Source organism: Pinus tabuliformis, chromosome 2_2 (genome assembly GCF_031772625.1).
Source record: "Pinus tabuliformis cultivar Carrire ecotype Pingquan chromosome 2_2, CPIR1, whole genome shotgun sequence".
Taxonomy (NCBI): Eukaryota; Viridiplantae; Streptophyta; class Pinopsida; order Pinales; family Pinaceae; genus Pinus; species Pinus tabuliformis.
In genome coordinates this window covers 1145307810-1145451988 of record NC_142300.1, presented here as the reverse complement: position 1 = coordinate 1145451988, position 144179 = coordinate 1145307810, and the positions used below count along the sequence as shown (strand labels likewise).

At 37.0% G+C, this 144179-nt stretch overlaps 1 protein-coding gene across 1 annotated transcript; it reads right to left on the bottom strand.

Annotated features, from left to right (window-relative positions):
- Positions 1 to 93111: 93111 nt before the first annotated feature.
- LOC149197450 (enoyl-CoA delta isomerase 1, peroxisomal-like) lies at positions 93112 to 139115 on the bottom strand. The gene is made up of 3 exons (XM_089408695.1): positions 138261 to 139115; positions 137806 to 137897; positions 93112 to 93259 (listed from the first exon to the last, which is right to left on the bottom strand). Exons 1-3 carry the CDS (start codon positions 139113 to 139115, stop codon positions 93112 to 93114), a joined length of 1095 nt encoding a protein of 364 aa, XP_089264821.1.
- Between the last annotated feature and the right edge of the window lie 5064 nt (positions 139116 to 144179).

Below are 144179 nucleotides of genomic sequence, written 5' to 3'. Positions count from 1 at the left end.
TATATATATATCATTTAAATATATAATATAATATGTTTACATTATTGTTACTCAAATATCATAATAAAAAATGTTATAATTTGCACCTTAAGAGATTTGATTCATCTTGACACTTGCAGATACAAAATTAAAATGGACCTATGTTGGTTCTTAATAATATTATTTATATTTAATATAACTTTCACATCTCTATATATAGAAATATTCTTAATTCTATTCTTTCTATATATATATATATATATATTTGTTGTGCTCAGAGGCACATTCTATAGCCTAGTATGAGGTTGATATGTGATTTCATTTGTGCTCAACGTGGAGTCGACATGCGTTATTTTTAAATTAAAATTAAAAATAATATAAAATTAAGGTGGTGTTGTGGCCAGCAACAACCCCCCTTCTTATTTAGTGTTATTCCTAATACTAAATAAGTGGGGACCCTTAATCAAAAAATTTAAGAAATTAATTAGTGTTTGTATTTCCTTTTTAATAAAACTTACCATCATAAACTTAGGAAAATACCCTAGAAAAAATCTAAAAAGTTTAAGTTTCATGATAAGGTAAGACAAAATCTTTCCTTGAGAAAAATCGCATCACAAAAAGGATAACAGGATACCTCCTTGCAAGCCGAATTCTAAGATTGCGAGATCGTGATACGAGACTAGAAAGCATTTATCGCATCGCATCTCTAAAAAATCACTTACGCTGAAAACTTTAAACTGCCGATATGCAATGGCGCATATCGCAAATCGCATTTCGCAAAAAACAGATTAACAAAAATTGTCATATGTCATGCTCCTGTGATATTGCGATATTGCGATTTTGTGATAGAGCGGTAAAACAATAATGCGATATTGCAATATTGCGATTTTGTGATAGAGCGGTAAAACGATAATGCAATATAGCGATATAGTGATAGAGCGATCCTGCGATGTTGCGAATCTGCGATTTGCGATATTGCAAAGCAAATCGCAAAATTGCTTCATCGCAGATCTTTCGAGCTCGTTGTTCAAAAAAGTATTTTCCATAAACCGAGACCTGGTTATGCGCTTTAATGCTAATTAATGAGTTAGTTGCCAGTCATTAATGGAATATGGTTTTGTGCTTATCGAAAAGCCAGTTCACGTAAGGTGGTATATTTTATATGTCTTCGGCATTTAAAACTTTCCTGTCACCTTTCCTTATCATTATTCTCACTTCACTTGTAAATTGCAGGAACAGAGAACAAAGAATTATACAAAGCAGTACGCAGGATATTATGGGGAAGAAAGGCAAAGCTCCGAGCTCTGACGACAACGAAATGACGCCCCTATATACAGACACTGCCTATAACAGAGACGCTGGTATTACTACTTGGGAAGGCATGTATAATCTACTTGAAGAAGAGAATCCCAGAGTGATGGAAGTTGAAGCTAATGCAGGCTCACATAGTTCTTCTGAGGCATCCATTATAGAGCTAGCTTGTTCGTTCTTACACCGAATAGCGGCGAGGCCCAAAATTCTCCCATACACAGACATGGTTAAATAGGTACTGGACAGCGGTGACATAAAAAACAGACAATTTAAAACTTAGGGTCAAGAGCTTACGGAATCATTGTTTTTACAAAATTTGAGCTTTATATCCGCTAAAAGAGAATGCGCAAAAGGGGAAAAACGCACCAAGGAAACCCGGATCAAGAAATGGAGGCAGTTTTTGATGCGTGATTAGTGCCATCGCTGGTCAAAACTTCTTGAAAGGGAAAACCTCTAATTGCTCAATCACCTGTAAGCCCAGAAATTTGTAAGAAAGCAACGCTAGAGGTAAAAAAGTAAAACTTGAATCCTAAAACCAGTAGTAATTGTCCGAAACCTCTTCAATATGGTATATACATATGAACAGTAATTGTAGATAGGCTGGAGACAGAAGGCTCAAGAAAAGGCAAAATCAATCCAAAAGTTAACCAAGTTGAATTGGGATTCTTACTGGGCATACTTGGTAAAACCACACAGCCAGTGCATGACTCTCAAATGCATCATCAATTCTACCGAGAAGATGGCGCCAGCTCTTGCCGATTATGTTTTGACAGCACAACTAAAATCGGAAGTCGGTCAACCGACTCTTCTCAAGCAAATGCTGAACGCATGCGATTTCAAGGAACAGATACAAAAATAATTAGTTAGTAATTTCAATTTTAGATTCAGTTTTACTTTTAATTTTGCTTTATTTTTGCCTGAAATGAGGACGATCATTTAAATCGTATCCTACATTTTTGTAATAAATTATTTTTAGATTTAGTTAGTAGTATTTAAACCCTTCTCATGCATTTAGAGAAGGGTCCTGAAATTTGTCAAAAACTTATCCCCAGAACATGCACTTTTGTACCCTCTGAGGAGGTTTTGATGAATGAATGGAATAGGATTTATCGCCATCTGCATTTAATATCTGCTACTGATGTTGCACTTCTGTACTCTTAGTGGATGTTGGATTAAGAAGAGATAAATCATTATCGCTTGAAGCTCATGAGTAAGACTAGTTATAAATGGTACTTCTATCTCTTAACTATTTCTACCTTTGTGTTAAAAGCGATATTCATGTTTAGTTGTTTATATATTGATGCGTGAATGCTTGAGTTATCATTTGGCACTTTTGTACAATGATAGCTATTTATTTATGCTTAATGTATGAGTAGCTTATTATGCAATATGCCTTTCACAATTGTTTCGTCTAACTTTTTATACGAAGTGGTTTATCTGTATTGAATTCTTTTCTCATAACAGTTGAATGATCTTTATTACCAATTGTTGTCTGAAATCATTTTAAATCGCATAACGGAAAGATTACACCCCGGGTTAGTGTAGACTTAGATATTTTTTCTTATTAGAATACAATTTGCATGTTATTAGATTAGAGTTAGAATTAGAGCATCTCACTTAGGAACTTTTAGAAAGGAAATATCAATTCTTCACACACACACACATAAATTGGGAAACTGGTCCCATATCCCCAGTCGGACCCACTATACCAAATAGAAAAGGAGTTGCTAACCAAGGTCCAGACCGGGTGGGTATCCCCCTTGTTGTAGACCCGATTTTCGGGGCTTCAACATATTTGGCGCTAGAAGGAGGGCCTAGAACTGTGAATGGCAAGCAAGTCTAAATCTAAATACCATTCTGAGAGTAAATCACCCTCACCATCTCCCCTGACTTCTCCATTGCATTTAGAATCTTTAAATCCAGAGCTAGAAGTCACAAGAGCAACAGCCGCTGCTACAAACCCTGACATTTCAGAACAATCTACTATTGAACCTCCTGAAGTTGAATCTTTGATTCAAAAACTTCAGCGATTTTCTATATCTCCTCAAAGATCTGATAAATCTCAAGGCAGCGTGACTTCGCAATATAACCCTGCTCATCCTCTTACCAGATTAAAGAGTGAAAAATTTAGCGTTTAGCCAACCGAGTTACCTCTACCCACAAGGAAGAGAGAAAGGAAATCTCTTAAAGGGTCTGATAGCGAGACTCTTTCATCATCATCATCCATCTCAACCTCTACACTGTGAAGTCAACCATCCACTCCTCCACTTCAGATCATTGTCCACCAGTCCACTGGAACTTCCACATCTCCTTCTCAATCATCGGGAGTCGTAATATCCTCATCTTCTCAACCACAGGGATCATCCTCTGCACTTTCCTCTGTTAATAGATTAGCGATGGCCCAATCTCCATGGAATAACCCAGGGGCAGTCTTAATGCCTGCGCCTTTGAGTCAGCTACCGGCCCATCCTGAAAAATGGCTGCCTAAGTTTAATCCTGAGGCAGGCATGCTAGCGGAAGAACATATAAATAACTTTATGCTATCCATAAAACTCAATGAAGTTACCAACGAAGACGCTGTTGTTCGACTTTTTCCTTATACTCTGCAAGGACCAGCCGGATCATGGTATTTCTCATTACCATCTGGATCTATCACTAGTTGGGATATCTTCCAAGAACAATTCCTTATTAAGTTCAGTGATGATAGGTCTACGATGACATTGATCAATGACCTGTCTAACCTTAGGGCCGAGTCAAAAGAACCTATCAAAGATTTCAATTCACGTTTCAATAAACTGTTAAACAAAATTCCTACTGCTTCCAAGCCTAGCGAAGAAGTGCGAAGTGAATGGTACATCACTGCTTCACCATCAAACATAGCAATCTTTGTTGACAGGGCTAACAAAACAACTTTAGTTGAAAATATGAAAGAAGCAATAGCAGTAGAGGAACGTATTATAGCCCTAGAAAAGAAAAACGCCATAGAAGAACGGAAATCCAAGAAGGTTACTTTCAAGGAAGATCCCAAGAAAAAACAATCGAAAGATCCATTCGATTTAGAAGTATTACAAAAAGTTTTGAAGACCATGTCTAACAAGATGGTCGACATTAAGAAACAAGTGGCAGAAACTTCTTCTAAAAAGCCGTACGGACCTTTTAAAATAAACCCTTCGACTGATTCCAAACCCCCTAACGCTATTACAAGTGTTGAATCCGAAGAAGAAGAAGAGGAAATCGCTACTGAAGAACATACCGATGAAGAAAAAGTTGTAGAGTTACAAGGTATGTGGGATTTCATCCTCCCAGATGAAGAGGATCAAGAGGCATCCCCGGTTAGTACTTGCGGTAGAAATCAACTTGATCCTCCTCAACCTACACCTAAGCCAAAGAGCGCAAGCTCGATGACTAAGGATAAAGCCGCAGCCAAGATAACGACACCTAAAGCAACTCAAACCAGCCCAGTCCAAACAGACCCATCAACTCCATCTAAAATGCTGATCGTTTCGGATGAAATGGAGTATAATATCATAGAAGACATGAAAAAGACTAGGGACAATATCACTTTTTACGAATTGAGAAAGTTAAAACACCAGCAAAAGATACTTTTGAAAGAATTACATGATGTACCAGTTGCACCTTTGCTCGCCGTTGTAATCTCTCAAGCTTCCCATGACATGGGAAGACCCCCAACTAATGCGATTAATAAAGTTGATCCAAACGATATCGCCTTAATTGGAGGAAGATCGAGATCTCATACTCACCCATTTCTTCTTACTTATGAAATTTTCAATAAAAATTTGCATAATTGCTTAGTGGATTCTGGAGCTTCATCGAATATTTTACCAAAGTTATGTGCAAAATTGAACGTTCAACCACAAAAATCCGTTGTCCGCATAGTTCAATTAGATCGATCGCAAGTCGAAGTGATTAGCGAATTAAATCAGGTTACCATAAGGCTGTCATCCAACCCAAAGGTATGTCAAGTTATCAACATTTTAGTTGCTGATATTCCAGAATTTTATGGCTTAATTCTTAGTAGAGATTGGTCAGAAAAACTTCATGGATACTTTGCAACTGACTAGTCTCACATGTGGCTCCCTTACAATGGTAAACCAAATCAAATAAAAGTTGAGCGGGAAAGACATCAGAAATGCATAGTAACAGAACTGGAGGGAGAAAATGAACCAGTGGCATACAACAATAACATCATTGGCAACTACTCAGTAGATTTTTTCCTAGGAAATTTTAATGCTCATACTTCACCTTACTTAAAACGTTCTGTTTTATCTCAAATATAAAATTTCTCTCAAACAGATAGTTCTAAATGTATTAATTTTATAAATAGTTCTGTAAATAAATCTTTATTTTGGAACTTATTTTTTGACGGTTCTAAGTCTAACGAAGGATCAAGAGCAGGATGCGTGTTAATAAGTCCAGAGGGAGATAAAACTATGCTAACTTGCAGACTCGAATTTGATTGCACCAACAACACTGCAGAATACGAGGCTTTAGTCCAAGGATTATACAAAGCAATCGGATTAGACGTCAAATACCTTCAAGTTTTCGGAGATTCTGAAATTGTGATCAGACAGGTATGTAATACTATACATTGTTTATCAGGTCATTTAAAACATTACCAATCTTTAGTTCAAGATCTGAATGAACACTTTATAGCATTTAATATTTCATAAATTCCCAGACTCCAGAATGCTAGTGCAGACCTCTTAGCTAACATAGCTTCCAAGCTCATTCCTTCAGAAGATTTTAGCCCTGATCAATTTTCGATTGAATTAATTTTAAGACCTTCTATTCCTGATAACATTACCAATTGGAGGATTTTCAACGACGATCCTGATATCGTGAGTTTCCTCACATCTGAAGGATCCTACACCAATCAAATAATTGACGAAGACCAACATGACCGACAATTGCAACAAGATAGCACTAACAATGCCATACCTAAGTTAGTAGTCAAGTTAGAAGACCTTTATGATTTGAAAGATTGGTTTAAAAGATCTACCAATTCAAAACTCCAAAGTTCAACTTTGAACTATGAATTAGTAAATCTAGGAACTGATACCAAACCACAGAATATCAATCTAGGCCTTGGTCTAGCTCCTGAAGAAAAATTAGCGTATATTCGTCTCTTGAGACAATACAAAAGTGTCTTTGCTTGGAATTATGATGAACTCAAAATGTACGACACCTCCATCATCCAACATACTATTCCAATGATAGACAATGAAAAACCTGTCCAACAAAAGTTAAGAAAGATCCATCCTAATCTAGAAAACCAGATCAAATCTGAACTCAATAAGTTATTGAAAGCCAAAATATTTTTTCCCGTTCGACATTCCAAATGGGTTTCCAATATGGTCCCTGTTAGAAAGAAAAACGGAGACATTAGAATCTGCATTGACTTTTGAAATCTTAACAAAGCCTGCCAAAAGGATAATTTTCCTTTGCATCCCATGGAACAAATACTGTAGGCAGTCGCGGGATCAGAATTAATGTCATTCTTGGATGGATTCTCAGGATACAATCAAGTGTTGGTACATCCCGATGATCAATTAAAAACCACATTCAAAACTAAATGGGGCACATACGCATATCAAAAGATGCCATTTGGTCTGATTAACGCTGGTGCCACATTTCAGAGAGCCGTGGACATCGCATTCAAGGGTTTAGTTAATAAATCAGTGGTAATCTATTTGGATGATATAACTGTATATTCTAAGAAACGAAACAATCATCTTAGAGATTTAAAACAAATCTTCCAACGTTGTCAAAGGTATGGAATTTCACTTAACCCGAAAAAATCCTTTTTCGCATTAAGTGAAGGAAAACTTGTTGGATTCATAGTGTCAAAATCTGGAATTCACATTGATCCTGACAAAATCAAGGAGATTTCCGCAATACCCCTAGCTCACAACAAGAAAACCATGCAATATTTTCTTGGCCAGATTAACTTTGTAAAGAGATTTGTTCCAGATTTTTCAAGAATCGTGTCTCCTTTACAAGCAATGATTAAAAATAATTCAAACTTTAAATGGGACCAAGATGAACATGAGGCATTCAATCTAATCAAACAAGCAACTGTTAATGCTCCATCTTTAGCAACTCCAAATTTTTTGGATCCTTTTATTTTATATACATTTGCCTCTGATAGATCATATGCTGCGATACTCACTCAAACAAATCAAGAAAAGGCAGAAGCCCCAATTGCTTTTTTCAGTTCCAATTTATAAGGGGCTGAGTTAAACTATTCAGATGTGGAGAAACAAGCTTATGCTGTTTTCAAAGCAATTAAATACTTTAGACCTTTTTTACTCAAAACACATACAAAAATCATAGTACCATTTCCAGCAGTAATAAATCTTCTAGTACAGAAAGATGTGGGTGAGAAAAGAGCCAATTGGGTTACTGCCTTACAGGAATATGACATAGAAATCAAACCATCAAGTATTGTAAAAGGTCAAGGCTTTTGCAAAATGCTGGCCGAAGCATCGCTTATGTCTGAAATTCCATTTGCAGAGATACAAATGTACGAGGTAAGCCTAAACGATGTTGAGTCATTATACGCTGATATCATTTATTATTTAAAGAATGGATACGCTCCTCCAAACCTCGATCATACCAAGAAAAGAGCTCTAAGGTTGAAAGCCAAACAATATCAACTCGTGAATGATGTTCTTTTTAGAATAAATTATGATTATGTTCTCCTTAGATGTCTTGAGAAATCTGAAGCTGAAAAAATCTTGCAGGAACTCCACGATGGGCCAGCAGGCGGACACTATGCTGGAGACACTACTGCTCATAAAATCTTACGTGCAGGCTATTACTGGCCCACATTATTCAAAGACTCACATAACTACGTGAGAAAATGTCAAGTCTGTCAAACTGCTGCTAGGAGACAAAAGAAACCATCCTTGCCACTACAACCAGTTAACATTGAGTAGCCTTTCGATCAGTGGGGATTGGACATAATAGGTGAGATCGTTCCTCACTCTTCTAAACAACATAGATATATCCTTACAGCAACAGATTACTTTACTAAATGGGTAGAAGCAGTTCCACTCAAGATGGCTAATGCTAAACATATCATTGAGTTCATAGATCAGTTCATAATCACCAGGTTTGGGTCACCTTCTGCTTTAATGTTTGACAATGCATCATATTTTTCTAGTAATGCAATGACTGAATTTACACTCAAAAGGGGTTTCAAGCTTAAATACTCTACCAATTACTATCCACAGGGGAATGGATTAGCTGAATCTACAAATAAAAACTTAATCGGAATTATTAAGTGAACCATTGACCAAAATCATAAAAATTGGCACAAGTCTTTAATATATGCTTTATGGGCAGATCGGATAACGTAGAAAGCCTCCATTGGCACTTCTCCCTTTAATTTAGTTTATGGGAAAGAAGTGGTTCTTCCAACTCATTTAGCAATCCCCTCTTTGGCCTTAGTTCAATATATTGATGAAGCACCAACTTCTTCCTTACAACTAAGGCAGCTGGAAATAATTAAGTTAGAAGAACAACGAGAATAGGCCAAAATAACTCACGCTCATCATCAAGCATTAGTAAAAGCCTCTTTTGATTCAAACATGATATCCAGGAAAGATTTTCAGATGGGAGATTTAGTTCTAAAATGGGACAAGGCTCATGAGGAAAAAGGGAAACATACAAAATTTCAATGAATGTGGCTTGGCCCTTTTCAAATCGTAGAATTCATAGGTCCATCCACTTTTATGTTACATGATTTAACAGGAAAAAGAGATTCTTTACCTGTTAACGGACAGATCCTCAAAGAATATTTTCCATAGGCGATCATTCTTCTATTTTGTAGATTAGTTTTTATTGCCATAATAAGACCGGTTGTAAATGGTTACATTTGAGATTTATGAAAAAGACACAAATTCTCTTTTTAGATTTTGTTTTTTCACTTGTATAAATAGAATTCTTTTAGAAAATTGATCGTTATTGTTGAAATATACAGTTAAAAAAACTCTACGCCTAGAAATGATACTAGTTTCAACTTTGTAAATTTTGACAAAAAATGACCTTTAGTAAGAAATTGTTTTATATCAGTCCAATGAAAGGTATCAATAACAAAAATGAAGATTCTCTGTAGAAAAGCTCTTTTCAAAAAACTCTACCATTGTCATCCAGAGCCATCTTAAGGAAACAATGACTTCCTCCCCACCTAGGAAACTACAATGTTCAAAGAATAATCCAATGATACACTTTAACTTAAAGAGTAAGAGGTCTCATCACGAGCCGGCTTATCATGATCATTAGATATTATAGCTTGCTAACTTTTCCAATACTGCATACTATAACAGGGCAATGACTCAAGATTGTTGCAATCAAAAGACAAGGGGTCTCATCACGAGCCAGCTTGTTCAGCAAAGCCATAAATCAAGTGAATGACTGTGTCATAAATTGGCTATCAAACCAAGACATTGTTCTTTAAGGGTAAAAAGAAAAATGAAAGCAATAAGTGTGGATATGGATTTCTCTTTGAAAGTTGTAAATTTCTCTAAGTAGGATACAGAATCATTGCTGGGTAAAAGGTAACCCTGTCGAGGCTATAAACGCCTGCTGGCAGCAGAGGCTCTACCTACGACAAATGAGCATATTTAAAACTGATTTACAGAGAAGACTTTGTTTTTATCTTTATAAACCAAGTAATGACTGATGTAGATACAAAGACTAGCTTGAGGGAGTAAATAATCAAAGTTGAAAATAGAAGAAACCAAATATCATTGATAGGCAAAAGCATAATGTACTTCGTCTTTCTATAATAAAGTTTAATTTTTTGGAAAATTTTCTGTTTTGGAAGTTTAGAAAATTCAAAAGAAAAGCAGAGATAATTGGTTCTTCCAAGTGAATTGCCAATTGTTGTGGCCAGCAACAACCCCCCTTCTTATTTAGTGTTATTCCTAATACTAAATAAGTGGGAACCCTTAATCAAAAAAATTTAAAAATTAATTAGTGTTTGTATTTCCTTTTTAATAAAACTTACCATCATAAACTTAGGAAAATACCCTTGAAAAAATCTAAAAAGTTTAAGTTTCATGATAAGGTAAGACAAAATCTTTCCTTGAGAAAAAGCTCATTGCAAAAAGGATAACATGATACCTCCTTGCAAGCCGAATTCTAAGATTGCGAGATCGCGATACGAGACTAGAAAGCATTTATCGCATCGCATGTCTAAAAAATCACTTACGCTGAAAAACATTAAACTACCGATATGCGATGGCACATATCGCAAATCGCATTTCGTAGAAAACAGATTAACAAAATTGTCATATGTCACGCTCCTGTGATATTATGATTTTGTGATAGAGCAGTAAAATGATAATGCGATATAGCGATATTGCGATATTGTGATTTTGTGATAGAGCGGTAAAACGATAATGCGATAGAGCGATCCTGCACTGTTGCGATCTGCGATATTGCAAAGCAAATCGCAAAATCGCTTCATCGCAGATCTTTCGAGCTCATTGTTCAAAAAAGTATTTTCCATAAACCGAGACCTGGTTATGCGCTTTAATGTTATTTAATGAGTTAGTTGCCAGTCATTAATGGAATATGGTTTTGTGCTTATCAAAAAGCCAGTTCACGTAAGGTGGTATATTTTATATGTCTTCGGCATTTAAAACTTTCCCGTCACCTTTCCTTATCATTATTCTCACTTCACTTGTAAATTGCAGGAACGGAGAACAAAGAATTATACAAAGCAGTACGCAGGATATTATGGGGAAGAAAGGCAAAGCTCCGAGCTCTGACGACAAAGAAATGACGCCCCTATATACAGACACTGCCTGTAACAGAGACACTAGTATTACTACTTGGGAAGGCATGTATAATCTACTTGAAGAAGAGAATCCCAGAGTGATGGAAGTTGAAGCTACTATAGGCTCACATAGTTCTTCTGAGGCATCCATGATAGAGCTAGCTTGTTCGTTCTTACACCAAATAGCAGCGAGGCCCAAAATTCTCCCATACACAGACATGGTTAAATGGGTACTAAACAGCACTGACATCAAAAGCAGACAATTTAAAACTCAAGGTCAAGAGCTTACGGAATCATTGTTTTTATAAAATTTGAGCTTTATATCCGCTAAAAGAAAATGCGCAAAAGGAAAAAAACGCACCAAGGAAACCCGGATCAAGAAACGGAGGCAATTTCTAATCGCACATCGCTAGGCAAAACTTCTTGAAAGGGAAAACCTCTAATTGCTCAGTCACCTGTAAGCCCAGAAATTTGTAAGAAAGCAACGCTAGAGGTAAAAAAGTAAAACTTGAATCCTAAAACCAGTAGTAATTGTCTGAAACATCTTCAATATGGTATGTACATATGAACAGTAATTGCAGACAGGCTGGAGACAGAAGGCTCAAGAAAAGGCAGAATCAATCCGAAAGTTAACCAAGTTGAATTGGGATTCTTACTGGGCATACTTGGTAAAACCACACAGCCAGTGCATGACTCTCAAAGTCATCATCAATTTTGCCGAGAAGATGGCGCCAGCTCTTGCCGATTTTGTTTTCATAGCACAGCTAAAATTGGAAGTCGGTCAACCAACTCTTCTCAAGCAAATGATGAACGCATGTGATTTCAAGGAACAAATACAGAAATAATTAGTTAGTAGTTTCAATTTTAGATTCAGTTTTAGTTTTAATTTTTCTTTATTTTTGCCTGAAATGAGGATGGCCATTTAAACCGTATCCTAAATTTTTGTAATAAGTTATTTTTAGATTTCGTTAGTAGTATTTAAACCCTTCTCATACATTTAGAGAAGGGTCCTGAAATTTGTCAAAAACTTAACCCCAGAACATGCACTTTTGTACTCTCTGAGGAGGTTTTGATGAATGAATGGAACAGGATTTATCGCCATCTGCACTTAATATCTGCTACTGATGTTGCACTTCTGTACTCTTAGTGGATGTTGGATTAAGAAGAGATAGATCATTATCGCTTGAAGCTCATGAGTAGGACTAGTTATAAATGGTACTTCTATCTCTTAACTATTTCTACCTTTGTGTTAAAAGCGATATTCATGTTCAGTTATTTATATATTGATGCGTGAATGCTTGAGTTATCATTTGGCACTTTTGTACGGTGATAGCCATTTATTTATGCTTAATGTATGAGTAGCTTATTATGTGATATGCTTTTCACAATTGTTTCGTCTAACTTTTTATACGAAGTGGTTTATCTGTATTGAATTCTTTTCTCATAACAATTGAATGATCTTTATTACCAATTGTTATCTGAAATCATTTTAGATCGCATAACGGAAATATTACACCCCGGGTTAGTGTAGACTTAGATATTTCTGCTTATTAGAATACATTTTGCATGTTATTAGATTAGAGTTAGAATTAGAGCATCTCACTTAGGAACTTTTAGAAAGGAAATATCAATTCTTCACACACACACACATAAATTGGGAAACTTGTCCCATATCCCCAGTCGGACCCACTATATCAAACGGAAAAGGAGCTGCTAACCAAGGTCCGGACCAGGTGGGTATCCCCCTTGTTGTAGACTCGATTTTCGGGGCTTCAACAGGTGGACAATGAAATATCTTAATTTTCTTTTATTAATAAATTTAAATATAATAATATTTCAATATTATTCTTCCTTTTGCAAAATAACTTTATTCCTGTGATTAATCGAATCACCCTTAGGCATATTTTGATGGTTCTTCTCAAGATCAAGGGTGTGTGGTGGGGGTATATTATTGCACATGTCTAACAGTCATTTTTACCATATCCAGCTGGGCTTGGGGGCTGGAACAAATAACTTTGTTGAACTCATCACCCTTAGACATTTGCTTCATTCTGCACTGGCACATGATTGCAGACACCTTCAGATATATGGGGATTCCAAAATCATTATATACTAGTTCAATAATACATTTGCATGTCATGTGCACTCTCTCAGGAATATATTGGATGAAGCCATGCTTTTAAAATCTCATTTTGATTACATTTCTTTCAACACATTTACAGGGAACACAATTAGACTGTCAATCATTTACCCAAGGAGGCCACTGTCTAGCCCAAGGGTTAATGCCTAATCCAAGAGCAGTGGGATGCAAAAAACTTCCAATACTACCACCAACCATATATTGATCATCTATATCAGAGGGACAATAGGCCGTAATTACATTTTATTTTTTAGCGGTTCCTATTATTACTCTATTCTCTATATATATTGTATATCATTTTATCTGAACAGTCATTGTATACCCCCTTCGGGTAATTTTGTATAGACATATTATTTTGAAGGCCACGACCTAAATTACTGCATATGCCTTCTAGGCATCTACAATATGTAATTTTCTCAAATTAATAGAAAAATGTGTTTTTTCCCAGGGAAAAAAAAAAACTTTATTCTTTCTATTTCCTTGATTTAGTTAAAATTTTATATTTTTATTTTGATTAAAGTTTAAAATAGTCTTTAAAAACCTATTATATTTTATGTTATTTTTCCTTTAAAAATCAATATAGATTCATCTTAATCATAGATCTAGCAAGCGTCAAGGGAGATCAAATCTCTTGAGGTACAAAACTATTTTCACCAAATTTTGGTCTTTTTTCACCAATTTTTTCCTCTTTGGGTCTCCACAATGCATCTCTAATCATCTAATTAGTGTTATAGTGTATCATTGAGCCTTAATCTTGTGTTACATCCCTTCCTTTACCTCATACCTAGATTAGTAGCAATGACTCAGCCTTCTTCACAATGTTATAGGGTCAAATTTGCACTCAAAACTCGTTTTTTTGCATCTTCAAGCCCTTGTAGAGTAGTGTTAACTCTTTGTCCAAAGTTATGGTGCATAAATGAACATTAGTGTAGCACTATAGGGTCTCCCTAAGACTCAAGCCCGAGTTAGGGTGCCTTCGTCGAGTCTTCCTCTCACTCATTATGTCTTTTCCCAAGCCTTCCTTATGAAGAGTGACTTAAATTGGGGGTGAAATTCAAGTCAAAAAAGGGTCATGTTTCAAGCAACTAAAATTCATGAAAACCCTTTTATCATGGCCCTAGAAACTCCAATATAATGTTGCCCCCTTCGCTACCCAGGGTTTCCCTCGCGAGAACCCCTAGGGATTCATGCTCGAAAACCATCCCAGGATTCTCAGCTTAGCTTTTAGGATTGAATCTTGACTAACTTTTATTCTTCAAAATTGAGCACATAAACAAGTTTTCTTCTCCCAAGAAACCCAACTTTTATCCTAGTATCATAGGGAGGACTCTTTGTGGGGAAGTACACAATCATTTTGGCCAAAATTTTGAATATAGAGATGATGGTTATGAAGAATAATTGACTTAAATTCATCAACATTATTGTTTCCTCACCATTGAAACCTGCTACTATTAAACAAGCATAACTAGCCATGCCACTATGCCCCTTAGTTCTCTACATCTAGCATGATAGACTTATCTGCATAATATATTCTTGTTGTTTTAGTGATTGTACATGATATTTCAACTCGACTGCTACTACTTTAAAGACTAACCAAGGAACAAATCCCTCAACTAAGAGAAGCATTTTATGCTATATATATTCACATTGTGTTACAATGAGATGCACATTCTATAGCCCAGTGTGAGGACAATGTGTGATTATGTTTGTGCTCAATGTGGAGTTGACACGAGTTCTTTTAAATTAAAATGAAAAATAATATAAAATTAATGTGGACAATGAAATATTGTAATTTTCTTTTATTACTAAATTTAAATATAATAATATTTCAATATTATTATTCTTTTTGCAAAATAGTTTTATTCTTTCTACTTCCTTGATTTAGTAAAATTTTATATTTTTATTTTTATTAAAGTTTAAAACAAAATTTAAAAACCTATTATATTTTAGGTTATTTATTTTTATTTTTGCTTTAAAAATCGATATAGATTCATCTTAATCACTAATGTAGCAAGCGTCGAGAGAGATCAAATCTCTTGAGGTACAAACCTTTTTTCACCAAATTTTGCCTCTTTGGGCCTACAAATGCATCTTTAATCATTTACTTAGTGCCATCGTGCATCATAAAGACTTAATATTTTGTTATATCCATTCCTTTACCTCATACCCAAATCCATAGTGATGTCTTGGCCTTCTTCACAACGTTATAGGGTCAAATTTGCACTCAAAATTTAGTTTTTGTCCTCTTCAAACCCTTATAGTGCAGTGTTAACCCTTTGTCCAATGTTATAGTAGAAATGAACATTAGTAGTGATATTGCATCTCCCTCAACTTCAAGCCTCAGTTACAGTGCCTCGCTCAAACCTTCCTCTCACTCAATGTGTCTTTTCCCAAGCCTTACTTGTGAAGAGTGACCTAAATTGGGGGCTGAAATTCAAGTCAAAAAGGGTAATGTTTCAAGTAACTAAAATTCATGAAAACACTTTTATCATAGCCCTAGAAGCTCTAAGATAACATCCCCCCTTCATTTCCCAAGGTTCCCCTCGCTATAACCCCTAGGGATTCGTGCTCCAAAACCATCTCAAGACTCTCAACTTAAATTTTGGGATTGAATTTGACTATCTTTTTGTCTTCAAAATTGAGTACATAAACAAGTTTTCTTCTGCCAAGAAACCAAAGTTTGATCTGAGTACACAATCATCTTAGCCAAAATTGTGAAGATATAACTATGATGGTTAAGGAGAATCACCAACTTAAATTCATCAATATTATTATCTCCTCAACAATGAAACTTGCTACTACTGAATAGACATAGTTATCCATGCAACTGGGCCCCTTAGGTCTCTACATCTAGCATGATAGACTAATCTGCATAATGGATTCCTATTGTTTTAGTGATTTTATGGGATATTTCAACCCGGGTATTATTGCTTTGGAGACTAACCAAGGAACAAATCCCTCAGCTAAGAGGAGCATTATATGTTATAAATCAACTAGCATAGTGACACAATACTAACAATATCACTCCAAAGTGAGACGATCAAAATTAACGTCTTCCATGAATTGGGACTGAGGAAGGGATCAATCTAAACAAGTAAAGAAGTGGAAGAGATTTTGAAAGCAAAAAGAGTTGTTTTCATTACCTGCCAGATTCTAATAAGCAACAAAAATCCCTATATCCATCCCTATTTCACTGAAGAAGGATGTGTCTACGCTTTCTCAATACACATTAGAGTACCACATGGTCATGAACAGATCACTACCTGATAAGATCAAGAAAATCACATATGTATCCAGGAGGAAAACAAACTAAACTCAAATAGTTGACTTCCTAGGGGAACTAGAACCTGATAACTAAATTGTTCAAGAGCTCCAGAACACACATAGTCAAGACCATCTCAACTCTTTCAAAAATATGATATTCCGCAAATGAATTAGGCTTAGAAATATACAAGACTGGTAACAAATATAAATCCAAAGAGAAATATCTAGCTTCTTAAGCCTCTTACAAGCTTGTGATAGACAACTTGAACAAACTCAAATACCAAAAGAAATACCAAGATAAGAAAAAAAACAAAGAATCAAAGTAATTGTTGCAAGTGAAAAAATGGTCACCTAATGCCTCCATTGAAAGCATCACTATAGAAAATTGGAGTATCGTCTTACACACCTCTACAAGCAACAAACGAAGTTGAAATTCATTCACAACCTTACCATGGAAGAAGATCCTAGTCACCTCCCAAGCCACACCATAATGCCTTTTCATCATCAAGAGCCTATTGTTCACCAGAGTGATGATGATGAAATCTAATATAAAGACCATGTGGCACATATTTAAGACATTGAGAAGATCTCAGTGAGAGCCATAGCAAATGGGTACAACTAAGCTAATTTGAGAATTGTAAATATCCCTTTTATAATATTTGTAAGTCATGGGAAACTGAAGAGATGTAATTTCCCTTGAGAAGTTGAAAAATCATTAAATGGGCAATTATTAATTCAAATCTATAAATAATATAAAATTTTATGTAAGAGGGACTTTGGAATGCCCTTAGGGGTTCCCATTTTAAGACTTTTGATCCTTCTTTGAAACCATTGCAAACAAAAAATTGGAAGCTAGTAACTATGTATTTTTGGCTAATAATATAGATAAGCCTAGGAAGACCATTGTTGGAACCATATGATTACATGACTATTCTCCATGTTTCAAACTATTCATAAATATTTCATGCATGTGTGTGCTTTGTGGGATGTATGCTACTAAGATTATGGACTAATTCATAGTTTAGATGATTTCTCTCACATATTGTTGTTTCATTTGATTTACATTCATGTACTACCACTTGTTAGATACAAATGTTGACTATTATTCATTTATTCTAGAAAGTTGAACACTTATTGTTGTCTTGTGTTACAACTAATTGTTTCTTTCCCTATGTAGTTGTGTGTTTATTGGCTCATTACTTCATGTGTGTCCCATATTTTTTCACTACTAGTAGCATAGTGTAGACAATTTCATCTTAGTGCATTAGATAGTTTAGCTTAGAACCAAAATCCACCTTGTTATGAAGATGCCTCATATCTAAAATCATTCTTGTAAACTAAGGACGGTTACTGGGTAAGAATCTTGATAGCTCGATTTTCACAAATGGTGTGAGGTCTAACTAGTACCTCATACCATAGATGACTCCTTAACTATTGTTGGGTCATTTTCCCTCATCAACAATTATTTGGTGTTATAAGGAGGACCCTAAGGTGCATGGATAGTCAAATTCATTTTTCTAACCAAGTAAACACTCCAGGTAAATAGGTTCCCACCCAACCACCCCACATTCCATCCAATCATGTTGAACATTGTAAGAGAGAGACAAGTTAAGAAGATGTTGTTTATGATCCCGAAAACCCTAAGTTCCAAAAGGGATTTATATTTTGTTCCTCCTACTAAAGTGAATTCCCTCAGGTGTATCACCTGCACTTACACTAAACAAGTTGACAAACTTCTTGTATCCCTTAATCTCCCTAGAAAGAAGGCAGTCAAAAGACTAGTTGACAAGGTTTATGTCTTGATTGATTCCATTAAGTATTTTGGTTGCACACTCTGTCGAAGGTATCTCTGGTACTTTCAATCACATAACTCCAACTCCTTTCAACTCTCCCCCACCCACTCATGCACCCTTTTGATATCAACAATGAAAGTGTTTGCGCTCAGCATCCTAACACCTCCTCATATTCAAAAGAATAATTTCATTACGGATGTATACCATTCATAATGTCCAATCAACCTCAATAAGGGTGGGTTTCAGAAGGAGCATTAAACCTTGCAGGACTAATGCATGATCTTCCCAAGTGACTAGAAATGTTTCTTCCCAAATTTGATCTTAACAAGGATACTTCCCGAAATATCGCATTAAAAAAAATTATTTGGATTAGTGGATAATCAATGTAGAGAATGAATATGTGCTCTATTGGCTCTTCATGTATACTTTCGAGAATAAAACCTCAACCTAGTACTATAATTTTCCTGCTACTTGTATAACTGTTCAGATGCCTTTGAAAGTATTTTCTTCACAAATTTGGTGAAGAGAAAACACTTTCTTCTATTTTAAAAGAGATGATTGTCATTAAAATGTAAAAGAGAGAGAAGGTCAAAGATTTCAACAAGTGCTTCACCACACTGCTAAATAGCATCCACACTAATTCTCACCCTACAAATGCTCTGACTATCGAGTACTACACTTCATCCCTACACCCCTTCATAGGCATATTCATTAAGAGTGTAGAGAAGAAATCCAGAACAACAAAGTTACCAACTAGATGAGAATTGTACTGAGTTCTCGTTATCTTAGAGGTTGCATAAAATCATGATTTTCATGTCGATTTTGAAAAGTGCGAATGCAACATAAACCTTTTTTTTGGAGAAGCTTATTTTTGACACTTTAAATTTTCTTATGTATTAAATATGGACATTTTTTTAAATGTTGGTGATTCTCATGCTAGTTTGAAAAATGTTGATGAAACATCAACCTTTTTTTCTAGGGGGCATATTTCTGACAGAGTAGTTTGTAAGTGCAACTTTTTGAAAAGTTTTATGGTTTATTTTCTGATCTAATTTGTTTAGAATCTCGCAGGGATTCATTGAAATTAGAAGTTTGACAGGTGAACTATTCACAATTGAAGTGCCCCAACTGTTTTTAAGGGTGTTGAATCCATATATGTTGTAAAAAAACCAGTTTAAACAACACAAATCAAGATTTGACCCCATATTTTTTCACCGGATTCTGGTGAGAAATCCACCAAAAACTCCAAAAAGTCGCACTTAAAGAGTACTCCATTTTTTACACTTTAAATTTTCTTATGTCTTAAGTATGAACATTTTTTTTCAAATGTTGGTGGTTTTCATGTTGATTTTGAAAAACATTGATACATCATCAACCCTTTTTGTTTGCGGGGGGACATATTTTTGACACTTTAAATTTTGTTATGTCTTAAGTATGCACATTTTTTTAAATGTTGGTTATTTAACCATTTTTCAAATTTACTTCTTCTTCTTCTTTGTTTTCTTCCTGACATGTTTGTTTTTTAAGTGTTTTTCAAGTTTATGTTTTTTGTTTCTCTTTGCAAAGTTTTTTGTAGTGAAATTTTCAATTTTTTCACAAAGTTAAAAAAAATATATATATAAAATTAATATTTTGAAGTTAGGATTATTTATTGATTTATGTATCGATAATTAATACTTCAATACACATACCCCGATGGGGGTGGGAGATCATTTGGTACGAGCTCTGATTCACGGCAAGTGATTCCGGACAGATGACAAGGGATGACAGGTGGGAGGTCGGCGACGCCAAGTGGCGCCACATGAATAGAAGCCTTGAGAAGGTGATTCTATATTTATTTGTGCATCTCGATAAATTTGGCTTCATTGTTTTTCTTGGTATAGGATGTAGGGAGCATGTTCTAAATTCGAATGAGTATGCATAGGTTCGTCATTTGTGCATGCTCGCTAGTTGGGTTGGCCCTGCAATTGGAATTGGTAGGGGTGAGCACTCTTGTAGTGGGGTTTCTCAACAAGTGGAACATTGGTTGGTGTGGGATCTCATAGAGTGTCAAATTTTCCATTGTTCTTTGCTATATAAATTACTTCAACCCAATTCAATTCTTCAATAAGCAATATTTTCAATAACTATTAATTCTTCCAATAATCAACAATAACTGAAGATAGAACAGTAAATGCAATGACAATAAGAGACAATTAAGAGCATCAAAAAGAGACACCAATTTGGTCAAAGACAAGGCAAAAACCCTTTGAAATTCCTCCTTCTATTAGATTGTCTTCAAATGTTCAAGAGAGAGTACAATGAGCCAAATCCATAAACAAGAGTGAAAGTCAAAGCTTTGACTTATCCAACAAGTCAACCTACCAAGATCCAATATGCCAATGATGGAAAAGTCAAATTTGGTCAACTATTATAAACTCTTTAATTTTAAAAAGTCAACAGCAGTCAACATGCCCTAACCAGTGAAGTGAACGGTAGCCAAATAGTAGTTAAACAACCTCCAAAGAACTCGGTCCAAAAAGCAAGAAACTTGACCTCTTGAATAGGTCAAAGTCAACCCAAAACAATGAAGAAAATCAATTAAACTTCGATCAACAGTCTTCGGTCAAAGTATGTAGTCAAAACCTCGTTTTTTGTGCCAAAAGATGTGGCCTACTCAAAAATAATTTTCCTAAGAAAGATCGAAGTCAAATCAATCCAAAAGAGCCAAGTCAATGCTAGTCAAAATCTATGTTTCATAAAGTCAACGTAGAAGTAAAATATGCCCGAAAAACCCTTCACACTTGTGGAGAGAAGATGTTGCATTACACTGTACGAACCCATCAGTTTGAAAGAGAGAAGATATGTTGTGTTTTGATGATGTTCAAATGAGCTTGAGGTCACTTGTATTTATATGTGTGTTTATATGTAACTTTGGAGGGTCAATTTTTCCTTAAGCTAACCTTGACAATTTATGTACTTGTGGGCTTGACTTAAAAAATACACTTTTCCTTATCCATGCTTCCAAGGTCAATTTTGGTCCTCTCAGAGAGAGGAATCTATTCCATTGATTGGAATTTATCATTGAGCTACCAAATTAACACTCCCTCTCATCTAGGTAGAAGTTCCAACTCTATCATGTGATCATCACAAATATCTCGTCGTCAAATCATGTTTCATATCTAATCATCTTAACTTAATTCTATCTGCTAAATCATTCTCGAATCTAAAGAAGAAGAATCATAGGGAAGATACAACTACCACCCTATATCAAGCAGTAGGTGATATGCAACTTACCGAGAAAGGATCATAATCATCCCATTATGCAATCAATGGGCAAGATACCACCTACTATAGGAGGTAAGGACCAAATCCATCCTCTTTCCTACTGATCTTCCCAACAATGACTCTTAAGGTTCATGTGGTAGAACACCTTTATCATAACTTATCTTGGGTGACATATATGACTTACCAAAGGTAAGGATCACACTCCCCAAGCTTTCTGAACATATTGGAAAGATGGGGAGGGACAATCCCAAAAGGCCCAACTTGTGGGTATGATGCCAACCGGGGTATACTATGTTAATCCTGATAGGGGGAGATACTTGACTTGTCATTAAAGACAAGGATCAAACACACCCTATAATGTCAATAGGGGAGATACCTGACCTACTATAAGAGTAGTGATCACACACACCTATTTTCTAGAGATCCCTTAACCCTAGGAGCCCTCAACACTCCATTACCCCCTTGGGAGCTCTACCATGGGGGGAGAGCTATGCTCAGTGTTCTGGATCAATGAAGACCCTTATATAGAGGGGTCACATCCCTCATTCCAAATTTCTTTCTAAAGACCAAGAACTTCCCTTTCGGCAAAGCCTTGGTAAGAATGTCTACAATTTACTCATCTTTCAATATGTAATGGGGTTTTACGGACTCTCTCTACACCATGTCTCAAATGTAACCATACATGATCTCTATATGCTTGTACTTTTCATGAAATACAATATTCTTTGTCAATAGGATCCCGCTTTTGTTGTTTCAATATATCATTGTAGTGTCCAAGACCTACTCAAACAACTCTCCAAAGAGATTTCTTAACCAAACTACCTCACAACTAGCCATACTAGCAGTAATATATTTTTCCTCGGTCATACTCAAAGCTACAGACTTTTATTTCCTTCTTATCCAAGGTATCATGGTGAATCCAAGGCTAAAACAACATAATTAAGTGCTCTTCCTATCAACATTATTTCCTTCCCTACTTAATTTTTTTATCAAAGCCTTCAAGTCCTTGTACATATCAAAGGTCTCATCCTTATGCTTCAAGTAATATATCCATGTATTTCCAGAGAAATCATCGATGAAATTTATGTAGTATAGATGGCCACCAAGATAATGCATGGGGGTTGGTCCACATAGGTCAGAATGACTAAGTTGGCGGATGCCATTAGTCTTATTCTTTCTAGAGGGGAATTATCCCCTTGTCTTCTCCCCACTAGCAAACCTTGGACATAATCTATCATGTCGAGCTTGAACATTAGGGATCCCAAAGACCAACTTATTTAATTTCGGAAGAGCTTCATAATGTAGGTGTGCCAATCTTCGGTGTCATATCTGGCTTTGATGATTAGTGTCATGGACCATTGTTAGAAGAGGTCTTCCAGTCACTCTATATAGTCCTTCTACTCTAGATCCCAATGTAAAGGCATCTTTCATTCAAGATTCCTTTGGCTAGGTGAGAAATTTTATTTTGATGAAGGTTACTCTCATTCCTTTTTCTTCCAAGGAAGAAACATATACCAAGTTCTTCTTTAGTTCTGAAACATACATCACTTCACGAAGAATAACAAATTCCACTAAGTCCATGATAAATTTGACAGATCCAAGGCCCTTTACAGGATATTCAGTGTTGTCTCCAAGAATGATCTTACAACTTGTCTCCCTCTCAAGTACATTTGAGAGGACCTCCTTATACCCAGAGAAGTGTTGAGAGGCCCCATTGTCTACTAGCCAACTATCACATGAATCTGGAGGAGAAGAACTAGAAAGGGCAAAAATAAGAATATATTCAGATTGACTAGAAGCAACATTATTTTCATACCTGGAATTTCTTAACTTCTTTTAAGGATGATGTTTTTCTTCACGATCACCTGGAGCATCTCTTTTTCTTCTTCCATTTGTTCCATTTCTATCATTCCTTCGTCCATCTCTTCCTCTTTGATTATTGAACCTGCTATTGTTGTGTTGTATCTTGGAGCATTGTTTATCTCAGGGAAATTTGGAGCATAGTGACCTTTCTTGTGACAAATGTAGCATTCAATGTGCAAAAATTCCTTTTCCCTTCCATTCCTCCTATTAGAGGTTCGGCGAGAAAGCTTCCTTGAGATTTATGAACCTCCCTTTCCTTTCATTTTCTTGTCATAAGCAACAAAATTAGAGGGCTCTCCTTCTTCATGATTTTGAATCCTACCTCTTGAAATCATCCTGGATTCTTCTTGAGTTCATTTTCCAACAAGCTCATCAAATGACGAGAAAATGTTGTTATTTCTTATGGTGGTAATGAAGGTTACCCAAATAGGAGGGAGACCTATAAGGGTTACCAACACCAACTCCTTGTCAGGTACAATTTCCACAACTATCTGTAATTAATCTCTAAGATGAGATAACCTCATGATATAGGATTTCACAGATTCTCCTTTATTCATTTTCATGTCTTTGAGTTGATATTTCAAGGAGATGATTTCATTCAAATTGTTGACCTCATACATGCCAGCTAGCTTATCATACATATCCTTATATTTTTTAAAATTTCCAACATAGACAAGCAATTGATATTGCAAACCATCAACAATAATTTTCTTTTCTTTTAACTCACCTTTCTTGTACTTGTTTTTAGTAGCAGTGGGAGAATTTTATGGGGGCTCAAGAAATTTTCCTTGCATGTACTCCAAGACATCATTGTCATCCAATATGATTTCCAACCTAGTATTCCAAGCAACAAAAATTGATGAGTCTCCCACCTTCTTAGCCTCCTTGAAGTATGAAGTAGTCATCTTGACCTATTCAGATAAATTCCTTCAACTCTTCCAAAGATTATTGCTCTAGCTCTTTTCCCCTTTGGGCTTGTCCTTCACCTTAGCTCTAATACCATGTTAAATTTTCCACTATTCTATGTTATATTAATTACTTTAGCCCAATTCAATTCTTCAAGAAGCAATATTTTCAATAACAATTAATTCTTCCAATAATAAAAAGTAATTGAAGATAGAAAAATAAATGTAATGACAATAAGAGACAATCAAGAACATCAAAAAGAGACACCAATTTGGTCAAAGACCAGGGAAAAACCCCACAAGAGGGAAAACCCTTTGAAAATTCTTTCCCTATTAGATTCTCTTCAAATGTTCAACACGGAGTATAATGAGCCAAATCCATAAAAAAGAGTCAAAGTTAAGCTTTGACTTATCCAACAAATCAACCAACCAAGATCCAATATGCAAATGATGAAAAGGTCAAATATGGTCAACTATTATAAAGTTTGTAATTCTGAAAATTCAATATTAGTCAATGTGACCTAACCAGTTAAGTCAATGGGAGTCAAATAGCAGTCAAACAACCTCCAAATAAATCGGTAAAAATAATGAGAAATTCAGCCTCTTGAACAAGTCAAAGTCAACCTAAAACATTGAAGAAAATTAGTCAAACTTCGGTCAATAGTCTACGGTCAAAGTCTGTAGTTGACCCTATAGTCAATGCAAGTTAAGGTGCTCCAAATGCCTTGGTTTTTGTGCAAGAAGATGCGGCCCGCCCAAATAGATTTTTTCCAAGAAATATCGAAGTCAAATTAAGCCAAAAGAGCCTAAGTCAACGTTGGTCAAAATGTTTGTTTTAGAAAGTCAACACAAAAGTCAAAGATGCCTAGAAAACCCTCTGCATGTGTGGAAAGAAGATTATTCCTAAGACCTGTACGAACCAATCAGATTGAAAGAGAGAAGATACGTTGCGTTGTGATAATTTCCAAATGAGCTTGATGTCACTTGTATTTATATGCTACTTTGGAGTGGCAATTTATCCTTAGGTTGACCTTGAAAAATTGTGTACATGTGGGCTTGACTTCAAAAATACACTTTTCCTTATCCAAATTCAGTGCTTCCAAGGTCAATTTTGGTTCTCTCAAAAATAGGAATCTATTCCAATTATTGGAATTTGTCACTGAGCTGCCAAATTAACAGAGAGTGGGATTGGAGGAGCGTTGTGGAGGTGTTGGAGTTTTAGAACGTAGTTGGGGATGTTATCAGTTCTGCCAGAGGGCTCGAGTGTGAGTGGTGTCTCCAAACCTTTCAAGGGAATTGGGTAAGCATCAACCTTTATGCAATTTTCAAATTCCCCTTGTATTTATTACTTGGTTCAATATTGGGTGTTTGGGTGTTGTTCCTGTCTATAGAGTGTGTTGTTCTAGGTTGAATTACAATTCTTGGAGGCTAGGTTGGTTGTGGTGTGTCGACCCCTCCCACCGTGAATTTTGCAAAGGATCCTTCTGTGAGGGTTGAAAACAATTGGATTGTAGTTCAGTGCTTTGATCACAGAGGTAGTGACACCATCTCTTGGAAGTTTGTGTCTTCCCCTGTTGCTTGGAGTGGCCAAAACCTTGGGAGTAGGCTGAGCATTCTCTCCTTTTGGGAGTTTTGGTGGCCTGGAATAGTCAGGGACATGTTGAGACAACACAAGTGGGCTGGACATGGTGGAGGCCCTCAGGGATAGCCCGGTGGGAGAGAAACCCGTGTGATGGATATGGAGGACGTAACTTGGGAAGTTGGCGCAGCGGGTGAAGTTTCCAAGGCTCGTGCTCATTCGTCGAGCCATGTGGAACAACCACCCATATTGGGTGCATATTGGCTTCCATTGCTAACAATCGCGGGACATTTCAGTGAGCTCAAAGATCATACACCAGCAAAGATAGGATGATAAGAATGAAACAATTGCCTACATAAATGATGTTCTGTTTAGCCAGGGAGATATTGTGGACTGATCGATTTCCATTCAGAGAAGCCAACATCATTTCAACAAAAGGTTGGATGAGATAGAAGCTCGGTTGGCTCATATTGACTTCCACGTCCATGAAGATCATGACCCTCCAAGGGATCTTGGTGTTGGTCATGCACCACCCTCTCCTCCTTGATATGGTATATGTTGGTTGTTTCTTAGTCTTACTAGTTTTTTGGGTTGTATGGCTTTTCTGCCTCTGGAATTCTTGTAAAAAAATTCAGTTTCTAGTCTTTTATTCCATCGCTCTCCTCACTAGCAAGTCCGGTCGAAGTGAAGCCAAGAGAGCAAAGAGAACCTCAATTGTAATTTGACTCTTTTTGATGAATTAATGAAAGCGTTTTGGCCGACAAAAAAAATTACTTCAATACACATAAAATGAGTGTCACTAAAAAATAATAATTTTGAACAATTGACAAAAAATACACATTTTGCATATAGATATATAGATAGATAGATAGATAGATAGATATATATATATATATATATATATATATATATATATATATATATATATATATATATATATATATATATATAGGGACTTTTTTCCCTAAAAATGACACGTCAAATAAATGATTTTTATGGAAAATTTTGGGGAAAAAAAATAAATAACAACAACAACAAAACAAAACAAAAAAAACAAATTCTATGAATTTTATGTTGAAAAATGATAATATTTGGTGTTTTTTTCCCAAAAATAATGATTTACATAAAACTTTCAAGTAAAAAAAACAAAAAAAACTAAAAACAACTTTAACAAAAACAATTCACAATAACAAAATAAAATACATTTTCTAAATTAAAATAAAAATAATTTGAAAACAAAATTTAAAACAAACTAAATTTAATTTAAAACAAACGATTAAAAATCATTTTAAACAAAATTTTGAAAAAAACCCAAAAAAAAAATAAAAAATTATATATATATATATATATATCTAATTTAGTTAAAATCAATATTTAAAAACCCTGATGGGGCTGACAAATTGCGATGAAATAAATGTGATAAGGCATGGGGAGGTTACTCCGATGGTAATGACTAGCAACACATAATGATTCAAGAAGACAATTAGAGGGAGGGGCGAAGAACACATGGAAACTTCGAGAGGAAAAGTGTGCGACTTATATATCAGAAATTGATCTTCTTCTAGTATCTTATTTGACTAGTTATGGGAGACTTGGGAAGTGGCCAAGGAAACATCGTGTATGTACAACTCACCACCCTATGCAAGTTGGGTAATTTTTGTTTTGAAAGGGGGAAAGTGCTTGCTACATGGTGGAGTAGTTTCTCTAGTGGGCTTGAAGGGTTGAGTTCTAGAATCTGGTATCGCGGTGCTAGGAGGCGGGAAGATCCCCCTAGAGATTGGCAGGCTATGTTATGGAGAGGGTCCTACTGATCATCTCAATTGTGGTTTACCATATGAAGATGCAACCTCTCCATGCCTATTGGGTAAGCATCTATGGTCTTTTTTTTCACTTGTTAGGACATTCAAGGGTGTCGATTGTTGATTTCACCTAGGTTTTCTCCTTTTAGTTCCAAAGGTTCTTTAGTGTTTCATATGTAGAGTATTGTGGTCGCAGCAGAAGTGTTAGGTATGTGTTTTTCTTTGTGATTAAGTGTGGGAGTTTGAATTTTTGGGTATCAGATCTTGCTTATGGTAAGAATTCCACTCTAATGGAGTCATGGTTGTGACTGGTGGTGATGGTGGGAGCTGGTGTCAAGATTTTGCGATTCGGCCCTATTGGGTTGGAGTATCTTCAGCTTCGTCTATGACACAATGATGACCCTATCAAGCACTAATTTAGGGTGTGGTGTGTCTTTCGTGTTGTTGTCGGGGAACCCTACGAGGCATGTTGTGTCAGAGAGGGGAAGTGAGGTATGGTGGCGCTTCCCTTGGATACATAGTGGGTTGTGGTGGCAGGGTGGGTGTAGCTGAAGTCGTAGGAGGGGAGGATGTGAGCTAGATGGAGAACTGGCTCAAGAAGTTCTGCCAGCTCCTATTACTCAACAAAGCCTTCGTCTTTGAAGTCATTGGACAAACAATTGCAACATTTAATACCACTAATAGTAGATCTGGAGAAACAACAACACGAGGACTAGAACAAGACAATTTCCTTCTTGCACGATATTCAACATAACTAATGGGACCTAATGGATAGAGTGGCTTCACTCCAGAACAGTCAAAGATGCACACATGAAAAGTTAGACCTGTTGGAAGGTAGGATTGATCATTTGGAGTTTCATGCACACGAGGGTCCTAGACCCCTAGATCATCTTAATGTTGGGTATGCTCCAACCCCTCATTAAAACAACGATCATAGTTGGCTTCATTTGTACTCTCTTTGTCTTTTGGAACCTCAATGCTTTTTGTATGAAGACTCATTATATATTCTGGCATATAACCAGTTGTTTTGTCTATCTCTCCTGGCCAATAAATCAAGTTGGGGTGAGGCTAAGAGAGAAGGGCTTTCCAAGAAAATATTATGTAATATTTTGACGCATTAATATAAAAGGTTTGATCAACAAAAAAAACAATATTTTAAAAAAATTAGAAAAAAAAAGCACATGACGTTTAAAAAATTTTAAAAATAAAACAAAAACTAAAATGCTATTAAAAAATAATTAAAAGAAAAACAAATACTAAACAAATTAGAAAAACAAAAAAACAAAATTTAATAAATAAATAAATAAAACAAAATTGAAAACAAAAAACAATAATAGCTCTCGGAAGAAAATTGTGTATGAGATTTTTCATGTCTAATGTTTCAAGTGGACACTCCACTCATCATTGGGGACTAGAAAGCTTGTTGGATATCTTAAGGCAGAGATTAAATTCAAATTTTGTGCATTTTACAAGCAAGAATTTAGCAGTGTCTTTCAAATTGCCAATAACAATGGGACCTTTTACAATTAAGAATATAGAAACTTCACAATTAATTGATCAGATGTTATCTTGTTTCGATTTTGAATATGATGAAGCATGTCACTATGATCCTCATCATATCATTTCATCCAAAAGAAAGAAACTAAGAAGGGTTGAATCTAAGCATCAAGGTAGTTCAGAAATGGAAAGATTAACAAACAAACCAGAATGGTCAGATAAAACTATTGAAGATGTTGATCACTATCAATTGGAAAATGAGGAAAGTGACTCAGAGCACTTAGAATAAAATCCAAAACAAGGAAAATCATAAACAAAAATAGTTACTCGGCCAAGTTTAAAAGTGGAACTAAAAGACCATTTACTAATGATATGATGCATATAGATATAGAAGATTCAATACTTGTAACTAGTAAGGCAATGGAAATATCTTCTACAAGAGAACCTGTTATTCAGATTCATGAGCATTATTCAACAAAGTTTAAAGTTGTTCAGTCAAAAGATAGTGGGCATGTTGCGGTTGAAAAGCCTATCACAACCTATTACAGTGAAATCAAATAACAAAGTTCCAAGGATAGACAAGAGAAAGGTGAACAACTAAAAACAAGGATCCTCCCCATTTACTCACTGCAATAGATAACAAAGATATGTCATTAAATATTGCAATAATAGAGTCAGCTCCCAAAGGAAGTAAATCTCATGAAGTAGTTAAGACCACTCAATTTAAATTGAATATGAATCAGTTTAATATTGTTGATAAAATTGATTTTTTCAAACAAGCAGGTCAACTCATATGTGAAGATTTGTTGGTAAAGCAGTTAATTAAACAAGAAAGATATAAATGAAACTAAATGAAAACCGAACATAATGACACAAGTAAAAACACAAGATTTTACGTGGTAAAACCTTGACAGGGTGTCAAGGAAACATCCATGGGGCAAGGGATTGGATTATTTATTTGATCAAGAATGATTCTCCATAATACAATAGTTCGAGCATTCATCGGTTTATAAGAGCCTCCTTCGTTACATAATCGTTGTTTCAAGTATAAAACTAACTGAACATTAACTAATACAGTTTTACACATATTTACGAAATATGTTGTCAATTTTCAACAAACTCCACCTTGAAAATAATTTTCCTAATCCCTTGCCCATGCCCATTCATCATCTCTTCTGCAAGCCAAGAGAAGCTAAACACCATTGCAGCTTCTCTACTATAATTGGCTTCGTGAATATGTCTGCACAATTCTCCCGTGTATGGACCTTCTTGAGAGCTACTTTTCCACCATCGATCACATGTCTTAGAAAATGATACCTTACATCAATATGCTTGGTCTTGTTGTGATAAGCTGGAATTGTAGCCAAGTGAATAGCACTCTAACTGTCACAAAGTACATTCACTTTCTCCCGCATCCTTCCAATCTCATCAAGTAGACCCTTTAACCAGATTGCTTCTTTACTGGCATCTGAAGCAGCTATATATTTTGCTTCGGTAGTGGACAATGCAACTGTTTCTTGAAGCTTTGATATCCAACTAATTGCTCCACCTGCATAATCAACATCCACATATCTGCATATTGTTCCTACACTACCATTAAGGATGATGCAAAGATCACTTGTGCCTCTTGAATATCGAAGCACCCATTTCACTACTCACCAATGTTCTTCACCTGGATTTGCCATGAACTTGCTGACAACTCCAACTGCATGTGAAATGTCAGGTCTTGTAGATACCATCGCATACATTAAGTTGCCTACAACATTCGCATATGGTACATGAGACATATACTGCTTTTCTTCATCAATTCTAGGACTCAAAACCGAAGAAAGCTTAAAATGGGAAGCTAATGGAACATTAACAAGTTTCACACTGTTCATACCGAACTTTTCAAGTACTCTTTCCACATACTTCTGCTATGATAACCAAATCTTACCATTTTTCCTATCTCTGTGTATCTCCATGCCCAAGATATGTTTTGCTGCTCCAAGATCCTTCATATCAAACGTCCTAGAGAGTTGAGCCTTTAACCTGTTGATCTCTTCCATGCTTTTGCTTGCAATAAGAATATCGTCAACATACAAAACTAAGATAATGAATATGCCACTGAAACTCTTGAAGTATACACAATGATCATACTCACTTCTAATAAAGTTTTGGCTCACCATGAAGGAGTCAAACTTCTTGTACCATTGCCTGGGAGACTACCTCAGGCCATACAATGATTTCTTGAGCTTGCAAACTAATCTTCTGTTGCGACCTTGTACAAAACCTTTTGGCTGTTCCATATATATCTCTTCATCCAAATCACCATGTAGAAAAGTTGTTTTAACATCTAACTGTTCTAACTCAAGGTTAAGTAATGCAGTTAGTGCCAACACAGTACGAATAGAAACAAGTTTTACAACTGGTGAAAAAATCTCATGAAAGTCAATACCTTCAACCTGAGAATACCCTTTTGCTACTAGTCTCGCCTTATACCTTTCGATACTTCCATCAACTTTTCGTTTCAATTTGAAGACCCATTTGCATCCAACAAGACTTCTCCCTTCGGGAAGTTCTACAAGATCCCAGGTATTGTTCTTGGCTAAGGAATCCATTTCTTCTTCCATAGTTGTTTTCCATTTTTCACTATCTGTATCATCTACTACTTCCTGATAACAAGAAGGTTCCCCATCTTCAGTAATTAAAGCAAAAGATGAAGCATAATCTTCATACCTTTTGGGAGTTTTTCTTTCCCTTGTAGACCTTCTTAGAGTGACTGGTTGTTGAACTGGTTCAGAAACTTCAACAGCGTCCTTTATATCTTCAACACCTTTTCCTCTAGAAGTGTCTCCTTCTTTTCGACTTTCAAAAAAAGGTCTAGCCTCCAACTGAATTTGTTGATTTGGTGATACTTGTTCCTATTCAATTCTTTCAACATTTGATTTTAAAAGAGAAGATTCATCAAATGTTACATCTCTACTAATGACTATCTTTTGTGACGTAGGATCCCACAACCTGTATCCTTTCACCGCATAGTCATACCCAACAAAGACATAACATTTCGATTTTGGATCTAATTTTGAATGCTGATTTTTAGGAATAAGAGCATAGGCATCACAACCAAATATCCTTAAATGTGAATAATCACAAGACTGACCTGACCAAACTTCTTCAGGAATTTTACAATTAATTGCTACTGAAGGTGATCTGTTAACTAAATAACAAGCAGTGGATATTGCTTCTGCCCACAACTCCTTTTGCAGGTTAGCATTGCTGATCATGCTTCTGGCTCTTTCCATAAGAGTCTGATTCATACGTTCAAGAACACCATTCTGCTGAGGAGTAAAAACAACAGTTTTGTGTCTAACAATTCATTCATCCTTACAATATTGTTCAAATTCTAGAGAAGTAAATTCACCACCATTGTTAGTTCTTAAACATTTAATTGATTTGTCTGTTCTTTTTTCTACCATTGCTTTAAATTGTTTAAAGACATTGAATATATCAGTTTTCTTTTTCAACATAAAGACCCAAACTTTATGGGAGAAATCATTAATAAACGTTAAAAAAAATAAAGCACCTCCATAGGATACAACATGAGATGGTCCCCACAGATCATAATGAATATAGTCCAAAATTTCTTTACTATTATGACTTCCAGTTTTAAACCTTTGTTTACACTGTTTTCCATACACAATGTTTACAGAAATCCAACTTCAAGGATTTCAAATCAAGAAGTAATTTACAGTTCATCAGTACCTGAAGACCTTTCTCACTCATGTGACCCAATCGTTGATGCCATAGACGAGTACTTTCTTCTTCTTTCTGACACAATTGATGATTCACTGACTTGAGTACTTCCTTTGAGTCTGTAAAGATTTCCGACCTTTTCTTCTTTCATAACAACTAGGGCGCCTTTTGAGACTTTCAGCACTCCATTATGACCTGTAAACTTATAACCATCCAAATCCAACACTCCCAAAGAAATCAATTTTTTCTTCAATTCAGGTACATGTCTAACACTAGTTAATGTTCTAACTGTGTTATCATACATTTTAATCATAATATTTCCCATCCCAACAGTCTGACATGATACATTATTACCCATAAACACATAACTACCATTTACAGCTTCATATGAAGTAAACCAATTTCTGTGTGGACACATGTGATGAGAAGCACCAGAATCTAACAATCAACTTTCAAAATCCTGAGAGACATTACATACAGGTAAATTTTCATCTATCATACATAATTCTTCGGCAGATAAAAATTCGTCTATCATACCTTAATCAACCTAATTTTCTTCCTTCTTTGGGTTATTAGACTCTTTTCATTTCCAACAGTCTTTCTTGAGGTGTCCAATTTTATTGCAGTGCCAACATTTTACCTTACACTTCTTTCCTTTGATTTTGATATGGAAGACCCCCTTGTTTTTTCTCCTCTCTCCTTTGGCCATCCTCTGGCTATCATGGCTTCTGTTGCAGTTGTTTCGGCACTGGATTTCCTCTGTACTTCTTCAGATAAGAGAGCTCCCACAACTGATTCAAATTTCAAAGAATCAACAATGCTCAAACTGATTGAAGTTACGAAGTGGTCCCATGAATCGGGCAGAAAACACAACAAAGTTATAGCTTTGTCTTCTTCCTAAATTTTAATTTCCATATCTGATAATTGGCATATAAGTGTATTAAAAACATTTAAATGTTCTACAACTTTTGTACCCTCCTTCATCGGAACACTGTACAATTGTCTTTTCAAATAAATTCTATTGGTTAACGATTTTGTCATATATAGTTTTTCCAATTTTTCCCATAAACCTGCAACCAGCATAACCTGATGGTCTAAGAGCTCAGGCATCTAAATCCTCCCAGTCCAAATTTGTCATGCTAACAAGTTTCTTACTCACTCCGTCTAATGCTTTGTGCAACCCTTGTTGCACCAGCGAATCCCTAACTTTTAGTTTCCATAAAGCAAAGTTGTTCTTGCCAGTGAATTTCTCTACCTCAAACTTTACATTCGTCATTTTTGCAATTTCGTTCCTACTAACCCTTCCTCCTAGGGTTTCTGTCTTTCACCTCCTAGGGTTTTTGTTTTCCACCTAGGGTTTCGTGGTTACTTGAGTTTCCCTTTTTTCTTTTCTTAAAAAAACTGAACAAAAAACCTACTCCAATAAAAATTCCAGAATTTTGTTCCTTTCCCCCAAAAAAATTGCCCCTTTTTTTTTCAATTTAATGAAAATCTGGGAAATTCTTTTATTCAATTTAATGAAAAAACCACTACAGTTTTCTGGAAAAAATTTCACTGGTTTTCTTAACTCACAACAAATAATTTCTAAAAAGATTTGCTTTCGAAGAAAAAGGAATAATTTTGCACAAATACCCAGATTTTTCAATGAGTAACGATTTTCCTTCAGAAACCCTCTTCACGCAACAGTGCCCTCCTCTTCCTTGTTCAACAACTGCTCCTCGATTTGCAAACAGGCTTATATGCAACTTGCTTACTGGGCTGCCTTTCACAAACGGCTCAATAAAAAAATTCGACTGTTCCACAAACTTGACTGTTCCTCAGGATTGCTAACACTGTGTGTTTCCAACGATGGACAGCGTTCCTCCAACTATGTGGGCATTACATTTGATGATCTTCACGGGTCAAATCTTACGTACAGTCAATTAGGGTAGTAAACGTTAAACTAGCGACAGTTAGAAAGCGCCATCTGAACGATCAAGAGGACTAGGAAAAACTGATTTGGGTTGTCTTTCTTTTCAACTTCCGCGTATTTCTCAGTTCAAACACTGCGTGTGCATTTTTTTTTAATAGACATCCCTTACAATTTGCCTCAACTTAAGAGAACCGGCTTCGGCTCCTTGTCCAGGCTAAATAATCTTAAAACGGCAGCAAAGATCCCAACATTCTTCCAGGTGACTGGAAAACCAAAAAAAAAAAACTGCAATGGGCTTTTCATTTCTCAATGGTTGTGGCAGAGTGCGTTCTTCCTTTTCCAAGCGGTCCAGTAGTTCTTCAAGCCATTCTTTGCTGCGGCAAGGTGCTTTCTTCGTTTTCCAGCGGTCCAGCAGTTCTTCAACCCGTTCTTTCTACTGAGCAGTTTTCAACCTTCCTCTGATACCACTTGTTGGTAAAGCGGTTAATTAAACAATAAACTGAATGAAAACCGAACATAATGACGCAAGTAAAAACACAAGATTTACGTTGTAAAACCTTGACAGGCTGTCAGGAAACATGCACGGGGCAAGGTATTGGATTCTTTATTTGATCAAGAATAATTTTCTATAATACAATAGCCTGTCAGGTAACATGCACGGGGCAAGGTATTGGATTCTTTATTTGATCCAGAATAATTTTCTATAATACAATAATTCGGGTATTCATCAGTTTATAAGAGCTTCCTCCGTGACATAACCGTTGTTTCAAGTATAAAACTAACTGAACAGTAACTAATACAGTTTTACACAAATTTCAGTTGTTTCAAGTATAAAATTAACTGAACAATAATTAATACAGTTTTACACAAATTTACGAAATTGTTGTCAATTTTCAACAAGATTTGGTTAATGAGTTTACTTCAAAAGAAAAATTACAGTCAACTTTGAAGGAATTAGAGAATCAATTGAAGATGGAGAAAGCACAGAAGAAAGCTTTGCTCATGAACAACAATGAGTTAAAAAGAAAGGTTATTGAGCTTAGTGATGATACAAGCAATATTGGGGTTTCAATTTTACTGGAAGGAAAGGACACAACAATTCAAGTCTTAAATAAGAAGCCCAAAATTCCCCATAACACTCATCCTCAAATTACAAAACTTGTTACAGTACTTCACGAAAAGGAGGATTTGGAAATAAAGTCGCAAGATGCCAAAGGAACCATTGGGGTTTTAAGAAATCAGACTAAAGAGCTAAATCATGAAGTTCAAACACTTTCAAAGGCAAAATCTGAGCATTTCTCGGGAAGTGATCTTGATATCGCATTAGCCAAAGGATTAGGAAACTAAACAATTAGAGATATTGAATGCAGACGATTGAAAGAGGACTTAGGGAACGTTTGGGTGGTTGGCCCAGGAATAGTGCTTCGAGCAATGGCATTCTTGAAGCCTGGAACCGGCCTTGCTCCCCCCTTATTATAGCACCTGTGGAAAGCAACATGTGGGGATAAGCTTGATGAAGTGTACAACATCAATCATAACCTGCTACTTCGAAGATACCGTTTCTGGAACTACGAAAGAAGTTCAGACCTTGCTAAGAATCAATCTAGTCTTCCCTTTGCCCCATAGGTAGAACCTTCGCCAGTCATATCTACGTGGCTATATATGATGTCACATAGATACATGGACCACTTGGAGACTAAATTAGAGCAAGATAATAAACAAAAAAACAAAGGCTCTTGAAGAATCTCTTGCCAAACAAAAAGAATTAAAGGAAGGATTACAATCCATGAAGCTCAGTTTGATTGACACTAAGCATGTTGTTTGGAAATCTTTTGCTATAAAGCTTAAAAGATTAAAGGATTATTGTGCACAAGTTGAAGATGCAAAAGAATTGGCAAATGTATGTCTGGCTCAGGCTTCCGTTATGCAGAAGGATCTAGTAGACAAACCTATGAAAGCCATAAATGCTGTAAAACTTCTTAACATAAGGATCAAATATTAATTATCTTTTTCAGGAATACAAGAGAGGGTTGACCTTATCTTTCAAGCTAAAAAGTACATTGCAAAAGATGTCTTGGTAAAAGACGTAATAGGAAAAGCAAATTATACGTTAAGTTAGAGCATCAGGATTTAAAGATATCTTCCAATATCTTTTTGTGTAGGGTATCAAGTTTTTGGAATGACCAAGGAATGGGATTCCAGATGAAGAGTATCAGATCAAGTTTCCGGAAAGGAGAAATGGCACATTGCAATTCAATTATGTTTCCTCTAAACTAATGGATCAAGACATCGTTTACCTTTTAGAAAAGGAGTTTAATCTTCTTATTCATACGAGAAGGATTATCAATGATTTACCACCAATCTCTTATGCTTTCCGCTTAGAATTAGATAAACTTCACAGGGAAATGATAACAATATCGTTCCCATCAACAACCATCAGGCAAAGGATAACTTCATTCAACGAAAAATGGATTGCTTTGGAGGAATCTTCTACTTCAATTGTTCGTTAGTAATAGACAATCCCAGGATTTCTGCAACAAATTGCAGATTTATTTGATTTTGTTTCTAATATTGGGATTTTTTTCCAAATATTGTAGAATTGCATGTTCTGTAATTTTGTTTAAATTCTCTCATCACAATGAGAAAAGGGTTGAGTGTTTTTTTTTTAAGGAAATCATTGTGTATGTAAAGACTTTTTTTAAGTTAATCAAAGTTTGCCAAGATCATAAGTACTCACATATTTCAAAACCAGAGATGCTTTATTTTCTAGTCTGTTTCTCAGTGGATGTGTCTCTTTCTCTGTATTTCAAGATTGTCTTTCCTCGGTAATTGAATGAAGTTACATGATTAGAATTCACCTAATGATGCTTTAATTCATACGTTCAATATTATTACAGAAATCATTTTAAATAGTGCTCTGTTTAATTGAGTTGTTACACTTGCTTCCCACAATACTACAACATTTTTATGCTTTAATTCATACATTCAAATATATCTATTTTCCTCTGATATTATTACAGAAATCACTTTGAATAGTGCTCTGTTTAATTGAGTTGTTATACTTGCTTCCCACAATACTACAACATTTTTATGTCCAAGGAAATACTGTTTATTAGGCCTCTGTAATATTGTTTGTTCATTAACCAACATCTTGGAAACCCTAGATTAGTAATTAGTTTTGACTTCATGCCCAATTGATGCTTCATTCTGCCCCAGCACACTTTAAAGTTGTATCATACATAAGATCGGTCATTGCCTTCATTTTGAGCTAGTTACTATAGTGACAATGAGTGACTCAGTTATATATAGAGCCATCTCTGGGTTGGAATGACTAGTTTCTAATCTAAAAAATTGATTTCAGATTACCTCAATAATTTCCCTCCATAGCCTGGAAAAATACTTAGTGATAACACCTCCCACCTTAACATTTTGTATAAAAAAATTTCACCAAGGAATTTGAATCAGAAGTGGGGCATATATGCCATGCAAATTAAGACAATGCAATAAAGTATTTTCTCTTTACTCGGATTATCCACACTGATCCATACATATGTAATCAGTAAAATCAAATATACCATTGCTAAGAGGACTAACTAAAATTATTTTGTGTGGACTCTGTTTTAACGCAGTTACATGACATTCTCCTCCTAAAATTATTGTGTCCATTATATCATTTTTCCAAAGTGGACTCTACTTTAACGTGGTTATGTTACATTCTCTTCCTAGCATGTGTTCTGGTATTATTGCGTTTTCAAATCACTAAACCGAGAAAAAAAAAAAATTGATACTTTGTTTTAATCAAAATTGATACTTTGTTTTGGGAATTAGGAAGCAAATTTGTTTACGCCACTATGAATTTTTATGGAGAACAAACCCAAAATATCCCCAAAGACATTCTCATCCCCGTGTCATTTGTAACCTTAATCATGTTAGAGTCAAAATAATTGTCTGAAACATCTTCAGTCCTGATCGTCTTTTGCAACCCTAATCATATTGCCGAGAATCATTAATCACTGTCACCTTTAGATGAGCTAAACAAAGCGGACGATCGAAAACAATGCTCAAAACCTTGCAGATTTTCCACTTGGACAAAAGCTAAAATAATGTTGTAAACCACGATAATGTTGCAGCATGATCATGAAAAGTGGACTTGACATTTTTAGTTACGTATGGAACTCTCCGACGGGAAATTAGCACGATTTCTCTTTCACTAGTGTGTAAAGAAATTTTGAGTATGTGGCATCCACAAATCTCTATTCACATTGTGCAAACTGGACATAGAAAAGGCATTTTAATACATAAGTATTTCACTAACTCAATCAATCAATTCCACTGCAAGTCTCTTTTTACAGAGTGCAGATTAACCAATGAATATAATAAGGTTTAATGAATGGACACTTCAAAGCAATAGATTAACATTTAATGGAGGAAAGGACAGTGGAGTACTGTAAAAGTCAAAGGCACTTCAGATAACACGTAGGTATGTCACTAAATCAATTTCACTTAAAAACTATGTTTACAAAGTGCAAATTAAAATCCAAGAGGTAAAATTTCAATATGTTGTTACAGTGCAGTTGACTTTTTGGCTGGTTGCCTCACCGGCGTTGAGAAAAGTAATATGAAGAACAAAAGCTAGAAAACAAGAAAAAACATATATACAGTGTATTCCATCTTGTCAGTCCATAATACTAGGATGCATAAAAAATTATCAGATGTCAAACATGACCGTTCTTTTTGGGTTGAATTGACAGAAGGCAAAGTATAGTTCTCGAAAAGAAAAGCATGCTTTGTTGAACACAAGATTAATAGGTAGATAATGTTTTTTTTATAATATAAAAACTGGTGATTGATATTTAGATGTAGTGAGAGATTTAATAGACAATTAGGTGAGTATTCTAATTAAGTTAATGTAATAAACCAATGTTTTCATGAGAACATTTTTAGCTATACTTTATTGTATTTTTTTATAAGAAAAAAAAATACTAGTCAAGCTATAACATTATGTTCTTTAGTGCATAGGAAGAGGGAAAAAAACAATGTTTCTTTCTAACATTGGAAATTTTTGTTCAAGTTTTATATAAGGAAAAATATAGTTGGTACAAAATTGTACAAGAACATGATTGTGAACTGAATGTGCATGTGATTGACACTGGTACTGGTAGAGTTTTTCTACAATTGACAGTGTTTGTCCAAGTGGCATTGTAACAAAATCTGTAACAATGCGCAACAAAGGAAATATTAGTGCAACAAAACAAATGCTAATACAAGAATTATATTGTTCAAGATACTCAACAAGTAAATGAGTCTATCAATGGTGCATTGTTCTAGGATAACACATACGTTGAGAATATTGAAACTGGAGGAATTGGGGTTGCAAAAAAATTGTTCAAAGTGGCTTGATGTCAACAACTATGTTATTGATTGTCAAAGTGAAGATCTCATGAACAAAGAGCTTCCACAAGTTGAACTTTGTGGATGATATGTTCTCCATATATTCTTGGAAACTTGTCTCAACAATTGTTGGGCAGATTTGTTGGAGTTGTGGCATTTGCAGTTTGCAATCCATTTTGTTATGGCATGTTTCCATTGTACAATTGACACTCGGATGATATGAAATCTTTGTGATTTCTTTGCACAATGTGCAATATGGTGAATTTGGAAGCATTGGATCTAAACAATTTGTGCAGATTTGTTCATAGGGTGGTGAGGAAACATTCTTTGGTTTGAGTCACTCCTTCCACTTGTTTCAAAATTCAGTGTAATCATCAGGTTCTTATTTATTTTGATAGGAAAAATATAAAGATTTTGAACAGAATATTAGATGTTCATAGAGTGAAAAAGGAAAAAGTAAATAAATACCTATGTCGTTGATTTGATGAAGGAAAGAAAGTGTGTCTTTGCACAACTATCATTGAGAATATCAATGAAAGTTGTTGTTGCAGATTGTAGCATCTGGCATCCTTTTGGACCATTTCTATCAATACTCTTGAATAGATAAAGTGCTTTGTTTTTGCTACAAGCTCATGCTTTATTGCCAGAAAGTCTTCTTTGTAAGTTTCATTGAGTTGCGGTTGGCATTGGATACAAAGGCTTAGTACCAAAGTTAGAGAATATTGTAACTATGAAAACACATTTTTTCTCTTGATGTCATTTGACAGGAAAATAAAAATATAATTATTGATCAATTTGCAATAGAATATGTAGAATGTGTTGGTGTGAGTATTGACTTACAGTAGTTGTATCATGGGCAGCATCACCATCTTTGATATTGAGTTCAAACCGCCTGTTGTTTTGGTGGCATGTTATAACAATAGCTACAACATAACCGACTGGGTATGTATCACTTGACAGAAGAAGGTTTTTTGTTGTTGTATCTGGAGCTAGTTTACGATTGGTGCAAACCTGCGACACTATTTGCACTGAACTTTTTTCATGTAAGACTATACAACTTTTTGCATCTCCTCGATCATAGACTCCTTTGTTTGTCACTACAAATTCTATAATACAGATACTTTTTCCATAACAAAATTTGTCACTGATTCAGTCTATAAGATTATTGCTGATATTGACTATTATTGTTAGCTGACCACTTTTGTCCACAAGATCTGCGTGCACAAGTTGTGTCTTGACTAGTGAATTTGGATTTCTAGTTTTCCCTAGTCTATACACTATTAGGACATTACCTTCAAAAATATTTGTGTGTGCACCTGTGCATAACTGTATAATTGAGCAAGGAATTGTTTGCACAGTTTTCAATATGTGCAATTTGTACACTAAAGATACATAATGTCCATGTAGTCATATTTGACATACGATAGTGACAATTTAAAAAATTACAAATTGTTAGATTGTGCATGTAGCCTTACTTCTTTGTTTCGTGGTCCTTTGTTGCTTGTGCATTTGGAATCTAGGAACCAGAGTTATTGTTTTCCATGATATTGTGAAAAGAGTCAATGACCTATTGACATTAGTTACAATGGAACAAGTTAATATTTAATATAATTGTATAAGAATAAATGTTAAAAATGAAAAACATTGTAAAAGAGAAAAAGGTGTTTGAGATCAAATGATTTGTTTTGCTTTTCTTTCCCTGTAACTCTTAAAGATGCAAAGAACATAGATGACTAGTGTTGATTTGTAGTTGACTCCATCTGTACAATGGCATGGGATGAAAAATGAAATAAAACCCAGGTAGCTTGCATGTCAAGTGCATTGAACAATTTTTTGTGTTTTTCTGTTAATTGCTATGTGTGAGACAATGATAATGGTAGGGCATAATTATACATTGAAAATATATACTTGTAATCTATGTAAAGTGAATAACAAACTATTCGATGATGATGAAATTTGTTAAAGCTCTTTGGTATTGAAGGCATTGTGGCCAAAAGTTTTTGAGAAGGGAAAAGTGTATCTTTGATATTCAATATGTCTACAATTTGATGTGGGATCAAGCGCATTGGGAAGACAAGATGGTTTAGGTGTTTTTTTGGTTAGATGCATTGTGACTTTATTATTTTTTGTACCGTGAAATATTTTTCACTTTGTCTAATAGGAGTACTTAATAACTAAAAGTGAGAGACAAAAATGGAGAAGAAGGAATTATAAGGTGAAGTATCAAAAAGCAAAATGGTGGAATGAGAAACAATTGCTTTGTTTGTTCTAAGAAATTTTTTGAAATGTAGTGTAAGATGCCATAGAATATTGATCATTGGAAAGAGGAAGAGAAAAAGAAAATGTGTGATGTTGTTGCAGTGAAATAAGTGGCAATAAACATTTTTTTGAGAAGGGGACAATCATATCATTGTTCAATGATTTGGCAAGGGAAAAAAAAAAAAAATTGATGGGAGGTTTTGTTTAACACATGATTCAGAAATCGAAGAGGATATTTGAAGGTCGGTGCACAATGTGATTTAGACACAATAGGAATAGGGACAAGAAGAAATTATTTGAAGAACAATTATTTACATTGTTTTTTAATAATTAAAAAATTAGTTGAGAAGATGTATATAACAAGAAAAAACTCAAAAATAAAATTACCTTTTAAAGAGAGATGTACATAGCGATATGGACATAGCAACTATATCCAAAGAGTGAAAAAGAATAAATATCCATATGTCGACCATGATAGGCACCTCAACAGTGAATATCAAATATTTACATTTATGGCAATTGAAGCAGCTTATGTGTATGACAAACATGATATCTAAAATTTTGAGTGTTAAAATCTAAGTCTAATGTATTTCTAAGTGTGTTTTTTCCATTTATGCAAAGACAATGCATATAGTATGAACAAAGTAAAATTATTTGTAATGGAAAACAAAATTCTTGTAACAAAACAACAAGGCATATTTTCTTCTATATGCTCTATTGTTTGATAGTTGCAAGTGAAAAGTTATTTTTATGTCACTAGTAGACAATGGCTATTGCATGTCATTGTTTGAGAGACAGAGAAAGCTAAGTTGAAACTAATTGTCACTAATATAAGAAGTTATGAGTGTTAGATAAGCCAAGAGAAAAGTTGGTAGCAGAATTGTAGGTCTGCCAAGATAGAGAGCTTAGTGACAGTGTTATGAACATTGAACATTTGCTTGTAGTTAAATTGACACTACCATAGTGGCTCAAGTGTATAATGAAGGTATGGTGAGGCAAATAGTATAATGGTTTGTCCAAGAGGAATCAAAAACATGGAAGGAGACAGAGTTGTTTGGAAAGTTTGTTCAAAAGTGGTCAAGCATGGACCCATAATCAGTTGTTGTATGTAATTTGAAATTGTTTTGTTGCATAAATAATGTTAGTTTATTTTCTCCATAGTTATTTTGTAGCATGTCCAAATTGAAGTCACCAACAATAGCAGCTCGATAATTTTTTGATGCATGCTTTAAAATGTATTTGATGAAATCAATGAGTTCGTTAGTTGTTTCTTTTTGTGTACAATGGACATTTGCAATTGCAATGGCATTTTTTTGAAATTGGAAGAAAGAAGTTATTGATTCAATATGATTTGTTTTGTACATGAATACATTATGAATTATTATGTTTTATAAACATAGTTGTATGTGATTATATTTTTCTGTGAACATTGGATTTGATGGGAGTTTGCTTATTTTTGTTTCCTGGAAACAAAGGATATTAGCATTCATTAGATCATAGTTAGCAATGATATCCTCAAAAAGAAACGAGAGACTACATGTTTTCAATGAGCATATTCTCAAATAGTCATTCGTTTTTTTTAGTGTATATTGTACTCAAGTTCGAGAGGAGAATTTTCTCTAAGTCTTTGTAGCTCAATAGAACCTTTGTTAGATAGGGTGAATTTGTTTGTTCTATTTTGTTTATTAGCTACAAGGATTTAATATCTTTCACATGTGAAAGTGTTGTGCAGACAAGTCCATGTTGTCTAACTCCTTTTGGGTCAAATGCAAGTTTATCCATTGTCAAACCTTGTGATAGATGTATGGTTCTTGCACATACCAGTTGAACAGAGAATTGTTCTCTTGTGTAACTATTTTTGTTTTTTGATTGGACATGTCTACAGACTCTGGTAATAGGTGTCCAATTAGGCATTATTCCATCTTTGAACAAATGTTGTAATTTTGTTCGTTGAACATTACCAATTGTTGGGTCGATAAATTCAATCCAAATTGCACCATTCGTTGTGGATGCTCTAAAAATTCCCTCAACACCATTAACCAAGTCATCTTTAATATCATAATTTCCATCAATTAATTCAACGAACATATTTTCTTTTAGCACAATGATAGTCGGCAATTTCATTTTTGTGTTGGTGTACTATTATATATGTTCAATGATTTAATGGTTTTGTCATTTGCACTCAAAGTTATGGTTTTTGTGTCAACAAGAGATAACATTTTTTTGTTATGATTTTGGACATTTTTGTTTAAATAAAACAAGTATGGAAATGTTGGATCAATTGGAGGGCACCTATAGCAATGCTTGTTCAAATATTCAATATCATCATCGGTATGTGAAAAAGTTCTAAGTTTGTTTAAGATAAAGATGAATTCTTTGTTTTCTTGTTGCATCACTTGTTTTAGTTCAAAAGAAACGACATTATCTATCTAGAAGTTGTAAGGAGTACTAGTTTATTCAAGACTTGGATGCTCAAATATCCAATGATCATGATTATGTCAAGGTTTCCAAATTGTGTGGTTGGAGTGTGCATGATTTCACGAATTCGTTTGTCAATGTTGTATAGAAATTGAGAGCCAATCAATGATGCTTCATCTATGAGAAAAAGTATAAGTTATGCATATTCCTTGCTTAACATATCAAGTGTGTTAGAACTCAATGGAATTATGTTAAATGGTAAGAGTGGCAAGAGCAAAGTCGAATGTATAATGACACCATTTGCAATATATGCAACCTTATCAGTGAATGCAACTATGAGGCCCTTTTGTTTTTAGGGAGTCACTATCAAGGCCTTTGTTATAGTAGCACATTAGTGCATGATAAAGTGCTTGTGCAATGAATGTTTTTCCTATTCCTGCACCTCCAGTGATAAAGAAATAAAATCTCTTGCCTGGATTGTTTTTTTTCATAGTACTATTTGTTTTATTATAAATTATTGTTCTTCAATTAGTTTCCTTTTGAGTTCACGATATGATGTTTTTCTCAAAACAAAGGGATGTTTGATATATGCATTGTTATTTGCATTTGCAATATGCATGTTTCTAGATTGCATTTTTTGTACTAGATCATGTTGAATATCATATTTCTCATGACAAGCACTAGTGTCATTTTCTAATGGCAGGTTAAGTACAAGTATCTCTTCACCTTTGGAATAAATTGTAGTGGAAGCAAGGTCAATGTCTCCCCATGGAGATATTAGATGGGAGAAATGTTTTTCGATGGCAAAAACTGTTGGAAATAATACTGAGAGGGGGGGGGGGGGGGGGGGGGGGGGGGGGTGAATCAATATTATTAAGTCAAATATTTTTTATTTCACACCCAGATCATATATGCTACTTCAGTTAGAGAAAACCGCGTATATACGCAACTTCAGATAAGAAAACTAGCGTATACCATGCAGACTTATAATTTAATGTATTCTACAGATGTTGATCATTAATCTGTGCATCAGAGTCATATAAACAGTAACCAGGAACAGTAAAAACAGAGTAGAAGACAATCACACACAAGAACACAAGATATAAGGTGGAAACCCAATGTGGGTGAAAACCACCTGTTGCAATTCGTCTCTATCTTCTTTTAATTAGAAACTTCTTTTTACAATGATTTTGTACTGGTGCAGACTTATACCAGTACGCAGGCTGCAACCTATAGAGAGCTACAACCCTCTCTCGTTCTCTAGCTTCTCCTGGAAGGGAGCTACAACCCCCTTAGCTCTTGTACTAGCTGAGATACTAGTACGTAGGTGCTGACCTACAGAAGGCTACAACCTTCTCTTCTCTTCCAGGGACCACGTTTCATCAATTTTCAGACTGGATCCATGAATATCAAACAAACATCAAGTATATGTGCATCAACCAATCTCCTTTCCACAAACAACTACTGAATCAACCAATAACTTCTCAGAATGCTGTAACCAGAAAACAATACTAGTAACCAGACACCAATGCTGAACCCAAAACACTGCAGTAATCCACAGAAGCAGCTAGAACATATTTCAAGAGATGTACGCTACTTCACTATGTATAAACCTGCGTACATACGCAGCTGAATCAAGGTCAACCAGCGTATACGCTTTCTTCTCTTGTTGAACCTGCGTGTATACGCACCTTTGCAGAGCCGAACCTGCGTATAGATCTATAAAAGACAATTCACCCTTTACACTTAAACAGACTTCAGTTATACTCAAATTATCAGATTTATAGATCTAATTATGCGCCGATTATAACAGATCAAATCACAAAAAGATATTACTATTCAAGCCTTGAGATCTCGACCCATCAATAGAACTTATCTATCTTGTAATGCTCAGGTTCCTCCTTGATTCAGATCCAGCCACACAAACCAATCACTTGCATGTCTTCATATATTCAATACATTAGGTGATCCTTGCCTAATGATCTCCTTCCTCTTTTATAGTCTTAGGCCTTTCACAATACCACGGTCCAAATCCATAACAAACCAATACCATGGACCCAATACTTGGGATCAACACATCTGACAAGATACTATGGTCCAAAACCATAGGTTCAAATACTAAGGACTAAATACCACGGACCAAAAATAAGTTCTCCCATATGTACGCGCTTTTCTTTGCGTGAAAGTGCGTGTATATGCATACGCGTCTTTGGAACGTCTAACTTGCGTGTATACACGTCTTGGTCAAGGTGAACCTGCGTATATATCTTTTTCCTTCATTCTAAGAACCTAAACTGAGATCTGTCATCAGAGTGAGTTGCCATCAAGGACAACACCTGTGCCATAGTGCCAAACCTGAGTCATAATGCCAACAAAAACAATGTGCCTTTAAGAGAAGTATGCTTCAGTCCATGTTTCATTTTCCTTTTTTAAGGTGTATTTAGATTCCCTATATGGTAGATAAAGCATCATTTTCACTCTGCGATAATTTTTAAGGTACTTTTGTTCATTGTTTCGAACAAATCGTATGACAGATGGGTGTTTTTTTTTTCATTGTAGGTTTCTTTTATGAGTAGGAAGAAGCATATTCTACTAGACAAATTATTTCGAGTTTGATGGGCCAGGCCATATATTTATCAATGATTGACTTGCACACAATATATTTGGAGTTTTCATCTTCATGTTGTAAGAGAGCAGGTTTTCTAAGGACATATGTTTGTTTCTCAACTGGAGCAATGTTGATGAAAATTGTTTTTCTAAACAATGAGTGCAAAGGCAATGAGAGTATAATGTGAACAACTTGTCTTCTTGACATTTGTTGAAAATTCAATAATGCAATTCCAAGCCTATGAATGGTTTCAATTTTACCATCATTGTCAGATAAACAATATTCTCATATTTATTTGAAAGCAAATGTCATTGTGTGGTCCATATTTGTCATATAGGAACTACAATATGTCATTGCAGCATAGGCATCTAATATGAATTGGGCATCTATGTTCACTTGCCACAATGGAGGGATTTTTTTTGCAAATGGATTTATCCATATGTCACAAGGAATTTTTTTCAATAGTACAATTGGTTGAATAATGTGAGAGCGAAGGAGCAATATATATTGTTTGTTTGTAATACCAAGATCAGCCAAGAAAATATCAAACGTCATGTTTTTTGGGTACAATTTGTTTTGTAAAAGAGAATAAAGTTTTTTTTTCATCTCTTGATTGTGATTGTTATTATTGCATAAAGGTTGCAAGATAAAATTCATTGCATTGGTGGAAAGGGAACACCAAATCTACAAGCAGAATGTTTGTGTTTCTACTAGTTTTTGTGTGATGACGAGTCTAAATTTGTACCATTTGATTTGGAAACACTCTTTAATCACAAGTCAAATAGATATCAATGAAAGAAATAACTTCAGTTTCAGAAGAACGTTTATATATTGGAGAATCTTTAATCCCAAGCAACCTATGGTCATGTTTTGTTCCTCTACTTTGGAACTCTATGATAAAAAAATAGACTTGCACTTGTCAAAATAGTTCATTTTTTTTTGTGATCAAGGTACGTTGGGATGAGATTCTATGTCTATGATACCGACTCCAAATGATTGGGTGACTTCTGATCAATTTTTTAATGCATTCGTTAGAATCATCATTAGGTCGATTTGTTGAATTGGCATAATTTTGTTTCTTCAATGAATCTATCAATGGATCCCACAGGTGCTTAGCACTAGTGAATGTGGCAAATAATGTTGGTGGACCAAGTTGTCTTATCATTCAAAATATGTCTTTTCACATGTTTTCAAAGTAATCAGGAGATGTGTGAATGCTTTTGAGACATTGATATGCAATTTCCAATTGGAAAAAAAATTGAAGGTTGTTTTGATATTTGACATCTTTGGCAGCTAGATTTTTTCCTCCCAAGTCTCCTTTGTGAATGGCTAAGTTGAGCTTGAAACCTAGTTTATCAATATATGGATTGCCTTAAAAATATATATTTGTAACATGTGTTGATAAGTCTCTAGATCCGTGCAATAGTTCCCATTGTGCAATTTGTTGATATGAGACCCGATCGATCACATCAACAAGTCGACTAGAGTCATAAAACAATGTTGGTAAGTTAATTTTTTTAGAGAATTTGTATTGAAAGATACCTAATTGTTGGTATCCTTCAGAAGATGCAATTTGTATTATTTTTGTAGCAATATCATGGATTAAGTGGGCTTCTAAGTAGCCATGCACAAGTGTTTCTGATTCTAGCTCTAGATCATCATCAAGACATGGTGAATCTGCTTCATCAATTTATGGACTAATGTTTCCATTATTTTTTCTATGTTTGTCAAAGTGTTCTTTCCATTCATTGTTGATCACTATTTGCTCTTTTTTGCAGAGAGTTGTATTGCACGAGTTGCAGAGAGCAATCATTACTTTTTTTGGTCAAATATTTCCAGAAAAATATGAATTTTTGTATTTTATTTTTCTTTTTAGCATTATTGAAACTATCGTGCAATCATCAATACTTCTAGGTAGTGCAGTTTGGACTTTGTTCAAATTGGAAGGAACATTTATGATTGTCCTTATTAGTCCTATTTGTGATTTTTTGTAGCCAAGTTGTCATATTTGTGCAAAGGTCATTCTTGGTGTTACTAATATCTCTTCCAAAGATGCTAATTATGCAATGGAGAACAATTTTTGGTTTCAGCAAATATGTAAAGGTGATGTGAATTTAGGCAAATTTCTTTGACTATTGCAATATTCGTAGATTTGTCCACTAGCTTTGATTAGTTTGGCCTCATTTGTAGCTATAAGTGTATGAAAAGTTTCCATTGTGCTATTGTTGGCAAACCTCATATCTTTCTAAAAATGCATTCTATCATAAATACAACATGGATGTGTAGGTACGTCTTGTATTGATTGCAAATATGTCTCAATTTATTTAATTCATTGCAACTATTTTTTTTGTTCCTGGGATATCAAAGTACCATGTGCATGCATTACATGTTTCAATTTATTCAATCGAGTAGTTTGGTTGTTGGACATATTGGAAATAGGAACAAGTATTGGTTTGCTATGTTTCTCACCCAATGATGAAGAAAGAGAGTCTTATTTTGATAGTGTGCAATGTTTAGACAATTCAACAGATATTCTGCCCATTGACATTTCATTGACAAATAACAAATTATCTAGTTAGAAATAAGATGTACTAGCATTGGATTGTTTGTATAGAAGATGTTTGCATGGAACACTTGAAATCACATTGAGATTTCATGTTTTCAACAATGGTTCAAAGATGTATCTATATTGTATGAATCATTAGCACTAGAAACACTATTAATCTACAAAAGTGGACAAAAGTGTGCATGTGATATTCATATTGGGAGATGCATAAGGAAAAGGATTTTTGACGTAGTATTTGATGAGTAGAATCTCAAAGAAATATCTCTGATACTTGCGCTCGAAATGTAGATGTTAACATTAAGTATTTCACATATCCATTGGACTAAGAAATGATTTCCCTATATTTTTCCATTTGCATATGGCATTGATGAGTTCATAATATACCCTTGCCAATTGTTGATGCATTGCTCTTGTTCAATGTTTCTGGAATCAAGGTGCTTTTCCAAGTATTCAATAACTCTAACATAATTTTTGGCATAACAATTGTAAAAGGTTTGTGCAATTTTTTTTCTCATTGCAAACATGCCAAAACAAGTGAAAATGTGCAAATAGAACTGAACAATGAGTCATCACAATCATTGAACATGTGATCATGAATAAAGAATCATTGTTATAATAGGATGTGTTTAATGAACACCATGTCAAATTATATAGGATAGCAATGGTATGCAGGAATGCATGGAGCAATCGATCCAGAATTTGTCGATACAATGTTCATTGTGAGATATTAGAGGAATGGCTCAAAGTGGCCACACGTAGGATTTTGGTTAAGCAGCAAGATATTAATCTGATAGCCATCAATATATTTGTTGAAACACATATATGCTTGTCCATTTGTAAATAAATAAATATTCATTGGAATTCACAACCAATAAAAAACCAATTGATGCAAAAAAATCTCCCCTAAGCTAATTGTCGAAGAAGAAGCAGGTGTAAACAATCCTTGCAAGTGTGTTTCAACATCAGTAACTCGGTGCAGATCTTGAAGGTATTCAGAAGTCAATTCAGTGTGTAGTGATTGCAAAGCAGCATCATGTTCATGATGTGAGCAATGGCGGAAGTGATCTACAATTCCTTGTCATATTTCGGTTGATGTATAATGAAAGTGGAGAACAACAAATGAGTCGAAAAGACAATCTCCTGGAAGAAATGTTGCAATTTATATAAATGGAATTACTAATCTTGAATGTAGTTTGGAAAATATGCAAATTGTCCAATGCAATTGTTGTTTGCAATGGAAGAAGCACAAAATACTTTGAGTAGTAGATTGACAAGTATTATTGGAATGGACTATGAAATTTGCCATACATTATGTAGTTTGTTCCCCCTGTTGTCTCCCTCGCTCCCCATTTACTTTCTTTCTTTTTTACAAGAGCACAATTGTGAATAGTCTGCTTTGCCAAAAAGAAGACAAAGAAGAAGTTATAAGTTAATTCTCAAATCCACCAATCAGCACCATACACTACAATTCACAGGTCCAATGTTTGTTCATTTGAACATATTTCAGATATAGAAAATTTTCAGGAAGAAAACTTGAATACCTATAAAATCCTCAAAGTCCCTATATGGATAGAAAGATACAGATCTCATTCAGATTATGCTCATTGAAATAGTCTTTGCAATCAAATTGTTATCTAGGTACTATTGTTTTAGAACAGAATAACATATATATAAGTGACATGTTCTTGTTGTACTGTTGTACTAGCTAGTAAATTCCAATAAGCCAACTGTCATGGAAAGTACTACCTCTAAAAGTCCATTAGCATTGGTATCTAGCTCGCCAACAATGTGTTTGAGAGAGATGCATCCATAAAAAGTCAATGATCCATGGACATGTAAAAACAGTTATATATATATATATATATATATATATATATATATATATATATATATATGCAAGTTGTAGTCTATAGTTGATCATAAAAAATGCAAACCTGTAATATTTAGTTCTCTAGAAATGTGAGTGAAAAAGATTCATTCATAAAAAAGAAAGTTGATAATCCATGAACATCCAGGAATACATATATATAACTGAAACTAAATTGTTAAGATGCAAGACATAGTTTATGACCAATCATAAAGAATGCAAAATAAAACATGCAATACAAATCATTTACTTACCATGACATAAAAACATAATTATGATAAAAATACATATATTTAAAGTATTGTGGTAGCATAAATAAATGATGTGTCTTTATTATTAGAAATGTGAGTGAAAAAAATCATTAAAAAAAAATCGATAATCCATGGAACTAAATTCATATATATATAAATATATAAGTGAAACTATTTTTTTACCCTGCAAAATATGGTTTATGACCAATCATAAAGAATGCAAAATAAAACATGCAATACAAATCATTTACTTATCATGAAATAAAAACATAACTATAATAAAAATACACACATTTAGAGTATTGTCATAGAAAATTAGATGCTAGCAAACCTATAAGAAATGAAGTGTTATGCCTTTATTATTAATAATATAAGTGGAGAGCACAAAGGAAAAAACATCAAGATAATAAAGTTTAGTACAAAGACTATGGTATATTGCAGTGTCGTACAAAATTATCTTCCACCCTTTTGTTTTTTTTATATTCTCATTTGAAATAATTCCACACATAAATATTTATATAAAGAATGAAATGCTAGAAAACCAATAAGAAAGGAACCGCTACACTTCTTGTTAATAACTGGAGAATAAGGAACGGCTACACTTTTCTTGTTAATGAATGGAGAGTGCAAAGGGAAAAACACCAAGATTATACATTTTAGCGTAGAATTATAAGAATATGATATATTACAATGTCTTACAATCATTAAGACATTAAAATCATTTAAATTTTCATGTTTCTAGAAATCTGGTGAATTTTAGATACTCTGATTGCAACTTAAATATGTGAGGAACAATTGTATCACTACTTTTTTAAGTAAATCATTTTCCATAAAATCATGTTTACTCAAACGAAATATCATTGAAAAGTTATTCCGCTTAGAATGCATTGAGGTTGCATTTAAAACTTTTTGGACAATTAATTGTGAGGTTAAAGGCCCTGCAATTTTATATTTTTGACATGGAATATTATGATTTTCAATTATAGTATATGGTTTTTTTTTTCTTTTTTTTCTGAGTAAAGACTAATTTTATTAAAAAAAAGAAAATTATGTACAATGACGTTGAAACCTTAGAGGGGGCAGAGGCCAGCCCTCAGCCATATATTCTGAATCATACATATACTGCTGATTGCCTTTTCAGGATACAGACTTCAAAAACTTGAAATGTTAGACAATAACCCTCTGAAAATCCATTTTGTTCTGAGTCTAACACCTTCTGACAAAAGCATACAAAGACGTTGCTGGTAAACAAACTGACATTCTCGTCTTGGACAAAAGAGACAAAACATAACTAGCCAAACTCAGCCTAATTGTTGTATATTGAGAGCATGTTGGCTCACACCAAAAACAAACAGGATTTGAGACCATATTCGTATGCAGAGACCCAAAAAAACTAAGACCCATGAACATAGACCCAGGAAACATAGACAGATTGCAGAAAGGCGAGCAGAGCGAAGACAGAGGTACCATCCGTCGGTGAGAAATCAGCCTTAATCGTCCTGATGCGGAAAATCGGTCACGTCCTTGTCCACCCGGCTAGACGAAGCCACCCAGGTAACAAAACCACTGTCTTCAATCCCTTCTGGAGGAGTGACCAAGTTGAGGATGCCGCTTTCATGATGAACCGGTTCGCAGCCAAGGATTTCATGCTGATCAGAGTTAGCTTGATGCATAGAAACTTCAGGCACCGGGCAATCTTCCTGCATATTGTCTGCATTTGACATCACTCCCGCCATTTCCCCCTGAAGGATGTTGTCTTCCTGGGAATGAGAGGAGGAGGTATGGGCAGAGCTTTTAGGATTATCCTCTTCCTCAGCAAGAATAACCGTGATACTGGCAGTCAAAACTGGTCTGTTGAGCCTGCTCTGGAAGGTGAACCGGGAAGTTTGGAATGAATTATGCGGAAGAGGATGAGCATATCCAGAGGGTGGTGAGGAAGGAGAGGCCGAAGCAATGGGAATGACATTCTGGGGCAAGGAACTAGAGGCTCTGCCTCTATTAGCGATGGAACCTCCTCGGCGGGAGACCCCTCTGCGACGAGGCATCTTCAGATTGACACAGCGGCGGAGAAAAGGGGAATGGCAGAGCTGATGGGAGAGAGAGTGGGAACAGAGGAACCCGGCCGAGCCTACAACCCAGGCGTGCTTCCAAGCTATCTGAGCGAGGCAGGGATGCGGAAATACAAGCTGGTGGAGGAAAAAAGAACCAGAAGCAATGGGATGAACCATAAACCGTTCCATGTATAAAGCATTGAGCTTGAGCTCTCGTTCCATGCGCTCATTAATGGCTAACTGAGCGACCATCATTCCACTTATCCTCCAAATAAATTCGCATACCATGAGATCTACTTTCTGAGTCCTCCAGTCAGGTGCGAGGCCAGGTGCCTTAATTATCCAAGACCTCATAAATGTGTCGTGTTGTCACCCACATCCGGGTAGTATATTGATATGGTTTTTAAGATCTAATTCTAAACATATATAAATTCCTTTGAATTTTTGAATTAATTAATTGTTGTGATAAACTTATTTTGTGATTATGATTGATAAATATATATTTAATTTACTATTGATTTGAATTAGCAATTTTATTCTTGATTTTATTTTTTAAAATATTTTGTAAATTTACTTGTTAAAAACATGTATTTATCTCTAGAAAAATATATATTAAAAAATTTTATTTAAAAAATAAAATAAAATATATGCATATTTATAAACTAAAACACCTCACATCTATTTTAATTCAAATTTATTAAATATATAGAAAAAACAAATTTATTACATTGTTTCTTTTTGTTTCTTTCTTATTCCTCCCTTGAAAACATGTGGTTCTCCATGCATTTAAAGCTATCCATATCTAAGTTATAACACTCCAATCTATGCTACTTCATTTCCCAATCAATGTAGATTTGCATTTGCCTCCGTAGGGAAATACTGGTGCAGGAGTTGAAAAAGGTAAATGCATGATAAATTGTGGAGTTCTTATGTTTATGTTTGAACTAAGAAACTAAATAAAAGTATGAGACATGTTCAAGATAATTGAAACTTAAAATATATTAATGTTGAGAAATGCCCAATATAGGTTAACATTTTTTTTTGTCATTAAATTGATTTCAGGATTTTAGGATTTCCATTATTGTTTTTTCTCTCTTATTCCTCTCTTGAAAACATGTGGCTCTCCATGCATTCAAAGCTATCCCTATTTAAGTTTTTTGTCATTAAATCGATTTCAGGATTTCCATTACTATTTTTTCTCTCTTATTCCTTTCTTGAAAACATGCGACTCTCCATGCATTCAAATCTATCCCTATTTAAGTTATAACACTTCAATCTATGTCGTTTCATTTCCCAATGGATGCAGATTTGCATTTGCCTCTGTAGGGAAATACTGGTGCAGGAGTAGAAAAGGGTAAATGCATGATAAACTACAGAGTTTCTGTGTTTATGTTTGAACTAATAAACGACATAAAAAGAATGAAAGACAGGTTCAACATAATTGAAAATTAAAATATATTAATGTTGACAAATGTCCAATATATGTTAACCGAACTAGAGGAGACAGACTATCAATAACAGCAACAGAAACTCCTAAAAGGGGCATTCTCTTTAACAAATGAAAAGTACAGAAAGAGATTTGAAAGAATACTTAACTGAGAAAATATTGCCAAGAAGACATAACGGGAAAAAAAATGATTAAAAAGAGCAATTGATGGTATTTATAGTGTCAGGAAAAAAAACTAAATCTAATTTGAATCTGTTGCAACAAATTTCAGAAGAAGTTGGGTACATACCTAATTCCGATTTGAATTTGTTGCAACTATTTTCAAGAGAAGCTAAGTAAATACCGAGAGAAAAAAAACCACCAATACGCAGAAAGCGAAGCAACATTGAAGAACAACAATAGGACACCTAGGACTCTGGACAGAATGAACAATGCAGCAAAACACACGGCCAAAGAAATCTTAACTCAATCTAATTTTAAATGTCTCATGCATCAATACTTTAAATTCGCAAGGACCAGGTTTCATTGTTACGCATAGATTTTCATGGTTGCTTACAATTCAACATTTCTAAAATTAACCGGAACATTTACGCAGGGGGTTCAACAAAGCTTGCAACAGCAACACAGCTGAGTCTCTTTTCTGCTTTTGCCACTTATTCTGATTTACACGAACCTACTAGCACATTTCTCGCTCTGTTGACCTCTTCAATGGCATTGTCGCCTTACACGATTTGGCATCCCTTCTATGCATTGGCAAACCTTTAGTGAACCTCAATACATAATAACTTAAGCAGATACTACCTCAACAACTCATTTATAATGCACAAGTACTCAAATGTGGAATAAATAACACTCTCTTATATTAATTCAGCAAATTGATTACAGAAGATTACAATCTGTTCATTCCTGAGATAGATTGTGTTCTTGTTTACCAGACTTTAGCTACTTAGCTAGGAGATAGCTTACTGGAGGCTATCTAGCCAAATCACAGACTCAGTCTTTGAACACTGAGAACCAACACTCTTATAGACAGACTTTCTAAAGATCTAGCCACTTTAGGTTCTCACCTGTGCTGAACACACAAATGCGCAGGCTTCTCAGATCACCTAAGACTTTGAGATTTCTTCGTGATGCAAGCAGATCAGACAGAAGTCCGCAGTTGCAGAGCAGGAAAAACTCTCGACTCTAAAACTTAAAACACTCAAAACTCCAAATCCCCGAATGAGCCTTACTCCATCTCTTATATAGGAAAAGGAGGGGACAAGCATCCGACCAATGGGATGACAAACTTGGTACTGAAGGAATCTGTCAGATCACGAGATGTGGCTCAAAGTGCACCAGAAGTCGAAGAAGTGCTCCTTGTCTCATCACTGAAGATTATTACAAATCTACGGAGAATAAAATGTCCAAAGTGGATGCTTTTTGAACAAGAAAAGCCCACGGGAAAATCTGATCACAAATTGTCCTTGTGACTAGACATCATTTTACACTGTGGAGACTTTTACGGACAATTCCACCAGAACCAAAATAGATTAAAAAACTATAATTTCGGGAAACCGAAATTTTTTATACAGGTTTTCATCCCAAGCCTTGGTAAAAATCCTTCTCACAATCATAGGCTTATTTAATATAATTGATGCTTAATTTTTTTGAGAATAAGCCATTGGTAATGTCTCTTCATATATTCTTTTAATACCTCGTTAACTTGGAGAGGATATCAATCTGGGAGAGAAAACATGTCTTTAACGGTATCATAAGGAGAATGGAAGCAATCAAGAATATTGTGTTCAAAACATATATCACAACCCATTCTAACATATGATTCATGGTAAAAAGGATCTATGCCTTTTCTGTTCATACCATAATCAGTCCACCAATCCAGCATCCAATCACTTTGTTGGTTCCGTTGCATGTTTCCTATGGTCCCAAACTTTATATTGGTGTAGTGGGTTTCTTCTCTGTTGTCCTTATTTAATATTTCCCACCACAATCTTTTATAGATGCCAAAATCATAGACTGTGTCTGGAAAGATGAGGCTGGGGTCCTTTCCAGGCCATAGTGCTGCATTATGTGTTGGAAAAGGCCAAGAAGTGTTCCTCATTCGATTTATTGAAAAATATCTTTCATAGACCCCACTTCTGCTTCCCCCATGTGACCATATCATAGTCAAATCATGAAAGTCATGTAGAAGAGCATCTTGTGCCTGGCTTGCAGCATTTATGCTATTGGAATAGACCATATCATGGATCCATCTGCTCCCTTTTGGGTACACTCTTCTTTCAGGTACTAGATGTAATATATCAGTGTGTGCTTGGAGATTAGCATCTAATACTTTTGTATTTCTTAATTGCCAAGTGGGCTTCCAACTTTCTTTGTATTCTGACCAACTGAGATTATCTGGAATTGTTCTAAGTACTTCTTTTTGTTGGCCTTGATCCCATTCTGTTACTATTATCATCACATGTTCAGCTGGCTGAATAAATTCTCTACTGAGAAAATCTGGCAAATAATTTTCTTTCCCTTTAATATGCTCTACTTTGAATTCAAAATTGGCGAACAAAGCCTGCCACTGAGCAAACTTGGCTTCTCCCGGCTTTTTAATATCTTTGGTTAAGACTTTTTTCATAGCTGAGGCATCAGTCCTTAGCAGGAATTTTTTATTTACAAGATTTACCTCAAATTTATTTATACAATTCCAGGCGGCTTTAACTTCCTTCTCTATAGTAGAATAATTTTGTTCTGCTAGATTCCAAGTTCCTGAAGCAAACTGTACAATTTGTTCTACACCTTCTTTTTTCTGTTTGAGAATGCCTCCCCAACCAATATTGCTTGCATCTGATTCTACGATCTTGAAAGCATTGTCATCAGCTACATAAAGGATAGGCAGTGTCTTGACTTTACCTTTGATTCATTGAACAGCTTTGGTATGGGCCTCAGTCCATGGAGGTGGATTTTTCTTGAGCCTTTGATTTAACAAACTTCTATCCTTTGCACAATCTTGATAGAAGTTACTCACATAATTTAGACATCCTAGAAATCTCTGAAGTTGGGTTTTATCAATAATAATGTCAGGGAACTTTTCAGAGAATTCTAATGCATGTTTCTGCAAGGATATTTGGCCATTGAATATGGTATGGCCAAGAAACTTTACAGAGGTTTGGAATACCTCTATTTTCTTTTTTCTTAAAACCAAACCATTTCTTTTTACCAACTGTACAAATGTCTGCACATGCTTGAAATGATCTTGAATATTTTTCGAAAAAATTAAGATGTCATCAATATAGACCAGGAGCCAATCAAAGTAAGGTTTGAAGATGGAATCCATCACCTTCTAGAACTTAGAGGGAGCATGCTTCAATCCAAAAGGCATTACATTCCATTCGTAATGTCCTGCAGGCACGCTAAAGGCTGTTTTGAACTTATCTTTTTCAGAAATGGCGACCTGCCAAAAGCCTGACTTTAAATCAAATTTTGAAAATATTTTTGCTCCCACTATCCTCCCTATCAAATCACCTTTGTGGGGGATAGGATATGTATTATCTGCGAGAACAAAGTTCAGAGGTTTGTAATTGATTACAAGCCTTGGGATGCCTCTAACCTGTTCTGATCTTTTATTTACATAGAATCTGTGACAGTTCCAAGGATTGTCAGATTCCCTGATGAGTCTTATGTTCAGGAGTTGCTTTTCACGCAGCTCCTTTTATTCTTTGTTCAATGGGATTGCTCTGCTTTTGCATGGCTTCCCAGCATACTATGTTTTGTATGGTAATTCAACTATGTGTTGTTTCTGATGCCAAAAGGAATTTGGTTCTTTTGAACAACATTCATCCTTTATTGTCTTTTTGAGCTCAACAATTTTCTTTTTGTTTAGAGGACTTTTCAATTGTTCTTCAATTTGTATTGAAGACTTCAGATCTTTTAGATCTGTTAACTTTTCTTTGGCTCTGTCTAAGTCCCTGATTGTCTGGACCATGGTTGAAATCCTTGGGCTTGTGATGTAAGGCATTTCAATCCTTTTTTACTTTCCATCTAAAGTTGGGACTGTAATGAAGTAGTCAGCTTTATTATTTTTTAATCGTATTGAACCATGGGGTTCAACTGCAGCTAGAAAGATATTACCCATGCAATCAACGGGTATATTTGAGACTGCAAACTTAAGCTTTATACAATGTTGGTCAAAACATACAGAAGCTTTTGGTACTTCATATCTGAGTGTTTTATTCCCCAAACCAACAACTTTCCTTTCTGCACCAATCCAGTATTTTGCTGGAATAACTTTTGAATTTAAGATATTTACATCTGCACCAGAATCTAATAGTGCAGTTAGTGAAAACATTTCTCCTTGTATACAAAGATTTATTTTTACATGGTGCTGCTGATATTCAATAGCCATGATCCTCATCTCTCTGAATCCTAGAATAGGATCTTTCTGCCCTTCAATGATTTCTACATTCGGGTTTTGGTAGGAGGTTGTAGTGTTCCAATCTGGAACACTTTCAAGTTGTTTTCCCTTTTCTAATTCTGCAATTCTAGATTTTAAACTAGAAATTTCAGATTTAAGATGGTGTATTTCTCTACTTACCTCCCCCAAGGTGAGTGAGCGAACCTTGTCATGCGGTTGATGTTTCTGGAAGGATTTGGTATTTCGCTCAAACGAGGCATCAACAAATAATGGCTTTTTGGCAGTATTTTTGGAAGAACTGGATAAACGTAGCTGGTCCATGAAAGTTGCAGTAAGTCTTTCCTTCATATCACCTTCTTCCATTGCTCGGATTTGAGAAAGAATCTTGAATTCTTCTTCTTCAGCTACGGCCATCAACACCTTCTCCTTTGGTGGTGCTATGTGTGTTTCCTCAATAGAGGATTCATTGTAAAAATCAGAATCATAAGGACATGCACAGTTTTCTAAGTCTGAGCATGCACAAGCTTGCATATGTGCATGTAAATCTTCACCAAATGAGTCCGATGAAGAGCTGAAAGAGTCACCAGATGACTCTTCTAGTTGTTGCTGCTATAGATGTTCTGTGATTGAAATATTTGGGCAGCGATTTGTGTCATGATTTTTAGACCCACACTTTCTACATTGTGTTTGGGTCTCTATTTTGACAGCTTTGTCCTGTCTGCTTAGAGGCTGATTTTTCTTGCCTCTGTTCTTCTTTGATTCTTCGCCTACTGGACATCGATTAGATGTATGTCCCGACTTACCACAAAGCCAACAGGTAAGCTTATTCCATTTTTCTTGTTTGGAAGTATGCAGGTGTATATCTGAAGGCTTATAGTAATGTGTCTTAGGCACATACCTGTAGTGTCCTTTTCTGGTCCTTGGTGTGACTTTTCTTCCTGATGATTTGCCTTTATAGAATTTGGCAGTCTGCTTATATTCTTTTTTGGCTCGCTTTTTGGCTTTCCTTTTTCTAACCAAAGGATCATCAATGGTTAGACCATATTTGCTGCAGATAGATTTACTATCTAGAAGCCTTGACAACTTTTCTAAAGATATATTTACTTTAGAACTGGTGCACAAACTAACCAATGTTTTTGTAATGAGAGAATAAATCTCTCCCCAGGTATATGATTCGAATGGTAATTGAAACACTTCTTGCAGTTTGATATAATCAACAAATCTGGATGGTAGAGCTGCAAGATATACCTGTTTCCATAATAAATTTTTGGAATCTTTCACTTCATATATTCTTTGCACCCAATCTCTGTGAAAGTCTTCAAATTGTGACATTTTGTTACATTTGAGTTTCATCAATATAACCTCATGTTTATCAGCCAATTCTTCTTTAGAGCCACACCAGTGCTCTAAGATCATCGAAGTCAAAGCTCCGATCATATTACTTTGAACTAACCCATCTGAATTGTGGATGATATTTCCATCTGTATCTTTAAGGAATTCTTCTTCCATCTTAGCTATTAAGGCCAGGGATGATTCTGTTTCCCACCATCTGAGAAGTGTTCCAGTGAAACACTGTATGATGGTCTTGCATGCTTCAATCTTGCTCTTACCCCTGAGACACATTAGCTTATATTCAGAAAACATTACATCAATTAGTTGTCTGATTTGCCCAATGCTAAGATTATCAATATTCCATTCCTTGTGAGATTCTGGGAAGAATGTATGTGTCTCTGGAAGTTTGCCTTTTCCAGCTAGATCAGGAGCTGGATATTTATTGAACCGATTTTCTAAAGGCTCATAGATGGGAAAAACCTTGGCCGGTTTCTCTTCTTCTTCCTGAAATAATGATGCCAGAGAAACATGTTTTGAAGATTCTTCCTTTTGTGATACTACCATTTCTTTAGGAAATAGGGATGGAAATCTGTCCACTAGTCTGACTGGGTCCTGTATCTTTACGCTTCTTTTGCGTAAAAAGGAATCTGGAACTGGTTTGTCTATCTTTGATAATGATATCTTTTCTACTTTCCCCTCCAGTTCACTTATTATTCCTTTAGTGGAATCGAATTGTTATACCATTTTTTCTCCTACTTCTTCTATCTTGTTCAAAGATTCTCTAGTATATCCTCTAACAATTGAAAATGTAAACTATACATCATTGAAATTTTTATTTAAATCATTCAAAGAAACTTGCATGGCATCAAATTGATTTTTAACCTCTGCAGATTTTATCACATTCATCTCCAGACCTTTAATGGTTGTGTTTGTCTAGTTTAGTTGTTCACTGACCTTCTGAATTCTGCCATCTATTCCCAAGGTGTTCTCATCCTTTAATACAATAGGAATGGCCTTTACAGATTTTTGACCTTCTCCTAAGACAATTCCTTTATAGGGAGGTAAGGTAGTTACTATCTCAACCTTACTACCATCTAAGGCTGACCAAGAGTGAAGTGATGAAGCAGAGGCTATATCATCGGCCATCATGACATCTTTTGTCTGTCTCATATTTTTTCAAGAATAAAAAGATATCTAGGAATTTGTTCAATAAAGACAGCTTAACTTTTTCTTCAATAGTATGAGCAGAACCAAAAGATTTAGCTTCTGGATGAGTGAAAAGATCCCAATTTAACATGGCTTTCATCCATGTACCTCCAATTTTATGTTTGGGAAACCATCCATTAATGTAAAAAACTTCTGCATTTCCATTACAGCAGGTTTTTTATAATCATTTGGAATTGGGCCGAATCTTGAATGAGGGATTAGTCCATTTGCTTGTTCTAGAAATCCAAGCCCATATTTAAAATTAAACATGGAGTAAGATTTAGAGTTTGTTTATTATAAATTTTGTGTCCATTTAAAGTTTTAGTAAAAATAGATATTTTTTGTCATCGTTATGTTGAATGTAATTAAATTTATTTAGTTATTTGTACTTTATAAATAAAAATTTATGGTTATTTATGTTATTAAAAGTTGTTTTTTGAAATTATGTAGCTAATTTAGATTTCTACAATTTAATTATGAGCTTATTTTTGGGGAAATAATCTTGCCAATATTCTAATCCTTCAGTGTATCTTTGCACCTTTTGGGGCAATTGCTAGTAATATTATAGTATTATTATTATTATTATATATATATATATATATATATATATATATATATATATATATATATATATATATTCCAGTTGTGGGCATAGAAGGTTGATCACTCGAGTTGGAGGAAAGATTTTGTGATATAGTCAATCTACGCTTTGCGATACTTTGAACTTTTTATTAACTCATGGACGACGCATTGTGATTGTTAAAACACTTTTGTAATGGTGAATTGGGCCTTTGGTTTAACCTGTAGTAGTCTCGGCTAAACACCTCATCGTTAATAAACCCTTCATCTTTGACCTAGAGAATACTTATCGGTAATAAACCCTTCATCATCCAACGAGAGCATATAATGTTGCAATTGATCTGCAATTGTACTTCCAGTAATTTTATGGAATTTTGTAATATTATATTTTTTTGATATGGTTAAAATAGATGGAATCTACCCATGGTATTTGCCAATTGGATCCACCCATGGTCTTTTCTTTTGTTTTTCGAGGGAAAATAATAAAATAAGGTTTTTAGAGAGTCCATCAAGCCTAGAAAGAAGGCAAAAAGGAAAGAAAATTATTTTAACGTCCACGAGGCTAAAGATAGCCTATGGAACAGATTGCTTCCTCATCTGCTTGATGTATTTGGCCATTTTTCTAGGAAGTCTCATAATAAATGCTCCTAGCTTCTCGAAAAACCCCTTGCTAAATAGATTATCCCAAAAGCTAGTTGCCAGCATATTTGCATAAGTTTCCCTATTGGCTTTGAAGGCCTCGCATTCAAAAATGAAATGTTTTTTTGTTTCCACTTTTCCGGAAGAACAAAAAATGCATACTCTTTCCTTTTGGCCTTTTCCAGCGCCTTGTTTCACAACGGAGTTAATGAGAATTAGTCCTTAATTGAGCAATAAGAATTTTGGCTCTCGAAGAGATATTGGCCTCTATGTATGCTTTTGGTTGATGACTATGAGTGGGATTAAACACTTCAATATAATACTTTTTCTTTCTTCCTAGCTCCTTATCCCAAGTACGCTTGTGGAACTTATCCATAACAAAAGCTTTTATCTCTTTGTTGTTTATGGGACACGTGTTCAAGCAAATACCCCATTTACTAAACCATTTGTTATTTTGTTGCATCCAAGTCATTTTTCTATTGCACAATATGTCATTAAAGACAACCTTAGGCCATTTACCCTCTTCCATTTGCTCAATTTTTTTAAATACCTTATGACTCGCACCATAGCAGTTGCTTTAATAGGAGCGGCCCATGTTTCACTTAACAAGATAGCATAAGGAACTGCATTTTTAATCTTGAATTTGTTTGTAATCAAACGCTTCCGAATTTTCTCAATTTGTTTCCACTGCATGTCGGATGTACTGTTGACCCATAGTTCACAACCATAGAGAATCACCAGAATCCCTAGAAGCCCAAAAAGAGTTTGAGTACTTTTCCAGTCCCATAACTCTGCCTCTCTACACCTATTTTGAAAAGCATAAAATGTTTTCCAACCCCTCAAAGTTCTTTTCTTTCTACAACCATCTCAACTTAGATTTTTGTTGAAGTCAATTCCGAGGCATTTGTAATCCGCAACTTCTTCCAGGATGTTGCCTTCAAAGTAGAGTTATGTTGGTTATGTTTTCTTTTTTTAGAGAAAACCTCTACTTTCGTTTCGCTAATTTTGACTTGCATCCCCACACTTGTACAAAAATTCTCAAGGGATTGTAAGTGCTCTTGCAAGTCAAGAGTCGATTTAGCAAACAGAATAAGGTCATCTGCATACAAAAGAAACCTTATAAAAAACTTGCCCAAATAGATACAATCACCCCCCTGTGAATTTAACCACTCCTCAATCTTGTCGATATATAAACCAAAAAGGGTAGGAGACAATGGGCAACCTTGCTTGACCCTGATATTGCTTCTAAAACTTTCAAAAATGGTTGTTGAAGTTCTAATTTTGACTTTCACCTCTTCATACAGCCTATGCACAGCTGCTCTCAAATGTTTAGGAACCCCAGGTTCCTTCATTCTGTGCCAAAGCTTATCCCTAGGAACCGTGTCAAACGCTTTTCTGAAATCAACAACGCAACAAAAGACTTCTTCCTTTTTTCCCAAACTTTTTCAATGATGTGCCTTAAAGTTATACAATGATCAATTGTGGAATGTTTAGGTCTAAAACCTTCTTGCCCTTTAGCATGCTTATCTCTTTCTTGTACCCACTTGCTAATTTTATTTTCTAGCATGCTTCCAAATAGCTTTACAAACAATTGGTCCGATAATTTGAGGGATTATTGACGTCACCGCTCTTGAAAAGAGGTATTTCCAGACTAATTGTCTGAACTGTGGGGAGCCCCTATTGTATGATGTTGTTGAAAAATTTTGCAATGTGAGGTGCAATAATCTTTGAGCCCCCCTTTAGATATTTTGCTTGGAGTTCAACTAAGTATTTTGCTTTTCCAACACCCAACTTCTTGATATCCATCTCTACATTTCAGTATCAGTGTTGACCAAGGGGGGAGGATAAACTTTGGGATCCTATTCATAGAGTTGTCTTGCATATTCAAACCACTTAGAAGCTGTAATACTATTTCCAATTTGTATCTTTCTCAGTTGGAGCTCCTTCCAAAATAATTTAGGATTATTTTCCCAAGGAAGATTAGTTTTTCTTTCGTTGAAACCATGAAATCGTACTTTTTCTTGCTTAATAATTGTCTGTAAGCTTTGAGCTTTATGTTATCCTTGTTCGAATCTTTCCACGTTCTCCTTGCCTTTTTGCATTCCTCGTCAAACCAAGCATTAACCAGAAAGCAATTTGTTTCAGACTTCTTAATTTTTTCTCTTTTGCACTTTGCAAGTTAGCATTGAATTAAATGTGTTAATTCATGACTATGAAGGTCGTGAATTGTGATTTTCTCCTTCTTGAAGAGCCTCTCTATCGTCATTTTGAAGGTATTACAATTTTCTGGAGTCAAAAGAATTATGCCCTTTGGGAGATTTTGTTGGACATGCTAAATTTTTTACTCTAATTGTTTATTTCCAGTCCAAGAGAAACTTAAATAAATTGGCTTGTGATCTAATTTTAAGTCCCAAAGTGTTGAAAATAGCAACAAGAAATGCTAAAAATAGCATTGCTATAGATATCATTTCAGGATATATTCCAATTTTGATTTGTCCTTGAATCAAAATTAAGAATTAAAATTTGAATTTAGTCTCACCAGCTGTTTGAAAAGTAATTAATTAATTCATCTTGAGTTAATTAGTCGAAGAAATTCAAACATGAAGTCTTTGTGAAGACATGCAATAGTTATCCCTTTGATTGAGGAAGTTATCCCTTAATTAAGGAGATAAGGATGAGTTGTATTTGAGTTGTAATTAGTTAGCTCAGTTAACTGAGTTAAGTCCAGTTAAATTAGTTCCAAACAGTTTGTGGAACTAATTGTGAGTTCAATCAGTTAATGCATGCATGCATGCAACTAGTGTTCTCCAGATAACTGAATATTCTCTCATAAATAACTCATGCATGTCAGTTTAGACAAAGACCCAGTTGAGATTAAAGGCAGGGACAGTGTACTATCAGTTGCTAGAATATTCCCATGTGAATATCTCTTGCATGCAGAAGGAATTCATTCCTTGAGGATTGCGCAGTTCATACAGAGGTCAGAGCAGTGTGTGAGGTGAGAAACACATAGGTGGAAGCTAGAGGACCCGGGAGAAACTGTGCAAGGAAATAGGAGGCTTGGAGGACAGAGGAGAAGGCATATGTGTCGTCTATTCTGTCTATGAGCAGCAGTGAGGGATTGTACTGCGAGCTGGATAGCTTGAGAGCTAAAGCTTTGTGTAATCCTGAGATATTTCCACTTGTATGATAATACAGACAGCGGGGTTTTTAGCTGAGGCTTTCCCCAGAGTATTCTTCTGTGTTTCAAGTGTGATTGAATCTTCTTCTCTGTTTTATGTGTTCTGTTTGATCTTGCTAAAATCGATTAAGCTTCCGCAAGTTTGATTGTAGAAGTAGATTAAGTATTTTACTTTAGTACATTGCATAATCAATTAAATTAACAGTGATAATTTGTAAACAAAGTTTATCTCCAATCAAAACTTCCTCCATTTTCTCACACAAACCATGCAAGCAAATTACATAATCTACTACACTTGCTCCATTGTAAGCATTGCAAGTGAAATTATCGGACTTTGCCCATCTAGTCAAGCCATTACAAATGACTAAATAAAAGGCCCCACATAGATTAAGCAATTGTTCACCAAAGAGATTGCAGCCCTTGTCCTCTGAAATTCTTTGCCACTGATGATTACTCTCTTTTGTAAGCCAAATAGGGTCGCAGTCTTCTTTATAGCAAAGAATTCTCGCTTGCTCACTTGCAATCCTAGCGTTGAAATCACCCACTATAAGGACTTCACCTAGCTCAGAATATGTTGCAATATCTACTTTTAAGGTTGCAAATGGATCTTTGTGGTTAAGCCCTCTAGCTTTGTAGATTTTTTAAACTTATGGCGCAAAACAACATGTTGCAATTCTGATGTGGTTTCCATTTTCTGATATTTTAAACCAAATGAATTGCTTATTTGAGTCTTCTTTTTCTAACTGAATGAGACGACCTTCTTTCTCCCTCACTAAAACCATGATACGCCTGTGCCCTTTGTCATTCCCTATTGCCTTGTTCCACATTTCCATCTTCCAGTATCCCTCAACGAAGGTGTCTTGCACCCTTCATGCTCATGTGTTTCTATGAGGCAAATTATGTCTCTATCTTCTGCAATAGGCCCTCCCAAGTCCTCATCTCCATGGGTAACCTTTGCAATTCCAACAAACTAATATTAAGGAAACTGGGTATGACTTGATTGCTATTTATTTTGACATGCAAGACTCGCATTTGAGTCTTTGTTCCTCCTTTCCCATACTGACTTTGCTTCATGGTTTCCTATTGAAAATTTTGTTGCCTCTTCTTTATTACCATCTTGCTGCTCTATTGTGGAAGGAGGTCCAAATCGCGCTATCATAGCTTTACCTTTATAAATCCATGCTCTCTTGCCTTCATCTCTTGTTGCCCTAACCTTTAACATTTCCTCCATCCTTTCCTCATGTTGTCTTACAATTAAATCTTCTTCTAGAAAAAAGCGAGAACCCCTCAAGAGATGCCTCTTGCTTAGAATGACATATTTATCACACAAGCTAGTCATGATGACTTTTATGGGCCCGGATCTCTCACCATTAAACTTACCCACCCTCCATGCTTGGCATATTTTTCCTTGCCATAGCAACTTTTCTTTCAAGAAGTCTCTTGCAAGTTCAAGAGTACATTCATTTTCCCATAGTCATTCACCCCTTTAATAATTATGTTTGTTGCTCTATTTTTTCTTTCCTTGCCTTCTCTATCTTGCATGTTGTCAACTGAAATGTTTATTTCTCCTTATTTATTAGCAGAATTGCTAATAACTTGAGCCCAAGTTTTGGAAACTTTGGTGGAATCTCCTTTCCTTTCTTCTCTTGCTTTCTCTTCCTGGTTGTCTATTTGGGCAATTGTTTTCCCTTTATCCTGGGATGATTTCACATTCACCACCTTTGTACTTTCCACTACATATTTCTTTATGTTTTTCACATCCCTCTACAAATATTGACCCAATAGCAAACCGATGTTTACATTGTCTCGTAACTTGTAGCTTTGTTTTATCACACACCCAACCTAATGGATATGGCTTTTTATGAGGTCTTGTTTCTAGACCCAACTTCTTTACAAATTTTTCAGAAATCAAATTAACTTGTGACCCACTATCAAATAAAGTATCAATTTCATGTGCTTGAAAATGACTCTAATATGAAATAGCTCATTTCTTTTCCTCTCATTACTTTCATTATCAATAGAATGTGAAGAATTACTTGCAGATGCTTCAGAATCTTTACCTTTTATTCCTGTGGCTATAACTATTGTTTCGTCACCTTAGTCTGACCCCAAGTCCTTTTGAATGACAGCAACATTCTTTTGCTCTTTACCCCCAAACTTCTTAGGCTTCAATTCTGGATGCAAAGACCAGCAGTGTGCCTCATCCTGTCCTTCCTTCGTATAATGAGTGCATGAAGGTTTATCCTTCTTTATAGTGTTTGTTTCCCTCTCCTTCCATTTCAATTTCTTCTTTCCTTTATTCTTGTTCTTAGTAGATTGGGATGATTTCCCAACATCCGGGTTTATATTTTTACCTCTAGCCTCTAGATGAGTTGCTTGGACTGACACATCATCTAAGCTAGTGGGATTAAACATAAGTATAGTATGCTTCAAATAACTATGAAGACAACCTATATATTTTAACAATGTCTCTGGTGAGTCCAATAATATGCGTAATGTTAAAGCTCTCTTACGAAATTCCTAAGTATAACTCTTAACACTTTGACCCTTCAATTGACGTAGTGTTTGTCAACTCATCATTGCTTGTTGCATATAAGCCAAAGGATAAAATTGCTTTTTAATGGCAAAAACAAATTCATTCCAAGTTGAAATGATTTTACCATGCTTTTGAAGATCTGCTTGTGTCTTGCCTTCCCACCACACAAGTGCGGTTCCTCCAAGTCGAAGGCTAGCCAGTTGAATCTTCTTCCTTTTTTAATCAACTTTCTACACCCTGCAATATACATCAATTTTCCTTATCCAATTATCAATCTTTTATGCATTAGGTTCTCCATCATAAATTGGCAAATCAAATTTTACAGCTAGTTTGATCAAAGAGGTTTTCTTTTTCTTCTTCTTAGAAGAGCTAGTTTTATGAGAAGAAGACGGTGATGACGACGATGATGGTGATGATGGAGGAGACGGTGGAGGCTGCATTCCTCCCTTTCCCTTATCTTCCTTATCTTATTTGTCTGGAGGAACAAAAAGAAAAGGTTCCTCTGCTCCTTTGTCTGGTCTAGGTGATGAAGTGATTTCTCCTCTACCCTTTTTAAACTCATGATACATCTCTTCCACCATGGCACGTATGGTCATGAAGCTATCTAAGAACTAGGATTCTGACCCAAGTGGAGCTTCATCTACCATCCTTATTCATGAAAAGACCCTTCCAATCTCTGGATTCACCTCATTAAGTTCTCCTTCACCTCGTCCAAGCCTTAACCTAGTCAACATTCAAATCTCCACACAAACTTGTCAAATCTTAAAAACCTTGAGCTTTGATACCACTTTGATATGAAATTGATAAAGGTATTGCAGACTATGTGTGAAGTTGCCTATGTTACTTAATGCGATGGATCGAAGAGACTGCGAATAACACAGACACTTAAACAATTATAAAACACAATAAAAACACATCAACACAACCAAAATTGATAAAGGATTTCACCAAACTTCTTGGCTACGTCTCTTGGTCCTAGCTTCCAGTGCTGACCTCTTTATTATTTCTTCAAATGATTGTTGCAGATATGAGCTCAAAAACAAAGTCTCACACATGAAAATGGATCTCACTGTTGTGTTCAGCTCGAATCTTCGAGTCAAAACAAGTATACACTCGACCATACTTAGTCACTCTGACCTCCAGACCCCCTGGAACGGTTCACAATACACTCCTCCATCAACTTTTCTGTGTTATGGTGTTTATATAACATGTACAGTTACAAATTATGCTAATCAAGGAATAATATGTTACATTAAAAATAGCATATTAACCAAAGGACCGGCGGGCGCGGGGTGGACCCCAACCGTCCGGCCTTTCCCCGGTGTTGATCTCGAGAACAAACCATCTGATGGCTGTCACGTCCCACTCATCAACTGATCCGGACAACCTGCACTATTGATCTATCTTGTGGGATCCGACGGCTATCGCGCAGTTTCGCGCTCCAACTAGCACGTTTGCTAATTCTCCAAAGGCACGTGAAAAAGTGGTTTTCGGGAGGCTACGTGTTGAGTGCTGAGTATAATCGTGTGGTCCCGGTCTAAAACTGCTTCCTGCCTTGAGGGCACATGATAAACCATTTACTGCCCTTTTGTCGAAACTCAAAGAGTTTAGCTCCTTTTTCATAATTTTATCGCATTTGTTTTCCAAGATAACATGCTTGCATGTTTTGACGTGATATGTGTCGATCTCCGCACTTGTTCGTTGATCCCCATCGCCTATGGTCTGAACCAATCACCAACTACCACATCATCTTCTGCGCTTACATCATCAAGAACCTGTGACTCTTTCCCGGGTTGCCACCTGTCCTGCTGACGTAGGCATTGACTTTTGACCTGAATCTTTGATTAGCTCTAATTTCCTTATCCGAACTCAGATTTGCATGCGGTTTGCACCATTGGCTTCATTTTAACGAGATATTCAACCTTATTCTACTTTCACCTGTATTTGAAAACTTTTGATCTGGAGGTTGTGCCGAACCCATTTTGGATCAACAAGTTATGTGGTAAATAGACCTGCACAAGCAATCTTCATAAACAAGTTTTGCTACGAAAGGAAGGAAATGATGCTAGGAAAGACAACGCAAGAATAAAATATACAAAGGGAGAGACTAGAGCCTCTAGGTTGGGCCCTTACCCAAGGGGTCTCATCCCTCTAAACCAAACTTAGATGGAAGATAATAGCAAGCTTCTCATTAAGATAAGATAGTGTTCAAGTACATGATATAACGGAATGAAAATGACAAGCTCGAGCTCCTAGCCCTTAGTAGTCTCTATCTACTCCAAAATTTTGAACCCTATTCAGCCCTTAGGCTCCCTTATTTATATAGAAATGATTGAGGGGCAACCTAGAAAGAGGGTTGCTTCCCTCCAAAATCCCTAAAAAGGTGGATCTAGCTCCCTGAGATCCTCACAATCCTTGAGCGCATTAGTTATTATTAGATCTTTGAACTGTGGGTGAGTGAATTCAGGGAGCAAGTCGAGTTGTAGGTGAGTAAATGTAGGGGACAAGCCTCCTACGTCTTCTCCAACTTCCTCCAACGTAACTCTGCATAGTAAATGCACTCTTTTTCCTTCTTTTTCGTGCACATTGATGGGCCTCCAAATTAGACATAAATTAAGGCCCGTCTAACCATCCTTCAACACATTAAACCTCTATTTTGCATTAGATAATGTATTTTTAATCTTAATGTGTTCAATAGGAAGGTTTATGGATAATTTCATATTTGTGCCTAATATTATTTATTTTTGTGGAATATTGTGAGAATATTGGGCAGATTATGAAGAATTGGAGGAGGAGATAATTTAGGGACTTGATCCCTACTACAGGAGGATAAATATTAAATAATAAATTAAGAATATATTCTAAAATTATTGCAAGAATTTTGGATATCCAATGATTGAGAAAATCTAGGAATGTGTTCCCTGCCATTTAATGCAGGTTCCTAGTATTGGAAACAAATCCACTATTTGAGGGATTTTGGTGGGGAAAGCTTCCTCCTTTCATGGGGAATGTTTCCTAATTATTTTGTATAAGTACCAAGTCGAATTTTCCTCTAGGGGTTGATTTTTATTAGTCTCCTTGTGTAGAGAACTCGTATTTGTGCAGCTCCACTTTCATTTCTTGCAGGGATGTAATTGTATTGATGGAAATAATGAAGATTGGTGCCATGTTGAGCTTCTAAATCTTGGTACCATTCATAGGACTCTGATTTTCCTTGGGCTTGGCCATCCCAGGAGCCTCAGAGCCCTTTTCTATCATTTATTTTCTTCCTTTCACTTCTTATTCACATGCATCTATTGTTCTTGTTTTTTCCTAATTTTTCATATACTATTAATGATTTATTGTTGTGGGATTGGATTAAATGGTTAAAGTAAGTTATTTTTCAGGATCACAAGCATCATTTCATCCTTTGAACAACTTCTTCATATATTAATCATTGAGCTACTTGGATTAGTTTATTTATTCCCAAATCTAGATTTCTGGAGGTCCCTTATGACAAATAACAATAAATTTCTGCTATTTTTTAGAACATGCTAACGAACTTCAATTGAGTTGATTCCACTTGCATTAGATCATATATATATATATATATATATATATATATATATATAATAAAAAAAATTACCCCATTTAATTTGCACTTGATTAGGTTATGCATTTGATAGATTTACTAGCTCATTAGTTCTCGAATTTCTAGACTTTAGACTAGTAATTTTCTGCTATTTTTTAGCATGGGTTAATAGAGGTCTTTTTTAGTGATTCCACTTGGAATGGAGACCTAATACATCCTAGTCAATAAAAAAAATTGTTCCATCCAATTTGGATTTGATTTGCTTGGTCATTCGATGAGTTATAACTTCCTGTAGTAAATATGTAACATCCTATAGTTTCGTGTCGAACTCTTCCAGCGTGTATATACATGCCTAGATTTGCTCAAAAAGATTGGTTTTGGTCCCTCAGGTTTGAATCATGACCCCTAAGCTCTAAATCAATGGTTGAGGAGGGATAAACACCACTTAGGACTTTCCTTTTTACCCATGCAAAACATCTTAGTGATTTGGGTTAATGGACAAATTTATGAATTGGATAATACAATGATGATTTTCTTGAACTTTGTTAATGGATCTAAACTCTTTGAAATGTAATGGTTTGACATTTCGTTAATGATCTTATATTACGCAATTAGAATAGGTTTCTTCCCTTGTATTTTCTTTCTTGCAATAGGTTAAGGTTTCCATTTCGAGCATTTCATTTTGTGCAATTAGTTTAGGATTTGATTTCATTACATGCACTCCATTACATCATGACAGCAAAGGAATGATACATTGTATGTTGCATATATAGTGTTGATACCTCTTAAGTTTGTACGAACCCCTGGTTGATAATCAAAGTTGGTAACCTTGGGAGTTTTAGCATTCTTGTTGCAATACCAAGGATCATCACACATTAATCATATTAGGTCATGAGATATGACAAACATCCTTTAGTCTTCCTAATAAACACATTATAGTAAAAATATGTTATAAAATGTGAGGAAAGAAGTAAATATACGTTGAAGGAAGGCTAGATGGTCCTTATTTGTACTTATTAATGGGGACCATCCTCTCTACTATGGATAATTGCATTTTAAAACGTTTTCACATTGCATACACCCCATATCATCATAAGCAATTATGTAGAGAGAACATTAGCAATAAAAATGCAGTGGAACAGTCATGATATGATATCTCTGTCGTAGAGCTCAGCGTACCTCCTTCATATATTTGTCATAGAGCTCAGCATATCTCCTTCGTATCTTTATCATAATCTTTCTTTCATATCACACATAAGAAGACCCAAAGAGGTTGTTTTCATACCCAAGAACTAAGGCCCATTAAGGTGTTATTACACCACAAAGTTGAGCCCCATTAGGGTGTTCTTGCACCACAAGACTGAGGTACAATTTTGCAGACCCATATGATGGAATGATCATTATATCACTGCCAATTAATTACAGGTCTTGGTGTGTATTTATTTGAGGCACACAAACCCTTCCTTTTACCCTATGAAATTCATGCAATTTGGAGTATTCTTGAACAACAAAAATATATATGTGAAAAAATAAAAATATTTAATTGTATTATTGTTACTTATGACTAAAAAATTACTCTCCAAATTCAAGCATTCAATTTGGTTTGGAAACGATGGTTGGGCGTGCATTTTTGCAAATAGGCTAAAATTCCCTTGCTTCACTAACATGCAACTGAGGCTTCATTTCTTGGCCAATCTGATTGATTCTAAGTGTATAATATTTAATTAGTAATTATTGGTCCTAGCGTGCATTTATTTGAGGCACAAAATTCCCACCCTTTACCTTATAAAATCAATCCAATATGGAATATTTGTACATAACAAAAAATTAATGAGGATGAGTTATTGTCCACCCAAATTTATTGAGGATATATTTCATGCTATGTGAGAAGGCATGTTCCACACACATTTCAAAAGTCCCTTAGGTCATGTATAAATAGGAATGGACTTCTAATTTGTAAATTGTAACACATTGGTGATGTCGTCGCCCAAGAGATAGTTCCTCGCTGAAAGGGAACCAGTGCTTAGGAAATCTATAGAATTCCTTGAAAACTTTTAAAACTTGGCCAAAAACTTGTTAAAATAAATCGAGAGATGATATATTCCCTTGTGTAACAAAACTTGATCTTAGAGATGAATCTTTATCCCCAAATTGGCCTTATACTAGCAATTACAGACTTTAATTATTCAATTGGAAAGATGAAGTGAAAGGAGACCTAGGTTTATAGGCCTTAAAAAATCCAAATTCAAAACTATAAGATGAAAGTTTGAATGATGTAGATTAAGAATGTAAGTTCAGAATCAATGGAGATCCTATTAAGATGTCTTTTAACATAAATTACAGTATCCTCTGTAATTGTTAAAGTTACATCAAATAAATATGCGATGATCATACACGTGCTTCATAGAAGAAAAATGAATATGGAATGCACATAACATAAACAACACATACTGCAATATACTAACATATACTGGAATCAAACTCGTGACATCTATTATTCTCTCCGAGGAAGCCAAAATGATTGTACAAGTGCTCAAAATGCCAAAACACCAAACCCTTTCCCAATGGTTCTCATGTCTTTTAACATCAAAATAAGTTACAAAGGTAACCTTCAAAACTTCTATAACTACTAAACTATTTGTAAATTTCACAAAACTTTAAAAAAAATCACAAAAAAATTCTTAGGCTCTAAAAGGCCCCCAACACAAAAATCTGGCTCATCTTCGAGCCACTTAGTCCTCCTTCTATCCCCATGGATCCAGTAACCTTTGTCCTTATTGAAGTTGTCTTCAAGCCTCTCGTACAACAGTTGTAGGGGTGGCAAGGATCCTGGTTGCTTTGGAGCTCTTACAAAAACGTAGGAGGGGAGTGCCACGTCCCCCCTCTACATAGTGGCATGCTTGAAAAAAGAATCCATGCCACCACTATTTCTCCACGGCCAAGTTCTATTTCTTCACTTACCCTTGCCCCCTTCTTGCTGCCACACCTGCTCCTTCCTCTAGCGAACAATGGTCATATCTTGATCCTCTAGCCTTCTCCATGGTATCGTGAGGATCGCTTTGACGAGGCGGTTCATCTTTTTTCATGCAACCGTCATGCACCCTCGAGGCGTTTACAATTCCATCCACTCACCAAAGTAGGGGTTTGTCTCTTGATGTCCTCATCTAGCAAAATAAGTGGTTGTCCACCTGTTATAGCCCCCATAATGGAGACTGTCCTGACATCGGTATGTTGAATATACTTGCAAATCCTTCCCAAAATTGGTGTCAGGCTAAACTAACTGGTGAGATTGTAGGATAAGATGAAAACCATCCTTGTGAGCGGAGGAGGCCCTCCCTTGTCTAGGTTTCTTGATGTAAACTAACAACCTCCTATGAACGAAATATCATTTTCTCATCCTGCCATCCCAGGCTCATTCAACGTAGTCTCCTCTTCCATAGTCATGTCACCTTACCATTTCCAATACTTGGGGTCCCTTCTCCTGTCAAATCCTTAATCTTTTCCATTCCTCCTCCAGCTCCCTCAGTGAGCTTCATCATATTCCTCCCTCTTTGTACCACTCTTGTGCTACTCCTCCCACTTCAAACATGAATGATCCTCGTCTCCTCTAATTCTCTACTGCTCTAAAACTTCCTCTCAACAATTCCTTTATTCCTTATGTGTCCCTCGGGTGGTATTTTATAGCACTTCACGCTTCCAACTCCCTTCTTCTGTATGATTGTGACATTGGTTCAATCATTATGGCTCACAGATTTGAATTGTTATCTCTATTCAAGCCATGTGAAATACCCTCCCTTCGGCTCAACCTAATGAGATGATTTACAAGTGCCCCATCTCTTGTCCTAGTTATTTTCAGCTTACTTTATATTTTTACCTCAATATTATCCATATATGTTCCCATCTTCCCAATAATTCGTGGTTTATCTTGACTACTTGTGTGCTTTCTCTTATAACCCAAATCAAGCTCGGGAGCCTGCCCAACCATTTTCTCTAATGTCTGCTAGGATTTCCATGTGGGGAATGGTCATTTTTTTTAAAGTCCTATCATGCGGTTCTTACCTCCACCTGAGTTTCTGAGCTTCCACATGATAGAGTACACTACCACCGGTGCATCTGAACTATGAGACTATGTCTCCCAACTACCCCAACACAACGTGTTGTCTATGTTTGACATTACCCTTGCACTGACCTACCTCCAACTTAGACTTCTTCCTTCCAGCACGCTAATTTGGTTTTCTCTATACCTCTCTAAATGCTCATGTCAATAATCTAGTTGGCTAACACTATTGCCTACTCAATCCTAGCCTGTAACACCCTCGTCCCACATCTACCCAAGCAACCGGCCAGTTGGGGTAAACATGCGACAAGAGGCCACTATGATATGATTCGACCTCCTAAGTGACATTAAGGAAGTGGAACTGAAGAAAACACACCATACAGGAATTCAACATCAGCATTAGGACCCTTGAGAACCAACCCAACCTTTATGTCAACCATCCCTTGGGTCCCACTGACATTTTGAACCACTTGACCTCTAGACGCTCTCATTTTATGGGCATTCCATCATCCAGGGACCTATGGACGTTCTCACATGCCTACAAGCTAGTTTCCAGAGACACTTTTGCTCAATTTTGTGCCATTTTCCCCAGGATTTAAGCCACATTTTAATGCCTAGAGCCCAGGTAGCTGCCCAGAATTGGATGACACCTTTAGAATAGTAAGATAACATGGAAATAACAATACTAATGCATTTACTTGAATAAGACCTTGACTATACCCCTACTAGCCATGACAAGCATTTCGTCAAACATATCACAAATATGTAATCTACAGGTGTAAATAACATATCTGAGCATAGGGGTCTCATACTTATCTGAGATTCACTATGAGGCATTTTTTCCTTGTCACTTTAGCTGTAGTTTCATCCATTAGGCCATAGATACATTGTTCATTCATATACAAGTAAAAACATGATGGGAGCCATACATAGCCACTATCATAATACATATTCATAACCAACATAATAACAACAGAAATACCAAGGATACAATAGCCATATAATCCACATATAAACCAATATATTACTCATAGAAGTACAAGGAGAAATAACCTCATATTAATGATGCAAAGGCCAAACCCGGGATGGGACTTCCACGTTCCACCCGACTATAGAATGGCTGAGCCAAATCTCTCTTCATCCATTCACCCCTATGCCATATTCCAAGCATGAATTTGGGATCTCATAGAACACATGAATCCAAAGCCATCCAGGGCTTCCAGAGGCAATCTACCTCAACCCATAAAATAGTGATTCCACCTCATGGTGAGACGTCGCAAAACCATCATTAGATTGGTCTCTACCACCTTCCAGAGATTTCAGAGCGTTTGTTCCAACCAAGGATTCCAAGACTAATAACTCAACCCACCAAGGGCTTCCATAGCATTTGTCCAACCAAGGCTTCCAGGACAAGTAACTTAACCCAAGCTATTACAGGGTTTCTAGAGCGTTTGTCCAACCAGGGATTCCAGGAACTAATAACTCAACCCAAGCTAAGGAAACATGAGAACCAACCAAAACAAAACAAGGAAATAAACCCACAATCTCCATGGTTATCCAAGAAATTGAAAGGCTAGGAAAATCCACAATCAATCCAGGAAATTCTCCATGCCAATGACAGTTCATAACCAAGAAACCACATGCATGTACCATGCATGCCAAAAATAGTGAGGAAAACATACAAGCAACTTGGTACCTGTAAGAAAAACCCGTTGTAGCTTCTGATCCTGATCTCCTCTTGCGCTTTCTTGCTCTTCCTTTGCCTTCTCACTCCAAAACTCCAAGTATGCCACACTCTCCAAGAGTTCTCCAAGAAAATCTAAGTGTCCAAGAGGGTGTGAGAGAGAGAATAATGAGAGAGCTCCAAAACTAAACTGACCAAGTTTACACTGACCAAGCCTGCCTTTTTACCAATGAGGCCTCTATTTTATTCAATTTCCATTATTTTCCTTCATTTTCCTTCTCACATGAAACATATGACCTTTCACCTTCCTTTTCTCATAATTTCTATTATTTTCATAAATAAAATACCAAATAATGTCTCATGCCTTTCCAAAGCCTTTTCCATTGCCGTTTCCAATTTCCTTAGCCATAATAACTGAAATGAACACCCACTAGGATGTCCTATCCAACATTCATCTTGGAATACATGTCCCATCACCGTGGTCTTATATATTTTTACATGAATTTTTACCAGGGTTGTTACATAACCCTCCCCCTTGGGGTAACACCGTCCTCGGTGTTCCATGACACCTATAACCAATTGCAGTATTTATAATGACCATTGTTGAAACATGACAAACATACCATTTACTAGAGATTTATAACACAACTCATTACAATATTTACGATAATATACACACATACACATTTTCTCAACCAACAAATAACCATATTGTCTATGGAGCTTTATAAATCTAGCTCGACACAATATTTACAATAATATACACATATACACATTTTCTCAACTAGAAAATAAAAAGGATACGATTTCTACATCCACAACAAGGGAATCTAGAGGCTCACACCTCCACCCTCAAAGTAATACCAGGATTCACTTCCTTCCCAAGAATTCCAAAATCCATTGCAAAAGTCAAAACTACATCAATGTCCAGCGTTGCAATCCTGCGCCACTTGTCCTCTCAGTGAACAATTATCGGCTCATTGTTCTAGGGCACACTCCCAATGTGCATCTGATTCCATCTGGCAATGCTAGTGACCAAAACAAATTCATCCTCAGTCTTCCCTTCTATGTTACACAGTCCCTCGAGCAATCCAATCACCCCTTCAGTGCGGTCACACACCTTCCAACTTCCATTGGCACCCCCATCTCGAGCAGTCTATCCCATGGCAATACTTCCTCGCATCGGAATATACAAGAACCAAGGCAAATCCCTGCCTTAAAATGATCATATCGGTCATAGCATGCTCATGGAAATCAATGGAGACTATTGGGTACCAGTGTCGCATAATGGCCTTGCTCTTGAAGTGCTTTACCAGCATACTGCTGCATGTTCCAATTCCTCTTGTCGTTGCTACTAATTCTTACAGTCGATTTCAACCACCCAACTGGGTATTTCACGCTTTGATGTACCAAGCACATGATTTCCATTATATTCAAAATAAATTGAAATAACTTCAAATCATACCCCATTGATTGATCGTCAATAAGATATACTTGCAATTTTGTTCGTTCCTATCATAGCAAGTCAATCTAGCATCTTTGACCAAATCATCATGTATAAACATATCACATCAACTTAGCTAAAAACACAATCATCATAGATCAAAATCATAAATCACATGTAACCATCATAAACCAAAGTCATAGATCACATGTAATCATCATAGACAAGATTATAATTCACATGTAATCATCATAAACCAGAATCATAGTTCACATGCATTATAAAACTGAAATAAAATATTGATACTTATCCTTTAATCAATCCTTAGCTTCTACCTTTGTCCTTATTCCATACGCAAACTAGATCGGTTTCCACACTTGAACAACACCCGGTCCCTTCTTCTCAACCATGTGCACATACACATAGTGTGCATCACACACATACAACCACACACGACATACAACACCATGCAATACATGCATCTACACCAAACATACAACACATACACCTACACCCAGTGTACAACACAATACATACATCTATACCCAATGTACAACGCCACACAATACATGTACCTACACCTGGCATAAAACACAACACAATACATCTATACCTGATGTATAACACCACACCATACATGTATGTACACAGAGTACAACATAACGAATACACATGTCACAATAACATGAGTATACAATGCACATACATAGTACCACATGTACACAACACAACATGTATGACATGCACATAATACCACATGTACACCAGTACCACATGTACAACACGTACACAGTACCACCATATAAAGCACCACCTTCACAATGTGTGCACATCATCACAGGTACACGGCACCACCTGCACAGCGTGTACACAACACCACATGTACATTGGACCACCTATACAACGTGTAAACAATACTACATGTACATAGTACCACATGCACAACATGTACACGACACCACATGTACACAACATCACATGCATTATATGTACACAAGAACACATGCACACAACACCACTTGTATAACATGTACAGGACACCACATGCTCATAGCATCACTTGTACAATCATGTACACAACACCATATGTACTATTGTCACTTCCAAAGACAGCCTCATATTGCTTGCAAGGCCAGTGTCTGGAACATCTAGATTTCTTGTGTATCTTATGATTCTCAAGAAGTTGGATACATCACATATATTTTTTTACATATGTCTTCATATATATATATATAACATCATGGGTTGATTCATTAATATAAAGGCATAAGCCATGTATTTATGGTACTTCTTCACATATACAACTCACAAAAATATATGTATAAACTAGTGGAGCCTGAGTAGTTCAAGGACCTACAGTTTAATAAGCATTGGCAGAGCAATGAGAGAAGATAAGGAGATATAATAACTCATCACATAAATCTTGAAGCATCAATAATTCTACACTCATCACATAGAGCTTGAAGCATCAAGAATTATGCACTTTTCTAAGTTACAGGTAGACATAATGGATGATAGAGGATTGGGTCTGACGATTCATGGAGCGCAAATTTAAAGATATAATCTCAAAGATATATACAGGAACATGCATGAACAATTCAATACAAATGAATCTGTAAGAATGTATGAAATATTTCTAACAACTACGATTACTTTAAATCAAAGAGGAAACATGGACATAATGGAATTTAAACAGGGGGGTAACATATTGTAGTACTCACCCGGATGCGGGTGTCAACATGAGTAGTTAATGCCATTGCATGAGCAGATGGTAGCGGGCGAGGAGATAGGCTGGAGCAGGCGGCATAAGGTGGGCATTTATGGTTCATTAATGTCGGCACGCTATCAAGGTACGCTGATGGAGGATATCAGTATGGCGCTAATTCTGTGGGTCTCTATTGTTCTGGCTCGTTCTAGAAACGTCGAGGTGCATCTACTCTCGGCACGCAGAGGTTCTATTTGGGAGTCCGGGTCTCAGGGGAAGTTGTCGTGGAAGCTAACAATTCCCAGCTACTCAGCCTGAGGTATAATTGCGTCGGGGCTGGGTGTTTCAAGCCAGTTTCTGCTTTCAGTTTATGCCGTCTCAGGTCAGTCTTAGGCATATTTTCTGTAAAATTCAGGCCAGTCTTCACCTCCGTAGTAGGAGCTTGGGTTGAGAACTGGGTTCTCTTGGTGGCGGGACATTATTTGTTTGTCTGGTCTTTCACTTGCGTCCTTAGAGTCAAGGTCTTCCAAGTAACAGTTGGGTCTTCCCTTAGAATTTGTTCGACCTGTGATTTGCTAATCCCTCACCCACAGCCTCTGAGTGCTTGTAATCTGCTATTATATCCATCCATGGCACCCCGTCGTCGTGGCATTCCTAGGAGAGGGAGCAACTCGGGATCCCGAGGAGGGCAGGGGGGAAGGGGAAGCCCTGCTCCTCGTCGTATATCCGCGTTAGCCATAGCCTCGCCTTCTAGCCCTCCCTTAGAAGAATCTAGTCCTTCTCTAAACAGTTCGCTGCACACAGCAAGATTCAAATTCAAAAGTAGGCTTCACAAGCCGCTTATTTCTGCTATAGTTACGGTCATCTTCTCGGAGGAAGAAGATGAGTTGGCCAGCTCAGATGAAGAATCAGAGGATCAGTTACCATCTCAGAAAGCCAGTGCCTCCCAGAGCAGCTTGGAGGAAGAAACTCTCAAAGTCTCGGCGGAGGTGCACGAAGAGGTCGGTCAAGACGAAGCAGGCAGTCAATGGGACTCTCCTCAGGAGCATGTCATTTCCTGTGAACCAGCAATTAAGTATGACAATGTCTTGTATCCTGTCACCCCTCCAGGTGGCAATTTAATGGATGTTGAAGATAACGTTATGATAACTTGGGAGTGAGCCCCGGATACAGCAAATGACAATGGGACTGGTGAGTCAAAGTAGGCTTAATCTCTGGCACCCTCAATTTTTGGGTTTCTTGTGCTTGTGGCGAACTCTCAGTGGGCTAGGCACATTCCAACACCGGCTAGTAGGTGTTCAGAAGCTGGAAGATTAATTTGGACCTCCTTTTTGAACTGCTGGTAACAAGTAGTATTCAGTAATGTCCGGTCTAGTCTTTGGGTTGATTGAGCTGTGTTCAGGTGTCAATTTTTTGAAAATCTTTTAGCAATCCAAGAGAACAGCAATATCTACAAAGCTTTTTTGATAGAGGGATGGCCATGGCACCCTCAGAGGTTCAAACCTCTCTGTACATATTTTCTCTTTTTTTAGTATAATAGATCATTCTTTACACAAAAGAAAAAAAAAACATATTGTAGTACTCGAAAGAGGAATCACCATCGTTTCCATAATATTCTGAAAGACACATATCATAAAGTCATACAGTCTTGAAAATAACATGTAATTTTTCCTTTAGGATTCTGAACCTTTGTGAAGTGTTACTTCCCACTATTTATCTGGAGAGGGGAGCATTGAATAGTAGTTACAATAAAATATCTCATCTAAGCCTCAGCTATCAGATCGACTAGTTGTCTCGGCCTGGGATGGCTCTGTGGCCCAAAAAAACAACTACAAAAGATTAATTGCTTCATTAAATGGTGACACATTACACGATAACAAAACAAGTCAACAACTAGATGAAAACACCAACAAAATATCTCCATGCCCATCCCTGTGATCGCCTTTGCTTCAGGTTGTTTCTTGCCTTTACTACTCGAATCATTCATTCTCCAAAGCTGGGAGTGGTCAACTATCGGTTTCATGCCATAGTACAGAAGCAGAGGTCACCTGAGGCGGTACTTCATCTTCCCTCTGCATGGAGCACCATGCTGGATCATCAAGTCCTCCCGAGCTTCCATGTCTTCATTTACTCTGTCAGTGTCGACCTTGGTTTCATGTCACAAGGGGCCTTACAGGGTCAGCCCATGCCAATTTTTGAATGCTCCATCTCCTCTCTTAAATTCCTCAGCTGCCAACCCACCATGCCTTTAAAGTCCTGCATTACCTCGTCGCAGAGTTATCGCATCAGGATTTCCCATTAAAAGTCCTTACAAGACAGATCCAATTTAGCCCCTTTGGCTTCATGTGACCGGGGGCTATGACCAAGCACTTAGTCCTCGGGCACTAGGGCCTTTGGACTCCCCTCTAGGAGTCTTTTTCCTTTGTTACATAGAATCCCGCATATCGGGGGTTTCTAATGCTCGCCTTCAGTGCCTCCTCCCCAACATTGTGATCTTCGATGTGTGATGCGGCCTGGACCACTTGAAAAAGGATGAGGGAGAGTTTGCGCCCTCTATTGCTTACGACTGTCGAACACCGATTGGGCCCACCCGGGATATCGCAATCGGCAATTTCATAATATCGCCTTCTTTTGTTCCCTTTGACACTTGCGATCGTCGATATGCGCGATCGCTTGTCCTGCTCAGCTCTTAGTTCTTCGTTCTTCCTGTGACCATCGACTAGCCCCCTTATCATAGGTTTGCAATCAACGAATTCCTCATGATGCACAATGCGCTGCTACCCCCGATTGTCAATTACCAATTGATGGCATCATCAATGCCATGTGGCACTTCCTGAGTGGTGACACATGTCACCTATATATGCCCTCTTTGGACCCTTGAAAATGCCATATCTACATGCCACGTGTCCTCCGTATTACCATGTTATGCTGACATTAGTGCCACCATGTCTTTGCCGGATCCAATCATATTCTACCACGTGGCCTCCACGAGGAGAGAGAAAAAGACCTGCCTGCCCCTGGTCTTGTGTTGATTTCCTTTGTTAAATGTTTTCGAACCTTTCCGAGTCATTTGTACTATCAGCTTAAATCTCGGCAATTTTAATTGCAATTGAAGTTTTGGAAGGGTGCCATTTGTTTTATCACCGATTCCGATGCACCGATCTTGCACTGTTGTAGTCACCAACATGCTATGTCGCTAGAACCTCTGATCTCCGATAAGTCGATGCGCCTCAGACCCCCGATCGTCGATAAGCTGATATGCCTTGGACCTCCGATCATCGATAAGACGATATTGACGATCGTTGGTTTTTGATTCTTGATGCGCTCCCATGCTTCTACTTTAGAAAACTCTGATTTGCGAGATCCAGAACTAAACTTAAACATTTTCTTTTGATTTCTGGTTTTCAAGGGTAACTTTCAATGTGATCTAACTTTTGATTCTGGATTCCATTTGGGGAGTTCCATATACCATTGGAAAGCTAATTCCGAGCACTATCCATTGGATGGTGTCCGATTTAGCTTTGAGTTCTTATATGGCCTAGGGGCTATCTCCAAACATCTATGTTCTTTTTCCCTCTTTGTACAACTGGAAATTTCTTTTCAAAAGGTGACAACATGTACATATCACCATATGTACAACATGCACACAACACCATATGTACATAGCACTACATATACAACATTTACATAGCACCCTATGTACACAACGCTGCATATCCAACATGCGCACAACACCATATGCACACAACACCGCATATCCATCATGTACATAATACAATATGTACAAAACAACACATATCCAACATGTACATAGCACCATCTATACCCAGAACTACATGTACAACATTCACACAAAACTATATGTATCGCCTTGTACATAACATTGCATGAACAACATGTACACACACTATATGTGCACAACACTGCATGCGCACAACATCACAGATGCAACATGTACAACATATACAACATATGCAGAAGAGTAGTACCACACTTCCAAAACCACATTGTCTCTACCAAGAAAACTTGCTCCAGTCTCTCTCTGCCATCCATGCTTATCCTATCATGTCACAAAGCACATCGTTTTCACTCCGCTAATGTATCCTTCAGCGTTGTCTGTCATAAAATAAACATAGGCATAATACAATCATACAACATCAATTGATATCCACGCAATACTGACCTCATATATTCGGCATGACTACTCATCCCACTTGATTCCCATAAGACCAGGAACCTTGTCATGCCATTCATCTGCATAAGCAATCATTACTCCACAATAATGATCCCTGACAACCCTGTCGGACAGTGACATAGATACATATATATAAACATTAGCATAAAACAATCATGATCTTGTCAGACAACAATATGCATACATACACACACATATATATATATATAAACATCAACATAAAACAATAATGATCTAGTCAGACAACGACATACATACATGCATACATATGTACATATAAACATTAGCATAAAACAATCATGATCCATAATGACCCTCTCATACATCAAATATATACATACATACATGTATACATATATAGACATCAACATAATCATGATCACAACATAATTACCAAATGGTGTAAGGTCAAGATTAAGAGAAATCCCTTTATCCATGCACAACATTAAGAACAATTGCTCCCAACATAGCCAAGGAATTGGATGCATCACATCCATTCAATTTACCTTTCCTGATTACCTTTCCAATTATTGTCCTACCATCGTTCATTTACACCAGTGGACCCAACTAGTCCAACTGGTTGTCATACTCTTACCTTCAACTTCACTTACTCAAGCATCAAGCTTCATTTGGGTCTTACATTACCTACTAGGTTTCATTCAGCTCTCCCTGAGCTCCATTAACTTTCCTCTTTCCCAACCAATTCCCAAGACTCTCAAAACATAAAAGGCAAGGCCAAGAAAGCAAACAAGCAAAAACCATGAAAACCAATAGCAACATGACATCACAAATAAAGTGGCATAGTTATGCACCAGACATAGACAGGTCACAATAAAATGCAACAAATCACAAAATGCCAAAATCACAAGACTAACAGACATCATGACTCAATCCCCATGGTTCCCAGTGCTTCCAAGGGAAATCTCAACCTAAGCCTTCTTTAAGATTTCATGGCAACCTCTTTTCCACGCAATCCCTTCCATCATACTATCATCAACACATAATTGTCGACGCATAATTAAACATAAAAATATGTCAGTTACCTTACCTTGTTGTGCCAAGCACGTTGCACTGCAACTGAACATATTCATGTCATCTCTCAAGGGACTCCAATTCCCTTGACAGATTCACCTATAACTAGAGACTAGCTAATATACCTCTCAAATACATGTTCATGACTATAACACATATCCACATAATGTCAGACAAAATCAAGGTTAAGAAGAGTTCATGTATGCAAAGCAATCATTCGTTTGGAATTAGGGTTCCCAAACATCACCAAAGGAATTCTTGCCCAATTCCTTTCTTTTACCTTTTTACCTTGTTGCAATTGAGGCTTACTATGTACCATCACATCACCCAGTTGTTAGTTATATAAACACATCAATTGTTACCTTGTCACACTAATACCAAGCATGTTTCCTACAACTATTTACACATGTCAACCACATGTTCCAAATATCAAGACAATCATATCTATCAATTTGAAATCAACCTTTACTAAGACTAGAAATCATGTCATAATTCATAGTCAACTCTTAGTCATTAGACATAATACTACAACTATCACCTATTACACTCAAGTACATATCAACTATCTCAACACATATGTGGGAGTAAAACCATCTTAAAACAAGATCATTTCTTCATGCAATCTTACATACACATAGTCATATTATGCAATTCATCAAACATTCAACCAACTTGCAAACATACCATGTTAAATAAATCAACTAGATGACATAATAGACACCGAACACTCAAACACCAAATATATAACATAAGCAAACTCATACCTTAATGTATCTCAGGGGAGGTTATCTTGTCTGCACAATCAATCTAGTTAGCACGATATAAATTTACAACACATCAACTCAAGCAAAAATAAGATCATGATATCCATATTAGTAACTAGCTAACATGTTCACATCATAAGCTCATAAGCCTTTTCATTCATGCATAGAAATCACTTATGCAAAGTCAATCTAGATTAGTACAACACAATGTCACAAATAAGTCGACTCATACTTGAATGTCATAACCCTAACCATCTTCATAAACCAATCCAGGTTAACGAAATACATATAACATCAAGATCTTAAATGCAATAACCCTAATCATCAAGTTAACTAACATGTAACAACAACAATTTAAAATATAGCATACTCATCAACAACATATAACATAATCATCAAGATAACTATCATGTAACATCAACAAGTTCACTTATAACATACCCATCAAAAAAATATAACCTAATCGTCAAGTTATCTAACATAAAACAACAATAGCAATACATGCAACCATAGGTTACTATCATTGATGACTATCCAACAGATGTACATATGACTACACTAATCAACTAGCATCTACCATGTATGTAACCATAACATCAATAAAATGAAAGGCATACACATAACCATAATGCATATAACAATCCTTAGCCTACATACTTGCATGCCCAACGTACAAACTTGTATGACGACATGCTCTTGCCTCGAGGTGTAATGTTGCAACTTCACTTTGATGGTATGCATCTCCTACTCTATCTCAACCAACACATTAGCATCATAACATACCAATATCATCATGATGACCTAAAATGCATACAATGACCTCACAATGCATGTTTGACATACTATACATGCATAACTATAACCATGACAATGCATGCATAATAACATATGGACACCGACATGCATAACAAATGCATGTACAACCATACACTCATGATGAAACATCCCACAACAACACCATCAACCTTCACATGGCGACATCACAACAACCATGATAAACACCATGCAAATGCAACAAGCACAAGGATTACAAGCATAAGGAACACATATGCAACCGACATGAATGCATTACCAACACTCCACCCATCCAGTCTGAGGGGTGAATCACGCTCTGATACCACTCTGTAACACCCTCCTCCCACATCTACCCAAGCAATAGATCAACTGGGGTAAACATTTGACGAGAGGCCACAATGATATGATTCGACGTCTTGAGACATGTTAAGGAAGTGGAATTGATAGAAACACACCATACAGACATTCAACATCAACATTAGGACCCTCAGGAACCAACCCAACCTTTTTGCCAACTAGCCTTTGGGTCCCACTGACATTTTGAACCACTTGACCTCTGGACGCTCTAACAGGCCTGCAAGCCAGTGTCCAGGGACTCTTTTGCTCAGTTCTATGCCAGCATCCTGGGATATAGCCACATTTTCAGGCCCAAAGCCCAGGTCACTGCCCAAAATTGGATGACACCTTAAGAATAGTAAAATAACATTGAAACAACATCACTAATGCATTTACTTGAATAATACCTTAACTAGACCCCTACTAGCCATGATAGGCATTTCGTCAAACATATCACGAATATGTAATCTACAAGTGTAAATAACATATATGAGCATGGGGGTCCCATACTTATCTGAGATCGCTATAAGGCATTGTTTCCTTGTCACTTAGCTACAGTTTCACCCATTAGGCCATAGATACATTGTTCATTCATATACAAGTAAAAACATGATGGGAGCCATACATAGCCACTGTCATAATACATATTCATAACCAACATAATAAAAACATAATTACCAAGGTTACAATAGCCATAAAATCCACATATAAACCAGTATATTACTCATATAAGTATGAGGATAAATAACATAATATTAATCATGCAAAGGCCAAACACGAGACGGGACTTCCATGTTCCACCCAACCATAGAATGGTTGAGACAAATCTTCCTTCAGCCATTCACCCTCGTGCCATATTCCAAGCATGAATGTGGGATCTCATAGAACACATCAGTCCAAAACCATCCAGGGCTTCCCGAGGCCATCCACCGCAACCCATCAAACAGTGATTCCACCTCACGGTCAGAAATCTCAAAACCATCATCAGATTGGTCTCTATCCAAGCCTTCCAGGGCTTCCAGAGTGTTTGTTCCAACCAATGCTTCCAGGACTAGTAACTCAACCCACAGCTACCATCGGGCTTCTAGAGTGTTTGTCCAACCAAGGCTTTCAGTACTAATAACTCAACCCACCAAGCGCTTCTAGAGCGTTTGTCCAACCAAGGCTTCCAGGACCAGTAACTCAACCCAAGATGTTACAAGGCTTCTAGAGAGTTTTTCCAACCAGGACTTCCAAGAACTAATAACTCAACCCAAGCTAGGGAAACATGAGAACCAACCAAAACAAAACAAGGAAATAAACCCACAATCTCCATGGCTATCCAGGAAATGGCAAGGCTAGGCAAATCCACTGTCAATCTAGGCAATCATCCATGCCAATGACATATCATAACTAAGAAACCACATGCATGTGCCATACATGCCAAAACTAGTGAGGAAAACATACATGCAACTCGGTACCTGCAAGCAAACTTGTTGTAGTTGCCGATCCCAATGTCCTCTTACACTTTCCTACTCTTCCTTTGCCTTCTCTGTCCAAAACTCCAAGCATGCCATGCTCTCCAAGAGTGCTCCAAGAAACTCTAAGTGTCCAAGAGTGAGAGAGAGAGAGAGAGTGAGAATAATGAAAGAGCTCCAAAACTGAACTGACCAAGCTTACATTAACCAAGCATGTCCACTGATCCTCGTAAGCCTTTTTATCAATGAGACCTCTATTTTATTCAATTTCCATTATTTTCCTTCATTTTCCTTCTCACATGCAACATGTGACCTTTCACCTTCCTTTTCCCCTAATTTCCATTATTTTCATAAATAAAATACCGAATAATGCCTCATACCTTTCCAAAGCATTTTCGATTGCCTTTGCCAATATAATCGAAATGAACATCCACTAGGATGTCCTGCCCAACATTAAGCTTGGAATGTGTCCCATCACCATGGTCTTATATATTTTTACATGAATTTTTCCTAAGGTTGTTACATAACCTATGTACATAAGTCTTTATTTATATACTTAAGGGGTAACACCCATTTTCATTGACTCTTACTTGGGTTATGGTAGGTTCTAGTTCTTGAGAAATCTACTAGTATTTTAATTTTTTTGGTACTCACTATTTCTAATTTGCTAATTAGATTAGTCGATACATTGTTGCATGTTTTACATCATTGGAATGACATCATAGTTGTAACTTAATTGAAATTGTGTTATGGTATATATGTGCACTTTGATATGATGTAATATGATTATGGTTATGTTTCATATGTTGTAATATTAGAAATATAACAAAAATATTAAATATTGCATGAAATAAATAATAACTTTTCATTTTGAATGTTTTTTTTTGTAGAACATGGGTCTTTCAAAAGATCCAGTTGATCCTAAGATCGATCCAAATTATGTCAGGTATGGTTCAAACATTGGAGGTGATGATGACGAGGTAGATAGAGAGGATATCGAGGTAGACAATGACGATGATGATATGGGTGACAATCATGATAGATATGATGATGATGATGAGCAATTTTTTGGTAGTAGCCAGTGACATTGATCATAGAGACTCCATCATGTACCATTGTTGATAAATTATTATGATGCCTCTTTTTCATGTTTTTTATCATACGTATCATTTTCACCTGCAGTACCATATTGAGTTGTATCACTTTAACATGTATTATTTTGACTTATATCATTTGGACATGTAATCTTGGCCTGCATTATGTGTAGTTGGTCAGAGGCCAATCATTTTGTTTAGTAATAATAAAAAAATATCGGTTATAGTTAAAATAGATATATATATATAGATATATATATATATATATATATATATATATATATATATCTTGTTATTTTATTCCAATGTTGTGGTGTGGTTCGTAACTTTAAGAAACTTGAAAGAGCTCTGCTCTAGAAATCCCTACAATGTGAATCTGGGCCTGCATTATGTGTAGTTGGTCGTAATTAGCAATTTTGTTCATTAATAATATAAAAATATCGGTTATAGTTTACAAAAATGTTGTTAGTTTGTATGGATGTCCATATCCCTAAAAATTCTTTATAAATCGTATGCTATGAAATATTTCAAATGAAATATGACTTATTCTATAATCATATAAGTTACTTAAGATGCATTATATACTTAACTGATTTAATTGAAGAATATATATATATATATATATATGAAATTAATAAAAGGAAACATCACGAGTTGTTAAAATGGAAGCAAAATGTGGCTCTAAACTGGAAGTAAAATTCGGCATTAAATTTGAATCCATACTTTGGGTTGTTACTAGCTCTAAATAGGAAGTATTATTAGTTTCTTAACATGAAGCAAAATTGGAGGCTAATTAAGAAGAAAATCCCATGATCCAGGTGGCTCTAGACACATGCAAAAACCCAAGGGGGCTCATAAATGGTCAAAATTGAAAGTGCTCGTCACCTTGATTCCAACAGTGCAAACGACACTCAAATCCGAGCTCGTATGGAGGAGACAGAGCCAGTCAAATTTGGGCAGTGGGCCAGGTTTAAGTGTCCTACAATTTGACCAACACTGGGTCATGAAACCTAGCTCCCAAAAGCGGGCGAATTTGTTGGATGGTTAATTTGCCCAATGACCCTTATTTTCGTTAAAATTAAAAATGATCATTTGTTTAAAAAAAATAATAAATAAATTGTGATGAGGTGGCGAGTCATGATCCCCACCACCCCCCCTAAACCCAAACCATAGTGTTAAAACAAATTTTAATCAAAAAAAATGCGCTGGCAAGCCGTGACCCCTATTGGCCCCAACTGCCATTGCTAAACATATATTACGTTGTATATATATCGGGTGGGCCGCCCACCGGTAGACCTACCCCCCCCCCCCCAAACCATAGTGTTAAAACAAATTTTAATTAAAAAAAATGCGTTGGCAAGTCGTGACCCCTATTGGCCCCAACTGCCATTGCTAAACATATATTACGTTGTATATATATTGGGTGGGCCGCCTGCCAGTAGACCTGCCCCCTCCCCCACTTAACTGCCATGTGTCAAGAACAGGAGGCGGAAGGGCTTGAACCTGTCTAGCTAACTGGGCCGGCCCGCCTCCCAGGCACCTACACAAAACACCAATCGTTTAATGTGTGCCACCCAAACTTAACATATAACAGTTCAAACTTAACCATACCGCTTAGTGTTAACACAACAAACGGTGTACCAAAACACGCCAAAAAAACAACATGTATCTTTGGTGGGGGCGAGATTTGATCCCCCGATCTCCCTGCCTCAAACCAACCGCCCTAACCAACCAGCCAAACAGCCTTTGTTGATTACTCCACCAACATTTTAGTATATAAACACACCCATTAATTTGACCATGGAGGAGGACGGGGAACAAAACGGAGACATGAACGAAATGGAATGGAGGTGTCGAGAACGGAGTTCTGTGCAGTGGACCTTTGATTTGCAGTGCTGAGGCGGAACTATGCCAACACACTTTTTGAGATAGTTCTTGCAAGGAACGCAATGGCGAGGTTCAATTCGCCTTTTGAGTAGTAGATTTGCAGATTCCCAACAGAGGAGAATCTTTGAGAATCTTGAGGGAATCTTGCAGATTCCTTGGAGGCTGAAATTTCCCAGATCCAGAATGCAGCCAACTTTATACTCATTCTTCTTGGAATTTCGCAAGGATATCAATGGAGAGATCAATTTTCTGATTTGAGTTGCAAATCTCCAATCCACCCACACGAGGGAGTCTTTGGAGAATCACGGGGGAATCTAAAATATTCCTACAGGCCCAGATTTTGCCGATGTCAGAATTCGACAAATGGATAGTCTATTTTACACCTCTCAATGACACAAATTCAGTGGTGCAATCCGCTTTTGCAGCTGAGCCTTCTATTTTTCATCGATTTTCCAGATTGGAGTGACAGTGTAAGATTTCAGAATGGGGATAGTTGATTCTATGCCATTCGATGCCATGATTTCGATGGTGCATTCAGATCTAGAAACTGAGTATTCTATTCTTCAGTGAGCATCAAAGTTGAGGTCTATGAAGTGTTTTTGTCATGTACTTCTTTGATTATTTTTTGTGAGATGTATTATGTTGTTTTGATTCCTACTTGATGTATGATGCAGAGTCTTTGTGTCTATTTCATATGAGATGTATTCATCATGGATTACTATGTATGTTTTGATTGAGATCCCCTTTTTGCCATGATGGCGGGATACTCATTGTCACCATGGGTGTTTTGATTGAGATCCCTTTGATGCCATGATGGCGAGATACTCATGTCACCATGTGTAAGATTATGTCATGTTGCCAGGAGGTCTATTGTGAGTGATATTTCTTGTAGTGAAACGTCTCATGGAGAGACTTTTCCACTCATGTAGAGGGAACATGTGCTTGTATGACAGAAAACATAGTCCATGTACATCTTCACCATTTCCAGAACTGAATGAAGCGGCCAACACCATCTTGACACCGGGCCCGGAGACGTAGTCCACACTGGATGAACTCCATTATCAACATCTCATGTTTATGATTTGTCGATCATCATTATGTTTCCATTTGCTTAAGCATGCATATATGTTCATTTATTCTCTTATAAAATGCAATTCTAACTACATCAAGGAAGCAAACGATCTTGGTTAAATCTAGGAGTTGAGACAACTCGGATCAAGTTTGGTATCAGAGCGGTCTTCTCGTGGATGTGAATTGCGAGCGTGAACAATGGGACGTGCATCGATGGAGGATGACAAAGAGATGTACGATACCATGCTCAGAGTGTCCAAAAATATGGACATAATGTATGAAGCTCTACAAGAAGAGACAGAGGAAAAGCAACGATTGCAGCTTCAGTTGCGAGCCATGGAAGAGGCCCTGGAAGAACTGAAGCACAACAGCTATATTCTTCAAGAAGATAATGTTGAATTGAAGATGCTTCTACGAGAAGAGAAAGAGGAGAAATAAAGGTTGCTACAACAACTGCAAGCTAAGGATGAGGCCTTGGAAAATATGCAGCATGACCCATGTGAGGTAAAAAGTAATTCTCCGACTTCATGTGTGTCCTGATGATGATTTCGTTGTTTTTGAAAATCATACCACAAGAATTGGCTCCAAACTACTGAAGAGAATGGGGTATGAAGGAAAATACTTGGGCGTTAATGGCCAAGGCCTTGTCAACCCCATCAAAGTAGAGGAATTACCCCATCAGGCAGGACCTCGGTATGTCAGGAAGGAAGTTGGGGAATGCACCAAGACAACCAGCGAACCACCCACAAATGATGAGAAGCCCTCATCAGTTCTTTCCAACTCGACAGTGGAGGCAAAAGATGTTGATTTCCCTTTAGTTCCATCTTCACATAGTATAATTTTTTATGGAAATGTGGAGATACGAATTACAGGGACAAACATGGGACTCCTTACCAAGATGGGGTACAAAGGAGGAGGACTTGGCGCTAATGGCCAAGGCATTACTCAACCATTGGAGGTTGTGCAGAGACCTCGATTTGCAAGACTGGGATACACCAAAGGAGAGAGCTCAAAGGTGTCAGATGCTTCCACGATATTGTTGAAAGCACCGAGGAAAGAGAATGATGGGAACCCATCACCATCATCCCATGGCAGTGCCCATTGTAGGGAAAGAGTTGAGCCAAGTTCTCATCGCCATAATTACACTAGAGGCAACAAGGAAAGGTATAACAAGTCTCAATATTCAAATGTTCATTTCGATTACAATCATGTTGTTAATGATGGATATAAATCATGGCATCAAAAAACATGTACTTTTTGTGGTTTACATAACCATGTATTTGTTGAGTGTTGGAAGAGAATGGCAGCACGAAAGAGGATGAGGCGTGAAAGGCCTTCTCCACAATAGAGAAATAAGCAGGTTAAGAAAATATGGAGGAAGACGCATTATTGTAGTCATTGCGACAGAGGTGGCCATCAAAGAACCACATGTTGGAGGCTCCATCCAGAGCAGCGCCTGTGCAGAAACCAATCAGTGAAAATGTTCAACAAGCAAAACCGCCACATTCATCGTGGTTCACTTTGTTGAGTAAGAAATGGTTTTTCTAGATTGGGTAGCTTATAATGGCCTCATTTTGTAAATCATTTGTTGCAGTTTACATTGTAAAAGTGATGATGTGTTTTCCATCACTTGTTTAAGCGACAATGATATTTTGGCCTTGTTTTGATAGTTGGGGTATTGTTTCCATTTTGATGTAAACTTGACCACCGAGTATGTGTTATAAACTCATGGCAAGTATGGGATGCTTGGGTTATTAGTTGGTCATGTAAATTAAGCATGTAATTTTCATAATTGTACTACAGGTTTGCAGGGGATGCAGGTGTCAGCTCATCGCTTATCGCTCCGAAGGACAAAGGTGAAGGAGACGGAAGGGTGACTTATCACACACTTGTGGTGCATACAATGTATAAAGAAGTTGTAGATTGTTTTTCATGATTTTTGAGGACCAAAAGATCCTTAGTGGGGAGGATTGGTTCAGGTGTCTCCAGACACATGCAAAAACCCAAGGGGGCTCAGAAATGGTTAAAATTCAAAGTGGTCAGGTTGCTCTCAAACCAGCACCAGAACCAAGTTCTAGTCACCCTGATTCAAATAGTGTGAACGAAACTCAAATCCAAGCTCATATGGAGGAGATAGAACCAGTCAAAGTTGGGCAGTGGGCCAGATTTAAGTGTCCTACAACTTGACCGACACCTCCTGAAAGCAGGCAAATTTGTTGGATGGTTAATTTGCCCAATGACCCTTATTTTCATTAAAATTAAAAATGATAATTTGTTTAAAAAATAAATGTGATGAGGTGGCAGGCCATGACCCCCGCCACCCCCCCTCCCAAATCATAGTGTAAAAACAAATTTTAATTAAAAAAATGGGCTGACAGGTCGTGACCCCCGCCAGCCCCAACCACCATACCTAAACATATATTAAGTTATATATATCGGCTGCCCGCCCCCCCCCCCCCCACTCAACTGCCATGTGTCAAGAACCGAAGGCGGTGGGGCTTGAACCCGCCCGGCCCGCCTCCTGGGTGCCTCCACACAAAACACCAACCATTTAATGTGCACCACCCATACTTAACATATAACGGTTCAAACTTAACCATACATCACAGTGTTAACACAACAAACAGTGTACCAAACCGCGTGTATTTTTGGCGGGGGTGGGATTTGAACCCCCGAATTCCCTACCTCAAACCGACTTCCCTAACCAACTCGCCAAATGACCTTTGTTGTTTACTCCGCCAACATTTTAGTATATAAACTTATCCATCAATTTGACCCATGGAGGAGGACCGGGAACGGAACAGAGACAAGAACAAAATAGAACAGAGACATGAACGAAACGGAACGGAGGTGCCGAGAACAGAGTTCCATTGTAGAGTTGAGGCTTCTGTGATCCATAACAAGTTTATGATAGATTTTTCGGTGAAAATCACATGAGAAACCATTTGTCGACGCGTTTCGAACCAACCAGTGTGGTTCATCGTCAGGACAAGTTGAAGAACAGATCCAGCTTAACCTGTTTAAATAGCTAGAGCAGAGACACCAACGGTTACCTGGGCAAAAGGTTGACTTAAGGAGCAAAGTCAAATTTAGTTATATTAGGTAAAAAATAAATAAATATCTAAATATATAAATGATAAATTATAATATAATAATAAAAATAAATAAATTTATATATAAAAATATAAATTTAGTTATATTAGGTATATAAATGAAGAATTATAAAATAATAATAAATTATTTATTTATTAATAAATATATAAATGAAGAATAATAAACTATTTATTTATTTATTTATTAAATAAATAAATAAATGAAAAAATATAAATTAATAAATATAATAGCAAAAATAAATTATTTATTTAATTTATATAAATGAAAAATAAAAATAAATGGTATACTTAGTAAGTTAAATACATTCATATATAAATTTAGTTATATTAGGTGTAAGATAAATAAACAATTGAAGAATTATAAAACTAATAATAAATTATTTATTTATTAAAAAATAAAAATATAAATGAAGAATTAAAATAATAATAAATTATTTATTTATTTATTAAATAAATGAATAAATATATAAATAAATGAAAAATGAAAAAATATAATAGTAAATAAATTATTTATTTAATTTTTATAAATGAAAAAATAGAAATGGTATCATTAGTAAGGTAAAATTAAAGGGAGGAAGTTACGCACCGGGTTAATTAGTTAGAATTAAATAATCCAATAAATAAATAGGAAGAGGAAATAAGGATTAGAAAATAAAATAAATTAATTATAGTTAGTTATAGGTATTAAAAACTAAAAGGAAAGTGGAAAAATAAAATACATAAAATTAAAATTAGTTAAAATATTAAAAGTAATAATGGACCTTTCCTTATGATGATGATGATGGTTGTTAACGTCCATTGAGACCAAATAAAAGGGTTAACTATATATATATATATATATACTAACCAAATAAAAGGGTTAAATATATATATATATATATACTTGTCGCCTCTGATAGTGTATATTGCACATATACACTATCAAAATCCAACCAAGTCAGGTTTTATATCAGTTAGATGAAAGGTATCAATAACAAAACGAAGATTCTCTGTAGAAAGGCTCTTTCCAAAAAACTCTACCATTGTCGTCCAGAGCGATTCTTAAGGACTAATAAAAACAATGGATTAACACTAAAAACAATGGATTAACCCTTTTATTTGGTTAGTATAAGGAAAGGTCCATTATTACTTTTAATATTTTAACTAATTTTAATTTTATGTATTTTATTTTTTTTATTTGGTTAGTATAAGGAAAGGTCCATTATTACTTTTAATATTTTACCTAATTTTAATTTTATGTATTTTATTTTTCCAACCCTTTTATTTGGTTAGTATAAGGAAAGGTCCATTATTACTTTTAATATTTTAACTAATTTTAATTTTATGTATTTTATTTTTCCACTTTCCTTTTAGTTTTTAATACCTATAACTAACTATAATTAATTTATTTTATTTTCTAATCCTTATTTCCTCTTCCTATTTATTTATTGGATTATTTAATTCTAACTAATTAACCCGGTGCATAACTTCTTCCCTTTAATTTTACCTTACTAATGATACCATTTCTATTTTTTCATTTATAAAAATTAAATAAATAATTTATTTACTATTATATTTATTAATTTATATTTTTTCATTTTTCATTTATTTATATATTTATTCATTTATTTAATAAATAAATAAATAATTTATTATTATTTTTAATTCTTCATTTATATTTATATTTTTTAATAAATAAATAATTTATTATTAGTTTTATAATTCTTCAATTGTTTATTTATCTTACACCTAATATAACTAAATTTATATATGAATGTATTTACCTTACTAATGATACCATTTATTTTTATTTTTCATTTATATAAATTAAATAAATAATTTATTTTTGCTATTATATTTTTCATTTATTTATTTATTTAATAAATAAATAAATAGTTTATTATTCTTCATTTATATATTTATTAATAAATAAATAATTTATTATTATTTTATAATTCTTCATTTATATATTTATATATTTATGTATTGATCTTACACCTAATATAACTAAATTTATATTTTTATATATAAATTTATATATTTTTATTTATTTTTATTATTATATTATAATTTATCATTTATATATTTAGATATTTATTTATTTTTTACCTAATATAACTAAATTTGACCTTGCTCCTTAAGTCAACCTTTTGCCCAGGTAACCATTGGTGTCTCTGCTCTAGCTATTTAAACAGGCTAAGCTGGATCTGTTCTTCAACTTGTCCTGACGATGAACCACACTGGTTGGTTCGAAACGCGTCGACAAATGGTTTCTCATGTGATTTTCGCCGAAAAATCTATCATAAACAGAGTTCCATGCAGTAGACCTTTGATTTTCAGTGCTGAGGCGGAACTATGTCAACACGCTTTTCAAGACCATTATTGCAGAGAATCTTAAGATGCTAAAAGATTCCTTGGGAGGTAAAATTTTGCAATTATCATAATGTAATCAATTTTATAGTAATTTTTCTCAGATTTTCGCAAGGAGCGCAATGGCGAGGTTGGATTCCCCTTTTGAGCAGCGGATTTTCAAATTCTTAGCAGAGGAGAATCTTCAAGAATCTTAAAGGAATCTTCTAGATTCCTTGGAGGCTAAAATTTCCCAAATCTAGAATGAAGCCAACTTTATACTCATTCTTCTTAGAATTTCGCAAGGATCTCAATGGCGAGATTAGTTTTTTTATTTGAGTTGCAGATCTCCACTCCACCCAGAGGAAGGAATCTTTGGAGAATCACGGGGGAATCTAAAAGATTCCTATAGGTCCAGATTTTGTCGGTGTCAGAATTCGATAAATGTATAGTCTATTTTACATCTCTCGACGACAAAAATTAAGTGGTGTAGTCTATTTTTGTAGCTGAGCGTTCTATTTTTCAGCCATTTTCCAGATTGGAGTGACAGTGTCAGATTTTAGAGTGGGGACAGTCGATTCTATGCCATTCGATGCCACGATTTCGATGGTGCAATCAGATCCAGCAGTTGAGTATTTTATTCTTCAGTTAGCATCAAAGTTGAGGTATATGAAGTGTTGTTGTCATGTACTTCTTTGATCATTTTTTGTGATATGTACTATGTTGTTTCGATTTCTGCTTGATATATGATGTGGAATATTTGTGTCTATTTCATGTGAGATGTATTCATCATGGATTGTTATGTATGTTTTGATTGAGATCCCCTTTTTTCCATGATGGAGGGATACTCATTATCGCCCAGGATGTTTTGGTTGAGATCCCTTTGATGCCATTGTCATGCGGAAAGAGTCAATTTTGCGGACAAAACCGACCTCCCTAGAAGCTAAGGCTTTCTAGTGACAAACAAGACAATCAAGCACTATCTTTCCCTAAATATGTATTTAAAATAAAAGCAACCAGGTGTTTAAAGCATACCTTTAGTCCAACGCTGTTTGTAGCAGCCAAGCCTCTTCAATCCAGATGAGCTCCTCCTTCTCCTTGAAGCCTGCATTCACTAACAAGCAAACGATTACATAGCACCTGAATAACTCATATAATAAAACATATTCATCATAAAGACCAAGGAGTTTATGAAATAAATTATATATAACAACTTGTTGAGAAAAATGAACTTAATTGTATTAATTGGAAACAAAAGAAACCTTACAACCAGTGCCTTGGTGTTGTGCAGGTCCCTCCCAGGGTCCAGCAAGAGTTCTCCTTTACTTTGATCAGCTCACCCACTTCCAAATGAAGCTAAGAAAGGATTGGAATCTCTCCTCTCAAGCTCTATAAGGGAGTCCTAATTTCAGCAGCATCTACCCTTAAGAATGTTCAGGTTTCAACCTCCCCTCCCTCTGGCCCAATGCCTGTATTTATAATGCTTTGGAGGAAGTTAATCAGGTCCACCATCAATGGGATAAGCCCCTCTTTCAATGGGATAGCTCCCCTCTTGATGGGATAAGTTCCTCTTTCTTTGGGATGCATGAACCATCTGGAGGCACTCAATCCACGTCAAACCATCTTCTAGAATACTCTAGATTCGACCACAAGTAACTTTTTTGAAGTAAAACTTGCGCCTTTTGACCTTTACAGGAGTACGCACCCACCCCTTTACAGACAGAGCGTACAAGTACGCAGGTATTATGAACTTGAGGTGCGTACACGCAGGTAAGGGTAAGAGAAACTGCGTAACCAGAGTTATATTGTTTTTTAAGGACTTTCTCTCTTTCTTGGAGTTTGACGTGAGGAGCAGAGGTATAAGACTTGCCAAGGAGGACAGTATGACAATTGATGGAGCCATACTAACTGCAAATAGTCATGGTGACAAATTTTAGTGTAACAGATTGCCCCCTAAAGTGCGAAGCCTGTAGTAGATTAGGGTTTCATATCATCTAGGAAGGGTGAAGCACTTTATCATTTCAAGGATTATCTTGTGGAGAGCCCAGTCGGAACCTGCAAATATTCAACACAAAATACATATATGAGATCATATCATCGCTGAGGTAGGCATTCCCATACTCAGATCGAAAACTTTAACTAACAAACTAACTACTGCTCTGATACAGGAATGATTTCGCAGTACATCATAATCATAGACTCATGTAGACACAGTATGGACGCAACCATCTGTTTATGATTAGTCTACTATATAATGAATACAAAACTCCTCGCAGCCTGGATGGTGGAAACTAGATCCAGGGTCTTCATTTCTACTTCCCGACATAGTACGATTCTGTCCATGCGAATAAATGAGTTGATGTCGAACATGGTAGAAACCACTTGATTACCAGTCAATGATGTAAATTGTTAACAGGTGTGAGAGAGACCACCAGTGATGTCAATGGTTCTCAAAGTACCCATTACAATCCATGAGATGTGAATGAATGTGTTGATGTCGAACATGTCACGGAATCCTTCGATCGAAAGTCAATGATGTAAACTGTCGTCAAAGGCGAGAAACCTGCCATTGATGCATGCAGATTTCAAGGTACTGACGATTTCTAGGTCATCTTTCTAGATAATGTGCTGATGTCGATAGAAAGCGACCCGTTGCAGGCAAGCCCACAACACGAAATCATAGATCAAGTTGAAGAAATGTAGTTGTAAGGACTGACTCAGGGATGGTCAAGATGGATGACAGGTATTTTGTAGATGAATGGTTTATTTGCAGTGACCTCTTGAACACATAACGACACAACATATGGCTTGGTGACAATTGACCCAAAGTTAATACCCAGAAACCGGCTGAAGATTCTTAATGTGGTTTGATCAACTATTAGGCAAAGGATTTCCCAACCCAGGTGAATGAAAAGTGTCATGTTCAAGAGTGGTGGTAAGGTTTTTCTGAGACAAAGGATAACAAATAGGCTCATTTTTCTCTCTTTTCCCCCACCATTTCTGGCAAGTACCTCTTTATTTTTTACAAGCTTGAGGAGGATAACATATGCTTGATTATAAGCTCATCCTTCGGATGAGTCCAACTTAGTTTAGATTTGAACCCTAAGAAGGAGTGGTCCGTTCCTGTTTGTAATCGAACAGGTCCTTTACTGTGAAATTTTAACGAGTCCAGTATAGGAGAAACTCGACATTTTCCAATTTTAGAGCGTCTGAAAAATTTAAGACTCCAGGGTTGACCTTTTCCATAAATTTGTGTCTCCCAAGCCCGAAAAAGTATAAAATAATACTTGAGAGAACCGCTTGATCTTTACGACCAAGGAGTACTTTCATGATTAGTGTCTCTGATCTGAAAAGTAAAAAGAGATCAAGGACACGTCGTTTTATTTCCAATATCGAATTTGAAACGACAAAAATCCGGCAATCTTTTCATGTTTTTACAGTCAGAAAAGAGCTGTAAGTGGATCGTCTTTTAATTCCATTTTAACGAGTGTAAAAGAAAAACTCAGCAATCTTTTCATATTTTAGGAGTCTGAAAAGGGCTTAAAAGATGACTCTAAGGTTTCACTTTTTCGTAAGTTTTAACGAGTTCGAAAAAATGATAAAAATGTACTCATGGTTTTCACTTTTTCGTAAGTTTTAATGAGTTCGAAAAAATGATAAAAATGTACTCATATGGTCGACTTTCAATTTAATTTACGAGCAGGAAAATACGGAAAGAACTCGGCATTTTCATTTGTTTTACGAGAATGAAAGATAGCAAAATATTTTCGATATTTTCATGAGTTTAACGAGTCTTGAAAATAACTGAAATTGACTCGAGATAAGTTTCATTTTTACGAAAGCTTGAAACAAAGAAAAACTATGCTTCAAAGTAGTTTCATTTTTACACAAGCTTGAAACAAATAAAAACTATGCTTGATGCCCCCTAAGCATAACTGCTAGAGCGCATGCCCCCCAGCTTCATTTCATTCAACCAGTTGGATGAAATGAAGGTTGAGTTACGAGATCATTTGAAAGACTCGACCTACAACTGCAAAAACTGAACTAACTAACCTAAATATACAACTTAACATTTATGAGATCTAGTCAAACTCTCAACTCAATTAGAGGAGGATTTGTTTCATTTTTTAACGAGCTTGACACAGGAAAAGAACTATCTCGGATTCAGTTTCATGTCTATGCAAGCTTGAAACGAAAAACTATGCTTGTTATAAGTTCACATGCCCCCAGCATAATGACGCAAATCAAGGTACATGCCCCCCAAGCTTCATTGCATTCAACCAGGTGGATGAAATGAAGGTTTACTTTCGAAATCTTGGAAAGACTCGTGGGAGTTGTTTCATTTTTTTAGTGAGGTTGACACAAGAAAAGAACTATCCTCAAAACCCTTGTTTCATTTTTTAAACGAGCTTGACACAAGATAAGGAACTATGCTCATAACTACTCTCTACAATCTACCTAACAAAAAACTTTACTCTAAAAACCTTGATTCATTTTTTAACGAGCTTGACACAAGACAAGGAACTATGCTCATGACTCCTTGTTTATTTTTTTAACGAGCTTGACACAAGACAAGGAACTATGCTCTAAAATCCTTGTTTCATTTTTTAATGAGCTTGACACAAGACAAGGAACTATGCTCATGACTACTCTCTACAATCTACCTATATAACCTATCCTTGTTTCATTTTTTAACGAGGTTGACACAAGACAAGGAGCTATCCTCGAACCTGATTCATTTTTTAACGAGGTTGACTCAGTAACAGGAACTATCCTCTAACCTGATTCATTTTTTAACGAGGTTGACTCAGTAACAGGAACTATCCTCTAACTTGATTCATTTTTTAACGAAGTTGACTCAGTAACAGGAACTGCCCTCGCTACATCAAGTTTCATTTTTTAATGAGGTTGAGACGGGAACAAACTATCCTCGCACACATTGATTCATTTTTTAACGAGGTTGACACAGTAAAAGGAACTTTCCTCACCATTTCTTGATCATGGCTTCCAATTGGAAGAAAGACATGTCAATGGACACACCTCGATCATGGCTTCCAAGAGGTCTTCATCAAAAGGAAGAATAGTTCTTTCGAAGGAACACATGTCAAGGGACTCAAAAGGGATAAGAACATGGTGTTCAAGTAATCCCATAGAGTTTTCCATGTCAATTACCGGATCTAAATCAAAGGAAGATGAGCAAACAGTGAGAGGCTCACCTACATCGATAACTGAAAACATGGGACCAGTTGCCACATAATTAACCCGTGGCAGGGTAGATACCACTTTAGAATCAGGAACATTTAGGGGTGTCATATTATTGGTAGTTGAGACAAGACTAGGGAACAAAAGCTGGTCTACAGTCACAATACTGCCATTGTGAGGGAAAGACATCACGCGAAAGAGTGTCGATACGACAACTTTCATTGCATAAACATAGTCTCGTCCAAGGAGTAAATTGAAATCCAAGGGACCTTGAACTACCATAAGATCAATACAGACAGTTTTACCTTCCAAGGTAATGGAAAAATTAGGAAGGATCCCTAAAGGTTCACTAATGGTTCTATTAAAAGCTTTCAGATTCTGCGTAATAGGCGCAAGATGAGGGGAACCCAAAGCTTTCCAAACAGTTGAGGATAAAATACTAACAGAAGCACCTTCATCTACCTGAGTACGATGTATGTCCCTCCCACCAGCCTTGATAATGATTTGGAAAGGGATGGAGGAAGGAAGACGAGGTTCTGTCAGTCTATTTCAATCAAAGGAAAAGACCTCAGTACTTGGAGGGGGTTCTGTAGAAACAGGTGAAATGCCCCTCGGCGTAGAAGAATCTGATGTAACAAAAAGAACCTGAGCGGTATGAAGTTCACTCTCTAAAGGGAAAGTGGGATCGACCGAATGTGAAATTGAATCGACCACTTGATCAACTAATGGATCATCAACCTAAGTGACATGAGTTTCACTCTCCGATGGAAGAGTGTGATCGACTGTACTTGAAATTAGATCAATCACTCCGTCAGTTGACGGTAGGTTGGGAGAAAGTTTACGGTAACCAGTTGGAAATTCTTGTTGTGGAACAGTAAGGTTTTCCAACAATTTTGAGGCTTCATCCATGTGAGGGCAAATGTGAGTTTGATGACTCCCTTTGCATAACTTACAAGGAAACCTAACTTTACCCTTTTTCCCAGGAACCTGACTATCATTGGTTGATGGATCAATGGAAAGTTGATGAGATTTTTCTGACCATACTTCCAAGACCTTTGGAATGCCAGGACAATTGATAAGGAAGTGGTCACCCTTACAAAGCCTGCAAGGGTATTTGGGTTTACGATGCATGTCGGAATTTTTCTCAACACAACTAACACTTACAGTCACGGTTGGTTGGTTGACTTCTTTCTTATCTTGCCTCTTCTTCTTCTTCTTCTTCCCTTTATTCTTCTACTTAGACACCTGGTTACTAGCATCAAGACTTTTGCCAAGCGAAGAGGAAGAAATGGAGGAAGAAAAATTAGGCGAAGAAGGTAAAGGGTCAACAAAAGGTTGGTGATGTTGAGATGGTGAACTCTGTTGAGGTGAAGCATTCGGTTGAGGTGGAACAATTGGAGTATTTGGGGCCAACGAAGTTGAAAATAACCATATCTATTGTAAATCCAGGTAATGACAAAGTAGCCATATAAGGAGGACCAACATTTCCAAAGTAAGGAAAAGTACTAGGATTCTCGTTAGGAGGGGTTCCTAAGTTGGTAAATTCCGGAACATTTGCCATTATATTCAACTTCAGTGAATTTTATTAACAATTTAAAACTAAAATTAACAATTCACAACTAACAATTAAAATTCATAATTCACACCTATGGTCTCTAAAAGTAAAAACAAACAAATTAACACGCGCTATCAAATCTAGGAGTCAAACCACACACAAACAGTAACTTTCCGGACCGAAAACACTAGTTGGTGATGAAATCCAACATCGCAGAATTCAGTACATAAGTGGCGGGTGGAACAGTTACCCCGGCAACCTGCTTAATGAATAGACTGGACCAAGTTCCTCCACTTTAACCGTCTCGAGTGAAGTGAACCCCCCAGAAAATCCAAGTGAGTCTAGCCGACGTCTGCTCCAGGTACAGTGGGATCTTCCCTCCACCGTCACCTTGGGTAGAACCCTAAAGATAATAGTCACTAAGGTCACCAACAGCAACAAATATACCCGGGGGAACAGTCTACGATCCGATACACACGCAAGGGCAGAGTAGCAAGCTCAATCCCCTTGCCGACTCCTTGACAATAATCCAAGGTTTACCGACAAGTGACCCCAGGCTCCTCGACAATGGTCAATCCGAGGTTTACCGTTTGTATTACGTGCATATTTGGCGTCGTTCCCAATGAAGGAGGATTGATCCCCTCACTGGTTCGGACACGATCTCGTGCTTCTCCTTTAAGAGGAGCTTTCCCAGAGTATAAATGTAACAGTTGGATTTATCCTACCGCAAGATAAGCTACTTGTTTGGTTTTACTGTCTTGGAGAGTTAATTACTCTCCTACTCCAAGACACTAGCCTAAGCTATTTTGGTGTATCAGAGCCCTAGAAATGTAAAAATTACTAGATGAATTTTAATTAAGCGTTGTGTTATTAAGGCTGTTATTACTCAAATGGGTAAATGGATATGAAACCAATGGTGTTATGACCCGACTCAACTGAATGCAATCGAATATGATAATGTAATCTTTTCAATTCGATGAATCCTAACTAAAGTAAGGAGAGAGTTTCCATTCACTTCCAACAATGCAAAAAATTGATCACTAAGAGAAAATATAACAAATTCTCTAATGCACTAATTTCATCAAGAAAAACTAATGCAAATCAACTCCAAAATATTTCTTTTATTTTAACAAAGCATGAAAAACTACTTAACAAAAATCAATTTTAAGATCTATGAAAATCTAAGAGAAATTTACCTAAAAACAAATCTAACGAGGTGAAAGCCTACAAAATATAATTCCAGGATGTTTTACTCAGTTACAATTCAACCAAGGACCAATTCATGCAGAATCATAAATCAGTCAAAAACAAAAATAAAAAGATTTTGGTCTTTTTCTTAAGAATGAAATTCACAGCTTAACTAACAAGCCTTCTCGAAATTCCGCAAAGAGACAACACAAAGGTAGGTTTCTCACAAAGGTGGATTTTACGAATGGTCCGACTCCTAAGAAGACTGAAAAGACCAGGGAGATCCAAGGTTTTTACAACTTCTAAAGCCAGAGTCACTATAAGACCAATACAAAAATCAAACCTAGGGCTAGAATCTCTATGAACTTCACTAAAACCCTCGATGCTAATGAAACAAGCTTAGATGAAAACTTTTGACAGGTAACCAGTGGATCTAGGCAGCAACAAACAAGCTGTAAACAAAATCTAATGGGTAAAAAAGGAAAAAAATGGAATTTTCTAAACTTTTGATAGGGTACGCAGGCAACCTGTTTGCACAGGTGCGGCCACGCTCTGTGTACAAAGCAGAAGTGCGTACATGTACGCACTGTGCTTAACGCAAAGGGTGCGTACATGTACGCACTGTGCTTAACACAAAGGGTGCGTACTGCTCTCAAAACCAAGAAAAATAAAAACTAACTCAACCCTAAGCTATTCCACCCAAATTCACAGTCAATCAGTCAAAAACCATAAAGAAATCGACTTTTCTCAAATCAAAGTATCAATCAAAAGAGAAATCAATCAAATCCATGGATTCCCCAGTGGAGTCGCCATTTTGTCATGCGGAAAGAGTCAATTTTGCGGAAAAAACCGACCTCCCTAGAAGCTAAGGCTTTCTAGTGACAAACAAGACAATCAAGCACTATCGTTCCCTAAATATGCATTTAAAATAAAAGCAACCAGGTGTTTAAAGCATACCTTTAATCCAACGCTGTTTGTAGCAGCCAAGCCTCTTCGATCCAGATGAGCTCCTCCTTCTCCTTGAAGCCTGCATTCACTAACAAGCAAACGATTACATAGCACCTGAATAACTCATATAATAAAACATATTCATCATAAAGACCAAGGAGTTTATGAAACAAATTATATATAACAACTTGTTGAGAAAAATGAACTTAATTGTATTAACTGGAAACAAAAGAAACCTTACAACCAATGCCTTGGTGTTGTGCAGGTCCCTCCCAGGGTCCAGCAATAGTTCTCCTTTACTTTGATCAGCTCGCCCACTTCCAAATGAAGCTAAGAAAGGATTGGAATCTCTCCTCTCAAGCTCTATAAGGGAGTCCTAATTTCAGCAGCATCTACCCTTAAGAATGTTCAGGTTTCAACCTCCCCTCCCTCTGGCCCAATGCCTGTATTTATAATGCTTTGGAGGAAGTTAATCAGGTCCACCATCAATGGGATAAGCCCCTCTTTCAATGGGATAGCTTCCCTCTTGATGGGATAAGTTCCTCTTTCTTTGGGATGCATGAACCATCTGGAGGCGCTCAATCCACGTCAAACCATCTTCTAGAATACTCTAGATTCGACCACAAGTAACTTTTTTGAAGTAAAACTTGCGCCTTTTGACCTTTACAGGAGTACGCACCCACCCCTTTACAGACATAGCGTACAAGTACGCAGGTATTATGAACTTGAGGTGCGTACACGCAGGTAAGGGTAAGAGAAACTGCGTAACCAGAGTTATATTGTTTTTTAAGGACTTTCTCTCTTTCTTGGAGTTTGACATGAGGAGCAGAGGTATAAGACTTGCCAAGGAGGACAGTATGACAATTGATGGAGCCATACTGACTGCAGTTGAGTATTTTATTCTTCAGTTAGCATCAAAGTTGAGGTATATGAAGTGTTGTTTTCATGTACTTCTTTGATCATTTTTTGTGATATGTACTATGTTGTTTCGATTCCTGCTTGATATATGATGTGGAATATTTGTGTCTATTTCATGTGAGATGTATTCATCATGGATTGTTATGTATGTTTTGATTGAGATCCCCTTTTTTCCATGATGGAGGGATACTCATTATCGCCCTGGATGTTTTGGTTGAGATCCCTTTGATGCCATGATGGAGGTATACTCATTGTCACAATGTGTAAGATTATGTCATGCTGATAGGAGGTTTATTGTGAGTGATAGTTCCTGTAGCGGAACGTCTCATGGAGAGACTTTGACACTCATGTAGAGTGCACATGTCCTTGTATGACAGAAAACATAGTCCATGTACATCTTCACCATTTCTAACATTGAATGAAGCGGCCAACACCATCTTGACACCAGGCCTAGAGACGTAGCCCACATTGGATGAACTCTATTATCAACGTCTCATGTTTATGATTTATTGATCGTCATTATGTTTCCATTTGCTTAAGCAGGCATATATGTTCATTTATGCTCTCATAAAATGAAATTCTAACTACATCACGGAAGAAAAAGATCTTTGTTAAATCCGGGAGTTGAGTCAACTCGGATCATCCCAATGCTAAAAGGAAGCAAACCCTAGACCTAAAAAAGGAAGAAAACCCTAGTGCTAAACAGGAAGCAAAGCTTGCAACTAAAAGGAATCAAACCATGATGCTAACAAGGAAGAAAAAAAGGAAGCAACAATGGAACCCAAACTAGAAGCAATCTCGGAAGCAAATCTTGGTGTTACCTAAGAAGAAAAAAAACCAATTTAGGTGGCAAACAAAGAAGTAATAATGGAAGCAATACTAGCAGTAAAACTTGGAATTATCTAAGAAGTAAAAACAAAAGCAATTCACATAGCAAACAAATAAGTAATAATGGAAGAAATATTAGAATCCAAACTTGGCATTCTATAAGAAGCAAACAAAGAATCCATTCGGGGAGCAAACCAAGAAGTAATAATGGAAGCAATACTAGAAGCAACATAAGACACTCTAATGGAAGCCATATTAGAAGCTAAAGAAAAGTCCATAATGGAAGCACAACTAGATGCAACAAGCGATGCCATATTGGAAGAAAAACTCCAAGCAACAGATGACGTTTTAATGGAAGCATAACTTGGCATGAATTAGGAAGACCAAAAAAAGTTATTTTTGAAGCCATACCAGAAGCAAAATAAGATGCACAATTGGGAGAAAAACTAGAAGTAATAATGGACACAAAAATGCAATCAAGAATGGAAGAAACAATTCTTGGTGCTAAACCCGCCACTATTTGCAGCGCCCAAGTGAAGATGCAGTGTACTATCAGGTTTTGCTCCACTAATTGAACCCAATTAGAAGCCCCAAATGCATTGATTGTCAGCGTTATTTCCGACGCTAATGGCCTATTTTGTGGTAGTGTACCCTACCTACGAGAAGCATCTTTATGCCTTGGTGAAAGTTGTGAAGAATTGGGAGCATTATCTTATGGGAAATGAGACAGTAATCCAAATGAATCACCAACCACTATAGTACCTGCAAGACTAGAGTAAGCTACAATAGACCAGACATTGAAAGTGGACGGGGTTCCTACAACAATTTCATTTAGTGATTAAGTATAAGAAGGGGAGCGCAAACATGTTGGATGACATGCATTCAAGGCCGCTCACATCAAAGATCACAACTTTGGGAACTCTAATGCACATGGGGTCATTCACACATGATGCATACAAAGAGAAATATTCAGAGGTTGAGGACTTCAAGGAGGTGTTTCAGTGGTTGTAGAGTTAAAGGCATGTGCATGATGGAGACAACATTGTTCACTACCATCTCCAGGATGAGTTACTCTATATGTTCGATAAGCTATGTGTTCCTAAAGATGAGCAATTATAGCTTATTAGAGAGGCTCACACCTCTAATGTTGCAGGGCACTTTAGTGTAGCAAAGATAGTGGCCAACTTGTAGAGGTATGTGTATGAGCCCAAGATGCAAGAGTAGGTAGCTAGGTTCATTAGAGGATGCATGCTTTATTGTACCAACAAACCGAACAACATGACATAGGGTTTAGATCATCCCTTACTTATACCCACTCGTTCTTGGGAAATCATTTCCATGGAATTTGTGGAATTTTTACCAAAAACTAGGAAGGGACATGACTACCTGTTCATGGTAGTTAATAGGTTTAGTAAGATATGTGTTTTGATGCCTTGTAAAAACACCATTAATTGGAAAGAAGAATCAAACTTGTTCTTTGGACAAGTCTATGTGTAGTTTGGCATACCAAGCAACATTGTTTCAGACGGGGACAAGAGTTTTCGTAGTGCATTTTGGACTGCACTATGAGAGAAGATGGACAAAAAGTTGAAGAGGTCTACATCATTCCATCCACAAAGAGATGGACAGATAGAAGTAGTCAACAAGACTTTGGTACAGCTACTAAGGGGATATAATCAGAAGCATTTGAAGACCTAGGATGAAAATCTAGTATAAATACAACATTCTTACAACAAAACAATCCATACTTATTCTAGAAAGTCTCCATTTGAAACTTGTTTTGGATATTTTCCACCTTCACCTTTGTACATTACATATCGGTAGTAAGGAGGAGTGAGGGAACATCTTATAGGAGATGCCTTGAGGGCTGAAATCTTTTGTAGAAAACATCAGGCATATCCATATACAGGTAGTACAAGAGACATTGCAAAACTCATTAGAGAAATATAAGTCTAGGCATGATCCACATAGAACAGAGAAATCGTTCAAGGTGGGAGACAGAGTATGACTATAGTTGAATAAGGAGATGCTACACGGGCGTAGTAAGAAAATTAAGGCTTTATGGTATGGCCCCTTTGAGATACTGGAAAAGGTGGGTGATAATGCCTATCAACTTAGTTTACCATCATATATGCGCATTTACTCAGTTGTGAATGTAAAGAATCAAAACTATATGAGCCTTTTGTTCCAGATTAGGAAGAGGAACAAGTTCTACATTATGTGGAGGATTTGGCACCAGATGCTCACGCAAAGTTAATAGAAGATATATTTTATTAGAAAGAGTCGAAAAACTACAAGAAAGGGGTAGCATGACCTTTGGAAGATTGGGTTGAAAGGACAACTTCCATGCAAAGCTAAATGGTGCACCCGAGAGAAGGTCAAGGAAAATTTTACTCACATCATTTATTAGAAGATTTTGGGGATCAAAAGCCTCCCAAAATGGGTAGTTGTTGTAACACACACCCATACAACTCTAGTTACTGAGGAAGTGGTTAATAGATGGATTCTCAAGGTGAGAATAAAGAGAAAGGGGTCTAGAGAATCACATTCATTTAAAATTATTATTATTTATGTATTTTTATTGGTCTAATTCACGAGATCCTTCAACCTTGATTCTCATGGCTTACATGAGAAAACATTATCTTACATCATCCCTTAAATCTGCATGGTCAAACACTTAGACTCAAAGTCTATTTAAAAGAAACAAAAGCCATAGAAATGGGAAGCATTGGGCAAAATATATGTGGTTCTACAATGGTAATAGACGGGTTGTAAATCATAAACATATTAGATTGTGAGCAGTGATGGAGATTTTGGTGAGCTAAAGGTCTTAAATCTTACATCACTCTTTCTTTTTCCCATATCTGGAAAACCTTTCCATTTCTACAACTCATCGAAATTGGATGTCAAGTGACTAGAACTCTCCACTATGTTCTTGTTTCTTTGATTAGTGTAAAAAATATATATGTATTGCCAATTGTGTCCTATAGAAGTTTGTGACTATAGGTATTGTTTCTTTGAGAGAAAGAATCTAATGAAACTTCTCAGATTTTTTGTACTTTTCTATTCTATGCAATTGGTGAACTATATATCTAGATATAGATATAGATATAGATATCTTACACAACCAATAAAGGTCATTAACAGTGGTCACTTCATTCATGTCCTGACTTTCTTTGTTCGAGGAAGTTCTACCTTACTCTATAGAGAGAAAATTTTGAAATTGATTCTCATTACAACTATTCATATGTAATCATATTCTACAATTAGAAGCAGGTAAAACCTAAGTAATGATACTCTAGTCAAACAGTTAATATTCATGTGTAAAACAACTTACTTAGCATACAGAATCCTTTGCCAGAATAAGTACATTCTATAAATTTAGAGTTGTTCTTTTATTTTTATTACAAATGTTAATCACCAAATTTTATTAAGGACACAACCCCTTTGTGGCTTCATGTTGTGGAGCTTCCGTTTTTACAGCTCATACGGGATGACTGCTAACCGCCCGGATAAACCCTGCAATTTCAACCTGTATGTTGGTTATACAGGTGTTAATTTGATCTGAATAATCTGAATGTAAATTAGCATCCAACCAAGGTGTTAGAGTCGGTCTAGTAGCCCTCCATCAGCGATCAAAGCTCTTTGCATTTGCATAAGTAGGTGTCTCATCAGTGTCATCTTATTGCATTCCATTAGGCATGCCATAACCCTGATGGAGGAGCTTGTGTCTTTTATTCCCCTTGGCACTGTTGGATTAAGTTTGTTTCAGTCAATAAATTCTTTACAGGGTCATTGGTCTTGTCTTGAAGTCAAAGTACTAGGTCTAGGGTTTAGTCCAATTTTGTCTTTTAAGGTCAATAAGTGCCCAGCAGGCCAGAGGGATGTCCGTCAAAGCACCACTTCAGAAGAATTCATATTGTACAGCTAATTTTTACCTTGAGTTCAAAAACCTTGTTTTTGAAGGCAAGGTCATTTTCTCATTTTTGTAAAAATTTGTAAAAAATTCAAATTCTCCAAAAGTCAGCATGCGGCCTTGGTCTCCTTTGCCAAGACTTCTCAAAAGCTATCCCTGCAAAAATTTTCAAGAAAAAGCATCATTTCAACCAATTTCATGACAAAAAGGAAACCACAAGTTAGTAGTAATTAGTTTTAAAAAGTGTCATTGCATAAACATTATAAAGTGGGTTTGAAGGGAAATAAATTTAAATCAAGCTTATAAAAGCCCCTCTCTCCTCATTTTGCAAATCATTTGCCTCCAAGACTCCAAGAGCAAGTGTGAAAGGCGATTTAGTGTGAAACTGGGCGAATTGAGCGACAACACCTGCGCGCTACGCATCAGGGCCTGCGCGCTACGCGTTGGGCGCGCGCTACGCGTTAGGGCAGAGGTTTCAGTGTTAAAAAGCACGGGCGCTACGCGTAGAGCGAGCGCTATGCATCAGAACCCACGCGCTACGCGTTGGGTTTCACCTACAGCAAATTGCCAACAAGCTTCAAAACGACCTCAAATTTCCTAAATTGTTCAGGTAGGCCTCCAATCATCAATATTTTTTGCTTGCCTAAAGAAAATGAGCATGGAAAATGTGTCAAATACCAGCAATTGTGAAGCATGATGAAATTCATATATATTATGTTTAAAAATTTCAAATTGCAAGTGAAGCTAGGGTTTTGAGTCGCTGCCCAAGGTCATCTTTTTCACTCCCCCATTTCCCCACATTCCCATTATCACCTCCCTTGTCATCTTCACCTAATTTCCCTAACAAAAAATCAAAAGCCCTAAAACCCTACCTATCCCTAAAATTCAATAAAATCTCCCTAAACTCTACCTCCTATCAAACCCCTGCAAACTATGATTATGTGATGGTGTATGTGTCATAATTTCTTCCCTAAATTCCCTTTTTTATATATTTTCCCTAAATCCCCTCAAAAGTCCCCCTCCCTAACATCTCCCTTGTGTTTTTGTCCCCTTGGAGCAGCATTCAAACAGTCAAAACAACAGGTCATTTGAGCAGAAGCAGCAGTACATTTCAGCCATTTTGCTCTTGAAATCATGTCAGAAACCGAAACAGACTATGAGCAAAGTGATGACCGTGAGTCAACACCGGAGGTTGAGGTGCCAAGGAGGCCTCACAGGGGTGGTAAGGGTGGTCAACATGTGAGAGAGGAGCCCACCTCTTTGGCCTATTTGCAAGCTTGTCCACTTGCAATTACATGTTTCCGTCATCAAGCATGCTATGAATATTGTGAAAGAATTTCTCAAATTCAGCACCACAGGGAATTGGTCCGCTTGTTTGTATTACATTTGCACAACGGACATGTGAATCTTGCAGGGGTGGATTTTACATTATCACCTGAGATTGTTGCTCAAGCAACAGGGATACCCAATGTTGGAGAAGAGTGGAACAAGCGCCAGCTGTTGGACAGATTTCAGTATGAGCCCTACATTAAACCTGTATATATGAGGCACATGACTGGTGTATTTCCTTTCAGATTCTTGAGGGATGAGTATGCACCCTTGATGAGGGTCATCATTCGCTATTTCACCTGTGAGGGCAGATTTTCACGTTTGTATTCGTACCATATCCGCTTGTTGATGCATTTCACACGGGTACGGATGATGAACATTCCTTTCTTCATGTGCCGGAATATTGAGAGGATGGTGCCCTTGGTGCAGAGAAAGATCCTAGCACAGCAACACAGGAGAATCTACCATTATGCTTTGATCAAGTTTGTGGTCATGCATCAGTTGGCACAGCAGGGTATTCCGTGGGAGGATTTCATCTCTCGAGATTTCTTCACAGTGCCACAGCCACCCCCCGAGGTTGTTCATGAGGAGGGAGGACCTTCACAGCAGTATAACATCCCTGAGCCCAGACATGTCAGCTCCCCTTCATTGATCACATATCAGAGAGGCCACGGGGCCTTATTTGCATCAGCTAGGCGAGTATTTTCTCCACATCAGGTGGAAGGGGTCTCGCCTTCTTCATCAACACCGCGAGTGTTATCTCCACACCAGGTGGAAGGGGCCTCATTTCCAGCAGCAGCACAGGTACAAGAGAGAGGCAAGCAGCCCAAGATTGATGAGGGGCCATCAGGTGATCCAGGCATAGATGTTGTTGATCTTGATATCATTTCTCCTAGCCTAGAGCCAAAGGAGATCATCCAGCAACTGAGGGCTGAAAATGACTCGTTGCAGCAAAGGTTGGAAATGGAAAATTGGACAATCACCTACTTAGAGCAGCGCAACAAGCAACTAGAAGATGAACACACTCTCGATGAGTTGCGGAAGATCCATGAGGACCGCAACTTGGCTCGTAAGAGACCCGGTGATTTGGTACCCATTGAGCGAGAGGCTATGCTTCTCCAGGTCAATGCTCATTTGGAGAGGTTGTTGGCCAAGGCTAACAAAGATAAGGACATGCTCCGGAACATGAAAAATCATTATTGGGCTCGAATGCACGTATGTAAGGCAAAAATGAAGGTGCTCAAAGGACGGTTGGCCAAAGCACTAAAACGAAGAAAAAGGACCGATCCCCTCCACATCTTGGCTGAGGCTTCCTTGAAGGAGCATGGTGCTAAATGACTTACCTACAACACAAATTTCAAAAAAAATTGAGCATTTTTGGTCATTTGTGAATTTTTTGGGCAAAAAACAGGTTTTCCTCCCCAACGCGTAGCGCGCCGCGCGCTACCCTGAAGATGGGCAACTCCTTTTCATGAAAACTCAGCATTTTTGGATTTTTCATGCAAAAATACACTTTCTCAGCAATTGCCAAGAAATTTCACCAAGTTTTGAGCCTCCAGAAGGTCAAAAAACAAGCAAAAAATGACTTTCTGCCACCTTTTTGACACACAGGAAGCAGTCTTGGGAGATTGCAATTTTTGAGGGGTAAATGGACACCAAATTCAAAAATTCCACTTGGGTTGGAAAGTAGACATCCAGACCTTTCCAACAAGCCCACTTTTACCTCATTTGGACACTGGAAAGTGCCTCAAAAGCAGGCCCAAAGGCGCGCTACGCGTTGAGATTTAGGGCGCTACGCGTTGGGCTATTTTCACAGAAATGCACCTACAGCTCAGCAAAACGCAGTTTTGACTAGGTTTGACTTTTTGGAGTGGATTTTCATCCTCCTTGATGTAAATAATGTAATTTTATGATACTTTGACACTTATTTATCTCTTCTAGAAGATTCATTCATGAAATAGGCAAAAATTTAATGAATGAATTGGTTTCCTAGCTTATAGAGGCAAGTTGTTTTGACTGCCTATATTTTAGTGCTCAGTTTGGAATTGGTTGAAACAGCTCCTAGGATAGTGAGCTCGACCACTAGAGGCAAGGAAAGATGTTAGAGTGCCTATATTATGTACTTTCTTGGTCATTTTCATGGTTGGACTCTTGAGGGAGAAAGCTTCTATTGTATTACTCATTGTATCTCTGCAATTTTGGCAAAGGAAGAAAGACCAGGGTTTTGCAGTCCTTTTTGGGATTCCTGTGGTTACATGTATTGATGGTGTGTTTCTCTTTGTACTTGTAAGTTTGTTATGTGAATCATCTTCTTACTTTTCCTTCTGCAAATTAGGCAAATGAAGTGTTAAAGTAGAATTCATGATTGCCATGCTCTGCTTTTAAGTTTGCTTAATATCAATGTTTTCATCTGTTTAAGGGGAATTCAAGGTGATTGCTTGCTCTCCTTAGCTCCTCACCAGTCATTCTCATCCATCCAACTCTTTCAAAGGCATCAATACAGTCTCCTATCTTGCCCTAAAGAGCCCCCTGCGAAAACTGTGTCTAATCCCTGCGCCCAAAATTGCCTTTCCCCGATTTTCCACCAAAATCCTAAAAATCTCAAATCAAACCTTTTATCAGTTTACTAGCCTAAAATCAGTGTTCTTTATTGGTTATCTCCACCCTTTGAAGATATTTGCCGAGATATACCAGAGAGATCCCTCTCCTGCCCCGTAGGGCTAGCTACGAGGCTAAGTGGTTTGATGTTGCCTTGGAGTTTGCCTTTCTCAGCCTGAGGTGAAATTTCAAGCGCTAACACAAGGTATTCATCGACCCATGTTATTTATCCACTCATGGAATATACCCATGGTATTGTAAGTGGCATCCACCCATGGTATTCATCCACCCAAGGTATTTATCCACCCATGGAATTTACCCATGGTATTGTAAGTGGCATCCACCCATGGTATTCATTCACCCATGGTATTTACCCATGGTATTGTAAGTGAGATCCACCCATGGTATTCAATCACCCATGGTATCTACCCACCCATGGAATTTACCTGTGGTATTTTTTTTCCCGAATAGAAAAATCGTAATTTCCATTATCAGTAAAATTACATGTTGTAAATGCCCATGGCATATGCAATAAGATGACCGTGGTCAATAGTAGAGTTGTAGAACCTGTAACAAAATTTACATAAAATCCCTGTTGGGTAGTCTGATTGTTCAAATGCTTATATATTTACATATTCGGGTAGTTGTGCACTATAATAACAAAATGACTGTAGCTAGGGCTCATCTGCCCTTCGCAAAACTTTGTCTATATACAGTCAGTGGTAGTACTGATAGACCTGTGCCTGAGTATGTTCTCTAATTAACCATTCTCCTCGAGGATGATTCGTTGCCTCTTTCGAAAAACTGTTCGCGGCTACATTTCGTTCCCTGTATATATGAAAGCAAGTAACCAAGTCAAAAACTGATTTTAAATATAAAACATCATCCAAAATTGTTTTGAGAAAGTAAGTATGGCATGTGTATGTGCAATTGAACCAATTTATGATACCCATAAATTTGTAGTTGTCGACAGTTTTTTATAATGGCAAAGTATAGTAAATGGCGCAAGGTCATAAGCTCTGCATAGTTGTTGGTGCCATTTCCCAGCCCCAAACTGACATGGAAGTAGTGAGAATCCGATATGTGTAGGATGATGCCACCACCACACCCCCGGTCTTGTGCTGCGCCATCAAAATATGCCCAGGGGTTCCTTCGATCTATGATTTCCGGTGTAATGTGTCATGTCCTGTTATTCGATGGCTCCTCCGGGATCTCAAGGTAGTTTGTGCAGATTTTTGGGATGATCAGGTCCCAGTTGATGTATTTCCCATGGAAAATAATGCTATTTCTACTGATCCAAATGTGCCAGGATACAATCAGCGGCAGATTCCTAGATTTCAGGGGCAAGCCATTGTTCCACCAATTGTTCTAGGCAGTGGAGATGTTTCCCCCAGACCATGTATGTGTTATATTAAGAATTTGGAGTACATGTGTCCAGACATTCTAAGTTGTCATACAGGTAAGAAATAGGTGATCGGTGGATTCCTCCTCATTCTTGCAAAGAACGCACCATGTTGGTCCAGAGAAGGCCCGATTTTTGAGGTTGTTGCCCATCAGAATTTTGTTCGCTATAATGTTCCACATTAGCAGTATGGTTCGGGGGGGGGTGCTCTAAAGTTTCCATAGGTCCCTCCACCAGTTTTCTAGGACATGAGGTTTGTGCCTTTCATGTATGATTTTGTACCCCGCTTTTGGGGATTATTTCCCATTCTATGCCAACCCCCAAATCAACTCATCAGTCTCACCCCTTAATCCGAAATGAGATTCGAATAATGCATGCAAGTATGTCCTCCAGTCCTCAAGCCATCTATCCGGGATGTCTAAAATTTCCCCTGTTAACCAAGCTTGCTTGAAAATAGATGTGTTTTGTCGGTCCCCAATCTATGCAATGAAAAAGATTTCTCTCTGATTTAGAATTTCTATAAGGGCCTGTGGAAGTAGATGTGCATTCCCACATCCAATCCAAGGATCGACACTGATGCGGGCCTCCTCGCCATTACCTATCCTCCAAGTGAGTCCTTCTCTGATTGTGTGGAGGGTGTTCAGAACAGCTCTCCAGATGACCGAAATGTTCTTTTGGTTCTGGATAGGAAGTCTAATCTAGTCTGATAGTGGAGTCGGCTAGATGTATTTGTAGAAGATCACATGGTCCACAAGCTCCTATGCTTCAAGAGCATCCATCCCAGCTTTGCGGCAAGCGCCTGGGCGAAGGCAGATAGATTTTTTAGACCCCACCCGCCCCACTTTTTTGGCAGGGAAATGCTGCTCCATTTTACCCAAGCAAATAGCCTACCCTCTTTGTTTCCTTTCCATAAGAAATTGCAGCAGATTCTCTGAATCCTATGGATGATTCCTTGCGGGATCCAGGCCAGGGACATCTAGTATACTGGTGTTGCTTCAAGGACCGATTTAATGAGTACCAACCGACCAGCTCTGGAGAGTAGCCGATGGCTCCATAGATTGAGTCTTCTTTCGATCTTAGTGATCAACCAGATCCAGTCTGCTATCTTGTATCCATCTGGTTTTATCCTGAAGCCCAGATACTTCAACCCATCCTTAATGGCCAAATTTTGGAATGGGAAATTTCTTAGTGCGAGGTTGATTTCTTGTTGAGAACATTTAGAAAAGGATATTGTAGATTTGATCTGGTTGCAATCCATCCCAGTGGCAGAGCTAAAGAGGCTCAGAGTCCCTGAGAAGGTGGTGATGTCCTAAATCCCTCCATCCAAGAATATGAGGATGTCGTCAACAAATAGTAGATGGGTCAGAGAGCATTGATCTGTGATTTTAAGTCCTTTGATGTTCCCAACATCCTTCTCTACGACAATCCTTCTGCTGAGTCCTTCCATAACCAGGAGGAAAAGGAGGGGGGAAAGAGGGCAACCTTGTCTGAGTCCCCTCTCAGCCCGGAAGGAGTGGGTGGCAGAGCCATTGATAAGGATGGCAAAGGAGACTGAATTAATGCAGCACATGATCCATCAGATGAAGGTCAGAGGGAAGCCCAAGTGGATGAGTATCATTTTGATATATAGCCAGCTAACCTTATCAAATGCCTTGGAGAGGTCGATTTTGAGCATCAATCCTTTAAGATTTTTCATCTTGATGGAGTGTAGAGCCTCTTGTGCAGTGCCAATGGCCTCATGAATTTGCTGGTTTTATAGGAAGGAAAACTGCTCCGAGGAGATATGCTCCGATAGGATGGGTTTAATGTGGTTGGCTATAATCTTGGCGATGATCTTGTAGAGACAATTGCAAAGGGATATAGGCCTGAAGTCATTAAAAGATGAGGGGGAGTCCGATTTGGGGATAAGGGCAATGAATGTGGAGTTGATGGGATCATGTAATCTACCCTGGACTCAGCATTCTTCAACCACAGCAAGAAGGTCATGTCCAAGAGTGTCGAAAAAGGTAAGGTAAAATTCCACCAGCCAACCATCCGAACCTGGGCTCTTGTCTCTTTTGAACCATTTGAGGGTGCTTTCCAACTCCCCCAAACTCACAAGTTTAGTGAGGTCCTCCAAGCTATCAAGCTCGACGAATCGAGGGAAATGCTCAGCAAGACAGATGATATCAGGTAGCGTAGCTCCAGGAGGGGATTTGAACAGCTGTTTGAAGTGCAAGATACCTAAGTTAGAGAGTTGAGCATGAGTGATGGCCAGCCCACCATCCTCTAATGGGAGCTGCCAAATCGTGTTGCTGACCTTTCTTCCATTTGCAAATTTATGGAAGAATTTTGTGTTGCCGTCCCCCACTTGTAGCCATATGGCCCTGCTTTTGAGTCTCCAAGACTCCTCCCGAGCCAGAAGAATCTTATCTCTCTGAGCTTCAATCTCCACTAGCTGCAATTTGGTATCTATGGAGTGATAACCCCTGCCCTATTTGTCCATGAGATTGGCAATCAAAGATTCTAACTCAGAGATGGCCCGATCCTCCTTGACTTTCTTCTGCTTGGCCCAGTCAATCGAAAGTCGTTTAAGTTGGTATAGGTTATTGCAGAACCCCACGGCCTTCCATCTCTCGACAAGGTGGGGGTGTGAATTCTAGAAATCCTTGACCATCATGTGATAGTCAGGATCCATGAGCCAGGATGAGTTGAACTTATAAGGATGTTGAGGTTTGGCTAAGGCAACATTATTTCTAGGTAAATAGGTGAGTGATCCGATATGCCACCCGAGCCTACCCATTGCCTATAGTTGTTTAAAGTCATCAGCAACTCTTCATGGATTAGGAAACGATCCAGTCTTCTTCCTAAGGCAACCTCTCCAGTTCTTCTATTATGCCAGGTTGGCCTCTTTTTATTCATAGGGACGTCAATGAGGCCTTTCTGGTCAAATATGGAGCTCAGCTGATCTGAGAGAGGATTGAGTTGAGAGTGGTGACCCCATGATTCTTCGTGGCCTATGGAGAAATTAAGGTCACCTCCCAAAATAGTGGAAGGGTTGGTCAGAGGCCCATCCAGAAGATGATTCCAGAAATCTAGTCTATTTTGATAGGGAGCATATATATTAATGATACGGATCTGTTTTCCTAGTGTTGTGGTGAAGAGATCCATACCAAGAAAGCCAAGACCTCCCCAAGATGCAATCACTCTGATGGTCTGAGGATTTATCCCGAGGGAAAGGCCCCCATATTTTCCAGCTGCATCCATGGCTTGAAAATGCCATCCACGTAGAATACTCAGAAGAATTTTTACATATTGTTCTAAGGACCCACAAGTTTCTTGTAGGAAAATAATATCACAGGGTTCGCATGATATGAGTCTCTTGAGTGCTAGTTTCTTTTGAGGGCTGGCCAGGCCTCTACAGTTGAAGGAGAGCCATTTCATCGGGAAACCACGGAGGGGGAGTCTGCTGCTCTAAGCACCCATTCAATAGTGTTTTGACGGCCCTGGGCAACGTCGACCCCGACAATTTTGATAGCTTTGGCAAGTTTGGAGGGCCGCCCTCGAGCAGGCTTATGGTCAGAGGGGGCATGAATGATACCCAGTCCCAGGGACTCAGGTGTGGAAGGCCTGCGGGGCCGAAGGTTATAGGCATGAAGGCCCTTAGGAGATTGTTTAGGTGAAGGGTGGTCGACTAGGCCCGTAATCAGCGGAGGGGTAGTGGAGTAAATAGGCTGGGGTTGATTCAAGGAGCAATTAATGGGGTCCAAAATGAAGCCTGTGGAAGAAGGAAGTGATACCATAGGGACAGATAAATGATCAAATTGAAAGACAGAGGAGAAGGGTGTAGAGACAGCATCCGAAGACGGAGCTGCTTCCGCCGCAAATTTGGATCTAGTCTTGGGAGGAGATGGAGGCGGCATGTCGGAAACACTCGAAGTTTAGACAGTGTTCCCAGCATCATCCTTAGAGAGATCTGGATCTAGGTGATGCACATCCACCATCGGCTCTTTTGAATGCCTTTGCGATGGACCCATTGCAACCGGGACTATTTTCGAGAGTAGGGGGTAGTCCTTGTATAGGTGTCCAAGACAACAAGTAACAAGTCGCATTTTGTAAAAGAACATATTATCCAATACAATGTAGCTTTTATAGTTATTCTCTATTTTAATAAAAAGTTTCTTGGTGGTTTTGTTTAATGTATGTTCTCCTATTTTCTTCTCACATTTCAATTTTTCAGAACTTGGGGGCCTCCCCCCAAGATCCATTTCAACTTTTTAGATCTTGGGGTCTCCCCCCAAGATCCAAATCATAATTGTAGAAGGGTTTAATTAACTTGTAGACTCCTCTGCTAGTTATAACAATTAATTGTAATCGATGAACAATTCTATGTGTATGTACATAGATTTATGGTCTAATCCACCAGATTTCCATATGTGTAGTTCATGATATTGAACCTATTACTAAGGTATCATGATGAATAAATTCTCTTTACATATATGAATATATGGAAATCAATAGTGGTGCTTACAACATCAAAACATATGCAATGAAAACTTGGGTTTTGTTTGCATATATAAGAAACAATTAGAGGTACTTTCTATATTCCAAAGCTCCACATGCTAGCACTTAATGTTGCTAGGGAATTTTTCACCCTAATATAAGCTTAAGTGATAGACTAAGATGCTATGTAGATCTTATATACAATGTATTTAAGGAAACATATCATCATTTTAATCTTTAGAAATCAATATCTAAGGAACCTAAGACCAACATTAAGGATAGGATGTGATACACCTGGTTCAAATAAGTATATAGAGGATCTATATTCAGTATTATTGTCCCACTTGGCTAGTAAAAATACAAAGAGTAACTATACATGTTTTGTTCTATGTTACAATCCATATGCAGTACTAAAATTGAACCATCAGTCAACATTGTTCTACTATGCCATTATATAAAATCACATATAGTACATCATTCTACCATGCAAAAATAACACAATATTGATGTTAATAAATAGTCCAGATAGACATAAGTGTCTCAAGTAAAGTGATACTCGGTATTGTGGGAATTAGGATGGGCACTGGGACACAGTCAATGATTCTCCTCCCAACCATAGATAGACTGTTAGTAAGATCCTCAAGCAACTGCCACCTCCAAGATTAAGAGACTGTCCCAATGACCTACTGCCAATTTCACTAGGGATTCTAAAGGTTTAACATACCTGCAATTGTTGGTATACAACTATTTCATTATAGACTAGTCTAGGGATTCCAGAGGATAAGCACCTCCACCTACCAACCAGTTAGACACTCCAGAGGTGAAAACCTCCAGCCTTATTCAGTTCAGGGACTCCATAGGTGAAAACCTCCAACCTTATTCAGTTCAAGGACTCTAGAGGTGAAAACCTCCACCCTTATTCAGTTGAGCGATTCCATAGGTGTTTCCTCCACCCTGTAATTGTTGTTTCAGTGGATCCACCCAATGTAGGGAGTCTAGATCCTACTATAGGCTAGCTACAACAACGATGCGACTAGTCCAGGGTGGCCACAAGTCTGCACATCCACCCACTAGCCATGAGGGTTTCCATAGGTAAGAGCCTCTTTCCATCTCAAAGATATGATTTCAATCTACTATAAATCATGTAAAAATACCAGATGTTTTAGACTAGTTAAATGCCATTTTCCAAGAGCACAAGGGTTTTAATCCTCAAAGTATTTTCTACAAGCACATTCAAGTATATATTTACCAAGGGAACAAGAGTTTTAAACTTCAATGAACTTTCTACAAGCATGTTCAGGTGTATATTTACCAAGGGAATAAGGGTTTTATGTCCAGCTGTGATTTATGCAATCAATCAAAAATGTAAATGATTCATGCAATCATGTTTAGTTATATACTAAAAAAAAACAATTGAACACCAGTTATCAGTGTAAAACGAGATGAACCTCTATTAAGGTCTTCACCAAGAACAAAAGTATTGTAGTCTTCTTCGGTCTCTTGTGTAGTGGCCCTCTTTTACATTACACATGTCTACCCTTCCAGGAACATGATTTTATACCCATGTGTTTATCTCTCTATCGTTATTGCATTCTCGATCCTATTGTTTAGGCTCCTCACCTTCTCTAGTGGATTTTTCCTTCTCTATTTTTTCCCCTCTTCATTCCCTGTCTTCATAGCTCATCCCCTTCCACTTTTTTGTTGTTTAGTTTCAACCTCCAGGTAGTTAGGGATCTACAGGTGGTTAAGGTCTTGCCCTGTAGTTAGTTAGAGTGCCAAACTAACTGCTACATATTTTAATGCCCCACCTACCTTGCGTGCCATCTATCGATTGCATATATGCATGTATCACTTTTATAATATTAATGTTACTTGTGTAAGGTTTATACATGTGTCACCTTTAAAATAATATTAATGCCACTCACCCATGTAATTATGAATTTGATTATGTTTGTAATGTTCACACACATAGTCACACTTATGAATTTGAACATGATCATATTCACACTATTGCAAAGAACCCATGAAAAACACATCATTTATTTTAATATAACGGGACCATAAAGAATTTGCAGTAACCACATGTGTGTAATGTAATCGAAACAATTATCATCATAATTACATATAAACAAAATGATTGGGGTCAATACAACCCTCCCCCTAAAAGGGAACACCGTCCTTAGTGTTCTATGACCATATACACTAAAGAAAAACAAGCTAAGCTAGAAATACTACTCATGGAGATTTATATACGCGAATCTACATAATATTTACAAGATTATTCATATTTGCTTTATCTAGCAAAAAGGAATGGATATGTTTCCTGCATCTAATTAGTCATTTCCCATGTGGCCTCCTCAGGTCCAAAGTGTTTCCACTGCACTTTGACCTGCTCTATTCCTCGATTCCAGAGCTTGATTCTCCTTTGCTCTAGGATGCACAATGGTTCAGGTTGGAACTCTCCCTCTGGTTCCACATATAGAACAGACAAATAAATGATGTGATTGAGATCTCGCACATAGCTCTTAAGCAAGGATACATGGAAAACATCATGAGTTTTTACTAAATGTTTTAGGGCCAATCTATAAGCCACTGGTCCATTTCTTTCCAGTATTTCAAAAGTTCCACAAAATCGCGGTGCTAGCTTGGCACATGACTAAATCCCCAGGGAACTTTTCTTGGGTTTAATGCACAAATATATATGTTCCCCAACTTGTAACTCTTTATGCACTATATGTTGATTTACATAACTCTTTTGTCATTCTTGTTGGAAATCCTGTGAGGGGGGTGAATCAATATTTCCTAAATTTTTCACAATTGGTTAGCTTATTCCATTAAAAATTTAGAGCATTGAACTAAAAATATGGAACATCACATTAATGAATATTACAAAAAAAATTGCCTCAATCAATTGTTTTTTTATGTACGATGTACATACAAATTTACCAGATAACTCTGAAAGGAAGTGCAAGACTCCCCAAGGGTTTTACCATCAATATGGAAGGAAGCAAAAGCTCCCTGAACGATTTGGGCTCTTGTACCAGGGATAATGGCCCAACTATAATGAATTTGTAGCCTCTGCTACTTCACTTCACTACCATTGTCATCCATTGTTTCCACTACTACTATCCACTGTTGTTGCTGCTACATTTGCTGCCACTATTGATCACTATCATTGTTGCTGCTAACAATCATGTTATCACTATTGTCATCATCAAGGTCATTATTGTACATTATGCACCCCAATTATCACTTCCATATATATCACTCACTTCTACTCATTGCCATAAGAGTATTACCATCTAAAATATATATCATTGTCACACAAGAGTATTGTTGTTGATCAAGTTCATTGTCACTATAAAGAGGATCAACAAGTTCTATGCCAAATACTATCACAAAGGAAAATCAAGTAATGTTGTTATATCATTTACCGTGCATAAGCCATTGTCACATAATTACTACCAATGTGTATATGCACAAATGATATCACTAAAACAAAGTTAGAAGATCACATAAATTCTTGCCAACCGAAGCATTACTTGTCAAGAGAACTTTTCTAATCAATACTAAGGTTAATGTCTTCTCAAATATCATTTACTGACATCAATCACATGTATCATGTCACATCATAGGTGACACATTATTGTCAAGGGGGGATCATTACTTCCTGGCATGTTCAAGGATACATTTTTATGTATAGCTCAGGAACATTGCCACATATCAAAAGGTTATTACCATCAAGGTTTACTTCAATAAACAAGGTCAATACAATCTCTTTACCATAATTTCACATATATCAATTGAGATCACTATCATATATGCATATGCATCAAGTCAAAGGTCACCATCATATGTGGTCACTCCCACTACTATATCATCTTCAAAAGTGTATTGTCACTATCCTTCATTGCATCTATAACAATACAATATTCACATACATCTTGCCACAAGAATATTCCATGAATTATTGTCATATGGGGGTTTTTAAATTTAAACTTAAAAATGGTTCCTTGAAATCCATACTATTGTTGTAAAAGATAGTAGGACACCTATCAGTGTGATTTCTAGACTAATAAAAATCTCAATAGAAAATTTTCCACTGCACCAAATATATATTGTGAAAACCTACTGTGTTATAAACATAAAACTCATCCTCACTACTATATTTTCTCACTCTCAACTACAAGCGGTAATATACTAATAAACTGGCAGTGAAAAGGAATTGTAATGCAAATCAGTGTGCAGCAAGGTTACAATATACTGCCAATAATAAAAATGCTACCTTTGAAACAATATCAACCACTATTAGATTATTTTTTCCATTTCCAATATTTTGTCATGAAACCTCTTCAGAATTGTAGTATTACATGCAGCAAGCAACAATCATAATTTTTTTATTAGTCTTAATCTCCCGGTAGGATCATTTTATCAACATAAATATATTTCTGTCATAAAATCCATGCTCCAATTATTTGCTTCACGATTTTGATTACATATATTATTGCAGTGCACATGGAGATGTGCTACTAATCTATGAACTCAACAATTCAGAGAGAAACTTGAAAATTTTGGCATTATCGCCTATTAAGTTGAGCCTTTGTTATAACACAATGACCTGCTCTACATCTGTTCAAGAAATCTGTTGGGTCCCTATAATACTAGTAATTACCCCATTACTATTGTAGTTGCATCCCTTATTAATATTGTTGTGCCCCTATTATCCCCATATTGTTATTACTATGCCCCATAGAATCCCTCTATTGTTATTTTTGTGACTTTATATTATTATTGTTAGGTCATCTGGGTTATATTGTGACTCCTTAGACTCCTATATATAGAAAGGAGGTTTTGTCATTTGAATCATCCAAGAATTGTTCATTTATGTAATCTAAAGGAGGTTTCCCCCTCGAAGCGGTTGAATTCTAAGGCGTTGATCTATCTTTTCTTGAGCTGGTTTCATAACATTTGGTATCAGATCTTTGGATTCTAGGGTTTCGCTGCTCCAAACAAGTCATCGTCGAATTTTCACTATAACTTTTTTTCTGCGATGTTTCAGAAGTTGAAAAAAAAACCCATTTGAGAAGAAATCACACTGAACCTCAGGTCTGAATTTCAGAGATTTTCGCGCTATATTTGCGGAGATATGATCTGAGGAAGTTGGTCTTTTTGCAGACTCTTGAATTACATTCCAAACAGGTGACCTGGGAAAAATCGTCATAACTTTCTCTCTGGGGATCGGATTGAAATTTCGTAAGAAGGTAAAGAAAGAGGACGGACTGTAATTTCTTGTATGCATTTTTTAGATCCAAAGGTTGAAACAGTGACTTGTGGCACGTCGTACAAGTTCGCTCTACTGAACTAGTCTATAATCAAGTCACTGTGGGAGATTTCGCATAACTCTTCCTTGGAGAATCCAATTTGGGTCAGACTTGTGGCATTGGAAAGAGGACACAGAGGGCTACTGAAGATCAGAAATTCAGAACTAGATGATCGGAAAGTAGAGAGATACATCAGAGGCAATATCGAGCTCCTACAAAGTGAAAAAAGGTGTGTAGATTTTCTTAAATTTTTGCTTAAGCTTGGTTTGAAAATTTAATTTGAAGGAATTCAAAGGGCATAGTAGAGAATTATTATCAGTAACTGATGCCATGAGGAAAGAAAATGCAAACACCTAGTAAGGAACCTGAAAACTCTAGCATGACTCATGAAGAAGAGGAAGAAATGCTACATGATATATCAAAATTACAAGAACAAGTGCAACAAATGTCATTGTCACAAAAGCTAACAGAAGCTAAGATAAATGGCATGGAAGCTAAGATGAATGGCATGGAAGCTAAGATGGACAACTTGAAGATAGATTTGAACACAAATTTGAAGACAGGCATGGCAGATTTGAAGACAGATTTGACAAATTTTCTACAAGAAATACTTACCAATGGTGAAAAGGTAGTAAAGGAAACTCATGATGCGAACAAAAGAAATGTTAATCATGATTTCTTAGACTCTAATGTGGGATCGAAAACCCACCATATTCCAAAAATCGATATGAGGAAGTTTTATGGCAAGGATCCGACAACATGGATATTACAAATGGAGCAATTTTTCGATCTCAATAATGTGCAAAACACACAAAAGGTACGTATTGCAACTTTATATTTGGAACCAAATCAGTTTGTATGGTATCAATGGCTTTGCTCTCGTAAACACATTATCACTTGGGCAATTTTTACGGAAGAATTGATAGCACATTATGAGGATACAAAAAGCAACACTTTTTTTAGCCAATTGATAAGTCTCAAACAAAAGGGTTCAATAATGGAGCACATTGAGGAGTTCCAAAAATTGAACATAAGGGTAAAAGATATTCCAGAGGAGCATAGGATTGATGTGTTCATAGGGACTTTAAAGGATAATATCCAACATGATGTTCGCCTTTGGGAACCTGATTCATTAGAGAAGGCATTCAAGTTAGCAAGAAAAATGGAAAGCAAAATTATGGCAACCAGGAAGCATACCACTCACAACTATACAGATGGAAGTATGGTTGCTCCTAGTCTTCCACAACCTATAAGGTTGACACCGCAACAATTGGAAGAAAATAGAGCAAAAGGGGTTTGTTACAGTTGTGATAGAAAATACACTAAAGGTCATAAGTGTGCTGAGGAGAAATTATTCTACATAGATTATGAAGAGGAAGAAGAAAAGGAGCAAGAAAGGTCAAAAGAAGAGGATATACTTCAGGAATAAAACCTAGATAAAGAAGAAATGAATCTGACCATATCTTGTAATGCATTGGCGGGAATTACCACTCCTCAAACCATCAAGATAGAAGGACAAATCAAGAAGAAAAAGGTAATAGTGTTGATTGATTCAGGAAGTACCCACAATTTTATTCATTGTAAGGTAGCAAAAGAATTGAATTGCTTGTTATACCCAGCACCAGAGTGTCAAATGATGGTTGCAAATGGAGGAACAATAAATTGCTCTGGAAAGTGCCATAATATCAAGCTATCGATGGGAGAATATGTATTGACTAGCCCAATGCTTTCCATTCCAATGGGAGGTGCTAATGTTGTACTAGGAGTACAATGGCTACAATCCTTGGGTACAATACCTTTCAATTTTCAATAACTTTTCATGAAATTTTCCGTGGAAGGAAAGGAAGTTGAATTAAGGGGTATTGCAGGGAAACCAGGAAAGATAATTAGCTCTAATGGTATGACAAAGCTTCTAAAAAAGGAACAAAGGGGTGTAATTGCACAATTATGTTCGCTAGATGTTTCCACATTGCAATCATCTATTTCTCCAGATCTCCAAAAAGTCTTGGACAATCATTCCAAGGTATTTGAGACTCCCAAAGGTCTCCCACCTATTCGTGATCATGATCATGCTATTCATTTGATTCCAGGAAGTGTTCCTCCAAACATCAGGCCGTACAGATATCCCTATGCCCAAAAGAGTGAAATTGAACGTATGGTTGCAAAAATGCTAGAGGCTGGTATAATTCAACCGAGTCAAAGTTCTTTCTCTGCTCCAGTAGTATTGGTGCACAAGAAGGATGGATCATGGCGCATGTGTCCGGATTATAGGGAGCTCAACAAGCTCACTATTAAAGATAAGTTTCCCATTCTTGTCATTGATGAATTACTGGATGAATTGCATGGATCAATTTACTTCACCAAGTTGGATCTTCGTTCAGGATATCATCAAATCAGAATGAAGACTGAAGACATTCCGAAAATAGCATTTAGAACTCATGAGGGTCATTATGAATTTTTGGTCATGCCTTTTGGCCTTACTAATGCACCTTCAACATTTCAAGGTTTGATGAATTCCATTTTCAAACCATTCCTTAGAAAATTTGTGTTAGTATTTTTTGATGATATACTAATCTACAGCAAGTCTTGGAAGGATCATGTTGAACATGTTGACAGGGTGCTACAACTATTGGAGGAGAAACAATTATATGCAAAAAGATCCAAATGTTTCTTTGGAGTACAAGAGGTGGAATATCTGGGTCATATTGTATCTCATGAAGGAGTTAAGGTAGACCCTAGAAAAATTAAAGCCATTAAGGAATGGAAAATCCCCACATCCATAAAGCATCTGCGAGGATTTCTCGGGTTGACAGGGTATTATCGCAAGTTTGTTAAGAATTATGGGAGAATAGCAGCACCTCTAACAACATTATTGAAGAAAGATGCATTTTCATGGACTCCATAAGCAACAAAGGCCTTCGAACATCTTAAAGAGGCAATGTGCCAAGCACCGGTCTTAGCTACACCGGACTTCACAAAAACCTTTATTGTGGAATGTGATGCTTCAGGAAATGGAATTGGTGTTGTTTTAATGCAAGATGAAAGACCCATTGCTTTTGAAAGTCGTCCAATCAAGGGAAAGTTTTTACACAAAGCTATTTATGAGAAGGAAATGTTGGCAATACTCCATGCACTTAAGAAATGGCGACCCTACCTAATGGGAAGACACTTCAAGGTAAAAACGGATCATGATAGCCTTAAATACTTTTTAGAACAAAGATTATCCTCTGAAGAGCAACAAAAGTGGGTCACAAAGATGTTGGGTTATGACTTTGAAATCATCTACAAAAAAGGGAAGCAAAATGTGGTGGCAGATGCACTCTCAAGAAAGGATGAGGATGTGGAAGCATTGTTGTGCGCCATTTCTATTATCCAAACAGATTGGATAAACGAAGCAAGGGAGGAATGGAAGAATGACGAAGAAGTATGGGCACTTATTCGAAAGTTACAACAAGATTCCAGTACGTCTGATACATTTAGCTGGTAAAATGATTCTTTATGGTACAAAGATCGCTTATACCTATGTAAGAATTCCCAACTAAAACAAAATATTCTTATGGAATTGCACACTTCTCCCTTAGGAGGGCACTCAGGATTTTTAAAAACTTACCACAGGGTTAAGAAGGAATTTTTTTGGGATGGCCTTAAATCGGATATTCAAAAATTTGTGGCGGAATGTTTGGTTTGCCAACAAAATAAAGTTGAAACAATTAAGACACTGGGTCTATTACAACCTTTATCCATTCCAAGCCAATGTTGGGAGGAGGTTTCAATGGATTTTATCACAGGTTTACCCAAGTCTGAGGGAAAGAGTGTCATCATGGTGGTAGTTGACAGACTTACCAAGTATGCACACTTTTGTGCATTATCACATCCATTTAAAGCTAGTACAGTTTCTACTGCATTTATGGAAACAATTCAAAAGCTACATGGAAACCCAAAGATTATTGTAAGTGACATAGATCCCATTTTCACTGGAAATTTTTGGACATAATTATTTTCTTGTCTTGGTACTCAGTTAGCTCATAGCTCATCTTGTCATCCTCAATCTGATGGGCAAATTGAGATAGTAAACAAATGTTTGGAAGGATATCTTCGTTGCTTTGTATCTGATAAACAGACACAATGGGTCAAATGGTTGCCTCTGGCTGAATGGTGGTATAACACTTCCTTCCATACAGCAACAAAAATGACCCCATTTATGGCACTTTATGGATATCAGCCACCATCCATCACATCATATTTAAGAGAAAATCTAAGGTTCAAGCAGTGGAACATCACATCGAACATCAACAACAAGTCCTCCAACTCTTAAAGGATAACCTCGTGTTGGCACAGAATAGAATTAAACAATAGGCGGATCAACATCGCAGCGAAAGAAGTTTTGATGTAGGTGATTGGGTATTCCTACGGCTACAACCATATAAGCAAATTTCCCTCAAGCAAGCTAAGAAGGATAATAAATTATCACCAAAGTATTATGGTCCGTACAAGGTGTTTCAAAAGATTGGTACTATGGCATACAAATTGGAGCTTCCTGCAGTTTCTCGATTGCACCCAGTTTTCCATGTTTCATGTTTAAATAAGGTTATAGGCGACAAGCTCCCAGTTCAAACAATATTGCCAGAACTTGACGAGGAAGGAAAAAATATATTCGAACCGGAAGCAGTCACAGAAACAAGAACTCGACAGCTACGAAATCGATCAATTTCAGAGTATCTTATCAAGTGGAAGAACTTATCCGCTGAAGATTCCACATGGGAGGATGAGAATTTTATACAGAAGCATCCAGAACTACTCAAGTGTTGAGGACAACACTTTTTTTGAAGGAGAGGGGCATGTTGGGTCCCTATAATACTAGTAATTACCCCATTACTATTGTAGTTTCATCCCTTATTAATATCATTGTGCCCCTATTATCCCCATATTGTTATTACTGTGCCCCATAGAATCCCTCTATTGTTATTTTTGTGGCTTTATATTATTATTGTTAGGTCGGCTGGGTTATATTGTGACTCCTTAGACTCCTATATATAGAAAGGAGGTTTTGTCATTTGAATCATCCAAGAATTGTTCATTTATGTAATGTAAAGGAGGTTGCCCCCTCGAAGAGGCTGAATTCTAAGGCGTTGATCTATCTTTTCTATCTTTTCTTGAGCTGGTTTCATAACAAAATCGAATGTATATGTGTCAAACTATGTTGTCACAAGAGGGTTAGGACCATGGATCAATGTGCCCAAGAACCAGATCGGCGACCAGAACACTCATATGGATGCCACCTAATCTCGACGGAGCTCGGGTCCGTGCAAGCTTGATGTGATCAAACACATTTTTGAATAGGTTTGCCAATAATCTCATAATATAATGATAAACTCAGTTTCCTATGTTAATTAATCTCACCAATTGAATTTGGTCCATTACACATTCAAGGTTCAACCCTTGTATTAATGCTCTACTCTCATTTTATTAAGCAGTGACTTTTCAAACTCAATTATTTTCTGAAAATGATTGTTCGACCCCTATGATTAAAGGAATTCAGTCCTTTCCAAATAGGGAATGCAACCTAATATTTACAGCACAAATAGGTCCTTACATTATAGGCTCAAATTCTCCAAAAAAAGGTTCTACTATTTTCCTATGTTAATTAATCTCACCAATTGAATTTGGTCCATTACACATTCAAGGTTCAACCCTTGTATTAATGCTCTACTCTCATTTTATTAAGCAGTGACTTTTCAAACTCAATTATTTTCTGAAAATGATTGTTCGACCCCTATGATTAAAGGAATTCAGTCCTTTCCAAATAGGGAATGCAACCTAATATTTACAGCACAAATAGGTCCTTACATTATAGGCTCAAATTCTCCAAAAAAAGGTTCTACTATTTGCCACGAATAATGATTCTTTATGAAACAAGAAGACAATTCACTCTCCCTTGGAAATGCGATACCATTCAGCCTTCTTCCTTGATGATTCAATCTGCAAAGAATTAGACTCGTCCTCTTAAGCTTTGTCTCATATTTTTGAAGGAAATATGTTTCTTGAGCAATAGGAATTCCACTTGCAAAATAAACAAAGAGAAACCCTTGTAAAAAAAAATGAATTCCAAAGAAAAGATGGCCAAAAACCCTTGCAAACTAACTTCACATCATTCCTCCATACCACAGGGGTAAAACCACGAGTTTTTTATCATAGATGAAAAACATTAATTTATTTTTTCTTGATGAAAGATCATATAAGATATTATATAGTTTTGGTGAGTGACTTATGAGGGTGTTTTCGCTACTACAACACCCTCCAAAATTTTGCTATATTCAAATTTTGGAGACTACTTTCTAACATGTGAAGTGTCATTTTTGGTCAAGTGTCATTACATGTTTTTACACATGTTTCAAGTCTCCATGTTCCTTTCTAAGTGTCGTCACATCATCAAGAGTAACAACCATGCACTATAGAGTTATAATACACTTTCTCGTAATAAAATGGCACTTTTGGTCACAATTGCACATATTTTGTCTATTATACTCAGAGAATGTTTGTAAATTGGTGTTTTTATGTATACTTCCTAGTTTTGGGTTGTGTGTAAGTTTTATTTATAAGTTGATATGTGTCGCACTTAATTTTTCTCCTAGTTGTGTTTTCAAGGTTTCACCTTTCTAGACTTAAATAATATTCTAAATTTTCAATCCTTCCCTCTAGGCTAGGAGAGCACGTTGTGCACTCTCAAGGTTTAGTGGAGACCCCCTTGTCAGTTGTGACTACGCCCTATGCCAAAAAATCCTTCCTTCGACACACAGTACACTCTTAGTCATCAAGACCCTTCCTTGTTGTTTGTTCTTATGCCTTGTGCCAGAGAAGCCTCCAATTGTTAGGTCCCTATACTACTACCCTTTATTGTTATTAGAAAAACCTCCTTATTATATTGTTGTTCCCATGTAGTCCCCATATTGTTATTATTGTGCCCCATAAAAGCCCACTATTGTTTTTTTTTTTCTCGGTAAAAACTAATTCTATTAAGAGGAAGTATGGTACAATATGAATTTACAACCAAGAGAGGCAAGAAAACGGGCAGCCGGAAAGGATAGACTATCCACCTCGGCCCCTAAGAGAAAACAAGAAGAGAGCAATACTGAGCAAGAAGTAACAAGAAGAACATAGTAACAAGAACAGAACAAAGGATTCTACCCAACGTGGGTAGAATCAACTATTCGGCATTTTTTCCCTTTCTTTTTACCAACTTTGACCCAATCAAGATGACTCTGCTGTGCTGGTATGATATGCAAGCTGAGGTGGGTTGACTGAGGGGTTTCCTTGTCTGAATCCAAGGGAGAGGACTCATGAGTTCTTTTCTGTGAGTTTGATGGAACAACAGAATCCTCAGGACTAGTCGAGGACGGATCCTGTGCCATATTTGCTTCCATATCTTCCACATCCCCTTCCTCTTCATCTGAGCTGGAATCAAAATCATCCATGGGAGGAGGATCATGAGGTTTCCAGCTTTTGGATTTCGGCTTAGGATTGGCTTTCTTCTTTTGGGCGGGCATCGTGGGACAAGAGCTCTGAAGGTGCCCTGTGTGATGGCAATTTCGGCAGCAGAAGGCTGTGTTCTCGTAATCCAGGGACTGAGTCCAATGGAAGTCTCCAATTTTGAGATTAATCTGATCAGGTAGACCTTTGCTCATGTATATTTCTCCACAGATTCTGGCGAAGGTGAATATGCCATTTTCCCCTCTAGAGGTGTCTGTGGCTAGAAAGCGGCCTAGAGAATCGTCGTTTCCTTGGAATACAACAAAGTGCCATAGATGCGCCGAGAGATTAGGAAGTCTGACCCAGATGGGGAGCTTGGTGATGATGGCTAAAGAGGGATCGAAATCTGGGAACCAAGAGGTGAGGAATAAACCTGCTGAGCCCCAAAACCATGGGCCTCCAGCTAATGCTTTTTGGTGGTCTTCACTGAGAACAAATACTACAATGAAGAATCCCTTTGAGCAGAGAAGAACCTTGCAGTTGTTGGTCCAGTTAGAGTGAATCCATTGGTAGAGATCAGCTGTGTGTGGCCATAGCCCATTGAACCTGCAAATGATGGCATGCTCTGCATACAATTGGAATTGCTCATCCAGCGAAGGATGCATTATTTCAATGGAGGGGGTTTCCTCCAGTTTGTCCACCAAAAAAGGTTTGGGAGCCTGAGTTGGTGGAGCTGTTTTCTTGGGCCTCTGAGCATGGACAACATCTTTGTATGAAAAAGCCTCAGCAGAAGATGATTGTCCAACAGCTCCCCCTCTCAAACGCAGGGTAAAAATGATGGAGGCATTTCTATTAATGCTGTAAAAAGAAGGGTATAAAGATCCTCAAGTTGTTTACCTTCGTGGAGGAGTCGTTGAGATGCACAAGGGATCCCCAGCCTAAATTCCAAGATTTTCTTGAGTTCCTGCACAAGATCTGAAGAGCATACCCATTGTAGCAGAGTTTTGCCAGAAAGGAGCACGATCTGGATCTGAAACGAGGCAGAGTGATCAGACATTTTCTTTTCTTTGCAGATCTTCTCCACAGAAAAGGGTGTTTTCGCAATTCCTGATACAGGGGAGGAATGACGCAGATACATGAGAAGTCCATTTCCTTCCTCCTCATAATTAGCATCCCCCAGGCTCAGAAGGCCTTCCTTGTCTCCATTAGCAACAGTAACCCTCTCCCTGAGTTCACTGTAAATCTCCTTCTTCCAACTCCTTCCTTCCGATTTCTGAGCTTTTTTAATGGTGGCCTCCAATGTCTGAGGCGAGTCCGCGCAAACAGAATCCATGATGCCGCCTTCTAGAGCCATCTGAGCATTACACTTGCGGGCACCCAACACCACATCCTTTAGGGGACCGGGCACGAGCTTGCTTCGAATGACAGACATGAAACCCTTGGTAAACTTCAAATCGATGTCGAGCTCACGCGTGAAGAGCACAGATCGGTGATCTTTTATGAACCTGTAGTCTTGCGCCAGGGCCAGCATGAAACCTCCGGCTGCAGCGTGCCCACAGGATGCAGCGATGGTGGGCAACCTGAGCCTCACCACGGAGGCAAGCAGGGTTTCAAACCTGATCCGGAGTGTGCTCGAGGGGATATCTGGATTCTGAGAGATCCATTGAAGGTCGAGGCCGTTTGAAAAGAATCTACCCTGGTTTGTGGTCACGAGGGTCCCTGCGTCTTGGGAATCCTGGACCTCTTGTAGCGCAGCCGAAATAGCGTCCATGGAGGAGGGTTTCTCTGGATTTAGCCTCACCGTCTCAGATTGGGATCTCGTTTGAATCCAAATGAAGCCCATTATTGTTATTATTGTGCCCTTAGATTATTATTGTTATGTCGGCTCTGATTATATTATGACCCCTTAAACTCCTATATATAGAAAGGAGATATTGTCATTTGTATCATCTAAGAATTATTCATTTGTGTAATGTAAAGGAGGTTGTCCCCGCGAAGAGGCTTATTTCTAAGGCGTTCATCTATCTTTTTGTGAGCTGATTTCATAACATTTGGTATCAGAGCTTTGGATTCTAGGGTTTCGCTACTCCAAAGAGGTCATTGTGGAATTTTCGCTATATCTTTTTTTCTGAAAAGTTTCAGAAGAGGCTTATTTCTAAGGCATTCATCTATCTTTTCTATCTTTTTGTGAGCTGGTTTCATAACACCAATATCACTGTTGAGTGCACTGCACACTCTCAGTGGGAAGTGTTGTTTGTGACTTGTTGTTTTTCCCTGCACTCTCCTTGTGGCCTTGGCCTTCCCTTCCAAGTGCACAAATCATCCTCAATGATTATTCCTACACCTTGTTCCTTGAAGTTGCACCCTGCACCCATCAAACCTCCTCCTCCTCCATTTGAGTGCACAACGCATCATTAATGATCAATGAATCCCCTTGTTATGTGGAATCTACGATTGTGGACAGAAATATATTCCTTATGCCTAGTGGGCTAACCTAGAATAATAGAAAGACAAATGCACTAATGTTTTCCTTAAAGTAAATGGGTAATGGGATGAAGGCTACCTGGAATTTGTCTTATTATTCGCTCCTTCCTTGGCTTGAATGCTCCAATCCTAGCTTCGATTGCTATTATTAGAACCTGCACAGTCAGATAACAAAAGCCAACAATCCATGAAATCTATGTAGAATCATCTAATCACTTTATTAAATAGATCAACACAGTATTGAAATATATGAAACCATAACATCATATATAGGAAAACAAAGAACTCTTTGAATTCATAGAAATGGAGTGAGTTACAATATAAAAAAATAGGTGTTGATCTTGTAAAAGAGATCCTCCAACTTGACTTGTCCTTTCCTTCTCACAAAGTGCACCTATAATCACCCTAATGCATGGAAACATATCTCTCACATCAACAACATAAGGGTATAATCACCCTCCAAAATCCAACCCCTTGTCTATGGATGGCTATAAATATATAGGTGAAGGAGGTAGTTCATTAATTCTTATCCTTTTACTAATTAGGGCTTGAGATCCACTCTTGGTGGGAGGATAAGCTTAAGGGATAAGGGATGAAAACTCCAAGGTAGGATAGGATAGGATTTGAGACTTTTATCTGAGGTAAATGGTTACAACAGATCCTAGAAGCTTCTGGAAGAAGAGGCTACGAGATTCGATCTCTTTTTCCCGAATTTCTAGAACCAACGCAGGTGCATAGTGGAGAAACCTACAGGTGATCAACAAAGTCCACAGTGGAGCAACCTGGTAGTCAACATTGTTCACTAGGAAGCCAGAGAGCGTTGGTCCTTGAAATGACTGAAATAAAGTGTTTTAAGGCAGAAACTCGAGGATTAGAATGAGTCATGCTTAGGGCTTTGTGCAAGGATGATGAAAATGAGGTCAAAGGATTTTGATTGATCCAGTTGAAGGCTTATTGACTAGACATGACAAAATGGCCTATAACATATTTCCCCCTAAAGCACAAATTCAGAAATTATAGTTAATGACTTAAGTGCTTTTCCTTGTGATAAGTTAGGATCAAGAACAACTAGCGAGATCATCATTTGTTACAATGCATTTACGTCATGATATCTTTGCTAAGGGAGGAATACCCGTACTCAACACATAAGCTAACATTACATGTAAAATATTCAAAAGACATATCCACGGATGATTGATGGTGGACCTAAGACTAGATGAATGCATGTATGATCATAACCATCATAGCTTGTGATCCTGTAGTACTCCTAAAATTGCAGCCTAGATGGATGAAACTAGATTTGGGGTCTTCTATCTCATTCACATGACCAACCAATGTACGAGTCTAACTACGTGAATCAATGAGCTGGAGTCAAACATGGTAGACACCATCTAATTACCGACCGATGTTGTAAGTCATTAACAAATGTGCGAGAAACCACTGATGATGTAAATGGCCCTCAAGGTACTCTAGTACAATCTGTATGGTGTGAATAAATGAGTTGATGTCGAACACCACACAACATCTTTCATTTGAAGGCCAATGATGTAAACCTGTCGCTGAGAATGACGAAACTTGTCATTGATGTATGCAAGCACCAAGGTACCAAGGGGTGTTTCTAAGTCAACTTTCTGGACAATCAGCTGATGTCAACAAGAAGCAACTCGTCGCAGGAGCGCTTTGATGTATCACCCATAAATGACACGAAACATGTATCATGATTTGAGACAGAATGATGGAATGGTGCTGATACAAAATTGGATTAGGAAAGGTAAACATGCAATGAAGGCTTAAGAGTATTGCAGCAGATATTAACTGAATTACTTCTCTTGAACACAACGACGACACTGAATTGGAGTTGGCAGCATTGACCCAAAACAAAAAGCGAAGGCTTTGAAAAGGTATGGTAAACCAAAAGACAAGCATGTATCCCAACCTAACAACCATGGAGATGAAGTGGAAGAGTTTCATGTTCAAGAGCGACTCACTACCATTAGTAAAATGGAGAACCCTGTTTTCCCAATTTCCCAACCATACTTGTAAGTACCTCTTTATTTTTTAACAAGTTTAAGGAGGATAACATATGCTTGATCTGTAAGTTCATCCTTCAGATGAATCCTTTTGAGAATATTTAATGAACCCAAAGAAGGAGTGGTTCAGACCTGTCATGAATGATGAGACCATCATTGTTTGATGTTTTAACAAGTCCAACGAAGTAAAAATCGACATCTTTTTCATGTTTAGAGAGTTTGAAGAAGAGGTGGAAAAGAAAACTCGAGATGTTCCTTTTCTTAGATAGTCCCTTAGGTTTGAAAAGGCATAAAATAATACTCAAGATAACCTCTTAGCCATGTTTGACTAAGGTATTCCTTTTTTGTAGTTAGTTTATCCCAGTCCGGAAAAGGGTTAAACTTATACTCAGTATATGTATTTTCATTTACTTTAACGAGTTCGAAAAGGCAAGTGCTCGATAATCTTTTCATATTTTGGGAATCTAAAAAGAGATGAAAGAGGAATCCAGAGGTTTCCTTTTTCATGAGTTTACAAAGCCTGAAAAAGTGATAAAAGTGTACTCCTTGGTCAAAATAATATTACATGGCAGAATCCATCAAACTATTTTCGACCTACTCAGAACATCACAAAAAGGATTAAAGATACTTGATTCATTGTAAAAATAGGTTGTTATTGGGTCAAAATATTAAATGTGAATAAAATAATGGAAGAAACAACCATAAAAATCCAAAATGACTATTCATATTTACCATTTCACATTTACCTTCAATAGTGAGAGTTATGAGTAGTTTTTGCCCTCGATCTTCTGCAGCTAATTGCACTCAATCCGGTGGATCATTTCAAGTGTTGTCACTTCCAGGTAGGAGCTAAAACCTTTCTCTTTCAATTCATGATCCCATTTTATGATTTCATGCAACTATTAGGTATTTTTTATTGTTCTGAGGTTCAAAAAATTCACCCTAGCAACAATGCAGGCCCAGGGAATCAAAATTTGTGTTGCACCTAAGTCAAGATACATTACAGGCAGGGGTGCAATGCAATGTCTCCTTCCTTGGGGGTGCGTTGGGTGCAAGTCCCAAATTTTCTTGCCAGATTCCCTTCAAATTTTATGAGTATTGTTGCATTGAAAGGATCCTAATGAGTCTCCCTTTGATGTTTCAGGTCTTCATTAGCATAAAATGGATTTTATTTAGAGAGAAATAGAAAATTAAGAACGAGATTTAAATGCATCCAATGATCCTGCTACCATCTAGGCACTAAAGGATTGTGGATTGTTGAAATTATTTTGGCCTATTGGTATGAGGCAACAGATGGAGCTACTAGAATATCTTGTTCATGCATGGGATGTGCAAGCACAGGCATTCCAATTCGGGGAAAATCTTCTCGAGATGAGAGTAGAGGACATATATTTTATGACCGGTTTATCTAGGAGAGGTGCCCCCATCTCTCTCCTAGGTGGAAGAAGGGGTGGAGAAATAGCAAACGACTATCACCACGTACTGTAGACCTTGATCCAAACCAACTAGAGATTGAAAGATCAACATAAAATATGTAACCAGTTTTTCCTTAAGAACAACCTTGTTCACATTTGCCATATTAGTAGGTAGCTCACCACTTCATGTGGCCAACATATCATACATGAAGTACGGTGTGGAGTGCTTAGAGTCAACAATATTTAACTGGAGTGAGGGGCTATTAGTCAATACGAAAGAACAACTCACTAAAGAAAGAGAGACAAAGTTGAAAAACTTTTTATGCAGATCCATCTTAGTCTCTTTTTCCATAGAACAAATTCCATTACTTCAGCCTTAGTAGATTACGCTTGAGCCCATCGATTCAAGGGTACCACAGATGAGGAGGTGGATAGATCATATGTCCCAACATGCAGGTCCATCAGCGATTAGATTCACACCAACCTTATTTAGGCAGTTGCGTAGATAACTCATTATGGTAAATGATTATCCATACATATGGATAGATTTTCGCAATGACCCTGAGCTCATGCTTCCTGAGGGTGAGAAATGGGATGTTATAGGTAGGATATTTCGACCATTTGAATTTTCGAAAGGTTTACAATCTTTATTGTGTTTTTTATGTTTCCGAGAATTAAATATTGATTTGTCATGAAAATATTGGGCCTGTTCGACTGATAGGTGCTTCATATCTCCATTGTGCGGGAGAACAACCACAAGGATCAGTAGAACCAACACAGGTTGTTGTAGTAGGACGGGATCTAAATGCAGTCGAGATCCCAACTGAGGTGGAGCGCCACATGAAGAGGTTGAATCACGGGATAAATGAGACTGCGATCGACCAGGTTCCATTGCGACTTCAACAACACACCATCGAAGTGCCTAGCCATATTGGTCCACTACTGCCTAAGATAGCTTACGCAGTGGCTTGTTATCAT

Coding starts and splice junctions, on each gene's coding strand:
- LOC149197450 (XM_089408695.1), bottom strand. CDS start 139,115: ATGGGCTTCATTTGGATTCAAACGAGATCCCAATCTGAGACGGTGAGG. Junction 137,898..138,260: donor GCAAAACTCTGCTACAATGG/GTATGCTCTTCA, acceptor AATTGTATGCAG/AGCATGCCATCATTTGCAGG. Junction 93,260..137,805: donor ACTGGACCAACAACTGCAAG/GTTCTTCTCTGC, acceptor TGTTTTGTGTAG/GTGCCTGGGAGGCGGGCCGG.